Raw genomic sequence first — 144179 nt, forward strand, 5'->3', positions numbered from 1 at the left:
TGCACCACTCTAATATACTTCTCATTCACTCCACATTTTCTCATACAATACCATAACTCATCTCTTGGCACTCTATTGTATGCCTTCTCCAGGTCTACAAACACACAATGTAGCTTTCTCTGGCCTTCCCTGTACTTCTCCATTAACATTCTTAAAGCTAAAACTGCATCTGACGTGCTCTTCCTTGGCATAAACCCACACTGCTGTTCACAGATTGCTACCTCTCTTCTCAATCTCGCCTCCAATACCCTTTCCCACAACTTCATGGTGTGGCTCATCAGTTTTATCCCTCTGTAATTACTGCGGCTCTGTACATCTCCCTTATTCTTGTAAATTGAGACTAGCACACTCTCCATTCATTCGGCATTTTTTCATTCTCTAAGATCTTATTAAACAATCTCATTAGGAACTCCACAGCCGTCTCACCCAAACATCTCCAAACCTCATTCGGGATACCATCTGGTCCAACTGCTTTCCCAGTCTTCATTCTTTTCATGGCTGCCCTCACCTCATCCTTACTAACCAACTCTGCTTCCTGATTTGCTGTCTCCAACGAATCTGACCTTTTCTCTCTTGGATTCTCCTCATTTAATAAATCCTCAAAGTACTCTTTCCACCTTCTTAATACACTCTCTTTGTTTGTTAGCACATTGCCATTTACATATTTCATCACTCTTACCTGCTGTACATCCCTCGCTTCCCTGTTTCTCTGCCTAGCTAGTCTGTACAGGTCCTTCTCTCTTTCTTTGGTCTCCAGTCTTTCGTACAACTCCTAGTATGCATCTGCTTTCACCTTCGCTACCGCTCTTTTTGCCTTCTGTCTCATCTCTCTGTATAACCGCCTGCTTTCCTCATCTCTCTGATCATCCCAGTTCTTCTTCGCTAGCCTCTTCTCTTTTATAATTTCCTGCACTTCTTTGTTCCACCACCATGTCTCCTCGTCTTCCTTCCTCCTTCCCGATGACCACCCTAGCACCTTCCTTGCTTCCTCTCTTACTAGTATAGCAGTAGTATCCCAGTCTTCTGGCAGACTTCCATTACCACTCAATGCTCGTCTCATTTCTTCCCTAAACTCCTTCTGATGTTCAACCTCTTTTAGTTTCCACCACTTAATCTTCGGCTCCACTATTTCACGCTTCCTCTTTTTTACTTTCAAGCTCATCCTGCACACGACCACTCGATGTTGTCTAGCTACACTCTCCCCATCACTTTACAGTCTCCAATCTCCTTCAGGCTACCCCTTCTGCAGAGTATGTAGATCTTCCTCCACTCTTAAATGTCACCATGTGCTGCTCTTTCTTCTCAGTATGTATTGACTATTGCCAAATTCATCCTCTCTGAAAAATCAACCACCATTTGCCCTTCCATATTTCTCTCTCTTACACCATATCTGCCCATCACGTCCTCATCTCCTCTGTTTCCCTCTCCAACATGTCCGTTGAAATCTGCTCCTATCAGCACGCACTCCTCCCTCGGTATACTTTCTACCACTTCATCCATCTTTTCCCAGAAAGACTCTTTCTCACATCCAACCTGTGGGGCGTACGCACACACAACACTGATTACCACTCCTTGAATCTCCAACTTCATGCCTATCACTCTATCTGACACCCTCTTCACATCAATCACACTGTTGACCAACTCTCCCCTCAAAACAATACCAACACCATTTCTCTTTCCATCGACTCCATAATAAAACAACTTGCATCCATCTCCAATGTTCTTGGCCTTGCTTCCTTTCCACCTCGTCTCCTGCACACACAAAATGTCCAACTTCCTTCTTTCCATCATACCTGCTAACTCTCTCGCTCTGCCAGTCAATGTTCCTACATTCAGTGTTCCTACCCTCAATTCTAAGCTCCTTCCCTTCCATCTTTCACGCTGTCTCCTAACACACCTCCCCTCCCTTCTCCTTCTCCGTTTTGGTGCAACAGTAGCATACTTTCCACCGGCACCCTGTTGACCAACAGTACCGGAGGCGGCCGTTGTTAACCCGGGCCCCGACCGATCCGGTATGGTATTTCTCTTTTCATTCCGCATGTTAGGTTTGGCACAGTTTTACGTTAGATGCCCTTCCTGACGCAACCCTCTCCAATTTATCCGGGCTTGGGACCAGCACCAAGAGTACGCTTATGCACCCCCAGTGGCTGGATTCCAATCATGGAATCACTATTAAATTTTCACTATTATCAATCTATTAAATCACGATTACCAATCATGGAATCACTATTAAATTTTATTCAACAACTCAGCACAAACACAATCACATTCACCGGCCATGTTAATAGGAACTTGTTCTTGATTCAAAGATTCCTGTTCTTGGCTGCAGGAGTGGAACCCAACGTGCTCTTCTGCTGTTCCATGCTGAGATGCTTTTCTGCTCACCACGGTTGTAAAGAGTTGCTATGAGTTGCTATATCCTTCCTGGCAGCTCGAACCAATCTGGCCATTTTCCTCTGACCTCTCTTATCAACAAGGCGTTTGTTTCCACCCACATAACTCTCACTCACTCACTCAGTGTTTTTTTGTTTTTCGCACCATTCTGTGTAAACTCTAGAGACTGTTGTGTGTGAAAACCCCAGGAGATCAGCGCAGTTTCTGAAATACTCAAACCAGTCCATCTGGCTCAAACCAACACCCATGCTTTCGTGAAAGTCACACTTTGAGATGACAATTTTTCCCATTCTGATGTTTGAAGTGAACATTAACTGAAGCTCTTGATTTGTATCTGCATGATTTTCTGCATCGTGCTGCTGTCAAGGGATCGGCTGATTAGAGAACTGCATCAAACAGCAGGTGGATGGGTGTTCTTAATAAAGTGGCTGGTGAGCGTACATTTTATTATGTATAGAAGCAGAGCAGGGCGGCACGGTGGTGTAGTGGTTAGCGCTGTCTCCTCACAGCAAGAAGGTCCAGGTTCGAGCCCCGTGGCCGGCGAGGGCCTTTCTGTGTGGAGTTTGCATGTTCTCCCCGTGTCTGTGTGGGTTTCCTCTGGGTGCTCCGGTTTCCCCCACAGTCCAAAGACATGCAGGTTAGGTTAACTGGTGACTCTAAATTGACCGTAGGTGTGAATGTGAGTGTGAATGGTTGTCTGTGTCTATGTGTCAGCCCTGTGATGACCTGGCGACTTGTCCAGGGTGTACCCCGCCTCTCGCCCATAGTCAGCTGGGATAGGCTTCAGCTTGCATGCGACCCTGTAGAACAGGATAAAGCGGCTACAGATAATGAGATGAGATGAGATATTTATATCTACATTAACTTTTATACTAATTTTGTGCAAGAGAATGCACATTCACCTGTTCATACGTCATGTTCAGGAACAAACTAACATTAATGGCGCTAAAATGTCTGGAGAGACGCCCCTAGGATTATCCGCTTTGCTTATACAGACTTCTCGTGCAGTGGGAAAAAAAATGCACTGCTATGTGTTCCATATGTAGAAGAACTATCGAGGAGACGACGGGGACAACCTCAAACTTCAATCGTCATTTGGCGAGACTCCACCCAGAGAAGGAAGTGACATGCTATGTTCATTGCTCTGTTGATAGTGGGCGGGGCTTGCTGAGCGATGGACAAGCTTTTTATCTGTAGCCTGTTAACTAAAATGGGGCAGTTGAGCAGTAACGTTAGTCCAACACAGCAGCAGACATGCTTTCACATAAAGGCAGCAACAGCCACCGTCAAATGGTGCAGTTGGAGTCTTGTTCTTGGACTCGACTCAAAATTTTCTTGAGTGACTCGACTACAACACTGGATCTGGGGACAAAACGTTGTGCATAATCACCCAGGAAATGAAGGACACACCACAAGCGATGTTTCATATTTCGCTGTCCTTTTTAATTACACAGATACATATCTCAACACAGACAATAACCTGATTTAGAATGTTTACAGCGTCACATATCCAACGAAGCGCACAGTAAAGGGGTAGAGGGGCAGCAAAAAGTGGGAGGAGAGCATGCAAGAAAAAAATCAAAACTTCTCCTGGCACAGTTCACTTCATCTAGAGACTGATAACAGGAAAAAAGTTCTTCATCACACCAACCTTTCCTACAGAAACAACGTTCTCTTTTCTGGAACAACGTATTGCACAATACAGTAAATAATGCTTCCCTAAACATGTCAAACCAAGCTTTCATCTTTAGGTATCTTTACAAAAAAAAAAGAAAATAAAAGAAAATTAAAAAAAAAAAGTCTCCAGCTATTTTAGCATTAGGGAGATCAAGCGTCCACTCCGGCTTTGCTAAACAATAGCGTTCTCAGTCTCATTAGTGTGAGGTTTACATTACAACAGGATGAGCTATGGATGTCCACTGGTAAAGGGCCTCTGGTATGATGAGTCCAAAAAGCTTCTGATCACATGCATTTTCCCTTGCAAAACATTCCACCTATACCCTTCATGGATGGCATAATTAAAGTAGAAGAAAAAAAGTGATAGGAAAAAAAGCCCTCATCAAATCTCTCATTTTAAATATACTGTATATGTAATGCTAATTTTACCATTGGTTCAGATTTAGGTCTACAGAGCTCATGTGACTTTCTAGGTTTCTGTTTCTCATGTGATCAGAAATTTTTCGCCCCGTACGTCTCCCAGCCTTGACCCCCTCACAAATCTGCTCAGAGAAGCCGTGCCTCCCGCTGCGCCCAAGAAAAGACAGATACATACAAACTGTGGAAGAAACCATACATCAGCACGCTCTTCCTTTTTGGTTCAACTTTGGTTGGAGACACAACGGGACACTCATGAGATCGTGAAATGCACGTGAACTAAATGTGCATCAAGCAGACATGCAAATCACAGAAGGAGTGAAAGATGTGTGCGTGTGAATCCTCTGTCTTTATTTTGCTTGGGGTTTTGGATTAAAGCTCTGGAATATTCAAGTAGTTTGGACAGCGAGATCATGAATATGAAGCCTCTGTCTCTCAAGCACAGACATTAGAGCGAGTATGGCTGATGCGCTAATGGGCGACGTGCCCATTTTTTATATCATGATAACTGCGTCTACAAGATTTTCTCTATTTACAGCATTGTAAGGCTTATATGTTGAAACAACCACAGAGATACCTGTATCTATCGACAACGACTCTTATACAGGCTTCATGTTTGGCTCACAGATCATCATGTCTCTTGTCAGATTTACAGCTTTGTGAAAAAATAGCTGTTGTGCTGCCTACACAGGCCGCCTCCTGAATGTTCTGCGTGCGCGCGGTAATAATATAATACATGTTGAATATGTCTTGTGCTTGGAGTGTATGGTTATTTCCAACACTTTGGTTCAGGGGCCTTAGTTCACGCTACGTTATGTTCATGTTCAAAAGTCTGCGATTAACCAGCATTCAGAGGTGCTTTGGTCTGTTGTTTTGGATAATTATGGGATGTTACAATGCTGAATGTTTACATAAAACTCAACAAACTGCTTAAAAAATATACAGTGGTGCTTGAAAGTTTGTGAACCCTTTAGAATTTTCTTTATTTCTGCATAAATAGGACCTAAAACATCATCGGATTTTCCCACAAGTCCTAAAAGTAGATAAAGAGAACCCACTTAAACAAATGAGACAAAAATATTATACTTGGTCATTTATTTATTGAGGAAAATGATCCAATATTACATATCTGTGAGTGGCAAAAGTATGTGAACCTCTAGGATTAGCAGTTAATTTGAAGGTGAAATTAGAGTCAGGTGTTTTCAATCAATGGGATGACAATCAGGTGTGAGTGGGCACCCTGTTTTATTTAAAGAACAGGGATCTATCAAAGTCTGATCTTCACAACACATGTTTGTGGAAGTGTATCATGGCACGAACAAAGGAGATTTCTGAGGACCTCAGAAAAAGCGTTGTTGATTCTCATCAGGCTGGAAAAGGTTACAAAACCATCTCTAAAGAGTTTGGACTCCACCAATCCACAGTCAGACAGATTGTGTACAAATGGAGGAAATTCAAGACCATTGTTACCCTCCTCAGGAGTGGTCGACCAACAAAGATCACTCCAAGAGCAAGGCGTGTAATAGTTGGCGAGGTCACAAAGGACCCCAGAGTAACTTCTAAGCAACTGAAGGCCTCTCTCACATTGGCTAATGATAATGTTCATGAGTCCACCATCAGGAGAACACTGAACAGCAATGGTGTGCATGGCAGAGTTGCAAGGAGAAAGCCACTGCTCTCCAAAAAGAACATTGCTGCTTGTCTGCAGTTTGCTAAAGATCATATGGACAAGCCAGAAGGCTACTGGAAAAATGTTCTATGGACGGATGAGACCAAAATAGAACTTTTTGGTTTAAATGAGAAGCATTGCGTTTGGAGAAAGGAAAAATCTGCATTCCAGCATAAGAACCTTATCCCATCTGTGAAACATGGTGGTGGTAGTATCATGGTTTGGGCCTGTTTTGCTGCATCTGGGCCAGGACGGCTTGCCATCATTGATGAAACAATGAATTCTGAATTATACCAGCGAATTCTAAAGGAAAATGTCAGGACATCTGTCCATGAACTGAATCTCAAGAGAAGGTGGGTCATGCAGCAACACAACGACCCTAAGCACACAAGTCGTTCTACCAAAGAATGGTTAAAGAAGAATAAAGTGAATGTTTTGGAATGGCCAAGTCAAAGTCCTGACCTTAATCCAATCGAAATGTTGTGGAAGGACCTGAAGCGAGCAGTTCATGTGAGGAAACCCACCAACATCCCAGAGTTGAAGCTGTTCTGTACGGAGGAATGGGCTAAAATTCCTCCAAGCCGGTGTTCAGGACTGATCAACAGTTACCGGAAACGTTTAGTTGCAGTTATTGCTGCACAAGGGGGTCCCACCAGATACTGAAAGCAAAGGTTCACATACTTTTGCCACTCACTCAATAAATAAATAAATGACCAAGTATAATATTTTTGTCTCATTTGTTTAACTGGGTTCTCTTTATCTACTTTTAGGACTTGTGTGAAAATCTGATGATGTTTGAGGTCATATTTATGCAGAAATATAGAAAATTCAAAAGGGTTCACAAACTTACGCACCACTGTAGCATGACTTCAGCTTTGTTCAGACAAAGGGGTCAAATCCAGTTTTCTGACATGTTCAGGAACGCTAAAATAAAACAACTTTTTTTTTTTTCCTGAATCAGACTTAAGCCACATTTGTATGTCATTTCAAATCTGATTGGATTTCTGGAAATGATACTGTACTAGTTTGTCCTGTCACATCAGCTGCATCTTTTATCATTTGGTACATTTAAGCTCAGCATGCACATCTGCATCATTGCATCGTTACTACGGCAACTAATGGAGCAAATGGTGTGACAGTCCAAACAATGCATATTTGATCATTTGTAATTTACAATGCTGATGTTCAGGTTTGCCCTGCTGCGTGAACAAAGCCTTTCGTTCCTCTTGGTCTAAAACCCGAACTTGTATCTCTGTCTAAACCCTAAAATAACACGGGAATATCAACTGAACAAAAGTTGCTTCTTCATATGGCAGCGGGTTTGCATGTCTGCTAATGGCACGGCTCTCTGAGCACACGTAGATCTCACACTCTTGGACAGGAGGTAGCTAATGAGGAGACGGAAGGCTGAGGATTAACAATTGGGGGACGGAGGCACACACAGCTCTGTAGTCCTGCTTCATCATACACAGGTGAAAGACTAGGAATAGGTGAAAGACTTCATATATTAATTTCGAAATAAGAAAATAGATCATTCGATATTCAATGCACTGTACTTAAATTAAAGGAACCGACATCAAAAAAGCGCTAAATAGGACGAGACACGAAGCAGGAAACCTTCAAGTTTGGTCCGTATTCGAGGTATGGCATGTGGACAGGACGTCTGAGTGCACAAAATGTTTCTGGCCGTTCAGTCGACTCAGTATGGAGTGCATTTAAACCTGCAGTTCTTTCAGGGTGATGGACTTGATTTATTCTTAAGGGCTTTTTTTCAGTTTGGGCATCATTATATAATTACATGATCCTTTATTCATAATAATAATAATAATAATAATAATAATAAATAAAAACCTCATTCCACACTCTCTTCAGTGTGTTTATCGGACTCCAATGCCTCTAGAGAGAAAGCTGACGACTGCATGAGGGAAAACTGTAGCTCTGTACCGCAGTATAGACAACGAATTAAAAAAAAAAACAAAAAAAAAAGTTTGATTCTGGTGTCAGATTTGGACCACGACTACGCTGGAGGTTAGTTCAGTGAGAAAGCGTGCAACATTTCACACAGGAAGTGACTTTCTGTCCTTATCTGGGAGCCTGCCATTAGCATCCTGGTTAAACACACACTTCGAATCGCACTAGGGCAATAAACTGTACAAGCAGTGATGAGTCACCAGCTCTGAGATTCACCTCCCCCGTTTCACCTACGTAGGTCCTGGTTTTGCAGAGGCAGCAAATTTACAAGCTGCTCCTTTAAAGCCAAGTTAACATTAGGTAAAATATGATGATGATGATGTCATACGATCAGGTTTGCAACTGGCAGATCGAATTGAACTTCTTGTTTACCCACGAACGCCTGTGACTCGGGGAAAATCAGGACTCGTTGTCACCTACATCTATAGATTACACAATATACAGAGTAAAACTGACGGGACAAAAATGCATGGGTCTGAATGAGTAATTACAATTGCTTCGATTTGGGAAGGGGAAAAAAACGGAGAAATTATTCGTAGACGTTATACTTTCTGTTATTTGGCAAACACGTGGTTTTTTTTTTTTTTTTTTTTGGACCTCTTACTTTTAAATACTATATACATTCACATTAAGTTATGGTTGTGATTTTAAATAGATTTATATGTAGATTTATATTATAAGGTACCCTAAGGGTGGTTTCTGAGGTTCCGTTCAGTAGCTGAATTCTCTTCTCATATTGCACCTCCGTCCTCTCACTGTCTCTAAACACAAGTGATATAAAACACATGAGGAGCTTCTACTCTAAAGATTTCTCCCCTCTGAACGTTTTTACATGTCTGGCCCAAACTGAAACAAGACAAAGAGAGAAAGTGTACATATATATTTAAAAAAAAAGAAAAAGGAAAAAGAAGAAGAAGTCAGGCAGCACAGGGAGACATCAGAGACACTGAGAAGCAGAAAGCAGTATCTACACATTTGATCCCTTCTTAGATATTCGCTCCGAGGGGCAGGAGACAAAGGGACAAGTAGGCAGGAGGTAGGAAAAAAACAGAGAGAGAGAGATAGAGAGAGAGAGATAGAAGAGAAATTAAGTCCACACTGCTTTTGATGAGACAGGTTTTTTTTTTTTTTTAGCAGTCTGCTCTTCATGCTTTGGAAAACGAGGGAGAGTGAAAATTACAGCTCGGTGTAAAATTGGGAGAGTTTTAGAAAAAAAGAAAACCAGAATTGCTTCAAAAGGCTCGTCCTTGGAGTGCGATCCTTGCACAGACGTTCTCAGTTCTTTTTGAGGGTTTTGTGGGGCATTTTTTTGGCATTCGTGGTGCCAAATTTCTTTCGAGGCCAAGAGCACATTCATTTCCATTCGTCTTGTTTGGTCCACTCGTCCTTGCTTTCTCTCTCTGCCTACATGTCCTTTTGCTTTGAGCAAAGGCAGAAAGCATGTCACTTCACCGTGTTCCTTGGGGTTGGAGCAGGGAATTGTGGGTAACTGAGCCAGGGCGGGAAGGAGGGGGCACAGTGAGAGGAGGGAGGCAGGAATTTCACTTGTTCCTTTTTCCTTGCTGCCTCTCCACAGAAACCAGACTTGGGTTTGAGGAGGTTTTGCGTCGTTCGCGTTTGGTTACAAGACGAGTGCTTCTCCGTGAAACTTTGGCAGTGTATTAAAAAGGTTTGGATCATGTTTTTTTTTTTTTTGTCTTTCTTTTATTTGGGTTCACATCAGAACAGAGAGGTGAGTCCGGTGTAGGTTTTTCTTGGCTCGCTAGCAAGGTAGTTATCAGGTCTTTATTCTTTTTTTTATTATTATTAATATTATTAGCATCATTATTTTTGGATTTTTGGATTTTCTTGTTAAAGCCAAAAGCAAACCGGTGAAAGATCATTCATGGTTTGAGGAACGGAGTGCTGGGATGGGAAGGGAAGTCTGTCGACCCGCCGTACAAACCCAGACCCAGAGAAGGGCAAAAGTGTGTGTTAGACTGGCAGAAGGAATCTAACTCCTGGATTCAAGCTGCTCTAAAAAGTCCCATTGCTCTCTGTGGAAGAGGACGGAGTGTATCAGGTGTGAACTGCCTCCATGCGTGCTGGGCTGACTATATATACACAGGGTTTAAATTATTCAGAAAGCCAAGCTTGAATTTATTTCTTGCTGCCTTATTTTGAATAAGACATGTACAAAATCGCTGACTGCGTCCTCAGTAAATCAGACCCTTCAAATTGTAATAAATATAGAGCTAGGGTTAAATGAGAGCTTCAGGTAGTTGAGAAGAAGTAAGGAACTTGTAGAGGTGGGAAGAAGTGCGAGGATTTGTGGTGAACATTTCTTTCTTCTTCTTTTGGGTGCAGGTGCAGCAGCAGCAGCGTTAGCGGGAGCAGTGAGTGTGCCCAGACTGGGGGGTCAGAGGTCAGCGGGAGGAGGAGTCCAGCAGGGCAGGTGTGGCAGGGGTGGTGGAACGCGACACACTGCTGGAGCTGGAGTCTTTGGGGCTTCCTCCACCGCCAGCCTGCCCAACCAGGGACAGAGGGCCCGGAGTGGTGCTCTCTGAGTGTGTGGGCGGAGCGCTGGAAGAGGATGAGGTGGAGGAAGAAGAAGAGGAGGAGGAGGATGAAGAGGAAGGAGTTCCTAGAGGAACGGTGCCACCTCCGGGTAGCCCTTGCAGCGTCTGGCCGCACACGTGGTGGTGTTTCTCCCAGTCCTTGTGCTGGCAGAAGGAGCCGCAGTACCGCGCTGTGTTACAGCCGCTGCACGTCTCGCTCGCCTTGCGGCCGCAGTTCCAGCAACTCTGTGAGAATGGAGGAGAGGAGCGTGTTAGTAAAGCACATGCAGTATACACCGATCAGCCATAACATGATCACTGACAGGTGAAGCGAATAACATTGATTATCTCATTACAGTGGCACCTGACAAGGGGTGGGATTTATTAGGCAGCAAGAGAACAGTCAGTTCTTGAAGTTGATGTGTTGGAAGCAGGAAAAATGGGCAAGTGTAAGTGACTTTGACAAGGGCCAAATTGTGATGGCTAGATGACTGGGTCTAGCGCAAACTGCTCATGCTAACACCTTTCTGTTTTAGCCAGCATTAACTTTTTCAGCAGTTTGTGCTACAGTAGCTCTTCTGTGGGATTGGACCATATGGGCTAGCCTTCGTGCCCCATGCGAATCAGTGACCCTTCGACACCCATGACCCTGTCGCCGCTTCACCAATTGTTCTTCCTTGGACCACTTTTGGTCGGTACTAACCACTACACACCGGGAACACCCCACAAGATGGACCATTTTGGAGATGTTCAGACCCAGTCATCTATCCATCACAATTTGGCCCTCGTCAAAGTCACTCAGATCCTTACACTTGCCCGTTTTTCCTGCTTGCAACACATCAACTTCAGGAACTGACTGTTCTCTTGCTGCCTAATAAATCCCACCCCTTGACCCCATTATAATGAGATAATTAAATAATATTGGCTGGCTTTGAGTGGTATATCAGATGTATTCCATTCAGCTAGCATGATATTGAACGAGTCAAAGACGAGCAGCTGAATGGAATATATCTGATATACCACTCAAAGCCAGCCAATATTATTTAATCCCACCCTTTAACAGGTGCCACTGTAATGAGATAATCAATCAGTGTTATTCACTTCACCTGTCAGTGATCATAATGTTATGGCTGATCGGTGTATTACTGCAATAACAGCTCTGTCTTTCCCAAAGTAACCCCAGTTTCCATCAATGCCTTTTTTGAAGTTCTAGTTTGAATGTTTGAGCTCGTTCTTCTGTCAATTTGAATCTAACTGCATTTTAAAAAAAATAAAACTAAGACAAGCGCTCTTAATATGAGACAAAACATTTCAGATTTTAAGTGTAACTAGGTTTTTGAAAGTTTATAACAAAGTCAATAATGGATATTATTATACATACGGGCCACTTTTTCCATGGAATAAAAACACGTATTCTATTCCCTTCGAGTTGGTTTATTGATGGCATGCAATACTGTTATCATATTGCTTATCCTCCATGTATTACTTCACTCTCCCCAACAGAGAACGAGCGTGCAGTATTGTTATAATATTGCACGTTGTCAAGACAACATGACGTAACACTTCAGAGCTCATGCGAAGATCCAGTGACAAAACTTTTCTGCTGCGCATGCACACAATCATTTTTTTGTCGGCCAGGAAAGAGAGAAGACGAGGCTAATCCAGTACTCGGTTTAAGCACTAAATAAATAAACTGAAACTAAAGACGCGCTGAACACCTGAAAGGCTACCAGAACTTCATTATATATTCTTCATGCATATTTACAAGAGAAAAACATACCAACGGACATCGAAAAGCTGGAAAAGAGACACGTCGGAGATGTAAAACTTCAGCGCTAGCGAGTGACAGTGATAGTTTGTACACAAACATGGCCGCGAGGTTTGCTTCATTAAAAGCGGAAGATTGAAAGAGAAAGACACGCTGAACGCTCGAAAGGCTACCAAAACTTCACTGGATATTCTTCATGCATATTTACAAGAGAAAAACATACCAACGGACATTGAAAAACTGGAAAAGAGAGCAATAGAGGAAATATTGTCAAAGTTCTACTTGGAGGTGAGGAAAAGTGACGGAGACTTTTACAAGAGGACTTCACTCAGCAAAACCCTTTTGTTTTGAACAACTGCAGTGTAACAATTAACTACGACCAAAAGTAACTTTGCACTTGAACTGTCAGCCTGTATAAAGCTTGTATATAAGTTGGGCTGTTGTTCAGGCTTTTTGGACTTGGAACATTTTTACTGTTAGAACTTTGACTTTGTACAGTACATCGGATTGACAGAACATTTGAATTACATTCGATCAGAATCAGCATTCAATATTGGTAAGTTATACCCCTGTTCTTAACTTTTTGTAAAATCTATGATTGTTCCATCAAATGTGTATGTATAATAATAATCTCATCTCATTATCTCTAGCTGCTTTATCCTGTTCTACAGGGTCGCAGGCAAGCTGGAGACTATCCCAGCTGACTACGGGCGAAAGGCGGGGTACACCCTGGACAAGTCGCCAGGTCATCACAGGGCTGACACATAGACACAGACAACCATTCACACTCACATTCACACCTACGGTCAATTTAGAGTCACCAGTTAACCTAACCTGCATGTCTTTGGACTGTGGGGAAAAACCAGAGCACCCGGAGGAAACCCAAGCGGACACGGGGAGAACATGCAAACTCCGCACAGAAAGGCCCTCGCTGGCCACGGGGCTCGAACCCGGACCTTCTTGCTGTGAGGCGACAGCGCTAACCACTACACCACCGTGCTGCCCTTAATAATAATAATAATAATAATAATGGCTTTTTTGTGGTATATCAGATATATTCCATTCAGCTACTCGTCTTTGACTTGTTCAGTATCATGCTAGCTGAATGGAATATATCTGATATACCACTTGAAGCCAGCCGATATTATTTTAATATTTCAGTAGCCGGAGTAAGTGTACAAACAAGTGATGCGATTACAATCTTTGGGCTCTTTGGCCCCCAAAACATTGAGAACCTTTAGAATTCAAAGAAGTACATGATTCATTTAACATGACTAAAATGGGTTCATCCCTCACTGTCACAGCATTTGTGCCCTTGGGAGTAAGAGATAAAGCGGACGAGTGGCAGACTCTCAGAGATTGAGGGCAGTGAATTGAGTGTGTGATGGAGACAGTCTCTGTGAGTGTTAGATGCCTTCTTAATCTAACACACACTTACAGAGACTCTCTTCATCACATATGAGCGTATGAGCTATTTTTAAGGACAGTGGAGAGTGCGAGTGGTCATGCTGTGTGAAGTGGGTGCAGGTAGCTATGAGAGACAGGCAGGAAGTGTCCCAGTGGGGCCCAGCTGATTGTGTGTGTGTGTGTGTGTGTGTATATGAGAGAGAATGAGACATACCTCACTGGAGTCCTCTTGCTGATTGATGACGGACAGTGCGTCCTCTGAGGCCTGTCTCTTGGCCTCCGCTAGTGCTCTCTCCATCTTGGAGCGTTCGGCTGAGATCATCTCGTGAGCTTTCCTCTCGGCATCAGACACGGCCTTCTGCAGCTCAGACATGGCCTGTCTTTTCACCTCGTTCACTGCTTCCTCTGAGGTGGGGAGGGGCGGAATGAGAAAAAAGACAGACAGGAAAAGACAGATTAGCCCCTGCAGACATCTCCTCCGTTCCTCCTATTCCTTATCGAGGCCATATAAGCTTTCTGCTTGTTTTATCATTCTGAACAGATGTACATCATCCAAGATTTAAAACATTCTGTCAGAAAAAGTCGCCTTAAATAATTAATCGGGTTATAATGCTTCCTTGCTCTGACAACAGCAGATGTTTCCAAACTCGCTCACTTTGTTCACAAACTTGTAATATTCGAATTCTCAGTGGTGAGAGATTTCCCGCTCTGATGGCTGAGAGGGAACTCCCACATTAAAAACGCAAAACCTGAAAAAGACGAGACCCAGAAGTGAGGAGGCGGTGCTCTCTGGCGTCCTCTGTTCTACAAACGCCATTGTGTGTGAGTGAGTGGTGTGTGTGCGCGTTTTTTAGGACAGGCAGGTGTGTTTGGATGCAGTCGAAAATAGAAGCCTGGCTCATTAGGGGCGCGTACATCACTGTTCATGGCCGTGATAATCGCTCTGCTGCTCCCCAGCCGCTCCTCATTTACACACGCTAGGTCTTATTTTAGCTCGGAGAGAAACGACCTCGCGTGCAAGACCTTGTGCAGGACAGTGGGACGGCTGTGAACGAGTGTTTAAAAAGTGGCTTATGAAGGTGTGCTTCTTAATGCAGTCAGTAAACACATATACCAACATTTCTGGATGACACGAGGCACTTCTTTCTCCGCGAGCAGGTGCTGGATTAGCATAATTGCAACGTGCCCCTTTTGTACAGTAGGTCTGCTAATCCATCGCATCTTATTCATCAACTTAATGCAAATGAGTCCATCCCTTGCACTGTGTTTAGCCAATCAGGCGATGGTAAGCTTGTGTTTGTCGTGAGTGACGTCAAAACCAAGCACAGCTTTTTTATTTGCTCCTAAACCCCATACATGCTCATCATCATCATCATCATCATTATCATTACCTCCACCAAGGAGGTTGTTTTCAGTGTGGTTTGGTTGTCTGTCTGTCTGCCAAAAGGCAGGATTGCACAAAATCTATTGACCTGATTTCCATGAAACTTGGTGGAAAGGTGTTACATCGCCCAAAGAACAGCCCCTTAAATGTTGGAGTGGATCCAAGGCACGGGGCAGATCCATTAATTTAGAGATACACTATTTGGCCTTGACGGAGATTTGCATTCTCTGAGTGCCCTTCTAGATTTATTTGTTTTTACTTTTTATTTATATACCTTATTGCAAAATGTAACTCATATGGCATGTTTTAGGTTACCTGCTAAAGCCAGCTTGGTAGCTTCTGAGTCAGATTAAGCAAACAAGCTACCCAAGTAGACATCTGAAGCACATTATGATTAAATTAAATGGATTCAGGCACCGTGAAGGTTTATTTTTATGTCATTTTAAGCTTTAACATAACATCAGATCCATCCATCCATTATCTGTAGGCGCTTATCCTGTGCAGGGTCACGGGCTAGCTGGAGCCTATCCCAGCTGACTACGGGCGAAAGGCGGGGTACACCCTGGACAAGTCGCCAGGTCATTGCAGGGCTGACACATAGACACAGACAACCATTCACACTCACAGTCACACCTACGGTCAATTTAGAGTCACCGGTTAACCTAACCTGCATGTCTTTGGACTGTGGGGGAAACCGGAGCACCCGGAGGAAACCCACGCGGACACGGGGAGAACATGCAAACTCCGCACAGAAAGACTCAAACCCAGAACCTTCTTGCTGTGAGGTGACGGTGCTAACCACTACACCACCATGTCGACCACAACATCAGATAAATCTACAAAATAGCATGCTAGATTGTTTATGTCCCCAAAAACATCTTATTGTGTGTCCCACCCATAATCACGCCCAGGGAAAATATGGCACATACATAATATGTACAGACAGGTGAATTATTATTATTATTATTATTATTAAGAAAAACCTGGTGGCACGGTGGTGTAGTGGTTAGCGCTGTCGCCTCACAGCAAGAAGGTCCAGGTTCGAGCCCCGTGGCCGGCGAGGGCCTTTCTGTGCGGAGTTTGCATGTTCTCCCCGTGTCCGCGTGGGTTTCCTCCGGGTGCTCCGGTTTCCCCCACAGTCCAAAGACATGCAGGTTAGGTTAACTGGTGACTCTAAATTGAGCGTAGGTGTGAATGTGAGTGTGAATGGTTGTCTGTGTCTATGTGTCAGCCCTGTGATGACCTGGTGACTTGTCCAGGGTGTACCCCGCCTTTCGCCCGTAGTCAGCTGGGATAGGCTCCAGCTTGCCTGCGACCATGTAGAACAGGATAAAGCGGCTACAGATAATGAGATGAGATGAGAAGAAAACCCCCTAAATTACTGAGTGAAAAACATAACCAGTGTAGATACTATACTGCATGATCCAGGAACTAATTAACATCCTGCCGTGTTCTTTGGCACGTATAAAAAAAAAAAAATGCTGATCTGACCCAATTGATTTCAGTTTTGGATTAAGAAGGCAGGTCACTTTGAAAGAGAGTTAATTATTGAGGAAGGAACAAAGATTGTTCATGTGGCTGTGTTTCAATAGGAACAGTGTCTAAAGTGATCTACAGCACTGTGCAAAAGTCTTAGGCACCCTATTTTTTTTCATACAAACGTTGTTATATTTTATGACTTCTACATTATCGAGTCAGTACAAAATTAAATGTGGGCGGCACGGTGGTGTAGTGGTTAGCGCTGTCACCTCACAGCAAGAAGGTCCAGGTTCGAGCCCCGTGGCCGGCGAGGGCCTTTCTGTGTGGAGTTTGCATGTTCTCCCCGTGTCCGCGTGGGTTTCCTCCGGGTGCTCCGGTTTCCCCCACAGTCCAAAGACATGCAGGTTAGGTTAACTGGTGACTCTAAATTGACCGTAGGTGTGAATGTGAGTGTGAATGGTTGTCTGTGTCTATGTGTCAGTCTTGTGATGACCTGGCGACTTGTCCAGGGTGTACCCCGCCTTTCGCCCGTAGTCAGCTGGGATAGGCTCCAGCTTGCCTGCGACCCTGTAGAACAGGATAAAGCGGCTACAGATAATGAGATGAGATGAAAATGAAATGTTACAGAAAAAAAGTTCGTATCTGAGCAGCGTATTCCACAAGAGAGCACTTTTCAGATTAAAAAAGAAAACATAATGAAGGCTGCTGGGTTTTGGTGCAAAATTAAGAAGCGAGTGTGATGGTCAAAGTGTCCAGAAGAACTGGGGCTGGTTCTGTAAGATGCTCGATAAAACCTACAGCTCATTTCCTTATTAAACTGCACTCATTGTACCAGAGACTACTATATATATTTTTTAAACCAAAGGGTCGTCTCACACCAAATATTTCATTTATTATGGCTTACTGATTACTGTTGATAGTATTTTTTAATGCTGAAACGTTTAATTTCGTTATTTTTTTAAGCCATTTTTGGTCGACAGCATTTCTTTACATGTGCCTGAGACTTTTGCACAGAGGTACCTGTGTGCTGTGGTCATAAACACTCGTCCAATTATACACACTTGCCATATCCCAGTCAATATCCTGCCCCCAGGCGCCACACTGATTTTTACACTCTGTGTGTGTGTGTAGCACAGCTGTCTCAGCTGGAGAGCTACTTATTATTCTGTTCATCCTCTCCACACCTCTACACGCACATCCCTCCATTTCTCATCCTGTCTCTACCTTCAGCCCTTGTTTCTTCTTTTTCACCTACTCTGTATCAGCGAGAACCGTGATACTAAGTTATCAGACTCAGCATATGTGCCACCAAGATTAGTTTGCAAGTTTAATTAATTTGTATCAAGGAAACTCTGGAGCAGTTGCAGCAATTAGCAGGTAATAGAAAACGGTGGGGTGGCCAGTTTCAACGTTTTAATCCTACTGGGATCTAGAAGGCTTTCTGATCCAGCTTGGAAGCAGGATCATCGCTTACTGTCCCGAAAATGTTTTTGACATTAAATAGGGTGTGCTTCATATGAAATATGAAAACGAAAGGAAAAGACATGTGGTGTGGAGACAATGAGATTTCTCTCGCAAGTTGCTCTATTTCCTTCTATCCAGCCGACGCTGATTCACTTGTAAAGGAGTGTAAATGTTATGTAATATCCTGTGCTGCAGTACTGCACCTCGAAGTCTCACCGTTTTGACTTGCCTTGTCATTGCATTATGAAAAAAAAACAAAACATACTTCTTATAAAAGACAAATGGCCCCTAAAAGACTTCTTGATTTTTGGGTCCTGTCTGTCCTGACACAATCAGCCCCATGTTTTCAGGGCAGCTATACGTTACATTACATCACAGGCATTTATCAGACGCTCTTATCCAGAGCGACGTACAAAGTGAGAAATAATCTATTGCCAAAAAATATACAAGGAATGTTTAGTGAGAGAGAGGGGGGATATAATCTAAGGGGAGACCTAAATTTTAAAAAATCAAAGGTTCGAACAAATATGAAAAACATGTGCGTATCGAGCTGTGGGGTGACTTTATGGAACAGACTGGAGACAGAAATAAAACAAAGTGCAAATATAAATCTGTTTAAAAAAAGGTACAAAAAATATTTTTAAACAAGTATATAGAAGAGGAAGTATGTTAGCGGAGGACGATGAGGGATAAATAGAATAGGGTTGATTGTTATATTAGAACTAACTTAGTATATGGTATATATTTATTTATGGGGATAGTTTATATATTCATATTTACAGGGATAGGTATGTAGTAGATATTTATTTTGTAATTATATATTTATATAGATACTTATGAACTGCATATATGGTATGTATATATATATATATATATATATATATATATATATATATATATATGTAATTATATATTTATATAGATATTTATGAAGTGTATATATGGTATGTAGTATATATTTATTTTGTAATTAAATATTTATATAGATATTTATGAAGTGTATATATATATATATATGGTATGTAGTATATATTTATTTTTGTAATTATATAGATATTCATGAAGTGTATATATGGTATATATTTTTATAGGTGTATTAATGTAGTTTGGATTTCGGGGTAGTTAAAAAGGGGTGGGAAATTAAAAAAGTATTGTACTTCTTCCCACTCCTTTTTCGAACAATGTGCGGTGTTTTGTAATGTCTTAGCTCTTTATGTTATCTCATCTCATCTCATTATCTCTAGCCGCTTTATCCTTCTACAGGGTCGCAGGCAAGCTGGAGCCTATCCCAGCTGACTACAGGCGAAAGGCGGGGTACACCCTGGACAAGTCGCCAGGTCATCACAGGGCTGACACATAGACACAGACAACCATTCACACTCACATTCACACCTACGGTCAATTTAGAGTCACCAGTTAACCTAACCTGCATGTCTTTGGACTGTGGGGGAAACCGGAGCACCCGGAGGAAACCCACGCGGACACGGGGAGAACATGCAAGCTCCACACAGAAAGGCCCTCGCCGGCCCCGGGGCTCGAACCCAGGACCTTCTTGCTGTGAGGCGACAGCGCTAACCACTACACCACCGTGCCGCCGCTCTTTATGTTATTTTATTTTATTTTTTTAATTTCTTGTTTTCTTTCTTTTGTATGTACAAATAGTTACATACATTTTTTTATACATGTTCGAAATAAAAATAAATTCAACGTACAACGTACCCACAAGGGTTAGATGCCTTGCTCAAGGGCACTTCAGCCATTCCTGCTGGTCCAGGGAATCGACCCGGTGACCTTTTGGTCCCAAAGCTGCTTCTCTAACCATTATGCAATGACTAAGATATATGGCTATACAGTATGCTATATATCTTAATCAAGACTGTGGTGAATTTTGTGAGAAGCATCATTTTGAGATTTTCTGTGCGATTCAAATTGCACACACACGTACATCAGTAAAACGGTGCATAAGCACAATTAAAAGTGTGTTTCAGGGTACGTATACTTCCACAAGTTAACTTTTTTTCCCTTGCTACAGTGGATATAAAAAGTGTACACACCCTGTTAAAATGAGACCACGGTAAATAATTTCAAAACTTTTCCCACCTTTAATGTGATCTATAACCTGTACAATTCAATTGTAAAACAAACAAATCTGTTAGGCGGAAAACATACAAAATAAAAAACGTACAATAAGCTGGTTGCATAAGTGTGCACACCCTTAAACTAATACTTTGTTGAAGCACCTTTTGATTTAATTACAGCATTCAGTCTTTTTGGGTTCACACCTGCCATCAATTAAAATGACTCTGATTAACCCCAAATAAAGTTCAGACATTTACTCAGTTGCCTCCTCCAGCAAAAGCCAGGGTTCACAGAGAGCTTACAAAGCATCACAGGGATCTCATTGTTGAAAGGTATCAGTCAGGAGAAGGGTACAAAAACATTTCCACGGCATTAGATATACCATGGAGCGCAGTGAAGACAGTCATCAAGAAGTGGAGAAAATATGGGACAACAGTGACATTACCGAGAACTGGACGTCCCTCCAAAATTGATGAAAAGACGACGAAAACTGGTCAGTGAGGCTGCCGAGAGGCCTACAGCAACACTGAAGGAGCTGCAGGAACTTCTGGCAAGTACTGGTTGTGTACTACATGTGACAACAATCTCCCGTATTCTCCATATGTCTGGACTATGAGGTAGGGTCAAAGAAAAACATCCAGGCCTGGCTAAATTTTGCAAAAAAAAATACATCAACTCTCCCAAAAGCATGTGGGAAAATGTGTTACGGTCTGATGAAACCAGGGTTGAACTTTTTGGCCACAATTCCAAAAGGTATGTTTGGCGCAAAAACACCACTGCGCATCACCAAAAGAACCCCATACCCACGGTGAAGCATGGTGGTGGCAGCATCATGTTTTGGGGTTGTTTTTCTTCAGCTGGAACAGGGGCTTTAGTCAAGGTGGAGGGAATTATGAACAGTTCTAAATACCAGTCAATTTTGGCCCAAAACCTTCAGGTGTCTGCTAGAAAGCTGAAGATGAAGAGGAATTTCATCTTTCAGCACGACAATGACCCCAAGCATACATCGAAATCAACAAAAGAATGGCTTCACCAGAAGAAAATTAAAGCCCAGCCAGAGCCCAGACCTAAATCCAGTTGAAAATCTGTGGGGTGACCTGAAGAGGGCTGTGCGCAAGCGATGCCCTCGCAGTCTGAAAGATTTGGAGCACTTTTGCAAGGAAGAGTGGGCAAATATTGGCAAGTCTAGATGTGGCAGGCTGCTAGACTCCGACCCAAAAAGACCGAATGCTGTAATTAAATCAAAAGGTGCTTCAACAAAGTATTAGTTTAAGGGTGTGCACACTTATGCAACCAGCTTATTGTATATTTTTTATTTTTTATGTTTTTCCCCCCTAAAATATTTGTTTGTTTTTCAATTGAATTGTACAGGTTATAGATCACATTAATGGTGGGAAATATCTCATCTCATCTCATTATCTGTAGCCGCTTTATCCTGTTCTACAGGGTCGCAGGCAAGCTGGAGCCTATCCCAGCTGACTACGGGCGAAAGGCGGGGTACACCCTGGACAAGTCGCCAGGTCATCACAGGGCTGACACATAGACACAGACAACCATTCACACTCACATTCACACCTACGGTCAATTTAGAGTCACCAGTTAACCTAACCTGCTTGTCTTTGGACTGTGGGGGAAACCGGAGCTCTCGGAGGAAACCCACGCGGACACGGGGAGAACATGCAAACTCCACACAGAAAGGCCCTCGCCGGCCACGGGGCTCGAACCCGGACCTTCTTGCTGTGAGGCGACAGCGCTAACCACTACACCACCATGCCGCCTACACTTTTTATATCCACTGTAAATGTAATTGTAAATATTGGAAATCTCAACCATTGCAGCCGTTTATAATTGATATCGCCCGTGGGTGTAAAGAGCAGCTCCTAACCAATCAGCGCACAGGAGGCAGGGTTTGATTGGGGAAACAATTAATCACGATAAACTGGTTGAACATCTGAAAAATGTACTTCCCTGTCCTCAATGTGTCCTTTTGTCCTATAGAGGGGATTTCATATATAGGCGAAGCCATGGCCTAAACTTAAGACTTGAATAGAAGCAGCTTTGGGACCAAAAGGTCACCAGTTCAATTCCCTGGACAAGCAGGAATGGCTGAAGTGTCCTGGAGCAAGGCACCTAACCCCCAACTGCTCCCTGGGCTCCTCTGGGTATGTTGTATGTTGCTCTGGATAAGCGTGTCTGCTAAATGCCTGTGATGTAATGTAATTTCTCAGTATTTGAAAAGGGACATACTGTAGCTTTAGTGATGATTATTGTCTCATTGCTATAAGAGAGTAGTAGGAGTGTTTATAACAAATGTATTCCTTTAAAAGAGAAAAAGAATGAATTGTTGACAATCACACACAAACGCACATACGCACACACACACACACTTGTAGCCTAGCGGTAGGCAGACGGGTTCAGGGTGTTCTTACTCACCCTGTTTGTTGTGCAGTTGCTTTATTGCTGGGGAGAGCGGGATGCTGGGGGCACCTGCGTGAAAAACAACTGCAATTAAAAGGGCTTTGGAAAACAGTGCAAATGCAGCACACAGATCTGAAGGTCTGAAGCAGTGGCGGCGGCCCGCTTCCCAGACGCTGCAGCCTTCCTGTGGTAGACGCTCCCTTCGAAACTGACTCTTAATGTAGTGTGCATCATCAAAATCATGTGGCCTTCTATGTCAGTCTTAAAGGATTTATCCTACCTCAATACTAACGCTGGAAACGAGGCGCAAAGCATCATGATCATCAATATAAAGGATTAATACTAGTATGGGATGGAACCTAACAACACGTTAGCTGATTCCCATTCGCGTTCATTTACACATTAGCACTGATCGTTACTATCAATGCCACAGCTGCTACTCTGAAAAGCAGGAGAGCTCTCACCCTTCCAGCTACACACCTTTTCTTCCTCCTGTCCTCAGCCCTCCCTCGTCCCCTGTGGCTGCTGCTCCACGGTGCTGCATTTCCACTGCGCTTTTAACTGCAGTCGTCTTTCACAGCCGGGACAGATGGAGAGCACTCAGCCCTAATGATACCCAGAAGCCTCTGCTCTCCCAGCCCTGGCCTTATGTGTGTGTGTGTGTGTGAGAGAGTGTAGGAGCAGATTACTCCATTCAGGTGCGAGACTCCTACCTGCCTTCCTCCAGATCTCTTCAGGCAGGTAGCCAGACGGAGGCCGATGAAGGAAGTCTCGGTGAATGTCTGTTATACAGAGTCAGACAGTTACTTTACAAGGTTTTGCAAACATGCCATGGCTGAACTATTTATGACAGAATTGGCAAGGTTTTTGCTGAACTATTCCTTTCCATACACAAAACGCATGCTTTTACAGCACACACTGTTTATATTAAATAAAACTAGCTGAGAGATGATAGCACTATTAAAGCTCATTAAAGCTAAACCATCATCATAAAGCTCCTCTGAAAGGTCATCATAAAGACAGTGATGGAGGAGAGCTGAATCAAAATGAGTTCACACCTTTCTTCATATCCTCCACGTCACTGTAACGCCGGATCCAGTGGTTCATCTCTTCACGGTCGGCCTCCTGACAGCGCCGCAGCACGGTCAGAGAGCGCCTCGTCTTCTCCACCATGTCCATAATGCAGTTCAGCAACTGAGACAGAGAGAGAGAGAGAGAAAAACACACACAATATTATTATCCTTCTATGTTAACAATTCTTAACGTCCATCCATTATCCGTAACCGCTTATCCTGTGCAGGGTCGCAGGCAAGCTGGAGCCTATCCCAGCTGACTACGGGCGAAAGGCGGGGTACACCCTGGACAAGTCGCCAGATCATCGCAGGACTGACACACAGACACAGACAACCATTCACACTCACATTCACACCTACGGTCAATTTAGAGTCACCAGTTAACCTAACCTGCATGTCTTTGGACTGTAGGGGAAACCGGAGCACCCGGAGGAAACCCACGCGGACACGGGGAGAACATGCAAACTCCGCACAGAAAGGCCCTCGCCGGCCACGGGGCTCGAACCTGGACCTTCTTGCTGTGAGGCGACAGCGCTAACCACTACACCACCGTGCCGCCCCAAATTCTTAACAAAAGGGTCTTATTGGTCTCATCCATCCATCCATATGTTATCTGTAGCCGCTTATCCTGTTCTACAGGGTCGCAGGCAAGCTGGATCCTATCCCAGCTGACTATGGGTGAGAGGCGGGGTACACCCTGGACAAGTCGGCAGGTTATCGCAAGGCTGGCACAAACAACCATTCGCACGTGCGGTCAATTTAGAGCCACCGATTACTTATTGTTCTCATTTAAATTAATTAATAAAGAGATCAACTTCAATCAAACATATGGTGAAAACATATCAGTGGGGACTGAGCTAAGAAAACCAATATCCTGGCTAAATAAATGTAATTACTTTAGAACGCCAAAAATCACGATGAGTAGTAAAATGTGATTGATTGTGCAGTTGGACGCTGAAGGTAAATGAAGTGAGACTGAAAGTGAGACGTGTATTTATGGCTGATCAGAACAGCACCTGTAGCTTTTGAATGATGTGCTGTAAAAACTTCCTGCTGTGTTTGTGTGTGTATATGTGTGTGTGTGTGTGTGAGAGATAGCAGCGCAGGCGCGAGGCTTTTAGTTCAGAGCGGCGCAGTGTTTGTGAAACCCATTAGAGCTGTCCAGGTGCGACCCTAAGTGCTTTGTAGGATGTGTGCATCTGCTCAAATGTGTTTGTGATTGTGTGTGTGTGTGTGTGTGTGTGTGTGAGAGAGAGAGACAGTGGTGCTGTGAGTGTTTTAGTGGATAAACACAACAGAGCCGTAACAATAGTGCTGGAACAGCTGTGTGGCTGATGAGAGGGGCCAAACCGATTCATCCTGCCCTCTCACTCCTACATCTCACTCTCTCGGTCTGCCTTCTTCCTCTCCTGTACCCTGCATCCATCGACCCATGACTCACTCTTTCTCCCTGCTCTCATCTACTCATTCATTCCTTCTTCCTTTGTACTTTTTCTTCATTCACTCACCCTTTCTTCATCTGTATTCTGCAGTCATTAACACCACACCACACCACACCACACCACACCACTCTCTCTTTCTCTTCTTTTCTTTCTTGACGTCACTGGGAGTACCAACTAACCAGCCCAAACTTCACTATGACATGAAACCTGTTGTAGAAACTTTGTACGAGGTGTTTTTTTAATCATTTTTGTACCCGTTCCTTCTCTCTCTCTCTTTCTTTCTCTCTCCCACCAACCCGTCTCACTCTACTGCTCTCTCCTTTCCTAATTTTTCTTTTTTCCACCTTCATTCTTATTCCCTAACCACTCTGTCTCCTTCCATTACTGTTCCTCCATTCCTCAGTCTGTGTGTGTGTGTGGCTATATTTATTTCAGTGGAGTGTTTCTAATTTGGCCGAGACCCAGCACAGGCCGGTCTCTCTCTCTCTTTCTCTGTGACTGCAGCCCGTGTCTCAGCTGCTCAGCCCAGCTGGATCTCCTCCGCTGGGTCCTTCATTCCATCTGTGCCCCTTTTTAACTCGTGCTCTATATTTGTGTGTGATTTTGTGCACGCGTACGGTACATTTGTGCTGAAAGTGTTGTGAGTCTGAGAAGACCTTCTTAACTCATCACACAAGCTCAGCTGCTTTTGGATCTACCTGTACACACACACACACACACACACATATTCCCCCCTTGCACCCAGCAGAGATACCAGGTGTGTGAACATGAACCAATATGCAGACGTACGTTATCCAGGTGCTTCCACTCCTCAGCCCACTCACGGTCGGTGAGCCGGTGATCGATGACCTCCTCCTGACGCGCTCCATGAACAGCTGCAACACACACATACACACCTGAGTGAGCATGTGGATCAGAGAAACTGCAGCCCTAACTAAATCAGCTCTCCTGCTTCAGCATTCGACAGCTGCTTCCCAGTTATACCTGGACTGTCATTTTGGCTCAAGCCCTCTTATGGAACGTGATGATGTCATGACCGACACCAGTAGTTTCAATAAACTACTGGTGCGTTCAGATGGAATTTGTGACTTCGAGATAACGACATGGAAAGCTGGTTGACTGATTCTATGATATACTGACTTTCAGTGGTTAAACCTGTGATCGCATTACATCACGACTCGTGATCTCTTAACTACTGACTTCTGAAGTTATGAATCCATAAGAGGTAATGTGGGAAAGCTGCATCTCTGTCTCTTGGTGTGCCTGACCTGTCTGACGGTGGCGTTCGCGAGAGTCTCTGTGCTCGCTGTGTCTGTAGGCGTCTCTGTAGTGGTGAGCCATGGCCATGTCCTCCAGGCGGTACTGCTGTGGGCCAGGGGCGCTCGGGTGGGCCAGGCCATTGGGAGGGTGAGTGGGCAGGCCGTTTGGAGGAGCGTGTGCTGCGATGCCGCTGCTCGGACTGAAGCGCTGACTTGGGCTGACTGTACACGGCCGCTTCGCCATGTGCTCGGTGTGCAAGGCTTCTCTCTCACCTCCCGCCTCTTTGGTCCTACACAAAGACAGGGACAGAGGATTAAACTCAAAACTCACTGAGCTTACAAAAACAAAGCCTTTTCTCTCCGGGATTGACTTGAGCTGACAAGCCAGTATGAACGGGAATAAATGTTCTAGAAACTTCCCACAAGTAGCACGAGCGCACGTGGAGGATACAAACGGTTGAAGATGACACAAATGACATTACGCCCAAAGTTATACGTGTAATTTGACGACAGGAACCACAAACCTCAGTGTTGACTGAAAGAAGATGAGTGAGGTGGTAAATAGTTAGCGTCTCCCATGTAAACACTCTTGTCTGATATAAATTGAACATTTAACTTCTGCAGCTTTAATCAGAGCAGAGCCAGAGGACCAGCTGCACGTCTCCCTAATGCGTCTCTCTGTCTCCGTCTCTCCACACGCCGATTCCAGCTGTGTGCCATATGCATGCGCTCTGTGCAGATCCCAGTTAATCTCCCAATCTCTTTCTCTCACACATTATTTCACTCTCGTCCTTCTTTTCTCTCTCTCTCTCCACATTTACTTCCTTCTTCTCCTCACCTCTTATATCTCTCTCAGCATCTCATTTTCACCATCTCCTTCTGTTCGGGTTGACTATTTTCCGACATTCTTTTTCTTTCTCTTGCTCTCCCTCTAAATATACACCTCTCTCTTTTGCCATTTCCGTATCTCTCTTGTTCCCTCTCTCTCCATTTCGTTCGTTCTTGTTTTTACCTCTTTCACCATCCCTGTTGCTTCTTCTCGCATTCTTTCTCGCTTATTGAGTTCTCCCCAGACTCCCTCCTACTTTGTCTTTCCCTTCTTTTTTCTCCCAATCTCTTTTCACTCTTTCTCCATCTCCCATCATCTCTCTCTCTCTCTCTCTCTCTCTCTCACCACTGCATAGTGTGAGCTCTCTCTCTGGCAGATGTTCGATGACACCGGTGTGTGTGTGTGCGCATGTGTGTGAACCATCTGGCCAGCCTGCCTCTGAAATTAATCTGTTTAGCTCGGCACCGTGTTCAGAGGTGAAGCGTCCTCGCCTGCTCTGACCACAGCAGCCCCAGAATGTGTCCGCATCCTTACGTATGTTACAGACATGTTTCCGAGGTATGTGTCGGTGAGACATCCCAGCGTCCCTCTGTCATTAACGCAGGCCTAATGCTGCTCTATCAAGCAGGTCCATACAAGACTGTGACAGGTTTAGAGAAAAATCAAGTCACAATCCCCTCTTTGGGCTGATCATGGGTACTGATGGTACTTCACCGAAGCATTTTACTGTAAATTAAAACAACAAGTAGCTGTGTAGATGTTAAAAATCTGTCTTAAACCACTTATTTTCCTTTTGCTCTACTTCTGTTACATTAAGTTCAAACTTTATTGTTGTGCACTGCGATGTATATTGTGTATCATGAACGTAGGAAGAGTGTGTGCACGCACACGCGAGAGAGACAGAGAGATAAAATATTCGCCTCTTAGTAAAATCCAGCCAAATCGCACAAACCAAAGCAGCAGCTGGCGCTGGAGGTGTGTTTGTTACATCTCTCGCTCTCTCTCTCAGGATCAGAGGTTCAGAACATCACCATCTGGACACATCATAACATATGGGCAGTAACCAGGGCACTCACAGGAGAAAGGGGGAGGGGGACAGACAGTGGGCAGTCTGGTCTTTAAATCAAAATTTTTTTCACTAAAGGCTCTGTGTGTGTGTGTGTGTGTGTGTGTGTGTGTGTGTGTGTGTGTGTGTGTGTGTGTTGTTGCTCGAGGTGTTGTGTAAGTTGCGTAACAACTCTAACATAAGTATATGGCTCACTCTGGTCATTATGGTGGTTGGTAAACCACATCATCTCCTTTCTGTATTAAAATTAATAGCACCCTACATTTCCAGCATCTACACTCACCGGCCACTTTATTAGGAACACCCGTACACCTGCTGTTTGATGCAGTTCTCTAATCAGCCGATCCCTTGACGGCAGCACGATGCAGAAAATCATGCAGATACAAATCAAGAGCTTCAGTTAATTAACGTTCACAACATTTCAAACATCAGAATGGGAAAAATTGTCAAGAAGTGTGACCTTCTTTCACTGTGGCGTGGGTGTTGGTTTGAGCCAGATGGACCGGTTTGAGTATTTCAGAAACTGCTGATCTCCTGGGGTTTTCACACACAACAGTCTTGAGAGTTTACACAGAATGGTGCGAAAAACAAACAACACTGAGTGAGTGAGTGAGTGAGTGTTCTGTGGGTGGAAACAAATGCCTTGTTGATAAGAGAGGTCAGAGGAAAATGGCCAGATTGGTTCGAGCTGCCAGGAAGGATATAGCAAGTCATAGCAACTCTTCACAACCGTGGTGAGCAGAAAAGCACCTCAGCATGCAACAGCAGAAAAACACACTGCGTTCTACTCCTGCAGCCAAGAACAGGAATCTTAGAATCAAGAACAAGTTCCTATTAAAGTGGCCGGTGAGTGTATAATGATAATACAAAATTCCAACACATGGTCAATTAAAAAAAAAAAAAAGCTGTAATCAAATATTTGAAAAGAAAACAGAACCGAAATGAATTTCCTTTTTCAGACCTTTTGAGCCAAAAGAGGACAGAGAGATAATTGAGGAAATCCTGGACAGAGAACTGAGCGAAAACGGAGAGGTAAGAAAAGAAAGACAGAACACAGGTGCGGGTGAGAATGGACGTGCAGATAATATGAGATATTTCCCTCTCCCACCTGCGTGACCAGCGCTGATCATGATTTGCTTTAATCACTCCATGTGCTGTTTGTTTATTTTGACTTTTTTTCTTGACATGTCCTTTGTTTTGATTTAAGTCTCATCTCTGCCACCACTCCGTTACTGGTGATTAGTGATTAGTTTTTAAATGCCCTCTTGTCCCTTTGCCGTGTTGTGAAGTATACGTTTCTCTTGTTCTTTATGATTGTGGATTATTGGTGTTTGACGCCGCCCGCCTGTTCTCTGACCCCTATCTGGAACATTCACCCTAATAAACACTCTCCCATTTTACACACTCACCTCCTGCATGTTACAAAACCACAATATTAGAACAGAACACAGTGAAAAAGGCACAATATGACTTTTTCTTTTTCGATACTGGGACTGAAACCTTGACCAATCCTGATAACCATCCTATATTATTCTCTTTAAAAATGAAAACGCTTTAAAAAAAATATAGATAGATAGATAGATAGATAGATAGATAGATAGATAGATAGATAGATACTACCGTTCAAAAGTTTGGGGTCACTTTGAAATGTCCTTATTTTTGAAAGAAAAGCACTGTTCTTTTCAATGAAGATCACTTTAAACTAATCAGAAATCCACTCTATACATTGCTAATGTGGTAAATGACTATTCTAGCTGCAAATGTCTGGTTTTTGGTGCAATATCTCCATAGGTGTATAGAGGCCCATTTCCAGCAACTCTCACTCCAGTGTTCTAATGGTACAATGTGTTTGCTCATTGCCTCAGAAGGCTAATGGATGATTAGAAAACCCTTGTACAATCATGTTAGCACAGCTGAAAACAGTTTAGCTCTTTAGAGAAGCTATAAAACTGACCTTCCTTTGAGCAGATTGAGTTTCTGGAGCATCACATTTGTGGGGTCGATTAAATGCTCAAAATGGCCAGAAAAATGTCTTGACTATATTTTCTATTCATTTTACAACTTATGGTGGTAAATAAAAGTGTGACGTTTCATGGAAAACACAAAATTGTCTGGGTGACCCCAAACTTTTGAACGGTAGTGTATATATTTTTTTTTAACTGAAGCTCTTCACAGTTAAACTCTTTCACACAAGAATCATTTAATATAATAAATAGAACAAAGTATAACTATAATAAACTCGATCCTAACAAAAGAAAAAAGTCGTCTCTTTGTATGTAAATATTTCCCGCTCCATAAATTACATTTTCTTTTGAAATCCAATGCCATTTGATATCTGATACCTTTTCTTTGATATCTGAGCCACATTTATTATTATTATTTTATTTTTTATTATTATTTTTGTATCAGTCTGATAGTGATACTGGTAACTTCATCGTTGCCATCTCTACTAAAAACATTTCTATTAGATCTTCCAGATTCCTGATGCCTTTATTAAAAATAAAAGTTAACATTATTGTTAATGCTGAATCTCGTTAATGCTAGTGAATGTTATTGTTAACGTTAGTTAATGTTAATGCTAGTTAACGCTGGGCTACAATTATCAACAGTCCAGAATTATCGACACATTTTCAGATTTACCAATAAAAACAATTTTACAAAGGTGAGTTTCAGTTACAGCAGTTATTATTGGTTAATTAATCAACCGGAAGACCCGCCTCGCCCGTTGATCTTGTCATCTGATGGCACAGCTCGTTACTTGAGATGGAATTTTTTTCGCACGATCAGCAATTTGAAGAAAACCCGGACATTATCATCGCAGGTAAGCATGGTGGAAAGATCATGGACATGTTTTTACTGATCAAATTCACCGATATTTCATGATCTCCTTGTTGAAACCTACTTCATTTCTGACTCTTTCATTTGACAGTCGCCATTTTGTATCTAAACGCGCGTTTGAGAAGTCACATGAGGTGTCGATAATAGTGATCGCTTTCACCGGTGTCCACCATTATCGACACCCTGTGGAATTAAGGGACATTTACAACTGTTATGGATCGATCTTTGGGTAACATTGTTGAAGTAGATGAAGTACTTTAAAAAATAAAAGTGCTGTGATTTTATAATAATTTTTTCTGATTCATAACAGAATAGAATGTTTATAGAGTATTTGGAATCCGATTGCAATAAATAGAATTAGACCAGAATTAAATTCCGAGCATATAAAAAGCTAGAAAAGCACTCGGAGAGCGCAGACCTCCGCCAAGAATCCTTTAAAAAAATCCAGGATCCAGACGGTGATCCGGATCACCGCCAAAATTTAATGGATTGTTACTTGTGCCCAGTCACACCTCTGGAAAAAATTTCAGAGCAATCCGTTCATTACTTTTTCCGTAATGTTGCTAACAGACAAACCAACCAACCAACCAACAAACAAACAAACAAACAAACCAACACTACCGAAAACATAACCTCCTTGGCGGAGGTAATTACATGCTTGAAATATTCAGATGTTTCTATTCCATTCAGAATTTTTTTTTTCAGTTTGTTGTAAATAACTACCACATATTACAATATCAGTAGACATTTTATATTTTGGTCCGAGGAATGACATGCGACCTTTGACCTGGAGTTTCATGTGGTTACAATGTCAATTACCTGTTGACGTTTATTGGTAAACTACAAAACTAGAAATTAATACAAATGATGAACAAAATGTGATCTATGAAAATATTTAGAAAGTGGGTAGAAAGTGGAACAAAAAGATTTTCCACAGGTTCAACATTATCAGTTCATTTGTTTACCAACATTAGAATTACTTCCTCATTTACGTAAGCACCGACATCCATATATTTTATATAAAAGATATTTTGTACTAAATATAAGTCTATGTAAAACAAATTTTAAATAAAAACTATGTTTTGTTAACTTAATACCACATACCGTTTTTTTTTTTAAATAAATAATCATCTGGATGTCAATAATTGTGGAACGGTGTCGATAACTGTGGACAAAGGTGTCGATAATTGTGGAACGGTGTCATGTGATCTGATACGCTAAGTAATCGGGAGTCAACTCATTTTTTTTTCCAGTGGAAGTTTGAGTAATTATTCATGCACAATTTACGTATTAAAAGTCCAAATGGCCAAAAGATTGTTAAGGTGTCAATAATTGTAGCCGCTGCTCTAGTTAATGTTACTTAATGTAAATGTTAATGTAAATGCTAGTGAAGGCTATTGGTAATGTTAACGCTAGCTAACGTAAGTGCTAGTTAATGCTTGTTAATGTCTTTCTAAAACACCTCAGCCGCTAAACCCTTTGCCCCCTCACTCAGTAATTCCTTCCTTCACTGATTCACTCAGAAACTCAAACATTTAGTAACTTGCTTGCACTTTAAATCTCTCTACTCACTCACTCGATCCCTTCCTCCCTGTTCCAGAACAAGTCCAATAACTCATTTTAGTGTGCTTGTGTGTGTGTTGACGTGTGTGTGAGTGATGAGAAGGTTATGATGACATTTACAGTGCCTGTCTGTGTTTTCACTCTTTGCCTGACTGTAGAGATATTTATTTGCACGTGGATTTATGGAGAAACCAGTTTAAAAAGAGGCGGAGGAAAAACGTCAGTGTGTGTCCAATGAATGTGTGTGTGTGTATGTGAGTGAGTGTATGTGTACCTGTCAGGCGTTCTCCTCTTGCCGTGCTCGTTGAGCTCCAGGAGGATCTCGGAAGAGTCGAGTGGCGAGTTGGCATTGGCGTCCAGCAGCAGCTGCTCGTGCTGAGCCAGGTACTGAGCGGGGGTCTGCTTGGCCAGACGGGCACAGTGCAACAGCTCCCTCTGCAGGAGGGGCAGATTGGCCTGACACACACACACACACACACACACACACACACACACACACACACACACACACACACACACACACACACAAAGAGGAGTGTAAGAAGCTGAAATATAAGAAGCAGGACAGAAGAGTAACCCACACACAGGCAGGGAGAAAGAGAAAATATACAGAGTCAGAGACAGGCCAGAGAGGAGTAATAAAAGGAATGCGGATTCAGAAGGCTGGCACATGTGAAGGTGAAAAAGGAGCAAGGGGAGTGTTGTTTTGCAGGTTTGTTATATAGTATTCTTCCTAAAAATCTGTTCAAAGCTGGGCAAATAAGGACAAAAATAAAGAGAGAAAGTGAAAGGAGTGAGTGGTGAAGTTGAAATAAACCAGACATCATCTTTGGCCCACCATGTAGGACAGCTCTCTCTTGCTCTCGCTCTCTCTCTCTTTGTCACTGACAGTGTGACACTCTGCAGCTGTTGCAGATGTTCAGGCCTCTGTGACTGATGTGCTGGATGCTGGCAGTAAATCTGGCTCTTGGTGAAATATGGTCTCACACACACCACACACACACCGTGTCTCACCACACTAATGGTGCATCCAAATGGAAATCATGAATTTGTGTTTCGGTTACAGAAATGCACAGAAACACTGCTGCTTGATGACTAGAAAACATGGGCGTAAGAATATGCTTGCTAATGAGGCTAACAGTTTAGCTAGCATGAGGAATGGTGGTGGAAATGAGTCAGAACTCTTGAGAATAGCAATATTTCCCACTGAAGTGCTGGTCAAATGACTAAGAACATGCATAATAATAAGTACATTAAATTTACACTGTGGGCGGCACGGTGGTGTAGTGGTTAGCGCTGTCGCCTCACAGCAAGAAGGTCCTGGGTTCGAGCCCCGGGGCCGGCGAGGGCCTTTCTGTGCGGAGTTTGCATGTTCTCCCCGTGTCCGCGTGGGTTTCCTCCGGGTGCTCCGGTTTCCCCCACAGTCCAAAGACATGCAGGTTAGGTTAACTGGTGACTCTAAATTGACCATAGGTGTGAATGTGAGTGTGAATGGTTGTCTGTGTCTATGTGTCAGCCCTGTGATGACCTGGCGACTTGTCCAGGGTGTACCCCGCCTTTCACCCGTAGTCAGCTGGGATAGGCTCCAGCTTGCCTGCGACCCTGTAGAAGGATAAAGCGGTGAGAGATAATGAATGAATGAATGAATTTACACTGTAATTGTGAAATCCAAGTTTGGATTTCACAAGAGTGGGATGGGGGCAGGACGGTGGTGTAGTGGTTAGCGCTGTCGCCTCACAGCAAAGAATTTCCGGGTTCGAGCCCCGTGGCCGGCGAGGGCCTTTCTGTGTGGAGTTTGCATGTTCTCCCTGTGTCCGCGTGGGTTTCCTCCGGGTGCTCCGGTTTCCCCCACAGTCCAAAGACATGCAGGTTAGGTTAACTGGTGACTCTAAATTGACCGTAGGTGTGAATGTGAGTGTGAATGGTTGTCTGTGTCTATGTGTCAGCCCTGTGATGACCTGGCGACTTGTCCAGGGTGTACCCTGCCTTTCGCCCGTAGTCACCTGGGATAGGCTCCAGCTTGCCTGCGACCCTGTAGGACAGGATAAAGCGGTTAGAGATAAAGAGATGAGATGAGAAGAGTGGGATGTTCACATGGAATCTTCTCCTGAACACAGCAGCTAGTGGGTTAGTGTAGTGCAGAGTAGAGTGATGTTGTGACGGAGTAGCTTGTCACAAGGTGTAGGGTGCGCACACAGCTGAAGTGAACCCATTTTCATTCTCACAATAATCACCGTTCATCCCACTTCTGACACCACCTGTAGCAAAGCGAGAGGACAGTCACCTTATCCTGCCTTGAACCCAGGTCTACAGGATACTAAACCTGCACCCTGACCACAACACCAAAGAGCCAGGCTCATTGGTATGGCACTCTGTCACAAATGTAGAGTAGAGTAGTGAAGAGTAGCATTGAGGAGAGTAGCGTGGAGTAGAGTAGTTTAGCGTAGAGTAGTGTAGAGGAGAGTAGTATAGAGCAGAGTAGCGTAGCATAGAAGAGAGCAGAGTGGTGCGGAGTAGAGTGGCATAGAGGAGAGTAAAGTGGCGTAGTGTAGCCTAGAGGAGAGAAGCCTAGAGGAGAGGAGAGGAGAGGAGAGGAGAGGAGAGGAGAGGAGAGGAGAGGAGAGTAGTGTAGCCTAGAGTAGAGTAGGGTGGCGTAGTGTAGCCTAGAGTAGAGTAGGGTGGTGTAGTGTAGCCTAGAGGAGAGTAGAGTGGCGTAGTGTAGCCTAGAGGAGAGTAGAGTGGCGTAGTGTAGCCTAGAGGAGAGTAGTGTAGCCTAGAGGAGAGTAGAGTGGCATAGTGTAGCCTAGAGGAGAGTAGTGTAGCCTAGAGAAGAGTAGAGTGGCATAGTGTAGCCTAGAGGAGAGTAGTGTAGCCTAGAGAAGAGTAGAGTGGCGTGGTGTAGCCTAGAGGAGAGTGGTGTAGAGTGGTGTAGTGTAGCCTAGAGGAGAGTAGCGTGGCGTAGTGTAGAGTAGAGTGGCGTGGTGTAGCCTAGAGGAGAGTAGTGTAGCCTAGAGTAGAGTGGTGTAGAGTGGTGTAGTGTAGCCTAGAGGAGAGTGGCGTGGTGTAGCCTAGAGGAGAGTAGAGTGGCGGAGTATAGAGTAGAGTAGCCTAGAGTTGAGTAGAGTGGCGTAGAGGAGAGTGGCGTAGTGTAGAGTAGCATAGAGGAGAGTAGAGTGGCATAGAGGAGAGTAAAGTGGCGTAGTGTAGCCTAGAGGAGAGAAGCCTAGAGGAGAGGAGAGGAGAGGAGAGGAGAGGAGAGGAGAGTAGTGTAGCCTAGAGTAGAGTAGGGTGGCGTAGTGTAGCCTAGAGTAGAGTAGGGTGGTGTAGTGTAGCCTAGAGGAGAGTAGAGTGGCGTAGTGTAGCCTAGAGGAGAGTAGAGTGGCGTAGTGTAGCCTAGAGGAGAGTAGTGTAGCCTAGAGGAGAGTAGAGTGGCATAGTGTAGCCTAGAGGAGAGTAGTGTAGCCTAGAGAAGAGTAGAGTGGCATAGTGTAGCCTAGAGGAGAGTGGTGTAGAGTGGTGTAGTGTAGCCTAGAGGAGAGTAGCGTGGCGTAGTGTAGAGTAGAGTGGCGTGGTGTAGCCTAGAGGAGAGTAGTGTAGCCTAGAGTAGAGTGGTGTAGAGTGGTGTAGTGTAGCCTAGAGGAGAGTGGCGTGGTGTAGCCTAGAGGAGAGTAGAGTGGCGGAGTATAGAGTAGAGTAGCCTAGAGTTGAGTAGAGTGGCGTAGAGGAGAGTGGCGTAGTGTAGAGTAGCATAGAGGAGAGTAGAGTGGCGGAGTATAGAGCAGAGTAGCCTAGAGTTGAGTAGAGTGGCGTAGTGTAGCCTAGAGGAGAGTAGAGTGGCATAGTGTAGCCTAGAGGAGAGTGGTGTAGAGTGGTGTAGTGTAGCCTAGAGGAGAGTGGTGTAGAGTGGTGTAGTGTAGCCTAGAGGAGAGTGGTGTAGAGTGGTGTAGTGTAGCCTAGAGGAGAGTAGCGTGGCATAGTGTAGCCTAGAGGAGAGTGGTGTAGAGTGGCATAGTGTAGCCTAGAGGAGAGTGGTGTAGAGTGGTGTAGTGTAGCCTAGAGGAGAGTGGTGTAGAGTGGTGTAGTGTAGCCTAGAGGAGAGTGGTGTAGAGTGGTGTAGTGTAGCCTAGAGGAGAGTGGTGTAGAGTGGTGTAGTGTAGCCTAGAGGAGAGTAGCGTGGCGTAGTGTAGAGTAGAGTGGCGTAGTGTAGAGTAGAGTGGCATAGTGTAGCCTAGAGGAGAGTGGTGTAGAGTGGCATAGTGTAGCCTAGAGGAGAGTGGTGTAGAGTGGTGTAGTGTAGCCTAGAGGAGAGTAGAGTGGCAGTGTAGCCTAGAGGAGAGTGGTGTAGAGTGGTGTAGTGCAGCCTAGAGGAGAGTAGCGTGGCGCAGTGTAGAGTAGAGTGGCGTGGTGTAGCCTAGAGGAGAGTGGTGTAGAGTGGTGTAGTGCAGCCTAGAGGAGAGTAGCGTGGCGCAGTGTAGAGTAGAGTGGCATGGTGTAGCCTAGAGGAGAGTAGAGTGGCGGAGTATAGAGTAGAGTAGCCTAGAGTTGAGTAGAGTGGCGTAGTGTAGCCTAGAGGAGAGTAGTGTAGCCTAGAGGAGAGTAGAGTGGCATAGTGTAGCCTAGAGGAGAGTGGTGTAGAGTGGCGTAGTGTAGCCTAGAGGAGAGTAGAGTGGCAGTGTAGCCTAGAAGAGAGCAGTGTAGCCTAGAGGAGAGTAGAGTGGCAGTGTAGCCTAGAGGAGAGTAGTGTAGCCTAGAGGAGAGTAGAGTGGCGTAGTGTAGAGTAGAGTGGCATAGTGTAGCCTAGAGGAGAGTAGAGTGGCGTAGTGTAGAGTAGAGTGGTGTAGTGTAGCCTAGAGGAGAGTGGTGTAGCCTAGAGGAGAGGAGAGTGGCGTAGTGTAGCCTAGAGGAGAGTGGTGTAGCTTAGAGGAGAGTAGAGTGGCATAGTGTAGCCTAGAGGAGAGTGGTGTAGAGTGGCGTAGTGTAGCCTAGAGGAGAGTAGCGTGGTGCAGTGTAGAGTAGAGTGGCGTAGTGTAGCCTAGAGGAGAGTAGTGTAGCCTAGAGGAGAGTAGAGTGGCATAATGTAGCCTAGAGGAGAGTGGTGTAGAGTGGTGTAGTGTAGCCTAGAGGAGAGTGGTGTAGAGTGGTGTAGTGTAGCCTAGAGGAGAGTAGCGTGGCGCAGTGTAGAGTAGAGTGGCGTGGTGTAGCCTAGAGGAGAGTAGAGTGGCGGAGTATAGAGTAGAGTAGCCTAGAGTTGAGTAGAGTGGCGTAGAGGAGGGTGGCGTAGTGTAGAGTAGCATAGAGGAGAGTAGAGTGGCGGAGTATAGAGCAGAGTAGCCTAGAGTTGAGTAGAGTGGCGTAGTGTAGCCTAGAGGAGAGTAGTGTAGCCTAGAGGAGAGTAGAGTGGCGGAGTATAGAGTAGAGTAGCCTAGAGTTGAGTAGAGTGCCGTAGAGGAGAGTGGCGTAGTGTAGAGTAGCATAGAGGAGAGTAGCGTAGAGTAGTGTACAATAGAGTAACATTTCCAATGCTGGGAGCTGATGCAGGTATGGAGTCTGATCTTGAGGAATCACATTAACACTCACAGTAATAACCCAGAGGATGGACGGAGGACAGGAGAGTGAAGGGAGACACAGCAGCAGGGACACTGAAGTCTGTTCATCTCCAACTCCCTCAGAGTCTGACATCAGAAAACTTCTTACTCTCACTCTTTCTGTTACTTCCTCTCTGAATACCCCCCCCTCGTCCCTTATGGGTCCTTTTGTGTGTGTGTGTGTGTGTGTGTGTGTGTGTGTGTGTGTGTGTGTGTGTGTGTTATCTGATTCTGGCTGTCATCCATCCACCCTCCACTTGTTCATCACTCTGCCTGTGTGTTTCAGAATTTACCCCATATGGTGTGCCATAAGGAGCGGCTCTTCACATAAGTGTGTGTGTGCGTATGGTGTGTGTGTGTTGGTGCTCTCACCTTGAGAAAGGGGATGACGAAGGGTCGAAGAGGGAAGTTGGTGGCCTCCTGCAGTTTGGAGTGAAACTCTTCTATGGTGAGAGTTGAGTTCTGATACACACACACACACACACACACACACACACACACACAGATTAATCTATCTATATCTATCTATACAGACTGACAGATAAATGATTTCACTCACAAACACACACACACCCTCCACGAGCAAATAAACAACCACAAAGATTCAGCACCAATCTGAACAGAATGCTACATTCACACAAATACACACACCCACACAAACTCAGACTCACCACGAGGCCGAGCACCAGGCTGCGCACCCTCTCGCCGATCTCGGGTGAGATGTCATTGCCAAACTGTTGCAGAGTGGTAAGGAAGCGTTTGAGTTTGCAGAGCTGGCGAGCTCCACATGCCGGGGGAAGCTGCTGCGTGGGCAGAGCCGCTGTGGACGAGCCGGCTGGCCCGTTACTGAAGCCGTTGGGGGTGGACGGAGCTCCATTAAGCGCGGTTGGCGAGTGGCTGCTCCCGTTCAGCACTGCGGACACACACAGACACGCTCTGTTACAGAAGCCTTCATCATCCTCACCCTCCTCTCTCTCTCGCTTGGCCCTGAGTGGCACACGCATACTGAAAAGAGAAAACCCGGGCACTGCGGGCGACTCTACACAGCGCCTCATCGCCATCTGAGAGTGGCAGCGTGTGTGTGGACAAGCTTAACATACTCACACACACACACACTCCACCCAGACACTCACTGGGACACAGCTATAAGAGGAACTTGTTAAAGAGAGGTCTAAAATAGCGTGTGTTGGTCGGCTTCCTCCAGCAGGTGTGCGGCTAAATCGGGACACCCGGGAGCAGATTTGCAGGTTTAGGGTTTAGCCAACATCTCCTTATCCCTGTGTATCATCTTTTTAAATTTTCCCTCCTTCCTGATGCAAGAAAACACCATGTCTTACATTACAGTGGAAAAACAGATGCCATAGCAGGAGGGCTGCTCCTGCGTTTGCCGTTTTAACGAAACAGTTCAGCCAAAAATAGCATTTCGGGAAGTTTTTCCTTTGATATTGAACTAGCATGATGTTTTGTTCTGCACCGAAGCTACAAAGATAATAAGTAAGATAAGTTTACAGATACCAGGTTAGCATGCGGATCTAAATCATCACACACTTGCCTCAAGTTCTTCAGTATGTCAAGCAAACCTGCTTATGTAACGTTGTACGACACACAAAAACAAAACAAGATCAGCCATCTTGTAACACGAATAACTTTCTTCCTGATGTCACTCCATGCAAGGATCAGAATCGGGACATGTGGCCTGCAGTTCGAAGGCAGAGACGTGGGTTGGACGATAATGCAGTTTGCACACACACACATTTTATATATATATATATATATATATATATATATATATATATATATATATATGAATTGATTATGTTTTGTAAAATAGCCTTGTTTAATCTCTCTGTTCCAGGCTGCACACATGTGACATCATCATGTGACTGTGCACTTGTGCTCTGCTTTTAGTGGCGAGCGGCAAGCACAACAGGTGAAAAAACACAGCCTGTCATTGCTATATAGGGTAGAGAGATGTGTCCGGCCATGTCAGTGAGAGAGAGCACTCAGCACAATACCCTCACACACACACAGCCTATCAAATTTCTTGTTGTATTTAAATTTCGAGATTATTTCTATTGGATTTCAATGAGCCTATAATCTTGTACTGCAATTGACAGTAGACATTAGCAGTAGTGCTACACCATGCATTGGTATCACACAGTGCAAGGTGATTACTTACTGGTTGTGGGCGTGAATGACGCATTGCGATTGGCTGCCTGGCTCACAGCAGGTGGTGGGGGTGGCATTGTGGGTGGAGTCGACCTGGGCTGGGTTTTCACATCGGCTGGTGAATCTGGCATTGTTCCGACCTTCGTTTCAGCGCTACCTACAAGACGAGAGCGAGTTTAGAATGATCTGAACTAAAACCTGAACACCTGTACTACTCTATACACACAAACGCCAACCATAACTGTACTTCATAGACAGTAAAACAAAATACAGTACGTACGACATGCCCAGATACCTGGATATTCAATAAAATGTGATTTTCAGCATGGGAAATATTTTTTTAATCTTATCTACTTTATCAAGATTTCAATATTAGGTGAAGCTTGAAAGTGATTAGTGTATACACTATGAAAACTTGTAAGCCTATAAGTTCCTCTTCAGTGAAAATGCAGGAGCAAAGATAAACACAGTGACCTGATAAATACACTGATTTAACTTACACTGTAGATATTATAGACTATATGAAGTGTCTTATTTATTATCGACTACAGTATATGAAGCATTTGCACAGCATATACAGAGTGAATACAAAAATGCAACTTAATGGTACAATTAGTTTGACAAAAAACATAACAATATCTGGGTGGCATGCTGGTGGTGCAGTGGTTTGCTCTGTCGCTTCACAGCAAGCAAGTTCTGGGTTCGAGCCTCGCAGCTGACTGTGTGGAGTTTACATGTTCTCCTCATGCCTGCATGGATTTCCTCTGGGTGCTCAAGTTTCCTCCCACAGTCCAAAGACATATGGATTAGGTCAACTGTCCACTCTAAATTGCCCACAGGTGTGCTAACACAGCGATGAACATTAACCCGATGATAGATTGGTGACCTGCCCAAAGTGTACCCCACCTCTCACCCAAATTAGCTTGGCTCCAGCTCTTCCCGCAATAGTGGGAATTCCCGTCATAGTGGCAGTGATCATACAAACTAAGTCTATTGGTATATCGTTGGTCTAAGTCTACTGTACAAATTAAGTCTAAAGTGAATTTATAAGGTTCGTCTTTGCTTAAGATCCATTGTGGGTGGCGGGTGAGCTGGAGCCAATCCCAGCTGACATTGGGTGAGAGGTGGGGATACACCATGGACAGGTCACCAGTCTATCATGGGGCTAACACAGAGACAGACAGCCATTCACACTCAGATTCACACCAATGGGCAATTTAGAGTAGACACTTGACCTAATCTGCATGTCTTTGGCCTGTGGGCGGAAACCAGAGTACCCAGAGGAAACCCACACAGGCACGAGGAGAACATGCAAACTCCACACATGCCCCTTTTCCACCAAAGCAGTTCCAGGGTTGGTTCGGGGCCAGTGCTTAGTTTGGAACCGGGTTTTCTGTTTCCACTGACAAAGAACTGGCTCTGGGGCCAGAAAAAACCGGTTCCAGGCTAGCACCAACTCTCTGCTGGGCCAGAGGAAAGAACCGCTTACGTCAGCGGGGGGGCGGAGTTGTTAAAACCAACAACAATAACAGGACTGCGAAAGATCGCCATTTTTAAGCGACAAGAAGCAGCAGCTGTACAAACACGAAGTCATCCATTATTATTATTGTTGCCGCTGCTGCTTCTTCCGTGTTGTTTTTGCTTTGATATTCGCGCCAAGGTTTATGTAAACGTAGCGCCGTAACTTCCGTATACAGCGACGTAACTGACATATACAGCGACGTAATGACGTGGCTCCGCTTAGCACCGCGAGCGATGGAAAAGCAAACTGGTTCTCAGCTGGCTCGCAAGTTGAACGAGTTGTGAACCAGCACCAGCACTGGCTCCGAACCAGCCCTGGAATTGATTTGGTGGAAAAGGGGTAACAGAAAGGCTCCAATCAGCTGGTAGGTTCGAACCCAGAACTTGCTTGCTGAGGCAACAGTGCGAACCACTACACCAACATGCTGCCATAAGCAGTACCAACATTACACAAAATGACAAAAATCTATTACATAAATATGCAGAAAGTGGGTCATTGTGTAGTGAAATTATTAATGTTCTGCGAGATCTTTTTAACCTCCCCAGCTTAACTCAAACTCTTGACCTCATTTAATAGCAGAGCAGATGATGTCATTACTCTGTTATTCCGGCACTACTCAAATTGACATGTCTTCGTCTTGAGTCGTAATGCGTTTCATAGTTTCAGAGCACTACAGGACAGATATGCAGAGCGTGTCAAGGCTCTGCGAGTAAACACATTTTGCTTGTGTTGGAAACATTGCGTAGCACCTGTTCTCCTGCTCAGCTGCTGCTGACGGGATCCCTCACTGGCCCCCTGCAAATCCTTGCATTGCCATCAGTGTCCTCCACCCTGCTCCCAAACTACCCCCCCCACTCCACCCACCCCTTAGGAGCTTGACTGTCAGTGACAAGTGCAGCTGGATCTGCTGCTGTCCATCACAGAGTTTATATCAATCACAAAACACACCTCTATCACAGAGTGTATCTCCAACATATTGTCCTCATCCATCACGTTCTACCTCCACTGCTCAGACAATACAAATTCTTCCATCACAGAGTGTACATCTAATCCCAGTTTACCTCTATGATACAGTCAACAGCAGAGACAAACCATCCATCAGAGAACAAAGCTCCATTACAGTTTACATCCCTCAAAGAGTCCATCTTCATTATCGAGCCTCTATCACGGAGTCTACATTCTGCGTCCATTTAACACCCAGCCTCTATTCCTTTTACCTCAGCTACAGAGTGTAACCTCCGTCACAGAGTCTAGCATCACACAGTCTACCTCCATCCTTGAGCTTCCTTCAAGACAACCTCAATCATAAAGCCTACCTACATCACAGATACTCACTAACTGAACAGGATGTGAGTGGACCCCTGCCTGATCACCTGGATCTCCAGCTACCTCACCGACAGGACGCAGTATGTCAGGCTGAAGGACATCACGTCTGACACTGTGATTAGCAGCACTGGAGCACCCCAGGGCACAGTGCTGGCCCCTCTTCTCTTCACCCTGTACACTGCGGACGTCTGCTACAACTCCGAGCTGTGTCACATTCAGAAGTTCGCCGATGACACAGCCATCGTTGGGTGTATCAGTGACGACAGAGCGGAGGAGTATAGGAGCCTGGTGAGGGACTTTGCCATTTGGTGCAACAGGAACCATCTGCAGCTCAACACCTCAAAGACCAAGGAGCTGGTCATTGACTTTGGGAGGTCCAGACCAAGGTCACGACCAGTTCTGATCGAGGGAGTCAAGGTGGAGGCTGTGGATTCCTACAAGTACCTCAGGCTGTGGCTGGACAGCAAGCTGGACTGGACTTGCAACACCAACCACCTGTACAGGAAGGTACAGAGCAGGCTGTATTTCCTGAGGAGGCTGCGGTCCTTTAACATCTGCAGGAAACTCCTGTGGATGTTCTATCAGTCCGTGGTCGCCAGTGTCCTGTTTTACACTGTGGTGTGCTGGGGGTGCAGCACATCCAAGAAGGACACATCGAGGCTGGACAAACTGATCAGGTGGGCCGGCTCTGTGGTTGGCATGAAGCTGGACTCTCTGGTGACGGTGGCAGAGAAGAGGACTATGGACAAACTACTGAACATCATGGACGATGCCAGTCACCCTCTGCACACCGTCATCAGCAACCAGAGCAGCCTGTTCAGTGACAGAATGCTCTTTACCAAGTGCAGGACTAACAGACTTAAAAACTCCTTTGTCCCTCACGCCATCAGACTGTACAACTCCTCTCTGAGGGGAGGAGGGGTAACAGGAGGACAGAGGACGGGGAGGAGCAGTAACCTAGCCTGACAAAAAGCAAGACTGGACAATGTGCAATATAAATGTGCAATATAATGTGCAAGACCTCTCCTGCTGGACTTTTTTCTTTCTTTTTTTTTTGTATATGTAAATACTTAATTTATCTAGAAGTTTTCTCTATTTTTTATTCTCTGTTTATCCTGTAATGATGCTACTGGAATTTTAATTTCCCTGAGGGAACCCTCCCAAAGGGATCAATAAAGTTCTATCTAATCTAATCTAATCTAATCTAATCTAATCTAATCTAATCTAATCTAATCTAATCTAAATACAAGTATTGGGGTGGTGTGCTTGGTAGGAAGTTGCTAGAATGTTCTTCACCATTCACACTAGTGTATAGACCTCTATACCTCTTCCTAGAATCTCATTCAGAACCTACTCCAACACCACCATATAACGTCCTTCAGAATCCATCAAAAGAGGTTATCACCATCATAAGATCTACCCTCAGTCATGCAGGCTCTACATACATCAGAGGATCTACATCCATCATGGAATCTCTTTCATAGAGTCTACCTCCATAAAGCTTCATTCAAATAATCAAAATCCATCATAGAGTCTACCTCACAAATGATGCAGTTGACAACAGATTGCATCCTAACACTGGAATTCATATTGACACTGCAGTCATCTAATGCTCTCTGGCTTCAATGGTTTAGTCCTCTTTCCTGATAATGAAGTGATTGGCCACACATGCCATGACAAAACCACACATGGGTCTCCTCACTTCCAAAGACAGACATCATCGATGCAATGGGGAGAAATGGAGTAAAATGCAACCGACGAGGGCCTTTCTGTGTGGAGTTTACATGTTCTCCCCGTGTCTGCGTGGGTTTCCTCCAGGTGCTCCGGTTTCCCCCACAATCCAAAGACACGCAGTTAGGTTAACATGGGGCGGCCTTGGGCTGAGGTGCCCTTGAGCAAGGTACCCAACCCCTGACTGCTCCCCGGGCGCTCTGGTGTGGCTGCCCACTGCTCTGAGTGTGTGCATGTGTTCACTGCTTCAGATGGGTTAAATGCAGAGGATGAATTTCACTGTTCTTGAAGTGTGCATGTGATGAATAAAGTTTTTTTTTTTTAAATCAAGGTATAAACCTACATAAACAGCCTACTTTTATCAGACCCCACAGGACAACCTTTGCACTTGCTCCCTGCTCTTTACTCTTGTTTTCAACCCTTCTGTCTTCCAAACAAGGCAATACCCACTTAAATTACTCTGCCGACCCCAGTCAGGTGTTATCACCTTTTCCAGGGGCAAAAGGGCAGCTTATCCTCCTGGCAGTTTGTCCTCATGACCCTTTTCCTCCTCCACCACCTCACACAAAGTGTTAGTCCAGTCCCTGAAAGAGTATCTCCAAGTATCTTGTGCATAGTCTGTCAGCATGGAAATCCAGTTTAGAGGCATGGCTGCCATTGGTCACGAGTCCAGATTCAGAGAGAGGCAGGCTTAAAACTCATTAAGGGAGAACTATTTGAACAGATGGTATTGATATTAGGGCTCATAAAGTGACAGATCCTAGATGTTTTTAGTCTACAGTATGCTTGTGCAATAATTCAAATCAATGTGCAATGCCGAGACACTAAACATGCTTGAAAAAGGGTGCAAATGAGGGTGTATGTACTTGTGCATTCTCAAGTGAGTATAATTATATGTGTGCGCGTGTGAGACTCTCCATGAGCATGTGTCAAGCAGCAGGCTCTCTTTCAGGCGCCTCTTGTCTCAGTCCTGTCACTCACTGTGGATCAGCTGCCTTCAACTCCATTCGCATGTCACCTTCCACTGGGTCAGCTAGGCCTCCAACAAACCCTCCTCACACATACACACACACCCAGCCCGTGTGGCTGTCCAGACCAGGTTCAGAGACATCCCCCTCATCAGCTTCCAGCCCTGATCTTCTATCAGCAGAACTGTCAAGTGCAAAAATAACCAAACATACAGGGTCACAGCCAAACTGCTAACAGGCAGATAATTAGTGCTCGACCTTACTGGGACAACAGCTGCAGTTGGCTGACAGGGTACAAAAGAACGACTCCTGCAGGCAGACATGGGGCACTCTACACTCCAAGAGACAAACAGATCTTCCTGGGGTTGCAGAATTGCTGATTTGGTACCACAGGTTTTCAGCTTGATGATCGATATTCCTTGCATCACCTGTGGTGCATGTTTGCTCCACACGTGTTTCAACTCAGTAGGTAATTATAAAGCCATTTGTGAGTTGACTCAGGTGTGCCAAAACAGGTAAAGTGCTGTAATGAGATACTGCAAGACCACTTCAGGCTCTCCACTTTAGATCTGACTCGGTGCTCACTGCCATTATACAACACATAATATTGCATATGTGAATTTGAAGATAGTGTCTTCAAAAGATGTTAGAAATTAAAACACAGGTGGTGTAGTGGTTAGCACTGTCACCTCACAGCAAGAAGGCTCTGGGTTCAAGCCCAGTGGCCGACGAGGGCCTTTCTGTGTGGAGTTTGCATGTTCTCTCCGTGTCTGCATGGGTTTCCTCCGGGTGCTCTGGTTTCTCCCACAGTCCAAAGACATGCAGGTTAGGTTAACTGGGGACTCAAAATTGACCGTAGGTGTGAATGGCTGTTTGTCTCTATGTGTCAGCCCTGTGATGACCTGACGACTTGTCCAGGGTGTACCCTGCCTCTCGCCCATAGTCAGCTGGGATAGGCTCCAGCTTGCCTGCGACCCTGTACAGGATAAGCGGTTACAGATAATGGATGAATGAATGGATAGTGTTGGGTTGGTGTTCTTTGTGGGAAATTTCCAGAATGTTCTCCACCATTCACACTGTTGTAGAGACCTCTACACATCCTGTTAGAGATCTACCTTCCAGAAGAGCTCAGTTCTTACCCAAATTCTCGATCTGATTAAACTAATCAATCTTCTCAGACGTTCTCCTGAATAAGGCTGGAACTAATCTGTGCAAGAAGACACAGCCCCAGGATGGGGTTTGAGCGCCCCAGGCTCTAAAGCCAACTGCTTGCATTGCATGTTTGATGTTAAATATTGGTGGTACATGTTGATTGTTAGTAGTTGTTGAAAAATGTAGTTAGGTGTTTGATGGCGAATGTTTTGGTGCTTATTGGTTAGTGTTGGTATTTGTTGAACTCTGTAATTTAATGATGAACATCAGGCCCGGCGCCAGGAACAGTTTACTAAGGGGGCAATTAGAAATCGCAAGGGGGCAAATATTTTTCATATAGTGTGTAGTAGTGATGGCGGTCTGACAACGTGTTTCAAACAATTAACTGCGCCAACCACAAAACTACGGCCCCGAAGGTTGCTTTAGTACGGGAAAATCATGTGACATATTACCAGGGCAGTTGCGCTTTATCAACTCCCGTGCCCACCTGTTAACCCTCCCCTCCAATTTTCTCACAGACACGCGTTACAACCGGAAAGATGCCAAACATAAAACAACACACAAACCTACAGGCAAGTCCTTTAAATTTAAAATTAGGGCTGTCGAAGTTAACGCGATCTCAATTTATCGTGATTAAAAAAAATAGTGCCGTTAACGCAAATTCTAATTTGGCCCTGCGAGTCACCCGTAGTTCCTGTTAAGGCTTGTCACGCGCTGCTTCAATAAGAGTAAGTGTGAGTGATGGAGAAAGGTCTGTTAAACGGGAAGTTTCATTTCAAAAGTAGAGTGTGATTGAGCATAGACATATAAACATCTACGCCTTCTGCGTAGAATCATACGTCATCCTCGCCGCCATATTGGATGTGGCAAAGTGGAGATTCTTCAACCGTCTCTGGTATAGCGTCTAGACCAGCGGTCCCCAACCTTTTTTGCGGCACGGACTGGTTTGATGTCAGACAATATTTTCACGGACCAGCCTTTAAGGTGTGGTGGATAAACTGTGGTATTTTCTAAATATAGTAATAAACGTGAATCCACTGTGTACTCGTATGCAACTTTATTAGCAGCATCCTCGTAACATCGCGTCAGCAACATAACATGAGTAATGTCCTCTCTCCAACATTCTTGGTCGCTGAGATAAGCGTCTTGACATGCGTCAAGAGCAGAGCATGTGAGCAGAGCGGACGAATTTTGAAAAGAGCGCGGAGCGGGATTTTTTTTTTCAAGGATGGGAAGGATGGAGCGAGGCAATGGCCCGCTCCAGTTTCGCCCTGTTACCGCTCACATCACGGGTCTGAAGCATGCCCAACGTGGCTCAGAATGAACGACAGTGGTGTTTGTTTGCCACCTGCGCTCCGCCTGCTCATGATGCGTTTAGAGGCGGCTCGGAAAAACGCGTTTCCACGTGTTAAAAATTAATTAAGTGGTTGTAATGGCTGTAAAAAGTGCGGGGGACAGAGGGCAGAGATACGGGAAGTGCTCCGCGTCCGCTACGCGCATGCGTGCACATATTTTTTGAGCGAGCGTGGAGTGGAGCGGGATGCAATCTTGGTGGAGCGCTGAGCGGTAACGGGCGAAGCGGCATGGTGCGACATTGAGCAGGGAGCGAGCGGAGCGACCACCTCCGTGAGCGAGGACCGAAATTCTCGCCGCTCCACTCCGCTCACATGCTCTGGTCAAGCGTGAGTTATAGACGGATGTAATGGAGAGAATCCGGTCATTTTTCAAAATCAAACATCGTTCAGACTCAGATAATGAATGAAACGGAAATAGTGCAGGTTATTTATTCTTTCTGTGTGGCCCGGTACTGGTCTGCGGCCCGGGGGTTGGGGGCCGCTGGTCTAGACAGTAGCCGAGAATAAAGATGCCTCATTCATGTGCTGCGTTTAACTGTACCAACAGGTTTACCGTCCAAACGAGATCACATGGGATTACCTTTCACAGGTGAGACTGGAAAAATACTTTTCATTGTATTTGGTCATTATAACGTAATTTTACGAACAGATTTTTCTGACTTTGTGGCTAATATGAAGTCTCGTGCATAATAGCCGCTCGGTGAAACCTGTCTCCAAACAACGAAGTATTTCCTTCGTAACTACGCTGATAACACTTTGAGCTTTTGTCAAACATTGGAGCTTTGTATTCATTCTGAAGGTTTATTGTTATTAATATTGAATAAAAAGTAACTGGGATATATCATTGTTAATTATCATTCAAATTTTAGGTAAATTATTTTAATTTGCATCTTATACGGATTTTATAAGGGAAATATGGATTTTGGAGGTTGGTTATACAGGTTTGATTGACCAAAGGTTGACATGTATGTTTATAACCATCACATTAAAAGTTATGTGTTGTTTTGATGCCTGTTTGTTTCCCAAATATATACGTGTGTGTGTTAATGGGTGAATAAAAGGCATCGAGTTAAATATTATTGTAGAAAGGGGCTTTATGAAGTTCAGTCCATTTACTTGCATTGGTTTACGGGGAAGATTTGCCACATCCAATATGGCGGACACTCTGACGTATCCCAGCAACGGGGCCACCAGCTCAATGTGGCGTCTATATGTCTATGGTGATTGAGTTGGTTTTGGTATGCACTTATACTTTTGCAAAGTGAGATGTCAGTATGCTGTAGCACTGTGATAGGACACTAAATGTCTTTATTGAAGTCCAACTGCAATTTATTTTTGTTTGCACAGCACTGTCAAGTCCTATAGGCTGTGACTGAATACAACTCCAGCACAACTGAAGTTTTATTTCATTTTTATTTTCTTTTGTCACACGTCTGAACTGAGACACAGTAGTATGTGACTACATGTTTTATATTTGAGACTACAGCTCCCTAATCCATCACAAAATCCAATTTTGTGTTTTGTATGTTCAGTACTGCCTAGTATGTGAGTGAATAAACTCCCCTACCATTTTCTCTTGTCCCAGCAGTTTTTAACAAGTACTTTTAGCATAAAATGTGTTCACCATTTTAATTGTAACATTTCACTTTAAAAGCCTTATTCATTTACATAGATTTTTAAAAATGCGATTAATCACGATTAACTATATGAAATTCTGAGATTAATCGCAATTAATTTTTTAATCGTTTGACAGCCCTATTTAAAATACATACAAATAGCTCCGCGGCATGAAAACAAAACGTCAATGCAAGTCTAAGGTACTTGGCTCGGCGGCCAAAATCATAATTTAAAAAAATCAACAGACCCCGCGGCTGCCAGTAATAGCCTTCCTGACTCGCACCGAGTCAACGCTAACCACTTAATCCGCGATCCCAGTTTAGGCGTGTAGGGGACAAAACACTCTGAAATGATGAATTTTCACCCCCGCTGCATGGGGGGTGACGTCAACGACACATATTCTTACGCTATTTGCGCACAAAGCGGACCATATACGAACACATACACCAACATATACGGAGATAAACTTAGCCTACAAAGAAAGAAAATGGATTCACAATATTGTGATTGAATTCGTTTAATTCGGAGGGGGAAAGACTACTCCTGTAAACTTGACTGCATATTACAGGATATTGCAGAGACAGTGCACTTGTAAGTGTCATAACAACCAATCAGATTTGTTCTACCGTGCCAGTTTTAGTAGTGATTTATGTGAAATGTATTTTTGTGCAATGCGCAACCACTTAATATTTCGTATTTGAAAATGCAAATTATTAATACGTCTATAATACATAATATTTTCATAAGAAAACAATTAAGTGATCTGAGTCTCCGTTGAGGGGGTGGGGCTATAGCCACGAGGGGGCGACGCCCCCTTTCGCCCCCCCACGGCGCCGGGTCCGCTGAACATTGGTGTTTGTTGGTAAATGTTGGTATCCAATGAACAATGATGTATATTGGAAGTTGCGTGGTCCGTGTCTCTTGTTAAACCCATTGAATGACAAAGCAGATACTCTTACCAGAGGACGCCTGATATCACCTCAGTCTTGAAGACACGATTATCTGTGTTTCCTTTCGCAAATCAAAGCTAAATCAAAGGATACAAGCTTAAAGGTTGATGATGCCAAGTTGTCAATCTTTTCTCCTCAAGATCCTACCCTTGGGATTACGGTCCCTGTTAGCAGCACATTTATTAAGAACATGACCAATGCCCCTGGGCAATAAACAGAACAGGTGTTAGAGTTAATGCCCTTGCTGACAAAAATAGCCGCAGGCCAGCATACAGTATGTGTGTGGAGCGGAGGTGTGTGTGGAGCACGTTCTCTGTGCCATGGCCAAATGTAGGCAGGTAAAGCCAGACTTCTGTGTCCATCTGCCACCCAAGTCAACCCCATGCTGGATCACCAGAGAAGGAATCACACACACGCACATACACACAGATGCTGACATTACATAAACAGTCAGCTTCAGCTAAATTTGGAACAACTTGAATTTTCCATATAGTGGAATAAATCACTTGGAAAACAAACAATTTGAAGTAATTCTATCATGATAGGCCTTGTTGGGTTTGAGCTAAGAGGACAACAGATCGGTTAGTTCTGAAGTGGTTTAGCTGAATGCAAACACAACTAAATAATAAATCAGTCTGGAATACCAGGACTTGCAAGTCACCCGATTCCTATGGGACCTGTGCTGTGTGTGATTGATGCTGTAAAGCATCCTGTTTGAAACACAGCCCTTAATCAGAACCTAATTTGCTCTTGGAGGGGGGGTCCTGAAACCCCTCATCTCTATTGGCAACTGCTGCATTCTCTCCCAGGGGATTCTGGGAGTGTCCAAGCTTTGGCTAAGAGGCCCTGAGCTCCCAACAATTGAAAGACAGAGAAAGAGAGAGTGATCTGTCCAGCTTTGCGTCCTTGTCACTATCTACTGTGGGATTACAGACAGCTGTTTAATCTGACCTGCTAAAGGACGGGGCAAAAAACACACATGGCTCTGGATTTCACTTTAATATGTCCACAACGTAAAACCCCATCTGCGACCATCTGTGGTCTCATTGTGGCGATGGACAAGAAAATTCTCACCATCAGAGAGAGAGAGAGAGAGAGATGATGATGAAGTACCTCACTCTCCAGACAGTCTGAGCATCTGGATCAAGCTGTCAATCATCTTTTGTAAACATCTGACTCCAGCATGTTACAGTATCCCATGAACATGAATCCGGCTTATTCGATTAGTCAGTCTGGATCTGCCCCAACCAAATCTGCTGCTCACACATACACTCTCCATCTATGGCTACGTTTACATTACGTCGAATCAGCGGATCATCAGATTAACGTTCTTAAAACGATTCGCGTTTACACTAAAACCGTTAGCCGTGCACACAGCAACACCAATACGCGGATACGCTCGGCTCCGCAGGCATCCTGCGCTCCAAATCACTCCGCCCTGAACAGCGAGTGCCCTCTGGAGGGTGTGCACTCCGGCCCTGCGCAGCTCACAGAGCGCGCGAGTGAAGTGAACAAGCCACGATTCGGGACTGAGCCGCTGTGTGTGAGATCCCAGCGCAGATCACTTATTACTTGCAAGTGGAAGGATGGCAAGCCTAAAGACAATCATAACTACACAATGGGCAGTATTTGCATCAGTATTTGCAGTATTTTCATACTTTTATACTCTTTAATGAAAGGTGATACAAGGCGGAAGTCTGCGCCGTTTTTCAGCAGTCGCGTCACATGACCAACGCCAGCGAATCAGGAAGGTGGATGTCACAGTGACGTTGTCCAATGAGATGCCAGCTAGAGCTCAGCACAGCGTATTCGCGTATTCTCAATGTTTACACAGCACCGGAGCTGATACGATCTAGATTGAATACGTGGACGCTGGCGGATTCCCGTTTCCCCGCTTTTTCAGGGGGGTTAATGTAAACGGACAGTGCATCCGCGAAGAAAACGAGACAGATACGGTCTAGTGTAAACGTAGCCTTAGAACCACTCACTCACTCACTCACTCACTCACTCACTCACTCACACTCTTCTAAAGAGATGTCACACTGGGAGATCAATAAGCTGAATGGATCTACTCCGGGTGTGATGAGTTTGTAATGGACCTCCTGGAGCTCCATGGTTGTGTGTGTAATTCTTCAGTAATGACGTTACGCCACTTTGTCAGTCTGTTACGCGGTCTTTGGGCCACTACGGAGGAAACCCACAGTTATTTGGCAGCTAAAACAGACCAATTTGATGTTCCTCAGTTTGTAATTCAGACCTATTTGTGGAGCTTTTATAGATCGACAGACATGTGCTTTTACTGAAGCAGCAACAGAAACCATTGTGTAATGACAAGGCTTTAGAAAAGTGGGATGCTTTTTTCCACCGTGTGTGTTGTTTGGGCTGCCACTGGCTCCCGTAGTCGCTATATGCTATGTTCTATACCTTTGACTTCCACACAAAAGAAAGCTTCTACTGCCTGTCTTTCTCACTGTCTCCCCCCCCCACATATGTGTTCTCTTATCCCTTCCCTCCCTCTCTTCCTCTCTCTCACTCTTGCTTGCTCGCTCTGCCGTGCTCTGTAATTCCCCCAGTCTCCAGGAATGCTGTTGTTTTTAATTTCTTCCAGCTGCTCTGGCACTGTGCCCGACCGCCTGCCTTTCCACATCTGCTCCCCGTCATGCCACACAAACACGGGCAGCACATCAAAACAGCAGGATCTCAGCCGTCCGCCTGGCCGACACCGGGTACCCCTGAATCCATTCATTCCCCCCTCCACCCCCCACCCCCCAGGTGCTTAACCCCTCTGTGACTGGCACATATACTGTGTTCAAACAGGAAGGATTTGTGTGCTCCAAGACTGTCTCATTCAGAAGGGTGGGGGCAAAATCCTCATTCCGTTCTCCATACCAAAAATTCTGGCAAACATGGTGGACTAAACTAGTGCTTAGACCAATGAGACTGCTTATCTTAATGTTAAGTGGCCAGTAACCTTCTATGTTGCCATCTAACTAGCTAGGTTATTCATCAAGCAGTGGCTTAGTTGAATTCAGCAAATGAAAAATAAATGCTGAACACAGACTTCAGGATCCGTCCTCAGATCCTTCCTTGCTAAACTAGTAAGTAGCAATGAATGTCCAGTGATCAGCACTCTATGATGACACCTCTATGGTTGCCCTGAATATGATAGCAGGCAAAGTTCCTTTTTCTGTTAAAAATGTTGCCTAATGAGACGGCCAGATGAGGCCAAGAAGTTTTATAAGCAAGCTTCTGAATCTGTTAGCACATGTACATCATGGCGATCCATATAGAAGCTTTATTTGTTCATTTATTTATCCACCGATGTGGCTGAATAGTGTATTTCATCTCCAGCTGCAGATCTGTCTAATGATATAACAGAAGGGACATCTGCACGCTGTGAGACCGGGCCACCGACCTCAGCTGAGCAAATATGTTTAGCGAAAATAAACATCAAGATAGCAAGAAATGCTAAATCAAAAGCTGAACAGACCCCAGAGAGAGTGTGTGCGTGTATGTGTGTGAACCAGATCCTCTGAGACAGCCCGAGTGCAGCGACGTGTGTGAGAAAATATGTCGAGGTCATGCAGAGCGGCGCAAATGTCAGACACGAGTACAGTGGGACATGGAACAGCATGGGGACCCAGCCAGATCCCACAATGCACTGGTGCTGGGTGGGAGGCGATGGAGAGACAGAATGGAGAATCGCACGCACTTACACTGAGGTACTGTGTTCATACATACTGCTTGCAAGGTCCTGCTGGTGAGTGTGTGGCTTACATGGTTCCCGTCCATGTAGGTATTCATTGTAAACACGTGTCTTTCCTTCTTTGCTTCTTCTGTAGTCCGGGTGTTCTACATATAGGTACACACATATTACATTTTTTTTCCATAATCAACCAAGATGTGCCATTGGACAGGTCCGAGGACCCTACTGAAGATGAACAGAAGTTAAACGAGGCATGTAATGACAACCGATTAATAATCATTGTGCATGATATAGCTGTCCTGATATTGTGTTTGGAAAACAATTTATACTTGTTTCAGTCGAAATTGTCCCAAATGGGAAAACAGCTTTCCGAATGGTACAGTCTTCGTAAGCAGCGTTTTGGGTAGTATTCAAGATAAAGTCTGTCTGATTTGGAAGAAAGCATAAAGATGTCTTCCATCCAAGCTAGGCCACATGAAGAAAAGCATTTTGCTGTTATGTATGGCACATGTGTATGTATGATGACGATACTTTTTCAGCTTTTGTCAAAATGTAAAGGCGTGTCCTTCTCACGTTGGATGAAATGCAGCCGTGGGCCGCAGAGTGTGGCATGCAGGTAAACTTGACGTCTTAGCTTGGGGTGCGTTTACATATGGTGCAGATGTACAGTATGTGCATATAAGCATATGATATTATAGAAAACTGTGACAACCCATTAGGCAATTAACATGATGTAAAAACTTCAAATCTGTGCGTCTAATCTCCCACCCAAATGTCTTCTGTTTCTCTTTTCGTTGTGTCTGATGGTTGTCTCCACCATCTGTTCCCTGCAGGGTCGGCTGTGAGACAGCCGCATTGGGTCCAGCTCTCCCCAAAAAGGCTCGAGAGACAGAGAGAAAACTTCCTTTTCTGATTTTTTTCCCAGCAGCTCCTAATAAAATCCAGATGTTGTGTGTGCGAGTCATTCCCCCTTTCCAGCTCCACTACCCCGCCTCCGTCAGGCTGAGTCGTTCCTAAATAAAGGAAAGTATTTGTGACATTCGGCCGCGGATGGCTGTGCCAAGAACAGCTCCCCGAACGGGTCCATCTGGAGAGTGTTAGGACGGCACTGGGCACTCGCTACGGACGCGGGGAAGACACGCTACGCAAACACACACTCACACACAGTGGGCTGTTGTTTTCCATGCTTGTCCTGATGTGAACCAAATATACCTGTGATGTGTTTGGAGCTTTCGGTTGACAAGCTCACACTGTTTTAGTCCTCTCGGACACACTGCATGCTCTGACGATAAGCCAGTGTGTGTGTTGTTTTTATCACTGGGTTTCACTGAGCACGTTCACGGTGTGTGGAGCTTGTGTATGTCTTCAGGCCCACCATTCAAAGGCTCCAATAAAGAGCTCTTGCACACCTGAGCATCAATAACTGTCTCACACACACAAACACACACACAGCCCAGCAGCCACCTGGGGACCGACAGTACCGCAGGCACACCAACACATCTGCCAAGTAACACACACATACACAAAGTGGGAGAGTGGAGGATGTGAAGGGACGGACCTGAAACGAGCACAAAACGCGAGGAAGAAAGCACAAGAGACAAAGGGAAGAAAAGGAAAGGTGATGAAGCATGCACATCTGTCAGAGTGTCAGGGTCAAAAGATTCAAGCGCACTCAGAGTGGCTGCCAAGAAGAAAAAGGAGACGGAGTGACAGAGCGACTCGTCCTCTAGCCTCTTTCCACTGCATGGTTGTATTAGTCATTTCCTTCCATCAGACAAATTTCTGTTCGTTCCTTTATTTTGCAGTTTAGCAGCTAATTTCCCGATGAGTCTGAGCCTTTATTAGTACCTACTATCACTTACTCTGATGTACTGCCACATTTTCTGTGCAGGATGGGACAAGTTACTACACACCTTACACTCCTGACATCTGTTCATACTTCTCAGTGTGAACACACTAGACAGCTACTTATACTCAAATACCAGTTAGAATAGAACACAATTATACAATCCCATTTCCAAAAAAGTGGGGACAATATGTAAAATGTAAGTAAAAACAAATTTTGACGATTCGCAAATCATAGAAACCATACATTTTATTGAAAATAGTACAAAGACAGCATATCAGAGTTTACTGTTGTTTGAATTTGATGTCAGCAACACGTTTAAAAAAAAAAAGTTGGGACAGGAGCATGTTTATCACTGTGTTGCATCACGTCTTCTTTTAACAACACTCTGTAAGCATTTGAGAACTGAATTTTGAAAGAGAAATGTTGTCCTGTTCTTTCCTGATATACAATTTCAGTAGCTCAGCAGTTCGGGGTCTCCTCTGTCGTATTTTACGCTTCATAATGTGCCAAATGTTTTAAATGGGAGACAAGTCTGGACTGCAGGCAGGCCAGTTTAGCACCCAAACTCTTTTACTACAGAGCCATACAGTTTTAATATGTACAGAAAGCGGTTTGGCATTGTCTTACTGAAATAAGCATGGCCTTCCCTTGCTTCCCCTTCCTGGATGGCAGCATGTTGCTCCAAAACCTGCATATATCATTCAGCATTAACGAGGCCTTCCCAGATGTATAAGCTACCCATGTCATGTGCACTAATGCACCCTCATACCATCACAGATGCTGGCTTTTGAACTTGTCACTGATAACAAGGTCCCTCTCCTCTTTAGCCTGGAGGACGTGGTGTCCATGATTTCTAAAAAGAATTTCTACTTTTGATTCGCCAGAACTCGGGACAATTTTCCATTTCGCCTCAGTCCATCGTAAAAGAGCTTGGGCCTGGAGAAGGTGGTGGTGTTTCTGGATATTGTTTATATCTGGTTTTAACTTGCATTTGTGGATGCAGTAATGAACTGTTTTCACAGACGATCGTTTTCTGAAGCGTTCCTGAGCCCATACAGTGATTTCCACTACAGACACATGTCTGCTTTTAATGAAGTGTCTCCTGAGGGCCTGAAGATCACAGGCACCCAGTGTTAGTTTTCAGTCTTGTCTCTTGCATACAGAGATTTCTCCAGATTCTCTGAATCTTTTAATCATATTATGTACAATAGATGATGTGATCCCCAAATTCTTTGCAATTTTACATCGAGGAACGTTGTTCTTAAATTGTTGCACTGTTTGCCCACGCAGCCTTTCACAGAGCGGTGAACCCCTCCCCATCTTTACTTCTGAGAGACTCCGCCTGTTTGGGATGCTCTTTTTATACACAGTCATCTTACTGACCTGTTGCTAATTAACCTCATTAGGTTTTTTTGTTTGTTTGTTTTAGCATTACACAACTTCTCTGGTCTTTTGTTGCCCCGTCCCAACGTGTTGCTGCCATTAAATTCAAAATGAGTTTTAAAAAAAAAACAATAAAATCTCAGTTTCGACATTTGCTACATTGTCTTTGTACTGTTTTCAATGAAATATAGGATTTCCACGATTTGCAAATCATCACATTCTGTTTTTATTTCCATTTTACACAGCATCCCAACTTTTTTGGTAAAGGTGTAGCTCCATTGATGAATCTTTCCACTGATAACAGAAAGGAACTGTTGTGAGGCTTGGTGTTCCATTTCTATCCCGTACATGAAGAACCACTTTTAACAACCTGTATTACAGAGATGACGTTCAGGGCTCAGGTGCTGAAGGTCGAATTAAACTGCTGTTTATTAATCAAAACCCAAAATGTGATGCTAGTGGCATCTTTTATTGAAACACACCTAACATTTCAGAATCTTAAACATGACAAAGGATCCACTTGCAGCTTCACTTCCATCAAGAATCACCACTGTGATGAAGATGTGAAACCCTGGGAATTCAAAAATAAAATCTAAACTCGATTCACTATTCCAAAAGTTTGCTATCCATCTGCCTTGTATTCTCAAGACTGTTTCCAAAGCCGTTCTTTTGGTCAGAAAAGCACTTCAGAGAAATCCCTCTCCAAAACTGAAACATGAGAACACACCACCTACGTGTGCAGCAATCACCAGGGCTGATGTATGAAGAGATGAGAATTGGCAGGGGCTCCGATTCTGATGCTGTGACGAGTTGAACGTGTGGGATGTCTGCTGTCCAAAACACTAAGTAAGTGTACAATGCCTGGAAGGAGACCGTGGAGGTTGTGCGGCCTTATTGCTTGAATTAGCGCTTTTCCTTCTTGCTACTTCCTGTTTATTCCTCCACCCTGCTTGTTTGTTGGACAGCTTTAAATAACCATGGACGTTCCAGGATTTCAAAAGTTCATGAATTTCCTTCAAACATGGTAAAGTGGAGAAGTCGAGTTATTCTTGTCTTTTTGTAAATATTCTGCTCTCCACCAAAAGACGGACTCTACGATGCCGAAAGTGCAGAAGCCTGTTTGACTGCGATCGGTATAGCTTTGGCAGGGCTTCCCCCTAACGCCCATATTACTTAAATTATGGGGAAAACCAGTGCCAAAAATCAGCAGCAATTGGATTCTGTTTACTCTGTGCTCTTCCACAAACAAGCTCCCCAATCAAAACACCTGCAGCTTCACCCAACACCAATTAGCTCATCAAGCTTTTAATTACTCTGTTAATTGCACACAGGCAGCGAGAGGGGCGGCTGGGGAATTAGGAACGAGGCCCTCCAGAGGAGCCGCCTTGACAATCCTGACAAACAAAGAGGAGTGTGTGCCAAGCAAAACATGCTCATCTCTCTCTCTCACACACACACACACGCATATACATGCACACAGTGCTCAGTCAACTGGGAAAAAACAAAAGCAGCCACGTGGACACCGACCATCTGTCATGTCACTCACTGTGATGTCACTTCCTGTCACACAGGTCACTTCTACCTTTCTGATGTCACTAGTACGTTAAGAGAGCATGACAGAGTAGTGTGTGTGTGTGTGTGTGTGTGTCCAATCTGTCCGTTTCCCCCTCTCCTGAGAGCGTCGCCGAGGAGTTGTATCCAGGAAACAGTGGCATGGACTCACTTCCTGCGTGACAGGTGTGCAATGCAGGTTCTGACAGCTCTTTTTCCTCCATATTATATACCTCCATCGCTCTCTCTCTCTCTGTCCAGCTGCAGTCCAGCATTGCTCGTGTTTGCTCTGCCTCTTGCGTCATTGCAGCTTCCTGATTTATGGAGCACAAAGGACTGAAATCTGCTCACTTATTCTCACACACACACACACACACACACACACACACACACACACACACACACACACACACACACTCCAACTGTCCATCACACCATGTTCTACTCCTTAGCTGCAGAGATCTGTCCTTTACAGTGTTCACCAGCACTTCCCCCCCCCCACACACCCTATCCACTATCTTCTTATACTCCACATCCACTTCCTTCATTTCCACACAATAGTAATATCACAAATCAAACAATAACATGTTGCTAAACACAAATGACGCCGATGTCACTGATATGCGATGAAATGCCTCGACTGAAACAGATGCCGATTTCACAACCCTAAATGCAATGCTAAGTCTGACTTCTGTTACTTCTCATCCATCTCGGCCTTGGAGCTCAGGCACAAAACTGAATCTCGAACGCCAGACCCTGAGCATGCTCTGGATGACTGACTTCATCTGATTTTTCACTGAACTCGTTCTTTAAGGCGGTGGATCGTGAACTGCTCTTCAACTGACAAGTTAATAGCTTTTAATAATAACACAATTAAAAGGATGGGGTGATCCAGGAGGTGTGTGTAGATGCTGGTGAAGTGAACCTCAGTCAGACTTTCACTTCCACCTCATTTCTCTTCTTATCATCTGACCCGACGTCCGGCTTTTTCAATCCTCTCGTCCGCTCCTTCTGTCCTTCCTCCTCTCTGTTGTTCATGGATTTACATTTCTTAGCTGTTGTGTCTCGTCGGATCCTTAAACGTCCGATTTCCTCGTCATGTGTAAAGAGTGACAGTCACTAAATGTAAATGTATGTCAGCAGATATTAAGAAAAGAAGTGAATTGTCAGAGGATTTAGCGGAGAACAAAACAGGAATCTTCCATTAAAAAAAAAGACTCCGTCATCGCTGCAGGAACAGTTTGGCTTTTTGTTACGGAAAGCAAATGTCCTTCAGCTGTGCTCTGAATGAAGGAACAATGTGTTATCAGTTCAGAACGAGTCCTGCGCTGCAGATTAGAGTGTGTTAGAGTGTGTGGATGGGCCAGAGCTCGGCTCAGATCTGTGTGAGGGATGACGGGATCGCACTTCTGCTTCCACCTGATAACGGTGTTTAATTTGCACAGACACACGATGGAGAGAGAGAGAGAGAGAGAGAGAGAGAGAGTAGAACAGAGAGACAGGGCAAGTAAAAGAGAGAAAGAGAGAGTGATGTTCGAGAAAGGAAGACAAAAGGGAGAGAGAGATGTTAAAGAAAGGAAGGCAAAAGAGAGCAAGAGAGAGACTGTGATGTTAGAGAAAGGAAGACAAGCGAGAGAGAGAGGGGAAGACAAAAGGAAGAAAGCGAGGGAGAGATGTTAGAGAAAGGAAGGCAAGAGAGAGCGAGAGAGAGAGACTGTGATGTTAGAGAAAGGAAGACGAGAGAGAGAGGGGAAGACAAAAGGAAGAAAGCGAGGGAAAGATGTTAGAGAAAGGAAGGCAAGAGAGAGAGAGATGTTAGAGAAAGGAAGGCGAGAGAGATGTTAGAGAAAGGAAGACAAAAGAGAGAGATGTTAGAGAAAGGAAAACAAAAGAGAGAGAGAGAGAGAGAGAGAGGGAAGACAAAAGGAAGAAAGCAAGGGAGAGATGTTAGAGAAAGGAAGGCAAGAGAGAGAGAGATGTTAGAGAAAGGAAGGCAAGAGAGAGAATGATGTTAGAGAAAGGAAGACAAAAGAGAGAGAGTGATGTTAGAGAAAGGAAGACAAAAGAGAGAGAGAGAGTGATGTTAGAGAAAGGAAGACAAAAGAGAGTGATGTTAGAGAAAGGAAGACGAAAGGGAGAAAGTGTGTGAGAGAGAGAGAAAGTGATGTAAGCGAAAGGAAGGCAAAATGGAGAGAGAGAAAGAGGAAGGGAGAAAGATGTTAGAGAAAGGAAGACAAAAGGGAGAAAGTGAGAGAGACGGTGATGTTAGAAAGGAAGACAAAAGAGAGAGAGAGTGATGTTTGAGAAAGTAAGACAAAAGGGAGAAAGCGAGAGAGAGATGTTAGAGAAAGGAAGACAAAAGAGAGAGTGATGTTAGAGAAAGGATGACAAAAGGGAGAAACAGAGAGAGAGAGATATGTTAGAGAAAGGAAGACAAAAGGGAGAGAGAGAGAGACAGGGTAAGTAAAAGTGAGAGAAAGAGTGATGTTAGAGAAAGGAAGACAAAAGGCAAAAGAGAGAGAGAGAGAGAGAGAGAGAGAATCTCTATTTCAACCCCCAGTACATACACAGAACCTCATCCTCATGATCCTGTGTGTGTGTGTGTGTGTGTGTGTGTGCGCTTAATAACTGAGCTCCATCTGGAATAAGCGCTGCTCCGGCCCCTTTGATAACTGACTGCCTCCGGGCGAGAGAAAGTGAGAGAGAGAGAGAGAGAGAGAGAGATATTTGAGAGATGAAGAGAGAGAATAAGGGCTCTTTATCAGTGAGGGAGCAGTGCTATAAACTTCCCCACCATTTGATTAAGAGAGAAGCTGCTACCAAGCAGGGATTATTCCAGATGTTTCCACCGTGCCTCGGCTGCCCTGACAACTCATCCTGCGTCTCTCTGAATCATTCGCTTATCTCTCTCTCACCGTGCAGAATATTAGCATAAAGTTTACGATGCCTCCTGTTTGGGCGAATGATCCGAGCGCTGATGAGCTGCAGATCTTCAGGAAAATGTTTGCATACGCCGTGACACAGACTGATAATATGACTGACTTTGGGTCAAATTAGTGGACAATTAGCTAACACTTGGAGAGCCACTGAAGAATGACGTATACACTTTCGGAAAGCAGACACTTGGGTTTGACTGAGCATTCACTCACTCACTCACTCACAGATCTCAGGCTACCAGGGGCTGCTGCGAGGAGCACACGGCGACCGCGACAGTGAAACGTGTGGGTTGGATATTTTGGATTTTAAACTCGGAGGCTGTTGTTGTGGAAGCTGCTCTGTGAGACGATCTGTGCTCGATTAAAGACGCTCCAAAAATCCAGTGCACAATTTGAGACGTTGGTCGTTCTGTTTGTGCATGACATGAGCGTACGAATAAAATACAACTTCTTGCGCGTGAATATGAGTCATAATTAACATATTAACATCTGTACCAAGAAAACGAAAGATGGACAGAAAACTGGAGGGGCAGATGTGGAAAGATGGCCGAAAGTGAGACGTCCTGAGTGCAGTGTGGTTTCCTCTGCAATGGAGCTCGAGCTCCCATACTGGCGTCGGCGTGTTTCTCATTACTCCAGATGTTTGGGAGCCGTGCTGCTCCGTGCTCTGACATTCCCTCGCTCCCTCGAGGAGCCGCCGTGTCACACTAATGCCAAACATATGTGCTGCGGCGCGGACACAGCGCACTCACTGCACGCACACTTTCCCACCGTTTAGAGGGACAAACAAGACCAAACCTATACAGAGCACATCTGTAGTTTATAAGACCTCACTTCTAAGTGTCCTTAGAGTTTTCAACGAAACTCGTTCTCAGCGCTGAACGCTGGTTTTAATTTCACTCTACAGCTTGAATAATGCTAATGTTCATGTTTTCTCTCCAGCATGAACAGCCAGCCAGTTCTCTAGAAAACAGTAACTAATGTAACTAATATTTTGCGGCTTCTTGATCATATTTTACTCCGCCCTTCCTTATTGGCCCTGTAATGCCAAAGCAGGATGCACTAGCTTAACACACACACACACACACACACACACACACACACACACACGTGCAAGATGATATGATCAACTCAATGCAATTCACAGACAGCTGAGTCAACTTAATCCTCAAATCCATTTTCACTGCGCTAATTGGACTGGGGTACATTGCTGAGCTGTCAATCAACATCCACCAGCCAATAGGAGCAGCCGATTAACCTTAAACTGATTAAATTGTACGGCCGCCTCCCTGCTGTCAGTGTCGTGCACCGTCTCACCCAGACTGAGCTCTTCTGTTGCCTGCTGTGTATGTATGACTTTTTCAGCTGCTCTCTTCCTTTTTTTCCACGTCGTCTGCCAGGCAGACCAAAGACGGGAAAAAAAATTGGGCTTTTTTGGTATGAATGAAAACGAAGCAAATCATTTTCACTGTCTGAGATTCATTTCCTCACACTGGGAACATAACGGGCGCTCGAGTGCTCGCCCCGTACCCTTAACGTTGGGGTAATCAGAGAGACCACACCCCCAGAGATCCTTTTAACACACAGGATGAACACACTCTGTGTGTGTGTGTGTGTGTGTGTGTGTGTGTGTGTGTGTGTGTATGGTGGGGGGCTCGGGAAAGGTAGCATGATGGAATCATACAATGGCATTAGTGCTTTAAGGATGAGGTGAAGTGTATAATCTGATGGTGTCCCGCAGCTCAGGACGGGAAGAGAAGGTTGTTGACGTGGACACATTTGGAAACTGCAGCTACACACACACACACACCTCTCTCTCTCTCTCTCTCTCTCTCACTTGGAATGATTTCGAGATGTAAAAAAATGTTTGCTTTCCTTAAATACAGACATCACATTTTATTCAAACTGGTGTGCTGCATAAGTAGCTCCGCCTACTTTACCCGCCCACTTTGCCTATTTATACCATTTCTGTGCTTCCTGTGTGCAGTTTTTAATTTGATTGATTATCGCCTGCTTTGTGTGTGTATGTGTGTGTGTGTCTCTGATTGGCATTGCGCCACCAGCACACCATGATGACGTACTACATGCTAAAAGTTTTCACACTCTCTGTTATTGCTAATAAAACTCCTATAGCTTTTCCCCCATGTGTTACAATAACTTATGTGATTCTATAACATTGTTTATATAATCATAATCTCATTTTATCCATTTAAAGAGTAAACAGAGTAAATAAAACACAAAGAGTCAATTCCTTGGGAGTTAAAGTGCAGGAATCGTTTCATATAAACTCATGAAAATGTAAAATGTCTCTATGATCACTCCCATTTCTTTCTGTTGACTATTTTTTTAATATTCCACTTATTTCAAAATGAATCTACAACCATAAATATATGCACATACTATTTTTTCTTGGATTAGTTCATAGTTCTGTTTTACTTTAAGGAAATTTTATTTCTACGGTATATTAATTGTGAAAAACTGTGTCTGATTTGACGGTGGTTTTTCATCTTTGTTGTGACTGAAACTGGTTGGAAAACAAGGGTGAGATGGGACTAAACTTGAAATCTCCTGATCTTTAATGTCTGATTTTTAAGCAAAGACACAGAGACAAGCACAGAACCATGGAAAATCAGGTGGCGCATGGAGAGATGTACTGTATAAACATTTCCAATCAGAGCTCCCAGTGAGAGTTTTAGTAAAGTGTCAGTGTCAGGATCAGGGCTGCATAATGTACTGGTTTGTTTGTCGGTTTGTTTGTTTGTTTGTTTGTTTGTTTGTTTGTTTAAATCACAATACTGACTTTTAACAGAAGCCTATAATATGCAACTAAAGGTAGACTGACTTTCAGATTTTTCAAGTGTAGGTGATAAAAAGAATTTTCCCCGACACTCAATTATTTTTGTTTAGTGGACCGAAAGCTACTGAATTCGAACCACAGACTTCCAATTTTATTAGTTTTTTTTTAAAAATAGAACAATTAATGAATTTAGGACCACGTGGCCCTAAATTCTCCACTATTTTTTCCTGCTTCACCATGACACAATACAAGATACTACGTCATGTATCAAGTGGTGGGCTTTCCCTGTTTGCACAAGGCATTGTGGGATCCAAATTTGAAACAGGAGAGAAAAACAGAGGACGCGAATGAAATGTCAAAGCCCGACTACAGTAACGGAAAGCGAGAAGAAAAGACGTTATGTTGCGAAGGAAAGGAAACGCAGGACCACACTAATAAATATCAGTGGTCAGCGAGCACCTCGGCGTGATCAGCTGTTCGTTTAGCGACAGAATGATGTCACTGTCAGTGCACGGTCAAAGTAAACCTGCGCACACACACGGACGTCCTCTGTTTGCTTGACTGCGCAAAGTGAGCGATTTCATGCGCATTATTTGCTCAGGAATCCAGTCAAATTAAATAACTTCCCAGACACAGAATGGCCTGTGTTTTTTTTTTTTGTGAGATATTACAGAAATAAACATATATTACAATGACCAAATTTCAGAGGGAACTAAATTTCACCGATTTCATGAAATCGAAAGGCCGTCTAGCTTTAAACCTAAATATTACATATGCAATTATAAATACATAGCTTATTTATTGTTGAGCAATCTAACCTCTCAGAAGTTCCACATGCGTTCTGGTGGACTTTATGATTCAACAAACAAATGAACAAATAAACAAGCTAGCTAGCTAGATTTTATAAAATTAATGCAGGACATCATGACGTCACCGATATACGTGAATGTTTTTGCTTTTAATTTTTAGTTTTCAGGTTTTTGCTTCTGTCAGCTTCCAAAAAAAGATTTCTGTGACTTATAACTGAATTTGTGCTTGCAATTATGACAGTGCTTTTTTTTCTTGCAGTTTTCAATGTTGTTTTGCTCCTACACACAGTCAAACCAAACCAAAAAGCCTTTCTCTGCAGGGTTTACAAGGTTAATGTCTTTGATGTGCAGATGATGCTGAATTTCTATCATTTCATGCAGCTAGCACTCTTGTTATGAAGTGTGTGAGGAATGACAGATCACACACACGTACATACACAAACACACACCGTCACAAGACCTGTCAATCCAGGTGTGTGAGCATTCTGCTGACCACCTGACTGCCTCGCTCCCTTCATTCCTCTCTCTCTCTCTCTCTCTGTGCTTCTTGACTCTACTTGCTCCCATCCACTCATCTCCCGCCCACAGCCATCTGCTCCTCGCGTTAATTGTGCCACGGCAAATTCCACCTGCACCAGCCGTGCTCAAATTACAGTAATTACCACCGGCAGCACCATTGCGGCCACACGCACATGCTGTAGGTCAGGACCGTGGCTTTGCCGGCACCACGCCCGGAGAACAGCACCATCCATGTGCATCGATACACAGCACAGACTCGACGTGTTGTCTGAATACGTAAGGCTTCCTTCTGTTAGCATGAGGCCAACAAAACCTATACAATACATGGCATGCCACAGAGATCTGTGCCATATTTGAAAAACACTAACAAGGATGATTTTTCATTGTTAATGCAGAGAGAAAATGATCAAACAAATATACAGGGTGAAGCAGAAAATAAACAATTTGTAGATTTTAATACAATCTCTCTTTTTTGTTTTTATTGATAATAAATAATGAATTTGGTCAGTGTGATTAAAAAACAAACAAACAAACAAACAAAAACCCAGCAATGTTCAGTATACCAGGTTTCCATCTTGGCCAGCTTTAGGTGAACACGCAATTGAACCTCAAACCTTGCTAAAAATATTATGACAGAAAAAACATTTTCTGTGAGTTTTGTATATAACCAGCATTCTTTGAACAAAAGTCATTATTTTTTCAACAATGCCAAATCCACGACTGATCAAAACACCCACAGGAAGCTCATCAATCACTCTCCGACATCCAGAATGCTCACAAACCAACGCAAGTTTATTTGTGTACTGCAGGCTTTTGTGATATTAATATCACAATAATGTGATTATAATGAATAAACTATACACTGTGTGTGTATTATAACATCTCCGCTTCCAAACTACGCACAGGCTCTAAAACAACACAAGCTCTTCCCCTCACCTCTTCGACTCATCCTCATCCTCACAGTGCCTTGAAAGAGCCGAAATTGACCTCTGAATAATTAAATAAGCCAAGAAAGACTTTTCTAGAGAGACGCTGGGCGTGCTGTGGCGACGTTCTGAACTTCCAAATATTATCATGTGGCACTTTTGGTTGACGTAAAAGGCAGGACGCATTGAGTTTGAGTATTATCATTTGAATACCTAGAAGACGCTGAATCACAGAACCAAACATGATGCAGAACATATCGTGATCCCAGCCCATAGTCCTGCATGCACTTTTCCGCTCAATAACCTCTTAAGTTTCCTGCAGTGTGTCTACTTTAGACGTCCTTCAATCTAACATATTTAGCATATGTCCATTGCCGATGAACCGTGAATCGGGTTAATTGAGTGCAAGAAGCAGTCATCCGTCAAAAACAAGAAGATCGATGTCGCAGCACGGTCTGCAAAACTCATGAAACCAGACCTGCGGATCAACCGCTCTGCCAACTCGGATCCATTCATCTTCAGCCCTGTATACTTAACCGAGACGTTCGTATAAATCTGTTAATGGTGGCAGGAAGACGAATGGAATAAACACTACAATAGAGTAATGAATGGCCTGCCTTCCAAAGAGGCGCTTGGAGATGGAGTGCCACTAAAAGCTGTCTTCTATACGGGCCGTGTGTGCGTGTGGTAAAGCTTTAGAGCTGCTCCGAGGCCACACCGCGGTTTCACCTTTAGCCGTCCGTCTATTAAGAAGACTCCCGTCAGCGCTTCAATAATTCAGACCATCTTTACCAGCGTCCATCGAAGAGTAAAGTAGCAGCTGAGATGAAAATGAAAACGCCCTGTGTTATGAGTGCACTTGGAGAAAGTGCATCGATCGGGCCGTTTGAAGTGAGAACGCTGCCGTGTGGGAGAACACGCTGTGGTTCCTGTGGTTTACCGTACGACGTCGGCGCTCCTTTATCTTTCACAACTCAGGTGCAATTAACAGCTTTACTGGCAATGCTCGTTTAACTTCACGTACAATATCCTGCTTCTGCGTTAGGCAGCACATATTTCATTGTCTTACGGATGTGAAATAATCAGAAAGCACTTGCTGAGGCGCCTCGTGGTTTACTACGGAGATGTCTACCAAACATCATTCAAACTTTATTCTAATGTTCTGCTTTGGACCTGAATTTACATAACGCATGGCAATAAAAACTTTCAACTTTAAAAAAATAATAATTTAAATGCCTATATGAGCATTATGTTCAGATCTTCAGACACGCACTGTGTCCTCAAAAATCTCAGTCTCAATCTCAATCTCTTTACAATACCAATACCAATATCAGAGCTCTGAGTATTATCCAAAGATGAAAATATAGACTTTGGATCTTCAGAAGGATAAATAAGATGCACTTGGCACACATACGCATTGATAAATAATACAGCCGTAGGTGGATTGGATCCGAAAATGTATCTTTTTTTTTTATCCGATTTCTAAACTCAGCACCTGATCAGATTGGTCCATCCCTAACTTCCTCATCATGGTGCAGGGAAGCGGGTCACATTTTTGTTGACGTGATTAAACCTGGTAACCACTTAACTACAAATTATCGTATCCAATGAGATGGAAAGCCTACATTTACACTGCTGCCTTTTCAACACATATACAGGGCCTTTGACACCACCAGGTCTTTGTATCGTAAACTTATAAATAACCACGGTTAAACAAAGGATCCACAACCTTCATCCGGTATCACATCATGACTCTGTGTGACAGCATTTACAGCTCTTTTTCGACACCATACATCACGTACTGTATATCGGTCTACGTAGCCTCTTCTCAGCTGTGATATGATTCATGAGCGCTCGAAACCATCCACTGACGTTGGCGTTGCTGTTAATGTTGCTTTCCCATGTAGGGAGGTACGTCGTCACTGACTACCTGATCAGGATGACATGTCATCTACGTTATATTGCATTATCAGTGTAAACAACCGAGTAATATACATTCGCAAAGAGACAAAACCCACAGGAATATTCGTGCTCCGAATGTTCATCCTAAAGGCGCGACTTTGAAATAGTTTGATGTTTTCTGACAGGATTAGAGTGAATTTCTGTATGAACGTCATCACTGATTATAACGCAGAAAGACAAACCTGGATCATGAACTTTTCGACAGTCAACAGAAACATTGATTGTTTAGGATTTTCCATCATTATTAAGGATGAGCTGCCTGACATAATAATAATAATAATAATAATAATAATAATGAAGAAGAAGAAGAAGCAGTTAATCAAATAACAGATCTACTATATGTGTGTGTATGTGTTTTCTACACATACATACACACACACACACCATTATTATACATTATACACCATTATTACTTATTATAAATGATCTACAAATTGCTCAGTTTTTAAATCTTCAAAACGTTACTTACTTTGTGAAGGTCAGAAGAAGTAAAATTTATTCCAGGACAAAGTTTCAGAGCTTCACGTATGGCTTTGGGAAGCAAAAATAACCTCCAACAACAATAACAACAACAACAATTTCTCACAAATTCACTTATCACTGATTTTTCACTCAGAATTTCTCCTTTGGACTCGAACCTGACTTTGTTTCCAAAGTGTCCGGTAAACAGTGAGGTAATTCAGTCTTCACACTGAAGTTTCATTTTCAGAAATAAAATATAAAATAAAGTATTGAAACCAGTCTTTGGTATTGTTTTTCTTTTTTAACGCGCACGCGACGATGATGATGATTTTTTGTTTTTTCTCCAGCGGCTGCGCTTAAAGTGCGCAGGACGAATAACAACAACAACAACAACAATAACAACAACAACAAACAAGAAGAAGAAAAAGTTTAGATTGAAATCTGGGACTCAGACGGATGGTAGTGATGTGGAGTCCTGTGCTTTAAACTCCGAGTGATGATGATTTCATGACTGCAGCCTGTCACTGTTTGGGAGGAAACAGATAAACGCGCAGATCTGCGCCAGTCTAGTCCAAGTGCGTGAAATAAATAAAATGAAAATGTTCCTTGTCTGAGTTGAGTTGAATTGAATCCGTCCAGATCAGAAAGCTGGAGCTGTGTGTCAGGTTTAAAACCGGTTTATCCCCGTAATCCTGAATGAGTGAACCCCGAGCAGCTGAGCTTCAACATCCTGCGGCTCTTCAGCTCCGGAACCATCCGGACTGGTGGAGGCTTTATCCCTCTCTCTCTCTCTCTCTCTCTCTGTTTCTGCTTCTCCTCCTCTCCTTCTTCTCCGTATCGGTGGTGTGAAGCCAGTGGCTCTAATGGCTGTGTGTGTGTGTGTGTGGCTTCAGTCAGAGTTTAAAACACCATCTGGAGAGGAGAGGAGAGGAGAGAAGAGGAGGATGGGCTCTCTCTCTCTCTCTCTCTCTGACACACAAAAAATAAAGTATGTCTCAAAACCACCACATTTTAGCATATTCATTAACCTACAATATCATTTAACAGCCATTTCTTGTATACAGAAACAAATTAGCAATTAGCAACCGTGTACCGTCTGTATAGTATTGCTAATATTACTAGACTGTTTTTATATATTTATGTATAACTAGATTGTTTATTGATTTTCTTCATTATTGTATTCTTTATTATCTTACGCTTTTATAGCTTATACTGTAATTATACTAATAATCTTTACTCAAGAACAATTTTGGATATGAGAAACATAATATTCTCTTACATTAGCATCATGCTAAACAGTATGTTACCTCGAGCAGCCTCTCTGAGGTAAACTGTGCACGCGCTTCACTGTCTTGTGCCAGCTTGCTGTTTATGCTATTTAGTAGAGTAGAGTAGAGTAGAGTAGAGTATAATAGAGTAGAGTAGAGTAGAGTAGAGTAGAGTAGAGTAGAGTCGAGTCAACCAGATGTGAAATTACGGGTGGAAATGGATTTTGCAGAAAGTAATAGCCAAGTTTTCCCGTGTGTTAGTTAAAATGCAGTGCCTTAGTCAGTCGCTAGGCGCCGCTGTTTCCTCACATCTGCCCAAACTCCTCCACTGAACTGGTATTTTGTGCCCCTGTGCCAAGTCAAACCCAGTCTGCCATCCTCGGTTGTGTCTCAAATGCTAGTACATGACAACAATTTAAATGCACACATTTTTACATCCAAATGACTGCATTCTGAACGTACAGTTTAAATGAAAGCGATCAGATAGATGTGTGTGTGTGTGTGTGTGTGTGTGTGTGTGTGTGTGTCCCAAGCATACAACTGGAATAGAGTTTCTCACACACACACACACACACACACACACACACACACACACACACACACAATTCCACATAACTGGCTTACTCTGCTCCATAAAGATGGACGTTTTTATTACCGCATTCCGCCATGTTTCTCCCATTCATAAAGCACCATGACATGCTCAGAAGGTAATCTGATCGAGTTTTACCATGGCTAATATTTTCTTCTTAATCACCACCTCTTTCAGTCTGATTAAATTCTCAATTAGAATGGGGTGTTTCATTCCGATCGAGCTTCAATCAGACTATTAACAGATTATTAGGGTCCATGCAAACGTTAGCTCCATAGCTAATCTTTACTAGAAAGTGGCGGCCAGCCAAACCTATAACCAGACACGTCATGTGGAAAGCCAGCTCAGCATGCAAAAAAGACAGGCTTTATGCCTCACAACTCCAGGTTTGATTCTGAGCTTGGGTTACTGTCGATGTGGAGTATCACATGCTCTCACACACGACTGCACGGGTTTCCTCTGGGTTCTTCGGTTTCCTCCTACCTCCCAAATATGACTGCTAAATTGTACCAAGGTGTGTGAGGCAGGAATAGTACATGATAAATGGGATTCCAGGCCATGGACACGCAGGGACAATGTAGCACATCCAACTCACCTACTGACATGTTTTTAAGAGGTGGGAGGAAACCAAAGAAGCCCACACAGACATGGGCAGAACATGCACAGAAACTCCACACAGATAGTAACCTGAATTTAGGATTGAACTGGGGGCCGTGAAGCTATAAGAAGGAAAATGATTTGTTGTCTCAATGAAGCTCTGTCATTTTGGTTTCATGCAAAGCATTTGTGTTTGATGTCCAAAGACATGCAGTTAGGTTAACATGGGACGGCCTTGGGCTGAAGTGCCCAAGAGTGGCGGCACACACGTATGCAGCGGCTTTGCTCTCCTATGATGAACTAAATTTCGTTGTCCAGTGACAATAAAGGTATTCTTCTTCATCATTCTTCTTGATATTAGGTGTCACCACCATGTCAAAATCCAGGTGTATAGTGTATGAATATAATGTATAGAAATAGATTTGAGACAGAATGCACTCAGATAAGAACTGATAAAGAGCACAGGGATGCTAAACAAATAGCTAAACTTCCTGCTATATAATACAGATAATACAGCACCTGTGTGTAGTGTATTTGCTAACATTTGCTATATACAGTATGTATTTTATATATAGGATATGTGAGATATTACATACTTTGAACACATTCAGTTGGAGTGCATTTTGGGTAAAATTGGCGCTGAGTATATTTGAGTTCAGATTTAAAAGTACTAACTTTTAAGGATTGTTCGAACACATTTTATACTTTGAATCCATTTTATGAAAGACAGTTATATCTGTGCAACGTTAGTGATATACAATAATTGGTGAGATGTGACATGACACGTGTTAGAGTTTTCTTGGCGTGATTCTAGGTCTGTCCCAAATGCTATCTGTCACATACTGTGTTCTTACCAGGAAACTTCTCAAACTGTAGACTAAAGAATCTCTTCTAACAAAACATCTTGAGACGAATTATTATTACCTCCTCCAAGGAGGTTATGTTTTCGGTAGCGTTGGTTTGTTTGTTGGTTGGTTTGTCTGTTAGCAACATTACGGAAAAAGTTATGAACGGATTGCTCTGAAATTTTTTCCAGAGGTGTGACTGGGCACAAGTAACAATCCATTAAATTTTGGTGGTGATCTGGATCACCTTCTGGATCCCGGAATTTTTTTAAAGGATTCTTGGCGGAGGTCTGCGCTCTCCGAGTGCTTTTCTAGTTATTCTTAGTCTTCACAGAGTGTAGATTTGGTAGTCAAGAGAGTCCCAAAATAATTCTGCATGTGTAACATTTAAATGATTATGTAATAAAATAAAGCAGTGAGCCTCTTTGTTGTCTGTAAATTAGACCACAAGGAAAAAAACAAAACAACCCCCCCCCCCCAAAAAAAAAAAAAAAAAACCCTCATCTCTGAATACCTGGCAGGTGGGTTATTTTCTTTTATTGCGATGTCCTTATAGCTTCAAATGTTTTTATCAAACCTTGTGGCATGAAAAATGTATACAAATTCAAACAGAGTGATGGAGTTAGGTTTCCTCAATGACCTGTTTGAATGAACTGTATGCTAGTGATTTGGGATACAACCACAGGCTCCTCTGGACTGCTTTGCTCTGACAGGCTCTTATTAAATGGTAGAGTATTTACTTGAGCAACAAAAGACCTGCATGCTCCTTTTTCATACAGTATAAATATGGATAAAGCTAGCATTAAACACACACACACACACACACACACACACACACACACACACACACACACACACACACACACACACCCCGACGTCAAGCTGTATTTGAATATAAATGCAATGAGGTGGTTTTTTCCCCCATGGTTTGAGTTGAATATTCCTCCAGCTGTTCTTTGGCTAAAGAAAAGCATGACTGACTTCTCCTTCTTCTGCCTCCCTCCATTTTTTTCTTCAGTTAATTCTCCCCATTTTGACTGTTTAACCATCAGTGCACCTGCAACCTGTGTGTGTGTTTGCAATGTTCCTTAGTGTTAGACGAAGATCTGATGTTGTGAGTGCAGGTGAACTGCTGGGAAACGAACATCTGCCTCCCGTGTCACTCAACCCCCTCACTTTCTCTCTCGATAGCTCTCTCTGGCACAAACACAGAAGATGATAAATAAATGATGTCACTGTCATATCCCATCGTCAGAGTGTGAAGTACACAGTCAGGTGCTCAGAGCCCCAGTAAGCTCACAAAGTCTGTCTTGGAGAAACCTCCACACAAAACACAGATTGTTATGTGCACACAGGGAACAGATCATAGGGATTAGTAATATGTGATGGATAATTAAAGTTAGCCCGGGTTTGTGAACCATTATGATTCGGTTTGGCCAAAAATTCGATGTATTGCACACTTAAAGGTGTTTTTTGAGCTGTAAACTGAATGATATGACTGTACCATGATGAAACACATCAGTGGTGGTCTTAATATTGATACAATTACGATTTTAAATTTTTTTTAAAAAATCAGCATTTTATGGGTCGAAAATGGCTCAAAAAGCCATATATTGGTTAAAATCATCTTGAATCTTTCAAGGCTGATGCTGACGTAGAGTCAACAGTTTGGTACTTCTCTATGTCAAGTTATTTTTTCTTAAAAAATACAATTTTAACATGCTTTAATCTGAGATGGTCGGCTCACTTCCCCCAGACCCCGAGTCGCAGTCTGCGGAGTTTACACTATTGACTACTTTCACATTACCCATAATGCTTTGCGCCTTGAAGGGTAACCAGGTGCTATATTTGTTGACTAAGTCAGATAACTTCAGTCATTCCTTCGAATTCATATGGGGAAAAATGACTTTTCTTGACTTAAAGTTTTATAAAATACCTAAAGAGGCTAAGCGTCGAAAAGCGTGGGTTAGACAGAATTCACCGTCAAAATTTTACACTGACAGACAACACGCGACTGTGTTCTGCACCCTTCAGTGGTGGAGTAAAGTCTGATGATCCAAGTCACGAAGCCTACAACCCCTCTGTCTTTGTGTTTAGTCATAAAAAGTGCGAAAACTGAAAATCAAGGACGAGCCAAAGAACTGAAAAGGACGACTATATTGCAGGATCAACTCCCAAAACAAAGCGCAAACGATGCAGTGTCAGTAAGCTGACACGTCCTTCCCCTTTTAGTGTTTATGTCGGGAGATTGAATGTAGGATTTGATCCTATCGTCCTAACAGCTTCCTCTAACAGCTTCAAGACTGTTGTAATCTGGTAGCAAATGAGCTCAAGGAAAATCAGAGTGAAGGAAATCAAAATCAACTTAAAAAACAAATCTGACAGTTCTGCTGTGTTTACAGTACTGACTTGACTGAGTGAACTCTGTGCTTGTGTTCTCATGCACGAAGCGTTTTGTATTTTCTTACAGCTTTCTCGTCGTAACCAGCAGCCAGCAAAAATGATTTCATTGTGGATTCTTCTATGATCAGTGTCGATCTTTCTCAGCTCTTCTGCCAATCTTTTAACTTCTGCAGGTCAGTAATTGTTGGAACACCCGTGTTGACAGACGAAGAAGGCTGCTGACCGTCACCCGAAGTAGAGATGTTCAAATCATTTGATATGATATTTACAAACGCCTTTTTACTGATTGATTTCGCCAAGTCCATAGAAAACGCTTTGCAGGTTCTGTTAAGCTTTGGTTTGGTTAGTTTTGACACTTCTTTGAAGGTTTTAGGGAGATTTAAATTAAAGATTACTGTCAGTGTGCGATGCCGTGCTGTTTTAGTTTGTCTATATTTTGGTTACCCCCCCCCCCCCCCCCCCCCCCCAGGTGCAAAGCATTATGGGTAACGTCAAAGTAGTCAATTTCCCCACACAGTGCTCTGCTTGGCCCCTCCCCATCCCCTCTCGGCCCCTCTCATCCCCTGCCTGCCCCCCCTCAGCCTCTTGCCCACTTTTTAGCATTTGTCAAAATTATGGAGTGGGTGGACTTAGGCTAAGAGCAAACTCCAGGGGTGACACTACACTCTAAATGTACACAATATACCCCTTAGCTAGAAAGTTCACCAGCCAAGACGTTTACTTCTTTAGACATTTGTTTCTTTCTTTCTTTGTTTTGCACTGGAGCTATGGAGCTAATACAGGCTAGCTAACGAGTTAATTAAGTAACGCTTCGAGTTTAGATTTGTGTGAATTGCTTGTCTAACTCATCACACACTCAGCTTAAAATACGAAATCTTCTACTAGTTTTCACCTCTGCTTGTCGATTGTTATATGTACCAGTGTGTCGTACAGTACCACATTTCACATAAGCAAGTTTGTTCGAGATAATTAACAACTCGCTACAGTTTCAGATCAATGTCTGATGGTCTTTCATCCTATTAATTTTCAATGGAGTAAGGAAAAGGATTGTGGGAATGAGAGTGTTGCAAAGCAGTTGACGAGAGAGCCGGGGGAAAAAAACAGCTTTATGCAAACGAGAAGCAAATATCAGTAAATGGTAGCCAATCAGATTGTTGTGTATGGATACTCGACTCTTTTAGTGTATTTTACATCACATGTTAGAAAAGATTGGAATAAAAAATCAGAGGGTTTCAGAGATTTTTGGTCAAATCCTTATTTGGCTCTTTCTTAATCTTTTTCAGTTCCTTCCTATTTCACTTAAACTGAAAGAAAATGTTGAAGATATTATATGGAACTAAAGGAGCGCAGGTTTTCAGCTCATGTTAGACTGTTGGGTTTGTCGGGCTTTACAGTGGTGCTTGAAAGTTTGTGAACCCTTTAGAATTTTCCATATTTCTGCATAAATATGACCTAAAACATCATCAGATTTTCACACAAGTCCTAAAAGTAGATAAAGAGAAACCAGTTAAATGAATGAGACAAAAATATTATACTTGGTCATTTATTTATTGAGGAAAATGATCCAATATTACATATCTGTGAGTGGCAAAAGTATGTGAACCTTTGCTTTCAGTATCTGGTGTGACCCCCTTGTGCAGCAATAACTGCAACTAAACATTTCCAGTAACTGTTGATCAGTCCTGCACACCGGCTTGGAGGAATTTTAGCCCATTCCTCCATACAGAACAGCTTCAACTCTGGAATGTTGGTGGGTTTCCTCACATGAACTGCTCGCTTCAGGTCCTTCCACAACATTTCGATTGGATTAAGGTCAGGACTTTGACTTGGCCATTCCAAAACATTAATTTTATTCTTCTTTAACCATTCTTTGGTAGAACGACTTGTGTGCTTAGGATTGTTGTCTTGCTGCATGACCCACCTTCTCTTGAGAATCAGTTCATGGACAGATGTCCTGACATTTTCCTTTAGAATTCGCTGGTATAATTCAGAATTCATTGTTCCATCAATGATGGCAAGCCGTCCTGGCCCAGATGCAGCACAACAGGCCCAAACCATGATACTACCACCACCATGTTTCACAGATGGGATGAGGTTCTTATGCTGGAATGCAGTGTTTTCCTTTCTCCAAACATAACGCTTCTCATTTAAACCAAAAAGTTCTATTTTGGTCTCATCTGTCCACAAAGCATTTTTCCAGTAGTCTTCTGGCTTGTCCACGTGATCTTTAGCAAACTGCAGATGAGCAGCAATGGTCTTTTTGGAGAGCAGTGGCTTTCTGCTTGCAACCCTACCATGCACACCACTGTTGTTCAGTGTTCTCCTGATGGTGGACTCATGAACATTAACATTAGCCAATGTGAGAGAGGCCTTCAGTTGCTTAAAAGTTATCCTGGGGTCCTTTGTGACCTCACCGACTATTACACTCCTTGCTCTTGGAGTGATCTTTGTTGGTCAACCACTCCTGGGGAGGGTAACAATGGTCTTGAATTTCCTCCATTTGTACACAATCTGTCTGACTGTGGATTGGTGGAGTCCAAACTCTTTAGAGATGGTTTTGTAACCTTTTCCAGCCTGATGAGCATCAACAATGCTTTTTCTGAGGTCCTCAGAAATCTCCTTTGTTCGTGCCATGATACACTTCCACAAACATGTGTTGTGAAGATCAGACTTTGATAGATCCCTGTTCTTTAAATAAAACAGGGTGCCCACTCACACCTGATTGTCATTCCATTGATTGAGAACACCTGACTCTAATTTCACCTTCAAATTAACTGCTAATCCTAGAGTTTCACATACTTTTGCCACTCACAGATATGTAATATTGGATCATTTTCCTCAATAAATAAATGACCAAGTATAATATTTTTGTCTCTTTTGTTTAACTGGGTTCTCTTTATCTACTTTTAGGACTTGTGTGAAAATTTGATGATATTTTAGGTCATATTTATACAGAAATATAGAAAATTCTAAAGGGTTCACAAACTTTCAAGCACCACTGTATATCAATTTGAGAAACACACACACACACACACACACACACACACACACACACACACACACACACACACACACACACACACACACACACACATTGCATCCAGACAGAAAGGATCCTGGATTTAGATTATGTGCAGAGAGTGGCATTATTACAGAAGTGTGTTGCTGCCACACCAGAAAAAAAGAAAAAAAAATTGTGTAACGTCATAACTTGAAAAGTTTATTGTTATAGCAAAATATTTTTTACATTATAACAACATACACTCACTGGCCACTTTAATAGGAACTTGTTATTGATTCTAAAATCCCTGTTCTTGGCTGCAGGAGTGGAACCCAATGTGCTCTTCTGCTGTTGCATGCTGAGATGCTTTTCTGCTCACCACGGTTGTAAAGAGTTGCTATGAGTTGCTATATCCTTCCTGGCAGCTCGAACCAATCTAGCCATTTTCCTCCGACCTCTCTTATCAACAAGGAGTTTGTTTCAACCCACAGAACTGTCACTCACTCATTCAGTGTTTTTTGTTTTTCGCACCATTCTGTGTAAACTCTTGAGACTGTTGTGTGTAAAAATCCCAGGAGATCAGCGCAGTTTCTGAAATACTCAAACTGGTCCATCTGGCTCAAACCAACACCTATGCCACAGTGAAAGTCACACTCTGAGATCACAGTTTTTCCTCTTCTGATGTTTGAAGTGAACACTAATTAACTGAAGCTCTTGATTTGTATCTGCATGATACATTATAATCATTATGCTTTGTACTGCTGTCAAATGATTGGCTGATTAGAGAACTGTATAAAAATGCAGATGTATGGGTGTACCTAATAAAGCGGCCGGTGAGTGTAAGTTGCACAGAGTGCAAGCCACATTGTGCGACATGGATCTAATAAACTTGGATATGAAATCAAGTTTGCTGTATGTAGACTGTATGATGATAACACCTTCTGAATCGTAGACTAGTTATATACAAGTTAACATACAAGAATATAACGTGATAATTTGGTTTCACCTTATAATGTGATAATTATATTGTTAAATCATGAAACTTTTCACATTATAATATCATAACTTTAAACTCATGTTTGAGTCTATGGTTTGAATGAGGTGTGCGGAGAATAAACTGGGTAATATGGCTCGATTACATGATTTAATCAGGTTCTATTTCATGCTTGGGTTGAGACTGCAAGATGGTGAGATTCTGCTGTTATTGAACATGCTGGATGACATTGTAATAAGTATGCGCACTCTAAGAAGGATTTTAAAATACATGGGGCTGTACAGAAGGAAGAATGAGTCCGACCCGCATTGATCAGTTTTGGGGCATGGATGGCTCCATGGTTATGAGGTACCTCCAGCAGATCGGACAAGTTTCACGTTTTAACAATGTAAATGATCATGTCATAACATGAAACCAAATTATCACGTTATAACATGAAACATTTCATGTTATAAGGTGAAAATATATTGTTATAACAATAAACGTTTCACATTATTTCGTGATACTGATCTTTTTCCGTACATTATAAAGCGATGGATATGTACAATAAAAAATTATTTAGACATTTCTGCTGAATATTTTTTCCCAAATATTCACAGCTTTTACTGTACTTTTTTTTTGTTTGTACAGAAACATTCTCACAAACAACTGTTATCTGCCCTTGAAAATTCTCTTGCTGTTGGCAGATATCCCACATGTGAGGAATCTTTGTAAATAAATCCAAACAATCTTCAGAAAAGAAAAGAAGAGCTAGAAGCAGAGATTCAAATACAAAAGTCTATGAAAAAGACTGGAAAATGTTCTCCGAAAACCTGCACAGATAGATGGTTAATACAGGACTTTAACTGCTGGAGTATAAATGAGTCATGTGTGCAGCAATAATCCTCATACAGGTATTGTGTTGGGTGTAAGCAATGAAGGATAGAAGAATGGAGCAACATCTCAAGATTTTGGAGGAATGTTAATGCAGAGTCTTTCTTTAACGCTACATTGTGAAAGCTTTTTTCCTTTTGTTAAAAAAAGAGTCAGGGACAAATAAATACTCTGAAATAGGATGTTCCTGGTGCTGTGAATCACCTTGACAAGCCTGTATTAGTATTCATGCTCAGTGAAGGAAGGACGTCTGCTCCAAATTGGTGAGAACTTTTTTATGTATACTGCATACACTAAGAAAGAAAGCACAACTTTATTCATCACACAGTTGTGAAATTTCCTCTCTGGATTTAACCCATCTGAAGCAGTGAACACACATGAGCAATGAGCACACACACATACAGTGGGCAGCCATGCTAACAGTACCCGGGGAGCAGTTGAGAGTTAGGCTCAAGGGCACCTCAGTCCAAGGCCGTCCCATATTAACCTAACCGCATGTCTTTGGATTGTGGGGGAAACCAGAGCACCCGGAGGAAACCCACACAGACACAGGGAGAACATGCAAACTCCACACAGAAAGGCCATTGCAGGCTGCTGGGTTCGAACCCAGAACCTTCTTGCTGTGAGGCGACCGTGCGAACCACTACACCACCGTGCCACCCAGCTCAGATATGTAATCAAACTTGGGGATAACATTGTAAATTTCAGTTTACATCCAGCATGTTTTTCCCCTCTGTAACCTGAAATTTGATCATAGCTTAAATTGTCACTACGCCCTTTTATACGCTTTTATGTTATGGTCTGTTTTGGATGTCTTGAGAAAAAGCTAATAAAGAAATTGTACTAATATTTAATTAGTACAAGCAGGGCTGACACATACAACCATTCACACCTATGGTCAATTTAGAGCAACTAATTAACCTAACCTGCATGTCTTTGAGAGAAACCAGAGGACCTAGAGGAAACCCATGCAGAGAACATGCAAACTGCACACATAAAAGCCCCCGCTGGCTGCTGGGCTCAAACCCATAACCTTCTTACTGTGAGGCGACAGAGCTAACCACTACACCACCCCAAGAATCATTTCCAAAATCCAAAATATATGTACCATGATAAATTTATCTTGTGTTTTCCTCCTACAATGCATTGTTACCTTGTAGCTTCAGTGTAAATCCAAAGCAGCCAATCTTGGACACTAAACATATCCAATATTGATCAAACACAGTACTGTGCAAAAATCTTAGGCACCCTATTTTTTTTCCATATAAACTTTGTTACAGGTTTCTATTTTACGACTTCTACATTATCGAATCAGGACAAAAACATTTTAGAGTTCCAAACGTTTGTAATTTTCCAGCACAAAATTAAATGCTACAGAAAAAAAGTTTGTATCTGAGCAGCATATTCCATAAGAGAGTACTTTTCAGATTAAAAAAGAAAACATAATGAAGGCTACTGGGTTTTGGTGCAAAATTAAGAAGCGAGTGCGACAGTCAAAGTGTCCAGAAGAACTGGGGCTGGTTCTGTAAGATGCTCAGTAAAACCTACAGCTCATTTCCTTATAAAACTACACTCACTGTACCTGATAGTACTATTTTTTTAAAGCAAAGGGTCGTTTCATACCAAGTACTGACTTTGTTTCATTTATTATGGCTTACTGCATACTGTTTATAGTATTTTTTTAAATGTTGAAACATTTCATTTCAGTATTTTTAAGCCATTTTTGGTCGACAGCATTTCTTTACATGTGCCTGAGACTTGCACAGTGCTGTACTGTACATCTTGGAGTGTGAAATTGTGCACATTTCATTTTTGACCAAACTATCATTACCGTACAATATTGCATCAAAATCAGTTTATCATAATGACTGAATACTGTGCTTGGCTAAAACTGGATTTGTGTTCACTGTTTGGAAATTTCTAGAAGACAGAACTGTAGCCCGAGCAGCACGGTGGTGTAGTGGTTAGCGCTGTCGCCTCACAGCAAGAAGGTCTGGGTTCGAGCCCCGTGGCCGGTGAGGGCCTTTCTGTGCGGAGTTTGCATGTTCTCCCCGTGTCCGCGTGGGTTTCCTCCGGGTGCTCCGGTTTCCCCCACAGTCCAAAGACAAGCAGGTTAGGTTAACTGGTGACTCTAAATTGACCGTAGGTGTGAATGGTTGTCTGTGTCTATGTGTCAGCCCTGTGATGACCTGGCGACTTATCCAGGGTGTACCCTGCCTTTCGCCCGTAGTCAGCTGGGATAGGCTCCAGCTTGCCTGCGACCCTGTAGAACAGGATAAAGCTGCTAGAGATAATGAGAATGAGAGAATGAGACAGAACTGTAGCCTTTACTCAACTCCGAATGCACACACACCCATACACCCACACTCACACAGACAGCTAGCTCTATCTGCAGATGCATGTAGCCAGTCAGGGTGATAGATGGGTGTGTGTCCTGCAGGTTGATGAAGAGTTTATGGCCCACTTTCTGCTCTTAGGGAGCTCCAGACCTTCCTATCCTAACCGGACAGGCCACACACACTGACAAAACAATACTGCAGTGCCATTATAACACACACTGTTCAGACTGCACATCAGATCCAGTCTGAGTTAACTTCCTGTTTTACAATTTTGCAGTTGATTTTTGGTGCCTAATTGTGCCAACTGTAAGAGTGTAAAGACTAATTGAATTAAACTGGTGCATCAGTATCATAGGGTAAAAGTCATATAGCTAGTCATCCTCGAAAGCCAGATCCTTAAAAAAAAGAAAAAAGGCTCTAATACTTTTGAGAAAAAACCCCAAAAAACACCACCACCACCACCAACAACAACAACAATACATTTTGTTCAAGCTTTTGTTCACTCTTCATTATGCTGTGCATCGTTAGAGTCACATGTATATTGTGGATTAGGGCGTATATAATTGTATGTTTCCGGGGGCATTGTGAGGCAGGTGTATGTGTGTGTGTGCAGGTTAGTGTGTGTCTGGGTTACAGTGAAGTGTGTGATTGACAGATGTGTGTTTGTGCTAGAGGACAGTGTGTCACTGTGTGACAGCTCCTCCACTCCCTGTGTAATTTGGGCTTTTGTTGCTGTGACAGCTGCAGTATACTCGTCCTGCACCATGACATCTCTCACATCGCTCTCTATTTCTACATCTCCTCCTTCATTTACCCCACTCTCTCCAGTGTTATCTTTCTTTTTCTTATCATGGTTTAGCAATCCCCAAAGCTTGGGAATTTTAATAAATAATACACCAGGGAAATTAACACTGGAAAGTCTGTAAAAATGTAAATGCTCTACATACTATAGTGGTGATAACTAACGTATAAAATGCCAGGAAGCTGCTTTAGGGTTGTAACAATAAATCTTACAACTGGATGGAAAAAAATGTAAAAGGTACTGCTCCTCAGTAATAATAATGTAACGGTTCACGAGGTGTGGGTGGAGCACAGAGGACGGCAGGACAGAGATCAGGGTTTCAAAAGGCTTTATTGCCACACTTTTCAGTGAACAATTCTATGGGCTAGCCACACACACAGTCAGCGTCTAGTCCGGGGATGAGCTCCTCTGCTCTCACTCTCCCTCCTTAAGTAGGGCGCGGTCACTGGGAAGACACACAAACACAGGTTAATTGCCGTCAGGTGTAGTGATTCTGCCACTTACCTTCCCTGACTGCGCCCTCCTGTCACAGACCGGCGCTTGACCACGCCCCCGCTGCCACAAATAAATATTGAATACTAAAATTAATATAATTCATAGTAGTAGCATAATGTGAATGAGAAAGGTCAGTCTCAGTAAAGGAGGTGTGGCCTCTGTGCCTCAGTCTCAGTAAAGGAGGTGTGGCCTCTGTGCCTCAGTCTCAGTAAAGGAGGTGTGGCATCTGTGCCTCAGTCTCAGTAAAGGAGGTCTGGCCTCTGTGTTTCAGTCTCAGTGAAGGAGGCATGACCTCTGTGCCTCAGTCTCAGCAAAGGAGGTCTGGCCTCTGTGCCTCAGTCTCAGTGAAGGAGGTGTGGCCTCTGTGCCTCAGCTCAGTTTCAATAAAGGAGGTGTGGCATCTGTGCCTCAGTCCCAGTGAAGGAGGTGTGGCCTCTGTGCCTCAGCTCAGTCTCAATAAAAGAGGTGTGGCATCTGTGCCTCAGTCCCAGTGAAGGAGGTGTGGCCTCTGTGCCTCAGCTCAGTCTCAATAAAGGAGGTGTGGCATCTGTGACTCAGTTTCAGCAAAGGAGGTATGGCCTTGGTGCCTCAGTCTCAGTGAAGGTGTGGCCTCTGTGCCTCAGCTCAGTCTCAATAAAGGAGGTGTGGACTCTGTGCCTCAGTCCCAGTGAAGGAGGCGTGACCTCTGTGCTTCAGTCTCAGTGAAGGAGGTATGGCTTCTGTGCCTCAGCTCAGTCTCAGTAAAGGAGGTGTGGCCTCTGTGCCTCAGTCTCAGTAAAGGAGGTGTGGCCTCTGTGCCTCAGTCTCAGTAAAGGAGGTGTGGACTCTGTGCTTCAGTCTCAGAAAAGGAGGTGTGGCCTCTGTGCCTCAGTCCCAGTGAAGGAGGTGTGGCCTCTGTGCCTCAGCTCAGTCTCAATGAAGGAGGTGTGGCCTCTGTGCCTCAGTCTCAGCAAAGGAGGTGTGGACTCTTAGCCTCAGTCTCAGTGAAGGAGGTGTGGCCTCTGTGCCTCAGCTCAGTAAAGGAGGTGTGGCCTCTGTGTTTCAGTCTCAGTGAAGGAGGCGTGACCTCTGTGCCTCAGTCCCAGTGAAGGAGGTGTGGCCACTATGGCTCAGTCTCAGTGAAGGTGTGGCCTCTGTGCCTCAGCTCAGTCTCAATAAAGGAGACGTGACCTCTGTGCCTCAGTCTCAGTGAAGGAGCCGTAGCCACTATGGCTCAGTCTCAGTGAAGGTGTGGCCTCTGTGCCTCAACTCAGTCTCAATAAAGGAGGTGTGGCCTCTGTGCCTCAGTCCCAGTGAAGGAGGTGTGGCCTCTGTGCCTCAGTCTCAGTGAAGGAGGCGTGACCTCTGTGCCTCAGTCTCAGTGAAAGAGGTGTGGCCTCTGTGCCTCAGTCCCAGTGAAGGAGGTGTGGCCTCTGTGCCTCAGTCTCAGTGAAGGAGGCATGACCTCTGTGCCTCAGTCTCAGTGAAGGAGGCATGACCTCTGTGCCTCAGTCTCAGTGAAGGAGGTGTGGCCTCTGTGCCTCAGTCCCAGTGAAGGAGGTGTGGCCTCTGTGCCTCAGTCTCAATTAAGGAGGCATGGCCTTTGTGCATCGGACTTAGTAAAGAAGGCGTGGCCTCTGTGCATCCCTCTCAGTGAAGGAGGCGTGGTTTCTTACTTGTCAGAGCTATCAAATTAATCAATACTCTTTCTTTATCATATTGTCACATATCAAAAACATTGTTGAATTGTTGGATAGTTAAAAGGAGTCAGATCATCAATCATATATCAGAAAGGAGGGAGACACGCCGAGGGCAATAACAAATCTGTCAGTTAGTGTTTCTGCATGTGTGCACTTGATCTTGAACACATAAATAATCATTATCTCTCTATTTCCTCTCCCTCCATAGCTCCCTTTTCTCCTAATTCAATTAACTTCTCTCTCTCTCTCTCTCTCTCTCTCTCTCTCTCTCTCTCTCTCTCTTCTCACCAATGACTCTCAACCTTCTAACCCTCTTACAACCACACAATATTTGCCCAAGATTTAAATGTCTCTATATCTTTAATGGCTGCCACCGTCTTCCGCCTCAACCTCGACCCAGTGGCATTCAGAGCACCTGTGTGTCCTTCCCCTCTATTGTCCTTCCTCTCTCTTTCTCTATTCTCTGCCTTTTGTCTCCATCTGATAGCAGGAGAGGCAGCATGCAGAGATGGGCTCCTGATCACGTCGTATTGTGTCAGGATGGTAATGTGAAAATGATGGTCTGTCTATGCAGAGACACAGGGATGGGGAGACAGATAGTGAGAGAGACAGAGAGAGACCTGCAGGCTCGCTGCCCTTTCGTCAGCATCCACATTGTAAATCCTTTCGTACAGCGGCCTGTGTGTTGGACAGAGATAAGACTCGGAGAGCAGCAGCACTATTGTCCTCATCCACGCTCTCTTGCATTCACTGTCCTATTGAGTCAGCGCTACAGGCGGCCATGTAAATGATAGTTATTTTAAGGACAGGCTCTGTGAAGGAGTTTATCTAATGAGCAGATGGCCAAAGGCAACAGCAGACGCCTTTACACTGAGACTGAGAAAGTGAGTGTGGTGACTTTGCACAGGCAGATGTGGTTCCGCATTGTTTCTTCATCTGTCTGTCTTGTTTTCGATCCCTCTTCCCTGACTCACAGAAATTGGGAGAATTAACCATGAAACGATAACAGCTCTGGGACATGTTAAATAATGACATAAGGACTAAGAGAGGGAACCAGATTCGGAATCAGAATCACTCTGAATCAGAATCACACCTAGAATCAGATCACTCTGAATCAGTATCAGACCCAGAATCAGATTATTCTGAATCAGTATCAGACCCAGAATTAAATCATTCTGAATCAGTATCAGACCCAGAATCAGATCATTCTGAACAGTGTATCAGACCCAGAATACGATCACTCTGAATCAGAATCACACCTAGAATATCTGATTCTAGGTGTGATTCTGATTCAGAGTGATCTGATTCTGGGTCTGATACACTGTTCAGAATGATCTGATTCTGGGTCTGATACTGATTCAGAATGATTTGATTCTGGGTCTGATACTGATTCAGAATAATCTGATTCAGATTATTCTGAATCAGTATCAGACCCAGAATCAGATCATTCTGAATCAGTGTATCAGACCCAGAATCAGATCACTCTGAATCAGTATCAGACCCAGAATCAGATCACTCTGAATCAGTGTATCAGACCCAGAATCAGATCACTCTGAATCAGTGTATCAGACCCAGAATCAGATCACTCTGAATCAGTATCAGACCCAGAATCAGATCACTCTGAATCAGTATCAGACCCAGAATCAGATCATTCTGAATCAGTATCAGACCCAGAATCAGATCATTCTGAATCAGTATCAGACCCAGAATCAGATCATTCTGAATCAGTGTATCAGACCCAGAATCAGATCACTCTGAATCAGTATCAGACCCAGAATCAGATCACTCTGAATCAGTATTAGACCCAGAATCAGATCACTCTGAATTGGTATCACACCTAGAATCAGATCACTCTGAATCAGTATCAGACCCAGAATCAGATCACTCTGAATCAGAATCACACCTAGAATATCTGATTCTAGGTGTGATTCTGATTCAGAGTGATCTGATTCTGGGTCTGAATCAGAATCACACCTAGAATATCTGATTCTAGGTGTGATTCTGATTCAGAGTGATCTGATTCTGGGTCTGATACTGATTCAGAATGATTTGATTCTGGGTCTGATACTGATTCAGAATAATCTGATTCAGATTATTCTGAATCAGTATCAGACCCAGAATCAGATCATTCTGAATCAGTGTATCAGACCCAGAATCAGATCACTCTGAATCAGTATCAGACCCAGAATCAGATCACTCTGAATCAGTGTATCAGACCCAGAATCAGATCACTCTGAATCAGTGTATCAGACCCAGAATCAGATCACTCTGAATCAGTATCAGACCCAGAATCAGATCACTCTGAATCAGTATCAGACCCAGAATCAGATCATTCTGAATCAGTATCAGACCCAGAATCAGATCATTCTGAATCAGTATCAGACCCAGAATCAGATCATTCTGAATCAGTGTATCAGACCCAGAATCAGATCACTCTGAATCAGTATCAGACCCAGAATCAGATCACTCTGAATCAGTATTAGACCCAGAATCAGATCACTCTGAATTGGTATCACACCTAGAATCAGATCACTCTGAATCAGTATCAGACCCAGAATCAGATCACTCTGAATCAGAATCACACCTAGAATATCTGATTCTAGGTGTGATTCTGATTCAGAGTGATCTGATTCTGGGTCTGAATCAGAATCACACCTAGAATATCTGATTCTAGGTGTGATTCTGATTCAGAGTGATCTGATTCTGGGTCTGATACTGATTCAGAATGATTTGATTCTGGGTCTGATACTGATTCAGAATAATCTGATTCAGATTATTCTGAATCAGTATCAGACCCAGAATCAGATCATTCTGAATCAGTGTATCAGACCCAGAATCAGATCACTCTGAATCAGTATCAGACCCAGAATCAGATCACTCTGAATCAGTATCAGACCCAGAATCAGATCATTCTGAATCAGTATCAGACCCAGAATCAGATCATTCTGAATCAGTTTCAGACCCAGAATCAGATCACTCTGAATCAGTGTATCAGACCCAGAATCAGATCACTCTGAATCAGTATATCAGACCCAGAATCAGATCACTCTGAATCAGTATCAGACCCAGAATCAGATCACTCTGAATCAGTATCAGACCCAGAATCAGATCACTCTGAATCAGTATATCAGACCCAGAATCAGATCACTCTGAATTGGTATCACACCTAGAATCAGATCACTCTGAATCAGTATCAGACCCAGAATGGGAAACAGAAAGAGAAGAAATGACAATAACACTACTATGTTGCAGAATCAGAGATGAAAAGAAAGATGGAAAGATAGAAAGAGGCAGAAAAAGATATAGAAGGATAGACAGATGAACAGAAAGACGACAGACTGTTCATCTGTATTCTATACAGTTCAGTAATTCTCTGAGCTGAACACTGCAGGTTTAAAAATGAACGGCATTATTTAGTGTGTTAGTGAACAGCTGTGGAGTCGACGCTTTCACAGGAATGTGTATGTGTGTGTTGATAGGTAGACCCTGACTCACACTGTGTGTGTGTGTGTGTGTGTGTGTGTGTGTGTGTGTGTGTGTGTGTGTGTGAGCTGGCAGTTGGCAGTGCTGGGACTGAAGATAGCAGGGAACTGGGGGATGCGATGCAGTATCAAGTTGTGAACATCTGTTCCTCATAGAGACCACAGAGCGAGTGTGCAGGAAACAGAAATAGGAAGGCTAACTGTTCCTTCACACACACACACACACACACACACACACACACACACACACACACACGTGTATTCCTTCTCGCACATTAGAACAATATACAAAATAATGAAAGGGTTTTATGTATAATATTAGTAAAATGTGAACTGGAAGGCCGATGTGATATTATTATATATTTATAAATGAGCTGGGTTTATTCTGTGATCAGAAATACAGTAAAGATAAAAATATTACATCAAGCTAGCTGAGGCGCTAACAGAAGATCTCAAAGGAGAAATAATGTGAAGGTGGTATTAAAACAAGGACACTAAACAAGGATTTAGCTAACTGCTAATGATCGTCGCGGTCAATTTTATTTATTTTGATGTTGTGTGCATTGCTTCATTTTGTCTTTATCTCCTAATGAGACCATCCATCTCTGACTGATCACCTTCCCCTCCCCCACACACATTACACCACTTTTCATTGAATTCACCATTCCTCCATCCTTTCATACATCTCTCTCTCTCTCTCTCTCTCTCTCTCTCTCTGTATGTGAGTGTGTCCTTGTTCGTGTGTGAAGCCTTGGTGCCCGTTGTGCTCTGTTTGTGTGTGTGTGTGTGTGTGTGTGTGTGGGTGTGTGTGTGCGTGTGCGATAAGAGGATCCTGCGTGCTGGCATCTCCCTGCCTCCGTTATCAGCCTGCACAGCTGTGCTTAAGCTCTAACACATCTGCTCTCTCGGGAAGCCCCGCCCCCTCATCACACAACAAACTACACCTCCCATCATGCCATGCTCTCCCACCACCTCTCTGACAGGTTAGCAGGGTGTGAGAATGGTGTGTAGCAGGTGTGTTTACAAGACCCTGGTCCGTCCCATGGCCCCACATGGGGTCAGGCTTTAATGCTTGTGCCTGACTCTTTATCACACAGCTACAGCGGCTGTTTATGACTGAACCTAATTATACAACACTTATCAGAGAGACACACACTAAAGCTCATTACTGCTAAGGAACACACACAGCCGCAGGTAATGCACAATGTGAACGCCACACTCACGTATCGAAAACTCCAGTTAAAGCTTTCTGACATTTTTTTCGAACCAATTTAGTGTGGCTTGATTGTGTGCGTGTGTGTATGAAAGAAGTCGACTTCCTGAGGACACTCTGTAGATCATGGGTTAAAGGCCTCAGGCAGTGTTTCATAGAAAGCAGCAATGCCACACAAGTTAGTCATGTAACACAGAGTAAGTACTAAAGTTTCCAGACGAAGGTTGCTTCAGAGTACTAGGGCTTTTTCACACTTGGTCTGAATACTCAAGTCCACACTTTGGACTGATTCCGGGTTTGTTTGGGGGTGAGGCTCATAATTGCAGGTTTGCGTTCACGTAGAAGAAACACTTCGCCAAATTGAAGTTCATTTTTATACGAAATGCTTGAATCCTCCTTTTTCCTTAAGTTTCTTTTCTGTGAAATGTTAGATAAAATATATTTGAATGTATAGTTGTGTTGCTGGATTCATCTCATCATCTGTAGCCACTTTACCCTGTTCTACAGGGTCGCAGGCAAGCTGGAGCCTATCCCAGCTGACTACGGGCGAAAGGCAGGGTACACCCTGGACAAGTCGCCAGGTCATCACAGGGCTGACACATACAGACAACCATTCACACTCAAGGTCAATTTAGAGTCACCAGTTAACCTAACCTGCATGTCTTTGGACTGTGGGGGAAACCGGAGCACCCGGAGGAAACCCATGCGGACAACATGCAAACTCCGCACAGAAAGGCCCTTGCCGGCCATGGGGCTCGAACCCAGACCTTCTTGCTGTGAGGCGACAGCGCTAACCACTACACCACTGTGCCACCCTGTTGCTGCATTGTTACCCAAAATAAATTCCATGATAAATATTGCGTTTTGTAAAACGCATGAAGACATGATATTTTATTCCCTCCCTTAGAGTGCATTTGTACTAAAAAAGAAAACAGGAAGACCCAATATTGCAGAAATTCTATACTAATGAACAAAATGTATACTTATATGCAAAATAATATGTTAAAAAGCCAAAACACGTAACAGTATCAGCATTTCTACTGACTATTTTCACATCATATTTAAAGCGATGACTCTAAAAAAACATGAACAGTGTAACATCTTTAAAAAGTGAAGCAAACACAGGTCTAGCGCCCCTGCTGGCTGGCTGCAGTATAATGTTTATCTCTGCCCAGCCTAATGTGCTTCAATGGCACAATAGCTTATTTTCCATGTCACTTTTCTCATATAACTGTCTTTCCTTGTGATGAGATGAGAAAGCCTGCGCAAAGATTTGTTGATAATGGTGGTGGCGAGTTTGTGCAATTCCCGCTCACACCACTTGACTCCACAGCAGTGATCCAATGGCAGGCCACAGGGCAAGACGATCAGACCGGTGAGAAGCTGCACCACTGATGTTGGTTCCCTCGTGGAGCGGGGTGCCAGGGCTCCGTTGGCCGTGTTGTTTCGGGGTTCCAGCCAAGCCTTCATGGCTACCATGGCAGCGCCAGGGCACACGAAGTCCCCACTGTACTTCACCTTGGCTGGCAGTCCCTTACATTGATACGTTGCCTGCCGGGAGACGACGTGGACATGGAGTTGGACTTCTCTCCTTTCCCTGTACAGTGTCTAATTCTGTGTCTGAACCATTAGTTTTCCCGGTGATGATATCTGCACATTTCTTATTTTCCCCCAGAAATGAGTTTTTAAAATGTTATTCTACTATATCATAAGAAGGTGTGAATACACTTCTTGGGATTGAAGTGATTGACAGCCTTGGTGATGGACAGGACGTTGGTATTGGGAGAAAGGGGCTTTGACTCTCATCTCTACTGTGCAAACTCTTGCTCTAAATATCAGCAGAATGTCCCTACTGCACTCCTCATTTGACAACATAGCAGAGGAATTTTGGCTTCATTTCTATAGAATGTAAAACAATGACTCAAACCCGTGTTTTTTACAGTCATTGATTTAACGCAGTTACAGTCCAAGCTAGCTTAGCTACACTATTGATGCCTGTGAATTTATTTAAATGCTCTTTTCATGCCAAAAGTGTAGCTAGCTACAGCAGCTAAGGCTATGGTCACACTACAGGTCGCGATGCTTTGTGATGGGTTATCGATGAAAATGAGGCATTTGGTGACAATGCATCCCCGAGCTTTGTGAAGTATTCCCAAACCCATCTGCAAATATTTGCCGCTTAGTTTGCTCACAAAAACATCGCCACCAAATTTCGATGCATGCATTGAAATTTTAGCGACGTTTTTGGCCACTCATGAGGTGGAGACGCACCAAAAAACAACTCACGAAGCTCAGAGAGCATTCATCGTACATCGTACGATTGGTGGCTATGCTACCAATTTTTCATCGCCAAGTATTCGCAAACCCATCATGAGCTGTAGTGTGACCAGGGCCTAAAACATGACACATTGTGTGTGCTCTTGTTACTGTTGTTTGCTTGCTTAACTTTTTTCCACTCCTTTCCCCTACCTTGATACGCTAATATGAACAGCCAATCAGATAACTCTTTCTTATTGCTAGTCTAGGATGCTGATTTAACATGCTCAGTTAGCACTGACGAGGGTGAGTTATGCTAAAGGTGTGGGAGTGTGGGACACCTTTTACCATCTACAGCCAAAGTCAGCTGGGTTTATTAGAGTCAATCCTAAATCAGCATTTCAGAGCAGTTCTATTGTTATAGTGTAGTTTAATTTTTGTTCTGTTAGTGTTGCTTTGGTTCAGGATTGTATTGTCTCCTGATCTGAAACTTTTGCTACAGGAAATATATTAAGATATTCCTTCTTTTGAAGAGCAATGTTTTAACGGGGAACCAATTAACTCCATTAGATTTAGTTTTTTTTATTTTATTTTCTGTCCCCTGCCACTCTATAATTCAGCTAATTTTCAGTGGCGAACCATTACTATTAGAGCTGGGACTCCAGCTCAGCCAAAACTTAGCCAGATACCAAAAAAAGCAACAGGGCAAAGGATTTTGCAAGGGATTAGCGACAGGCTGCCAGGTAGCTCCGTTGTGTGTAGCTGTCAATGTTGTAATTTTCAAAGTAACTAAGTAAATTACATCGGGAAATGAATACTTAAATCTGAGTGAAAAATACTCTAGCAAGTGTGCAGCGTGGAAGAGTCTGGAGACCGAAATCTTAGTTTCTCGGTCGTTAATCTGTGCTACTTGCTTTCGGTAGCACTGGCTTGACTGCTTTATTAGCATTCACTAACACTACTGATGAACACTACACCGGCTGGAAGGTGACTTCACTGCTGCGCTGACGGTGCTGACTTACATTAAGCTTGTGTTGGCCTTCGAGAAGGCCTCGGGTGATACATTTTTGGTCCCTTTCACTATAAATCAAAATCTGAATGGTTGATTCATCTATCACTTCCTACATAAACATACACTACCATGGGCTTCTGTCTTGGCAAGGAAATCCTAACCAATGAGTCAGCCAGCTCGAAACTCTTCTCAACCTAGAGACAACAAACAAAAATATCTCATTGGATAACTTGATTTTAATGTTTTCAGGATGGTAACCCTTTCATTTCTGAAGCAAATTTGATAGAAAATGAGGCCAAATTAGAATGAGAAGAGAATAACTATAATGAAATTAGGAAAAAAATTAAAGAATGAAAGAAATTAAATATAACATTTGAAATGCTGATATGTTTGGACCTTTTCTGAAGGCCTAGAAGGCCCTGATGGTTCCCCTCTGCTAATTTTAGCTTCTGGGGCTATGGTATTGCAAATGTCATTCTACCTTTATGGAAACATCACATATTTTTAGTTTTATGATGTTTTTCAACCTGGCGACTTGTCCAGGGTGTACCCCGCCTTTCGCCCGTAGTCAGCTGGGATAGGCTCCAGCTTGCCTGCGACCCTGTAGAACAGGATAAAGTGGCTAGAGATAATGAGATGAGATGAGATGAGATGAGATGAGATGATGTTTTTCACGTCATTATGTGAGTAATATGTGATCACAGGTGGAAAAATGCGAAGGTACAAACTCTAAACACGTGAGAAAATCACATCACATAAAAAATTAACCCCATGTCTGCATATGAAGGTTAACATGTGAAAATAAATTAAATGTTTGAGAAAGCACATCTGATAAATGAAACCAAATGCCCTATGTATGGAAAAATTGAAAAATAAATTGAAAATTGAAAAATAAATGAATTGTATAAGAAATCACATGCGAAACATAAAACCACACCACATGCCCAGTATATGAACAATAACATGTGAAAAGCTGAGAAACCACATGTGTTGGCTATATCATCTGACTTTGCCAAACTAACGTTAGTGCAAACGTCTCTAACTCCACTAACTATACTAACTAATGGGAATATCACAATGAGGCTAGTGCAAAACCCCCCATAACATACGTATACAACATATCCAGTGCTTTATTGGAAAATACAGACGCATTGTGTTGCAAAGACAAAGGAAGCCCTTGACATGGTCAGCATTAATAAGCTTACGTTTGCATTCTGAGTTTCACCTCCACTCACCAGCATGCCGTCTCCGCTGTGTGCGTGTGGACAGCGCTGGCTGATGCACGTGACGTTTTTCTGATGTGGCTCTTGGGCTCGTCAGCATGACCGTGGCCACTCTTGAAGTCATCAGAAGCCGGGAAGCTGAAGAGGGAGAAGAAGAGGAATGCCTCCTGCTCCCAGACCTTTTGTACCTGTCTCTCTGAAGTGCTGAAGTCATCTCATACATTCCTCCACTCTGATCCTCAAAATCTTTGGAAGAGATTTGGCACAGTGTGAATGCTTATATCCAAGTTTGACAAATTCCACACTTTTGCGAACAGTGTTCTTCTCTCACACTAAAAAACCCCAAAACAAAACAAAACAAAACCCCATCGGCTAGTGAAAATGGCAGGGTGGTTCTTCACATCTGAACGACTATGACAGCAGAGTGGACCTCAAGAGCAACTCCTCCTTCACGACAGTTACTTCCCACCCTCTCTCTCTATCTTTCTCTCACTCGCTCTCACGTTCTCTCTATCTCTCCCTCTCTGATAGGGCCTGAGAACTTTGATAGCAGACCACAGGGGTTTGTTTGCCATGTTAAGCATGTAGAGAGTGGAGAGAGAGAGAGAGAGAGAGAGAGAGAGAGTTTGAGTGAGTGGGCGTTCTTCTGTCCCTCTGTGCAAGGTCTTGTTACTCAGGGGAAGGTAAAAGCCCTGCAGGACGTGATAGCCACTGTCTCAGTTTCCTCTGGCAGGAACCAGCTGTGTGAGCAGCTCACTCTTCCCTTTCCCTGCCGGACTTCTCTCTAGCCACACACTTCCTGTCAGACACCCGTACACTCACACACACTTCAAAAGGAGTGACTCAGGGTCTTTATATATCAGGACATAGGGTCTGGATATACTTTTCTTATTGATAGACACTCTTTGGGGTAAAAAGCTGACACCTGAGACAGTTCTCTCTCTTTGTAGAACTGAATGCTTTTCTCTCACCTCTTCAACAAGCTTGAAATGAATGAAACTCTTTTAAGAGCGTACGCTATTTCTCCAGAATCAGATTTAACGAGGCAAAAAGAGATGAAGATAAAGCCGTCTCACTGATTACAGATGTTTTGTGTGTTCTGCCTGTTTGAATGATTCTTAAAACATTTGTATGTCTGTGTGTTTTAGATAGTAGCATCAGTACTGATAATAGACAATGATGAAACATGGCAATGATACTGGGCACATTGTGGTTTCATTAAAGCCAGGGTAGGCAATTTTAAAGAAACCAGCAAGAGGATGATAGATTTTGAATGTATCTAACTGAAAAATCCCACCACCTCCCTTCAGCCTTCCTTTGAAAGCCACTCCTCCAAAACACATGAACGCACACTGCCTGACTACCCCTGGAGGACGAGTCCATGAGAGAGTTTTGGGGAGAGGGGTATAGCGCATCGATGTCGTATACTACTGCCTCATATCTCATTCACATGTAATAAAACACCTAACGTTGTCATAATGAATGTAAACAATGAACATAGCTATTGTTCATACTCATAGCTGTCGACTAACTCACTAGCTTCAGCAATATGTCTACCAAGCCTTGTGGAAGATCCCAGTCATGTGCAATGAATGCATGGGAAGAGTGCGCACAGGTAGACAGGCAGGTAGGATATCCAATCATTTTATTTAGACTGAATGAAATGATTGGACAGGCTTTTTACAGCCCTGCGACTGCCACAAATTATGGATATTTTCTTTTTATTATCAGAGCATTCATTTATTCATTGGGATGTAAAGAGAATTTCAAAAAATATGACAAAAATACTTCTAAAATAAATGACCTAACCTAGCTTTAAATATTATTCATAAGGTTTAAATGCTCTTTGTTTGTCCAATAATATTTTTTTGTAAAAGCAGCCATGCCAGTAAAAATGGAAAATTATACTGAGAGAGAATCATGATCTGAGAGGTGTTTAACGGAGAGTGTCCTGCATATTCTGTCCTCCTCAAAACATTTTGTATATGTGCATGTAGATTGATTTAAATCAATCACAGACATGTCTGAGCAGTTATCACTGTCGCCTCACACCAAGAAGGTTCTGGGTTCAAACCTCACGGCTGACAGGCGTTGTTCTGATCAGCCATAAATACACGTCTCAGTTCATTTACCTTCAGCGTCCAACTGCACAATCAATCACATTTTACTACTCATCGTGATTTTTGGCGTTCTAAAGTAATTAATTTATTTAGCCAAGATATTGGTTTTCTTAGCTCAGTCCCCACTGATATGTTTTTACCATATGTATGATTGCAATTGATCTCTTTATTAATTAATTTAAATGAGACCAATAAGTAATTGGTGACTCTAAATTGACCGCAGGTGTAAATGTGAGTGTGAATGGTTGTGTGTCTCTATGTGTCAGCCCTGCGATAACCTGTCGACTTGTCCAGGGTGTATCCTGCCTCTCACCCATAGTCAGCTGGGATAGGATCCAGCTTGCCTGCGACCCTGTAGAACTGGCTACAGATAATGGATGGATGGATGAGACCAATAAGACCCTTTTGTTAAGAATTGAGGCGGCATGGTGGCATAGTGGTTAGCACTGTTGCCTCACAGCAGGAAGGGTCTGGGTTCGAGCCCAGTGGCCGACGGGGACCTTTCTGTGTGGAGTTTGCATGTTCTCCCTGTGTTTGCGTGGGTTTCCTCCGGGTGCTCTGGTTTCCCCTACAGTCCAAAGACATGCGGTTAGGTTAACTGGCTACTCTAAAATGTCCAAAGGTGTGAATGTGTGTGAATGGTTGAGAGGAGAAAACCTCTATAATAATTTGGTCGAAGGCAACAGGAAACCATGACTGTCATATTCCATAGAGACTTTCATGGCTGGAGCTGTCAGAGCGGCCACGGCTCTGCAGTGATATGCCAGATAGATAGACAGACATGTCTGGGGCAAAGGGGTGGAGCTTAATATTAATTAACTATAACTAATTATTAATTAATATTAATAGTAATGATGACTAATTATTAATTAATATTAATAGTTAATATTGATCAGCCTTCTGGCTAATTAGTTAACTATTGTATAGTTTAGTTATGTTAAACAGTACATCAAGCCACAGAAGTGAAAAGGACGATAAGCAGGCATGTCACATAATCAGATATGTTTGATATTGGCAGATTAAGTTTTTTGATCCAGTTACGTCTATCAATTTGTAAAATCTCTAAAACACTTAGATCCAGTCAGATTGAGAGATTTAAAAATGATGAATAAATGATAATGATGTTGTACATCAATCCATTCATCCTTCCATTATCTGTAACCGCTTTTCCTGTGCAGGGTCGCAGGCAAGCTGGAGCCTATCCCAGCTGACTATGGGCGAGAGGCGGGGTACACCCTGGACAAGTCGCCAGATCATCGCAGGGCTGACACATAGAGACAAGCAACCATTCACACTCACATTCACACCTACAATCAATTTAGAGTCACCAGTTAACCTAACCTGCATGTCTTTGGACTGTGGGGGAAACCGGAGCACCCGGAGGAAGCCCACACAGACACGGGGAGAACATGCAAACTCCACACAGAAAGGCCCCCATCAGCCACTGGGCTCAAACAGAACCATCTTGCTGTGACGCGACAGTGCTAACCACTACACCACCGTGACACCCTGATGTACATATTATAGTTATAGTGGTTGTTGTGTTGAACATTATATTGCTCAGTTATTAGATGTCTATTACCACCTTATACAGTAGGTGCTTTGGGAAAGTTCTGCAATGGAATTAAAGTTTGAAAATTGAATAAAGAAAGTGGAGAGAGAGAGAGAGAGAGAGAGAGAGAGAGAGAGAGAGAGAGAGAGTTGAGGGCTGCCATATGTGTTCCTGATGGCCGTGATCTGGTGCATGTGTGCATGTCATGCTCCGATCTTGCCATCACAGTGCTTGTATTGAGAGAGGAAAAGAGCTGCAGCTGGGACCTGTTGTGGCCCTCTGGCCAGCACACACACACAGACGCACACACAGACGCACACACTAAAGTACAGAAGTGAAAGGGGATGTGCACACACAGATGTACCGTCTGTCTTTGCCAAACACTCACAGATGGTGGCCAGCAGAGTGGATGTGAGAGTAGTGTGTGCGTACATGCTTGTGGTGTGTGGGAAGTTGTCCATGTGTTACAGGTGGGACTTTTGCAAGAAAGCCTTAACTGTAAAACCACAAAATATTTTAGGGACTTTCCTTGTTGTGTTGATATAGAAACACCCTGTGATTCACCAGGTTTCATACACTGGGGTCTTAATGTCACATTTGAATAGAGATAAAATCATAAGTAATGCTAATAAACAACACAATCAGCATTGGGCAACACTTTACTGAAGGTCGTCTTTAACAGCAATTCATTATATCAATAACATGTATGGGAATATATACTGTAAGTGCTTCTATAGTATTCACAAAATGACACAAAAGTCACTTTATGCTAGAGAAAAGCGAGGCACAGTGGAGTGGCCTCCAGTTCGATACTGTGCTCCATCAGGTTACTGTCTGTGCAAAGTTTCACATGTTCTCCCTGTGTCCACACAGGCTTCCTGTGGTTTCTCTGGTTTTCTCACACTCCCCAGAAACATGCCTGTAGGTGGACTGGCTATGCTTAACTGCCCCAGGTGTAAATATGCATATGAATGTGTGTGTGCATGGTGCCCTTTGATGGACTGGCATGCCATTCATGGTGCCTGATATTAGGCTCTGGATCCACATTGACCAGGATCAAACAGTTCCTGAAGATGAATGAATGAAAAAGAATAAACTCAAATAAACTCACTCAACTCCACCCATTTTGCACCACCTCCTAATCCTGTAAATTTGACTTTCACACAAAATGAAAGACAGCCTTCTGTGTTATTGCTGCTGTTTTGTTCTGCTCATTTACACCACTTAAGGGACTGCTGTTTCACTGATTTTTACATGGATAACAGATGGTGTACAAAATGTAAACTCTAGCTGTATATTAGCAAAAGGAAAACAATACAGTTAGCAAATAAATAAAGCATGTTTTTCATTTTTATTTTTCTTATTCAAATAAAAAAACAAAATGACGTGAGAACTATTGATGGATGTAAGTGTGGATTTTTTCACACTTTTGGCTACATCAATATTTATACTTTTTAATTTTAAAATGAAAATGATCTCCGTCCAGATGAGCACTTTGTCACATCAGAGAGAGGTAGGCGAGGCAGGATGCTTGTGCAGGATAAAGAGGTTTATTTACAATATATACATAGGCAAACAGGCTCAAAACCTGAGGCAAAAAAAAAAAAAAAATCGTAGTCAAACAGGCAGGGTTCAGGCAATCAGCAAACACCAGGGAACGTCAGGGAAAATCCAGGGCAGGATAAAACCAGGACAGAGAAATAACAAAGATATATATATAAGAAGGCTTGGCAGAGTTAGAACACATGCACTAAACAATATCTCACAAAGTCCATGTGTGTGAGTCAGCTCTTTTATAGGTGGGTTGCATCCGACGTCGTATTCACCTCATTAGATATGCAAGACATGAAGTGGTGGTCAGCTAAGCTCACTGTTCACAAAGCGTTACTATCACTGGGGCACCTTGCTAGTTGTTAAAATGCCCTACACTTGCATTGTTTTGGGCTGTTTGAATCAAATAAACCTTGAAACTTACAACCCCGATTCCAAAAAAGTTGGGACAAAGTACAAATTGTAAATAAAAATGGAATGCAATAATTTACAAATCTCAAAAACTGATATTGTATTCACAATAGAACATAGACAACATATCAAATGTCGAAAGTGAGACATTTTGAAATGTCATGCCAAATATTGGCTCATTTAAAATTTCATGACAGCAACACATCTCAAAAAAGTTGGGAAGGGGCAATAAGAGGCTGGAAAAGTTAAAGGTACAAAAAAGGAACAGCTGGAGGACCAAATTGTAACTCATTAGGTCAATTGGCAATAGGTCATTAACATGACTGGGTATAAAAAGAGCATCTTGGAGTGGCAGCGGCTCTCAGAAGTAAAGATGGGAAGAGGATCACCAATCCCCCTAATTCTGCGCCGACAAATAGTGGAGCAATATCAGAAAGGAGTTTTGACAGTGTAAAATTGCAAAGAGTTTGAACATATCATCATCTACAGTGCATAATATCATCAAAAGATTCAGAGAATCTGGAAGAATCTCTGTGCGTAAGGGTCAAGGCCGGAAAACCATACTGGGTGCCCGTGATCTTCGGGCCCTTAGACGGCACTGCATCACATACAGGTGTTAGGACTGGGACTGTTTTGGCCTCTAGAGGCCGCTGTTATTTCCTGTTTTTTGTCTATGTTTGTTTTGGCCTCTAGAGGTCACCACTGTGTCCTGTGTTTTGTGTTGGTGTTGATTGCCTGTTTTCATTAGTGTCACCTGTTTCCAATTTATTTTGTGTATTTATACCCCCTGAGTTCAGTCCTCTTGTCACGGAGTCTTTGTGCTGTTATGTTTAGCTCCAGTTACCTCTGTTCTGTGTTCCTTGCTGTTGTCTCTTTGGTTTTGCACTTTGCTTTTCTTTTTGGACTTTTTGGACTTTGTGTTTACTGTTTTTTGATCTTCTGAGCGTTGGTATTTTGCCTTTTCTTTTCTAGTTTTTTGCTTTTGTATTTAACTTTGACCTTTTGGATATTTTATTTTTCCCTTCATCTTCTGAGTGTTTTTTGGATTATATTTTTGTTTGGACTGTACGGTAAATATTGTAAATAAACTTTTGATACTTTTCTACTTCCGCCTCACGCCTCTGCACTTGAGTCATCCCCTGGTGGCCTAGTGAGGGTTTGCTGGATTATCACACCAACGAACCAGGTTCGAATCCCAGCAAAACCCTAACAGAAAGACTCCGTCATGACCGACTCAGCAGAGGCTGCTTCAACTGTCTACCCGGCCAACCTTCAGGGAATTATGGCAGCTTTGACACGATTCGGAGCGACCATGGACGCTCATGGACGAACGCTCACCAGTCAACGTGAGGCCCTTGCTCGCCACGAGGAACTGCTTCAGCAAATTGGGAAAACCCTGGCACAGCTGACACCTCTGCCTGCATCTCCTCATCCTGATCCAGCTCCTGTTCCTGCTCCAGTGCCTCCCGCCACACTGTCTCCTTCACCTCGCGAACCCAGCCTTCCTGCACCACAGAGGTATGACGGCAAGCACGGTGAGTGCCGGGAGTTCCTTACCCAGTGCCAACTCACCTTTGAGCTCCAGCCTACCACCTACACTACGGATCGCCGCAAGATCGCCTTTGTGATAACCTTGTTAGCTGGTAAGGCACGAGCTTGGGCAACAGCTATCTGGCAGAGACGGGGACCCGAGTGCTCTGATTTTGAACTATTTACTGAAGAGATGCTTCGGGTCTTTGACCAGGTGGACATCAGTACCGACGCAGCCAGAAAGCTCATGTCCATCCGGCAAGGAGGAAGCGTCGCAGATTACGCCATCTTGTTCCAGATGCTCGCAGCAGTAAGTGGATGGAACAAGACTGCCCTGGTGTCAGCCTTCCACCATGGTCTGTCTGACCCCATCAAGGATGGCCTGGCCTCTATTGGATGCCCAAGTGACCTCGAAACTCTCATCCCACATTCTACTCGTCTGGACAACAGGATGAGAGAATGCCGCCAAGTCCTGAGCCCCCCCAGCCTCTACCTGGAGCCCGTCTACCTCCTCCAGTGACTGTCCAGAACCCATGCAAGTGGGTCGTACTCGCCTCTCTGCATCTGAGAGGGAGTGCAGAAGGAGGGACAAGTGCTGCATCTACTGTGGCAAGCCTGGTCACTTCCGAGCATCATGTCCCAAACTCTCGGGAAAAGGACCGCCCCGTCCAGCCGAGGGAGGGTTGTGACGGGGCCTACCCTCTCTCCCGGACTCCTTGGCCAAGGAATCTACATCCCGGTCTCCATCTCCTGGGGTGAGTCTGTCCACTCTTGTCAAGCTTTGTTAGACTCAGGGGCGGCTGGGAACTTTATGGATATTCACTTCGCCCAAAGTATCAATGTCCCGACTGCACCTCTTGAAGTCCCAATGTCTGTGTCTGCCCTCGATGGCCAAGCGTTAGGTGATGGAAGAGTCACCCAAGTTACTTCTCCAGTCTTCCTCCAGTCTCAAGGTCACAAGGAAGAAATATCCCTGCACCTGATTCCTTCACCTGAGTTCCCAGTTATTCTAGGCCTTCCTTGGCTTACTCGCCACAACCCTCGCATAGACTGGGTAACAAGCCAGGTTGTGGAATGGGGCCCTGCATGCCATGCCTCTTGTCTGCTCTCTAGCTCTCCTGTGTCTCCTGCCGAGCCCCCTGATCTCACCGAGTTATCTCAAGTTCCCACAGAGTACTGGGATCTCAAGGAGGTCTTCAGCAAGAGCAGGGCCGCCGTTCTTCCTCCACACCATGCCTACGACTGTGCCATCGACTTGCTCCCTGGGACTGCCCCTCCTCGTGGCAGACTGTTTTCCCTCTCTCAGCCAGAACGCAAGGCCATGGAGGAATACCTCAAAGACGCCCTGGTCTCTGGGTTCATTTGACCCTCCACCTCACCTGCTGGTGCCAGCTTCTTCTTTGTCGGCAAGAAGGATGGGGGGCTCCGACCATGTATTGACTACAGGGGCCTGAACAAGATCACTGTGTGCAACCGATATCCCCTTCCGCTGATGTCCACAGCTTTCGACCTGCTCCAAGGCGCCACCGTCTTCACCAAGTTGGACCTACGGAACGCATACCACCTCATCCGTATCCGACAGGGAGACGAGTGGAAGACTGCCTTTAACACCCCGTCTGGGCACTACGAATACCAGGTGATGCCCTTCAGACTCACCAACGCACCAGCTGTTTTTCAGGCCCTAATCAATGACGTCTTGAGGGACATGATTAACCTGTACGTTTTTGTCTACCTCGACGACATCCTAATCTTTTCCAAGACTGTGCAGGAGCACCACCACCATGTCCGCCAGGTTCTCCAGAGGCTGCTACAGAACAATCTGTTCGCCAAGGCCCAGAAATGTGAATTTCATGTTCCCGAGGTCTCCTTTCTGGGTTTTATTGTACGGACAGGCCAACTCCAAATGGACCCAGCCAAGACCCTGGCCGTCCGGGACTGGCCCACTCCCAAGTCCGTCAAAGAGGTTCAGCGGTTCTTAGGATTTGCTAACTTCTACCGCAAGTTTATCAGGAACTTTAGTTCTGTAGCAGCACCCATGTCGGACCTCACCAAAGGGACAGGTGGATCTTATATCTGGTCTCCTCAGGCGGAAAAGGCGTTCAAAGACCTCAAGCACCGCTTCTGCACGGCACCCATTCTGGTCCTCCCGGACACCTCCCAACCATTCATCGTGGAGGTGGACGCCTCGGAGAGTGGTGTCGGCGCGGTGCTCTCTCAACGTTCGGAAGGAAAGCTGCACCCCTGCGCTTACTTCTCCCACCGCTTGAGTCCTGTGGAGTCCCGGTACGATGGGGGGATCGAGAACTGCTAGCAGTCAAATTGGCCCTTGAGGAGTGGAGGCACTGGCTGGAGGGAGCGCAACATCCATTCCTGGTTTGGACTGACCACAAGAACCTGGAGTACCTCCAGCAAGCCAAGAGACTGAACCCACGACAGGCTAAGTGGGCCCTGTTTTTCAGTCGGTTTGACTTCACCCTCTCATACCGCCCCGGCTCCAAGAACATCAAACCTGATGCACTGTCCAGGCTGTTCTCTGCCACTAACAGGGAGAGTGAAGTCGGGCCTATTATCCCTGTGTCCTGGATTGTGGCCCCTGTCTGCTGGGGTATTGAGGAGGCCGTCCGACAAGCCCAACGCCAGGACCCCAGTCCTGGGACGGGGCTACCGGGCCTCTTGTACGTCCCACATCAAGCCCGGGCCAAGGTTCTCCAGTGGGGTCACTCTTCCCCTCTCACCGCCCACCCGGGAGCTCGGAGGACCCTGGACTTCCTGAAAAGACGCTTCTGGTGGCCTAACATGGAGAAGGAAGTAAAGTCATTTGTCCTGTCCTGTGAGGTCTGCACCAGAACCAAGAACCCGCGACAGTGTCCCCAGGGTCTCCTGCATCCTCTGACCATTCCCCGGCGTCCCTGGTCCCACGTGGCAGTCGACTTCATCACAGGTCTCCCTGAGTCTCAAGGTAACACTGTCATTTTGGTTATAGTCGACAGATTCTCGAAGGCCTGCCGCTTCATACCACTGTGCAAACTCCCTTCTGCTCTTGAAACAGCCAAACTTATTTTTAATCATGTCTTCCGAGTCTTTGGTCTCCCACAGGACATCGTCTCAGACCGAGGGCCCCAGTTCTCCTCCCGAGTGTGGCATGGGTTCTGCAAGGTCATCGGAGCCACTGCCAGCCTCTCCTCTGGGTTTCACCCACAGTCCAATGGTCAGACGGAGAGGCTCAACCAGGACCTGGAAACCACCCTGCGAGGCCTGGCTATGGATAACCCGACATCGTGGAGCACCTGGCTGCCATGGGCAGAGTACGCCCACAACACCCTGCAGTCATCGACCACCAAGCTGTCGCCATTCCAGTGCCAATTCGGGTTCCAGCCACCTCTGTTCCCGGACCAGGAGGAGGACGCGGGGGTGCCCTCGGTCAACCAATATGTGAGACGGTGTCGCAAGACCTGGAGCGAGGTGAGGAAGACCCTCATCCAGACCTCCAGAACCAACCAGACTCAGGCCAACCGCCATAGAAGACCTGCCCATGCTTTCCGCCCTGGGCAGCGGGTTTGGCTGTCCACTAAGGACCTTCCGCTGCGGGTGGAGAACCACAAGCTTGCTCCTCGCTACATTGGCCCCTTCAAGGTGGTACGCAGGGTGAACCCTGTCTCCTACCAGCTCCAGTTGCCCCGGACTCTGAGGATCAACCCCACATTCCATGTTTCCCTGTTGCGGCCCGTACTGACGTCCACGTATGCCCCTGCCCCTAGGAACCCCCCACCCCCCCGCATCTTCCGGGGTCAGACTGTGTTCACCGTGCATCGCCTGCTTGACTCCCGCTGGGTCCGCGGCGGGCTGCAATATCTTGTGGACTAGGAGAGCTATGGTCCTGAGGAGCACTGCTGCGTTCCCGCTCGGGACGTCTTAGATAAAGAACTGTGTCGGGACTTCCATTCGGGCCATCTGGATCGCCCTGGGAACATCAGGAGATGCTCCTGGAGGGGGGTCCTGTTAGGACTGGGACTGTTTTGGCCTCTAGAGGCTGCTGTTATTTCCTGTTTTTTGTCTATGTTTGTTTTGGCCTCTAGAGGTCGCCACTGTGTCCTGTGTTTTGTGTTGGTGTTGATTGCCTGTTTTCATTAGTGTCACCTGTCTCATCTCATCTCATTATCTCTAGCCGCTTTATCCTTCTACAGGGTCGCAGGCAAGCTGGAGCCTATCCCAGCTGACTATGGGCGAAAGGCGGGGTACACCCTGGACAAGTCGCCAGGTCATCACAGGGCTGTTAGTGTCACCTGTTTCCAATTTATTTTGTGTATTTATACCCCCTGAGTTTAGTCCTCTTGTCACGGAGTCTTTGTGTTGTTATGTTTAGCTCCAGTTACCTCTGTTCTGTGTTCCTTGCCGTTGTCTCTTTGGTTTTGCACTTTGCTTTTCTTTTTGGACTTTTTGGACTTTGTGTTTACTGTTTTTTGATCTTCTGAGCATTGGTATTTTGCCTTTTCTTTTCTAGTTTTTTGCTTTTGTATTTAACTTTGACCTTTTGGATATTTTATTTTTCCCTTCATCTTCTGAGCGTTTTTTGGATTATATTTTTGTTTGGACTGTACGGTAAATATTGTAAATAAACTTTTTGATACTTTTCTACTTCCGCCTCACGCCTCTACACTTGAGTCATCCCCTGGTGGCCTAGTGAGGGTTTGCTGGATTATCACACCAACGAACCAGGTTCAAATCCCAGCAAAACCCTAACAACAGGCATGCTTCTGTATTGGAAATTCCAAAATGGGCTCAGGAATATTTCCAGAGAACATTATCTGTGAACACAATTCACTGTGCCATCTGCCATTGCCAGCTAAAACTCTATAGTTCAAAGAAGAAGCCGTATCTAAACATGATCCAGAAGTGCAGATGTCTTCTCTGGGCCAAGGCTCATTTAAAATGGACTGTGGCAAAGTGGAAAACTGTTCTGTGGTCAGACGAATCAGAATTTGAAGTTCTTTATGGAAATCAGGGACGCCGAGTCATTTGGACTAAAGAGGAGAAGGATGACCTAAGTTGTTATCAGCGCTCAGTTCAGAAGCCTACATCTCTGATGGTATGGGGTTGCATTAGTGCATGTGGCATGGGCAGCTTACACATCTGGAAAGACACCATCAATGCTGAAAGGTATGTCCAAGTTCTAGAGCAACATATGCTCCCATCCAGATGACGTCTCTTTCAGGGAAGACCTTGCATTTTCCAACATGACAATGCCAAACCACATACTGCATCAATTATAGCATCATGGCTGCGTAGAAGAAGGGTCCGGGTACTGAACTGGCCAGGCTGCAGTCCAGATCTTTCACCCATAGAAAACATTTGGCGCATCATAAAACGGAAGATACGACAAAAAAGACCTAAGACAGTTGAGCAACTAGAATCCTACATTAGACAAGAATGGGTTAACATTCCTATCCCTAAACTTGAGCAACTTGTCTCCTCAGTCCCCAGACGTTTACAGACTGTTGTAAAGAGAAAAGGGGATGTCTCACAGTGGTAAACATGGCCTTGTCCCAACTTTTTTGAGATGTGTTGTTGTCACGAAATTTAAAATCACCTAATTTTCTCTTTAAATGACACATTTTCTCAGTTTAAACATTTGATATGTCATCTATGTTCTATTCTGAATAAAATATGGAATTTTGAAACTTCCACATCATTGCATTCCGTTTTTATTTACAATTTGTACTTTGTCCCAACCTTTTTGGAATCGGGGTTGTATAAAAATTTCTTCTGGATTCCCTGTGAGGTGATAAAGGGTAAAAGAGCAAAGGATTTTACCAAAAGACAATGAGAAAGGTGGCTCTTGAATCTTTTGCTGCGATCAAAGGGAGCCAAGTAGAAGAACGCTCGAGTTTGCAGTGATCACTTCGTGAAAGGTTTGTAAATTCCTCTGATTTATTTTGTTTGGATTCGCAAATTACTTTTCTCACCATTTTCTGTTATTTCGTGATGTTTTGAAGTTCAGGGGACACTTAAGTCCTCAGATATGTTTTTGTTTCCTGTTAGATTGTGGTTGCCATATTGTAAACTAATGTGCATATAATATGTGCAATACCCAGGTCTTTAAAGGGGTTTCTGTGGATCTTTGTGAATGATTTACCTGGAAGAGAAGAGCAGAGAGGATTGAGAATCGCGTGTCTGTAGTTTGTTTACACTTGATACTAAAACTTGTTAGATCTGTTGTTAGTCTTGGGTATGACTTTAAACTGCAACCAGTGGTGAGTCTCAGGTCTGGGAGGACTTGAGTATTGGTGAAAGTGGAGTTACCCCTTGGTCACCATTGCTCCCTGGTCCGCTCTGACCCGGAGTGGTAGCACCTGTCTGGGTTCCAACTATGGGTTAAATAGTACATCACCAATAAGGTGCTGGCAGCAGGGTGCTTTTTGGTGCAATGTGGCAGATGAACCCAACAGGGTCAATAGCACACCACCAGATGGCATGCGGAAGAGCCACTCAAATGACCAATGGATGGCATCACTCCGCAAGTCAGCTGTCACTGCTGGGTGACTTCATCAGGTGATGAAGTTGTCACTGCGGGGTGACTTCATCCATCAGGTCTGTGGCACTTTTTGTGCACCACTTGGCATCAGGTCTGGAGGTCCAGAGAGACAACATGATGGGGGCACAATATCATTTGTCTTACCTTACTGTGAAAGGCGCTTTATTAGGAGAGGAGAATAAGAAAGCCCTGTGGTGGTGGAGTAAATGCAATGGCAGCAGGTCTGAGAACCTGGAAGTTGCTAGCAGGAACTTCACACACAAGTGGCTCGCTTTTGATGGTTGCAGCCTAGCTTAAGCTCTGGGTAACAGGGGGCTGAGGCAGCATTGTGGGTGTCCAGACAGCCCTATTTAGGGAGAGTACTGCCTGTCCTGGAAAGGGAAGCCCCTAGAAAAGGTAGGATAAAGAAAGCTTACCCAGTCCTTACCTGGCTGGCTCACCAAGGCCAGCGGGTCTACATAATAGTGGTAGAAAGACAAAGAATATAAAATTGATAGTTGGGGCTTGGAATGTCCATGCCATTTTGGACAATGATAAGAGACCTGAGCATAGAACAGCTCTGATCATGAAGGAACTAGATGGCTACAACATTAACATTGCTGCACTCCAAGAGACAAGGCTTGAAGGCCAAGGACAAGTGCAAGAGAGTGAATACACCTTCTTCTGGAGTGGGAATACGGACAGAAGAAAAAATGCAGGAGTTGCTTTTGCCATTTTGAATAAGATAGCTGGCAAACTGCCATCACTACCAGTGGGAATATCTGAGCGAATCATAAGTTTATGGGTACCCACAGGGAATGATCATTACCTAAACCTGATCAGTGTGTATGCACCTACCATGACCTATCCTGATGAAGAAAAAGAAGCCTTCTCTCATGAATTAGCCGATGTGGTAGACAGGGTAACTCAAGTGGAGAAGCTTCTGCTCCTGGGAGATTTCAATGTAAGAGTAGGGAATGATCACGTAACATATGAAGGTAGTATTGGGAAATTTGGCAAGGGAAATAGTAATCCAAATGGTGAACTCATGCTCAACTTTTGTACTCAACGTGAACTATGCATCACTAATACCTACTTTCACCAACCAGACAAAAATTACTTCACCTGGTGCCACCCAATGTAGTGGTTAGCACTGTCGCCTCACAACAAGAAATTCTGGGTTTGAGCCCAGTGGCTGATGGGGGCCTTTCTGTGTGGAGTTTGCATGTTCTCGCCGTGTCTCCGTAGGTTTCCTCCGGGTGCTCCGGTTTCCTCCACAGTCCAAAGACGTGCAGGTTAGGTTAGGTGGCTCTGAATTGACTGTAGGTGTGAATGTGAGTGTAAATGGTTGTTTGCCTCTATGTGCCAGCTTCGCGATGATTTGGCAACTTGTCCAGGGTGTACCTCACCTCTTGCCCACAGTCAGCTGGGATAGGCTCCAGCTTGCCTGCGACCTTGCACAGGATAAGCTGTTATGGATAATGGATGGATGGATGGTGCCACCCAAGATCTAAACACTTACATCTCCTTGATTATGTTGTGACTCACAGATCCAACATAAAAGAGATTCTGTCAACAAAGGTAATGCAAGGAGCTGAATGCTCAACAGACCACTGTATGGTCCAGTCAAAGCTGAGACTCAGACTTGTATTTCCTAGATGCAAGACAGCAGTCTCCACAACAAATAAGAAACTAGACCTAGACATGTTGAATAGAGGTGGGTAGAGTAGCCAAAAATTGTACTCACGTAAGAGTATTGTTACTTTAGAATAATATTACTCAAGTAAAAGTAAAAAGTAGTCGTCCAATTAATTACTTGAGTAAGAGTAAAAAGTACTAAGTGAAAAAACTACTCAAGTACTGAGTAACTGCTGAGTAACTTTTGTTTATTGATCAGGACGTCATAACAGGCAGAGATTTCATATATATTTCACACATATAAACTGTGTGTGTGTAGTTCTGTGCATTAACAATAACAACAAGAAGCTCAAGGCAGTCTGCACATAAGCCATAACACTATGTGTGTGTGTGTGTGTGTGTATGTGTGTGTGTGTGCACGCGCGTGCATGTTCACTCCATGAAGTGACTGTTCAGCTTTAACAGCAGCTGGCTCTCAATTTTGCATTGTGAAGCTGTGACCTTTTAGCCGTGAACAGGTGAAAACAATAATAAATTAAATATTAATTAATTAAATCTTTACAAAGTAACATAACAAAACAATGGGTAGAGGTTACAAAGAAAAAAAAGAAAAAGGCAGTCTGCACATAAACCATAACACTGTGTGTGTGTGTGTGTGTGTGTGTGTGTGTGTGTGTGTGTGTGCACGCGCGCGCGTGCATGTTCACTCCGTGAAGTGATTATTTGTCTACAAGTGCTTGTTCACAAAAAGAAGGGCATTAGCTTGTTAGCTTGACCGCTTGCTAGCAATCCCCACCACTGTTCAGCTTTAACAGCAGCTGGACATCACACGTAATATCTCCTCGTACAAAAAAGACTGGAAATAATCCTGTAAGATGCGATTTCATCTCCCTTTCATCTCCCAAAAAGTTGTTTACTGGATCCATCTCGCAGAGGAGTTAGCAAGTGGAAGTAACAAGCAAAAAGGTTGCTAACTAGCTGCCAGTGCCCAGGTGATAAAACAAATCTCACAGAAAAAAACACCTAAAGTCTTCACAAATCCCTCTAATCCACAACAAATATAGTAGCTTGAAAAATGGAGATTTCACAAACGATGTGTTACGCGTTTTGTTATTTAGTAAGTTTTCACCAGTCTTTCATTCCCAGTTTTTGACCAGAGCTGTGTACAACTGTAACGCTATTGAGGAGCTGACATTAGGTGAGCAACCTTATTTTCATGAGCATTTTTTGGTTTCATATCAATAAAAAGTGATTGTTAGGAAGATTTTTTGTAGTTTTATTTCTTGGTTCTGTGTGCAAAATGATGTTATAGTACAACAGGGCTAACGTCTGCCTACGAAGACAGCCAAAAGCACATAGCCTACTTACCGCAATGAGTTTCCTCACATTCGACATTGAGTTTTTATAAGCTGAAATGTCCACTGGTTTGGGGAGACACATGTGACACCGCATAACATAACTATTATTTTTTGCTGTTTGGAGCGTGAACATGGTTTGTATGTGTGGCTAGGGGTATGCCTCTTCAGCTTGATGAGAAACGTTGGCCATTGTCTCTGCCATTTTTCTTCTGCTTCCGTGCTCTTTTCCACCTGGACTGGTCTTGCCGCGGGAATTTTGTGTCCAGGCGTGCGTGGCGGCTTGGCTCTGTTTGATTGGCGAAATGGAGTTAAATCATAGCTGCTACCACTATGACTCTGGCTGCTACATTTGATCGGTGAGATGCTGTCATGTGACAGAGCCTCTGCTGGAAGTCTCGACAAAACATAAACAAACAGACCACGCATCGCACAGAACAATAAAAATAAAAATAAAGTAGCGAGTAATGAGCAGAATATAGCCCAATGTAATGGAGTAAAAGTACCGCTTCTTCTTCATAAATATACTCAAGTAAAAATAAAAAGTACGCTGCATTAAAACTACTCTTACAAGTACAATTCATCCAAAAAGTTACTCAAGTAAATGCAACGGAGTAAATTACTACCCACCTCTGATGTTGAAGAATGATGAGACACAGCGCAAACTCAAAATAGCTATTACAACTGCTCTACAGGAAAACGCCCCTGATCAAGAAGACACAGAAAATGTTGAAGACATGGCAATGGCTGAAAGATATTGTGTACACAACTACAAGTGATATACTTGGACAGCAGAAGAAATGTACACCAGACTGGTTTCAAGAACAGGCTGATTCTATCCAAGCTTTGTTAGAAGAAAAACGCAAAATTTATAACCTACATCTCAAAGAGAACTCTGATAGAAGCATGAAAGCTTTCAAAGATATTAAAATGAAAGTGCAGCAAGAAATCAGAGCCATGAAAGACAGATGGTGGTGCAAGAAAGCTGAGGAACTACAGGAACTGGAAGACAGGAAGGACTACCATGGATTATTTGCCATACTGAAGACTCTCTGTGGACCAAGAAACAATATAGTGGCACCAGTGAAAAGTGCTGATGGAAGTATACTCCACACAAATCTGGAAGACATAAAAAGAAGGTGGAAGGAACATGTAACAGTTCTTGATGTGGGTGGAGCACAAAAGCACGGCAGGTGAGAGTTGATGGTTACACACACTCTTTATTGAGCTTTTCATCTTTCTTTCTTTCTTTCTTTCTTTCTTTCTTTCTTTCTTTCTTTCTTTCTTTCTTTCTTTCACTCACTAATTCACTCACTCACTCACTCATGCATTGTGGTCGGGGAGAGATCCCTTTTCTCTGTTCTCTCTCCTTTTATGTTCCATCCCTGTAACACACACACACACACACACACACACACACACACACACACACACACTAATTGACAGCAGGTGGAATGACTTAGCCACTTACCTTCCCTGACCCCACCCTCCATTCACAGACTGCTGCTTGGCCACGCCCCCGCTGCCACATACCCCCACCGCCCGACTCAGGCCGGGGAGCCGTCCGGCCTGAAGCTGGCTCCCCCCCACCGATGGGACAGGAAGTTCGCCACCACCATCTGTGCCTCCGGCCTGTGGATCACCTCGAACTTAAATAGCTGGAGGGCAAGATACCAACGGGTGATCCGCGCATTGGCATCCTTCATGCGGTGGAATCACTGGAGGGGCACATGGTCCAAACAGAGAGTGAAAGGGCGCCCTAGCAGGTAGTATCGGAGGGCAAGTACTACCCACTTGATGGCAAGACACTCCTTCTCAATTGTGCTGTACTTGCTTTCGTGCATCAACAGTTTCCGGCTGATGTCCAGCATGGGGCGCTCCTCGCCCTCCACCTCCTGGGACAAAATGGCCCCCAGCCCCCTGTCCAATGCACCAGTCTGCAAAATAAAGGGGAGAGAGAAGTCAGGGGAGTGTAAAAGTGGCCCCCCACACAGTGCAGCTTTTACCTCAGAGAACACCTGTTGGCACTGCTCCGTTCACTGGACCGGATCTGGAGCCCCCTTTTTAGAAAGAAAGAAAGAAAGAAAGAAAGAACAACTTTATTCATCACACACTTGTGATTTTTCTCTCTGCATTTAACCCATCTGAAGCAGTGAACACACACGCACACACGTGAGCAATGAGCACACACACATACCCAGAGCAGTGGGCAGCCATGCTAACAGCGCCTGGGGAGCAGTTGGGAGTTCAGTGCCTCGCTCAAGGGCACCTCAGCCCAAGGCCATCCCATATTAACCTAACCACATGTCTTTGGAGTGTGGGGGAAACCAGAGCACCCAGAGGAAACCCATGCAGACACAGGGAGAACATGCAAACTTCACACAGAAAGGCCCTCAACAGCTGCTGGGTTCAAACCCAGAACCTTCTTGCTGTGAGGCGACTGTGCTAACCACTACACCACCGTTTAGTGAGATCAGTTAGCGGGCTGGTGACGTCCAAATAATTAGGTAGAAACCTACAATAATAGCCAGCCAGCCCCAAGAACCGTCTCACCTCCTTTTTGGTCTTGGGCCTCGGACAGGCCACAATCGCTGCAGTCTTGTTAATTTGGGGACGCACCTGCCCATGGCCCAAGTGGAACCCCAGATACTGTACTTCCACCCGCCCAATCGCACAGTTTTTCAGGTTAGCTGTGAGGCCCACTCGCCTCAGCGACTTTAGAATGGCCCTCAGGTGTTCCAAGTGCCGCGGCCAATCATAACTGTAGATTATTATGTTGTCTAGATAGGCAGCCATGTAGGCAGCGTGAGGGCGGAGGACCCTATCTATAAGCCGCTGAAACGTAGTGGGTGCCTCAAACAACCCAAAAGGGAGCACGATTTTGAAATTAGATTTGAAATTGGTGTAAACCAAATGGTGTGGAAAAGGCCGTTTTCTCTTGGGATAGAGGAGTCAAGGGGATCTGCCAATATCCCTTTGTTAGATCCAGTGTCGAATAAAAGTGAGCAGCGCCTAACCGATCAAGCAACTCATCAATGCGAGGCATTGGGTATGCATCAAAGTTAGACACCGTGTTGACCTTTCGATAGTCCACACAGAACCAGACCGACCCATCGGTCTTGGGAACCAGGACTACTGGGCTGCTCCAGTCACTGTGGGACTCCTTGATTATGCCCATTTTGAGCATGGCCTTGAGTTCATCCCGAACCACCTTTTTCTTGTGTTCGGGCAAGCGGTAAGGGCGGCTACACACTACCACTCCTGGGGGCATTTTGATGTGGTGTTCTATGAGGTGGGTATGACCAAGAAGGGGTGAGAACACGTCGGAAAATTCCTTTTGCAACTTGGCTATCTCCGTGAGTTGGGCTGGTGAGAGGTGGTCTTCACAAGGGACTGGAGTGGTCCGAGATGTTATCTTTTTCACCTCCGGCCCCAGCTCCGCTTTCTCCGGGACTACTGATGGCAACACCACGGGGACCCCCTCATTCCAGCGTTTTAAAAGGTTGAAGTGGTAGATTTGCAGCGCCCCGCCTTTATCCGTTCGCCTCACCTCATAGTCGACGTCCCCGACTCGCCGTGTGACCTTGAAGGGCCCTTGCCACTTGGCGACTAATTTGGAACTCGACGTGAGCAATAATACAAGCATTTTGTCTCCCGGCGTGAACTCTCTAAGGCACGTGCCCCTGTCATACAGCCTGCTTTGATGTTCTTGTGCCTGCCGCAAATCCTCCTGGGTTAGGTGTGTGAGGGTGTGGAATTTGGCATGCAGGTCAAGAACATACTGGATTTCATTTTTACTAGGTGAAGGTCCCTCCTCCCAATTTTCCCGTAGCACGTCCAGAATGCCACGCGGCTTATGCCCATATAATAATTCAAAGGGAGAAAACCCTGTGGAGGCTTGTGGGACCTTTTGTACTGCAAATAACAGGGACTTGAGCCACTTATCCCAATTACGTGCATCTTCACTTATGAATTTCTGGATTATGTTCTTGAGTGTTTGGTTAAATCGCTCTACTAAGCCATCCGTTTGTGGGTGTTAGACACTGGTGCGGATAGACTTAATCCCCAGTAACCCATACAGTTCACGCAGTGTGCATGACATAAATGTAGTGCCTTGGTCTGTCAGGATTTCTTTCGGAATCCCAACCTGGGAGATAAAGCGGAAGAGCGCTTCCACAATACTGTGTGCTGAGATATTGCGGAGAGGCACTGCTTCCGGATATTGCGTTGCATAGTCCACCAGAACTAAAATAAAGTGATATCCCCATGCTGACTGATCTAATGGCCCGACGAGATCCATCCTAATTAGCTCAAATGGGGTCTTGATTAGAGGGAGAGGGCGCAACGGTGCTTTTGGAGTGGCTGCTGGATTTTCTAACTGGCATTCATGGCATGCCGCACACCACCGACGGACATCCCCATGAAACCCTGGCCAATAGAACCGGGCCATTATTCTGGCTAGTGTTTTATCTTGTCCTAAGTGTCCAGCCATGGGATTAAAGTGAGCCGCATGGAATACAAGTTTCCTACGGCTCTTTGGGATTAACAACTGGGTTGTTCGTTCATTAGTTTGAGTGTCCTGTGTCACTCGATACAATCTATCTTTCATAATAGTAAAATAAGGGAAGGTTGGTGCTGCACTTGGCTGAAGAGTTTGACCATCAATTACTCTCACTTGGTCAAACACATGTGGCAGAGTCTCGTCTCGCAACTGCTCTAATGGGAAATCCCCAAGGGAATCCCTGAGAGAGGGAGGAGGAGCGGGCTGCTCCTCACTCTGACGCAGTGTTGATGTAGACGGCTCTGTGACAGCTTCTCCAGTCAATGCCACACTGGGATCTTCCCATGACCTACTAGTGCAGGACCCACTACGTGTTAAATATTCCATCAGTTTTTTAAACCCTGGCCAATCAGTACCCAAAATCAATGAGTGGGTGAGACGAGGACTAACCGCTGCATTTATTCTATGCATTTGGCCCCGGAATAGAATATGGACAGACACTAGAGGGTAATGGTGAACATCCCCGTGCACACACAACACTTTCACCGCTTGTGCTCCCCCCAATGCCTCACCTTGCACCAGGCATTGGTGAATTGAGGTCTGATTACAACCGGAATCCACCAAAGCATGATATGTATCCCCTTGAATACTCACCGGTATCCAATACATTTCGGCCCGATCAGGGGTGGTTTCTGGCACGTCAAGGATCCAGATTACAGCTCCCACCTCCCTTGTGGAGCTCTGACCCTGGAGATGCTCCGATTCCCCGCCGCGCCAGCACACTGGCCCAGTATTTCCCTCTGCACTGGTGTTATGGGTGTCACTCACCTGAGGGGGAGACAACACAGACACAGAAGAGGGAGATGGGAGGACACCACGGGTGCAACCGCCTCCGTGGCAGGGGAATGGGGTGGAGAGGGGGACAAGAGACCGGGGGGGAAGAGAGAGAGAGAAGGGAAGCAAGGGGAGATGCCTCATCTGCCTGCCATCGGAGCTGCCTCCAGATGGTCCTCTGCCAGCTCGATGGCTCATTCCAGTGATGTCGGGCAGTGACACTGGACCATTCCTCCATTCCTTCCGGAAGTTGAGAGATAAACTGTTCTAGTGCCACAAGATCGATGATCTCGTTGGCATCGCAGTCTTCTGCCCTCAGCCACTGCCGGCAGGCATCCTGGAGTTGCTGGCCGAATGCAAACGGCCGTCCGACCTCCTCCAATGCCAGCATCCGAAAGTGATGGTGATGTTGCTCCGGGGAGCAGCCGAGCCACTGCAGGATGGCCTTCCTCAGGTCAGCATAGACCAGTCAGCTGTCAGCAGGGAGCTGCTGCGCTGCGAGCTGTGCCTCGCCAGTCAGGAGCAGGATGAGGCATGCCACGCGATGCTCCAGCGGCCACCCCCACACTTTGGCTGCTTGCTCGAAGAGAGCACGGAACGCTTCCAGATTATCCTGCGGTCCCATCTTTGTGAGGGTGGCGGCAGCGGTGGCCGACGCCCCTGCTGACGCGAGCAGGTGCCGGAATGCCTGGAGATCTTCCTGCTGGGCCAGCATCAAGGTTTCGAAGCGTTGCTCCTGTTCCTTTCGGAGGGTGATCAGCTCTTGATGCTGGTTCTGCTGGGTGGTAGCGAGGGCAAGGATGAGCTCTTCAAATGGGGAGGACTCCATGGGGTGGTTCCCTTCTATGCTCTCGGGTTTCAGCACCACTGTAACAGTTCCTGATGTGGGTGGAGCACAAAAGCACAGCAGGCAAGAGTTGATGGTTACACACACTCTTTATTGAACTTGTCAGCTTTCTTTCTTTCTTTCTTTCTTTCTTTCTTTCTTTCTTTCTTTCTTTCTTTCTTTCACTCACTCACTCACTCACTCACTCACTCACTCACTCATGCATTGTGGTCAGGGAGAGACCACTTTTCTCTGCTATCTCTCCTTTTATCCTCCATCCCTGTAACTAACACACACACACACACACACACACACACACACACACACACAATAATTGACAGCAGGTGGAATGACTTAGCCACTTACCTTCCCCGACCCCACCCTCCATTCACAGACTGCTGCTTGGCCATGCCCCTGCTGCCACAGAGCATTTCTCCAATCTCCTAAACCAGCAAGCATCAGCTGATCCTGAGGCATGTTGCTGGCTTGAGAGGAGACCAATAAGAGAAGATCTGTGTGTACCCATCACATCAGATGAGCTTGAGAAAGCATTCAAGGATATTCGATGTGGCAAAGCACCTGGCCAAGATAACATCCCAGCTGATGTGTTGAACCAAGGCGGCCCCAGCCTAACAGCTGCACTCTTAAAACTGTACAATGCATGTTGGGAGAACATGTATCATCCCCAAGACTTCAAAGATACACTAATTGTGATCAACCATGGTTTCAGGGCTGGCAGATCTACCTCAGATATGATCTTTACCCTGAGACAACTCCAAGAGAAAGCCATCAAGCAATGTCAACCTCTGTAAATGGTTTTTGTAGACTTCTCAAAGGCCTTTGACACCACTGACTGAGAGACACTTTGGAAGATACTAGAAGTGTATGGATGCCCAGAAAGACTGATATGGCTCATTAAGCTCTTCCATGAGAACACGTCTGGAAAGGTTTCGATCAGAGGAGAAATTAGTGAAGCTTTTCCTGTCAATTATGGTGTCAAACAGGGATGTGTTCTTGCCCTGACATTATTTATATTCTACCTTACAGCATTTCTAGAGACTATGGGCACTAACCTAGATAAAGGAGTCTACATCAGGACTCGATTGGAAGGCAAACTCTTCAATCTTGCCAGACTCAAGTCCTCAACCAAAACTCGACAAATTTGCATGCAAGAACTGCTGTACACAGTCAACTCTGCATTTATGGCAACAAATTTGGATGACATGCATAAAATTGTTGATTGCTTTGCCACAGTTGCAACTCTCTTTGGATTGAAAATAAATACCTCGAAAACAGAACTCCTGTACCAACCCTCACCTGAGCCACAGGCAATGTCAAATAACATTGTTTTGGTCAATGGAATGCCTCTTAGGAGTTCTGAAAGTTTCATCTTAAGTAGATGAAAAGATGGCAGTGCAGTTACCAATACAAACTCATCAGACTTGGAGGTAGACCACCAGATTCAAGCTGCCACCAAAGCCTTCAGTGCATTACAAAAGCAACTATGATCTCGCCATGACATCAAGAGAACCACCAAGTTGAAAGTATACAACACTGCAGTCTTACCATCTCTGCCTTATGCCACCGAATGCACGACACTCTACTGTAAACATTTCAAGAAACTGACCAGGCTACAACTCCAACACCTGCGTCAAATCCTCAAAATAAGATGGCAGGACAAGGTCCTCGATGTGGAAGTCCTCAGGTGAGCCAATACAGTAAGCGTAGAAGCCCTTATCACAGCCTCCCAACTTCATTGGGCTGGACACATCTGGTGCATGCCTGACCCGTGACTACCCAAAGCCATTTTCTATAGAGAACTGAGCTGAGGAAAGAGGAGACAAGGAGGACAGAAACTGAGGTACAAAGATGTCTTGAAGAGGAAAATGAAGAATGCAGAAATTATTGATCAGACATGGGAAAGGGATGCCTTGGATAGATCAACATGGCAAAGCATAGTTAAAAGCTCAGTGTCCACAGTTGAAGACAAACGCCAAAGGGAGTTTCCGAGAGCTCACGAAATCAGACATTCCATAGCAGCTCAACCAGGCCATTCGTGCCACTGCTGCAGAAGACTCTGTCGCTCTAGTGTGGGCCTCGCTGCCCATCTGCATTTCTGTGCATCCTAATGAAGCAGTCATCATCGCTAGAGATGGACATACTAAAACTTGTAGCATCCTAGCAACCATCACAAAGATGCATACAAACAGCCCCAAAATTCCTCCTTACCTGAGCAAAAATGATACAGGATTTATCTTGTAGTGTCATCATCCCCAGATCTTTAACCCAACCATATATAAAAGCTGTATGCCTCCATACTCTGCCAGGTTTTCATCTGTTTATTAGAGCGATATCTACAGTACAGCACCAGGTAGTTTGAGTTGTTGGGGAACTCAATGGATGGGTAAATTTCCAAATCATAGGAAAAATCCTTCTTTGATAACGTGTAAGGATCTATCCCATCACAAAGCACAACTTTCTGAAGGTATCTTGACCATGCACTGGCCTCGAAACTGCCAAAATAACCGGAGAGGATTTCACTAGCTTTTTACATAACAGCAGCCAAACCGTTTTGTCTGACCACCACTTCATTCACCGGAAGTAAACACGCAAGCAAAAGTCACATGATTGTATACAACCTATACAGAGTCATAAGTCATATCATAAGCTGAAATGTAGAACAGCTGTGTATCAGGGCTTTACATTAACTTTTTTGCTCACCGGCCACTGTAGCTAGTGGTTTTCCCGAGTCACTAGCCATTCAGTCTTTTCACTAGCCACAATTTTGTTGCCAGGAAATCGCAGTTTTTCCTTCACCATGATATGTTAAAGTTTGGAAGATCTAGATTTAATTATGAATGGCAGCGTATAATGTATCTCTACAGTAGCACTTAAGTATTCAGTGCTGTTAAGGTAGCTCCCTATATGAAAACATGCAACCAATTCAGACAAAAATATAAAGAGTATTCTGTTTATTGAACTCAAATTCAAGCCCCTTACAATATGAAATATCGTATAATATGAAAAATAACATTCAGTACAACTGAACTGATTCTAATATTAAAAGTCCAATTCAAAATATTTATCATTGAAAAACATTTGATGTTTTGATATGCAAGTATTATGTGCATTATCACGTATTATTATGTATATTATCTATGAATAGTGTGTGTGCGTGTGTGTGTGTGAACATGTGTCGAGAGAGACATTAAATGTCCTCATTACATTCATCATCAGATGAGTCTGAATGGTCTATGAAAAATGGTCTTCGTGACCTGAGGCTTCCAGCAGGTCATAAGTTGATAGCTGGGCGGGATCAACTTCTTTCCAATCATGTGAACATTTCTAAACAGCAGCTCCATCTTTTCCAGCTCAGCCAACTTCATGACAGCCAGGGACTTGAAAGCAATGCTGTCCTGTAGTGAACCAGCCGTCTTCGCCTGTTTTGATGTTATAGTACCGATGTGTGCATTTGACTTTTCATGGTCCTTTATAGTTTTGAGTTTAAAATTACTGGTGCCTGTCTTTGCCATACTTTCTACAGTCTTCGCAGTACATGGTATTTTCGGTTTTGCTATGAACTAGCCAATCTCGTCCTAACTTCCATTTGTCATTGAACTGTCTTATCTTCCTATTAGCATCTTGTTCATCTCCATGGCCGTAATAATAATAATAATAATAATAATAATAATAATAATACATTTTATTTGGCAGCGCCTTTCACAGCACTCAAGGACACTTTACAGATAAAAAACACAATAAAAATAATAAAAACAACAGACAATTAAAAAGAAAACAATGAAATTACAACAAATATGCAGATTTAAACAGATGAGTTTTGAGTCTTGGTTTAAACTGGGATAAAGAAACAATGTTAGGATGTCTGGTGGAAGAGAGTTCCAGAGTTGGGGAGCAGAACGGCTGAAAGCTCTGCTCCCCATGGTACTGAGGCGGGCGGATGGCATAGAGAGGTGAAGGGAGGAGGAAGACCGGAGGGAATGAGAGGGGGTGGTAATATGGAGGAGATCAGTGAGATGGGGGGGCAAGGTTGTGGATAGCTTTGAATATATAAAGAAGGATTTTGAACGTGATACGAAATTTGACTGGGAGCCAGTGGAGCTGCTGGAGGACAGGGGTGATGTGGTGAAAGGAGGGGGTTCAGGTAATGATACGGGTTGCAGAGTTTTGTACCAGTTGGAGCTTATGGAGGGATTTGTGGGGGATACCAAAGAGGAGTGAATTACAGTAATCAATACGCGAGGTGACAAGGGTGTGAACTAGAATGGCAGTGGTGTGAGGGGTGAGAGGGGGCGGAGATGATTAATGTTGCGTAGATGGAAATATGCAGACTGAGTGATGTTATTAATGTGGGAGTGGAAAGAAAGTGAGCTATCGAGGATGACACCCAGACTCTTAACCTGTGGGGAGGGGGACACTGTGGAACTGTCTATGGTGAGGGAAAAACTGTCAACTTTGGATAAGGAGGATTTAGTACCAATAATAAGAAGTTCAGTTTTATCACTGTTTAATTTGAGGAAATTTGCAGTGAACCAGGATTTGATTTCAGAAAGGCAATGGGTGAGGGAGGAGGGAGGGAAAGTGGAGTTCAGTTTACTGGAAAGATAGAGCTGGGTGTCATTCGCGAAGCAGTGAAAGTGGATACCATATTTACGGAAAATATTGCCAAGGGGGAGGAGGTATATGATGAAAAGGAGGGGCCCCAGGACAGAGCCCTGAGGCACACCTGAAATAACGGGGAGGGCTGTGAAGTAAAGGACTTGAGTTGAATGAACTGAGTGCGGCCAGTGAGGTAAGAGTGGAACCAGAGAAGGGGAGTGTGAGTGATGCCAATGGAAGAAAGTCTACTAAGGAGGATGGGGTGAGAAACGGTGTCGAAGGCCGCACTCAGATCAAGGAGGATAAGGATGGAAATCAAACCAGAATCAGATGCCATGAGGAGGTCATCTGTGATCTTTATCAGGGCTGTCTTTGTGCTGTGGCGGGGACGGAAACCGGACTGGAATTGTTCATATAGGCTGTTTTGGGTAAGATGGGTGTGGAGCTGAGAAGCAACAGTTTTCTCTAAAATTTTGGAGATAAAAGGAAGGTGAGAAATGGGGCGAAGGTTACTGAAGTTATTAGGATCTGAACCAGACTTCTTCAGGATGGGGCTGACGGCTGCAGATTTGAAGAGAGTGGGAACAATTCCAGAGGACAGTGAGGAGTGGATAATAGCTGATATGAGGGAGAGCAGAGAGGGGAGGCAGGATCTGACCAAAACTGTAGGGAGGGGATCCAGTTGACATGTAGAAGGCTTGGCCTTGGTGATGAGCTCGGATATTACTGAGGGACGAGGAAGTTCAAAGGTGGAAAATGAATGACAAGGCAGAAAAAATTCAGAGGAGGGAAGGGGTGAGGTTGTGAAGCAAAGATGCTGGTGGATTTTCATGACCTTTTCATTGAAGAACTGGAGGAGAGAATTACAGGTGTCCGTGGAATAGAAGTGGGGGGGTAAGGAGTCAGGAGGTTGGATGATGCTGTTAAAAACGGAAAAGAGAGTCTTCGTATCGCCAGCATTAGAGCAGATAAGTCCAGAGTAGTATTGTGATTTAGCATGAGAGATGGAGTCCTTATAAAGAGATAGCTGAGCAGTATACATGTCTTTGTGGATGGTAAGACCAGATTTCCTGTAGAGTCTTTCAAGCTGTCGATTTTTGGATTTCATGGCGCGGAGATCGGGATTAAACCAGGGAGCAGACCGAGTGAAGAAAACAGAATGAGATTTGACAGGAGCGAGTGAATTGAGAATGTTGGTAAGACCGTTATTGTATGGGGTGACAAGATCATCAGGGGTGAAAGAAGAGTCCGGTGTCAGGGTGGCGATACAGGAGGAAAGGATGTCCTTGTTAATGACCTTAATATTACGAAATGAAATGACACGGGGGGGTCTTGGAAATGGAGAGACAGAGGGTGACATTAAATGAGAGGAGGAAATGGTCTGTAAAATGGAGTTGATCAGCAATACAGTTGGAGGGGGTGAGACCAGAGCAGCAAATCAAGTCCAGGGTGTGTCCTTTTATGTGTGTGGGGAAGTCTGAGAACTGATGGAAGCCAAAACTCTCAAGTGATGAAGAAAAGTCTTTGGTGAGGGGAAGAGCAGTATTGTCCATGAGTATATTGAAATCTCCCAGCAGAATTACATTCGGAGAGAGAGTGGAAAGGTGGGTAAGAAGGACAGAGAACTCATTTGAAAATTCGGTGTGAGGCTTGGGGGGACAATAGACTGTAGCAATGATTGTGGGAATGGGTCCAGATATTTGACAGGCAAGGTATTCTAATGATGAGAGAGCAGGCACAGAAACTGGAACAACCTTCCACTTCTCACAGTAAAGTATCGCGAGACCACCTCTGCGACCAAAGCCGCAAGGTTTGCAAAAATAAACAAACCCCGGAGGAGTAGAGTCATTGAGCTGGGAAAAGTCACCAGGTAGTTGCCAGGTCTCATTCAAACAAAGAAAATCTAGCTTACGGTCAGTAAGGAGATCCTGGACGAGATGTCCTTTGCTCGTGAGGGAGCAGATGTTCAGCAGACCGAAGGTGACGCTGATGTTGTCACTAGAGAGAGAAGCATTAGCCGACCTAGCCAGGTGGGCTAACACACTGTGGTCGACAGACCGGCCAGTGTTTATGGGTGGGCGGTGAGTGGAGGACCAGAAGGAGGTAATCCCTTTGGAGCCGGTGAAGAGGAAACCTCGCCGAGAACCATGGTGAATATACCTTGGGCGATGCTGGAAGCCGATGTCCGGATGGAGACGAAGAGCTGCCGGTGGAGATCTGGACCGCTGAGAGCGGAGCCTGAGAAGCTCCGCCGCCGAATACTGGAGTAGTCCTTCCACAGGTAGATGGAGGAGAAACAAGACAGTCCAGACCAGTAGAGACCACACATAAAGCGGAGGCCATCTGATCTGCTTTAATATCAACAGATCTTCATTTAAGGGTACGTGAATCTTTTCATCATGGCACACCTTCAGCGTGTTCAGTGTGCTGAGTGCAGGATGTTTAGTCATTCTTCCTCCGTCACTAGCGATAGCTCGATTAGCTTTACTTGTGATAAGTGCAGATTAGTTAGCTCTCTGACGGAGAAGATTTCAGTGCTAGAAGCGCGTGTCCAGGCTTTAGAGCAGGTTAGTGAGCGTGAGAACAGTGTAGTTTCTGTTAGGGAAAGTCTGGACGCCCTAGGTGGAGTTAGCAATCCCCCAACTCCGGCATTAGAGCCCTTACAGCGGGGCGAATGGGTGACGGCTCGGCGGCATAAGCGTAGAGCCAAAGCTACCGCTGAGGCTCGCCCACGGGAGCACCACTCCTCTCCGCGTCACGTGTCGAACAGGTTTGCTCTCCTTAGTGATGCACCCACTGAGAAACCTGAAAGAGCTCTGGTTATAGGGGACTCTATCATACGGCACGTGAAATTAGCTCAGCCTTTAGGGGCACCAGCAGCTTTAGTCAGGTGTATACCGGGAGCCAGGGTGCCGGACATAGCAGGTAATCTTAGGGTCCTAGGCAAGCACAGGTTCTCAAAGATAGTTATCCATGCAGGAGCTAATGATATACGCCTTCGTCAGTCTGAGGTTACTAAGAGTAACTTTGTAGAGGTGTTTAAATTAGCGAAGGCGATGTCCGATGCTGTAGTATGCTCTGGCCCCATCCCAATGCGGCATGGCGATGTAGCTTACAGCAGGTTATGGTCGCTGAACTGCTGGCTGTCCAGGTGGTGCTCTGAAAACAGTGTGGGCTTTATAGATAATTGGGCTAATTTTGAGGGCACTGCTGGCCTGTTAGGGCGGGACGGTATCCATCCCACTCGGGAAGGTGCTGCTCTCATTTCCTGCAGCATAGGTCATAGTCTCAGAACAGGCCTAGTTAATTTCTGACAATCCAGAGCCAAGGCCAGGGAGCAGACGAACAGGCTAAACCGACTGTCTGCTAGCTGCACAGAGTCGTCACTCAGGGCCCACTACATCGAGACTGTGTCTGTTCCCCGAGCTCAACAAAAAGGTAGAAATTTTCAGAGAGTTTGTTCCAGTAACCTAATCAATATAAAATTAGATCAGACTGACTGTACAGCTGCTGCCAGCACCTTTGATCTAAAGGTGGGGCTATTAAATATTAGATCTCTTACATCTAAAGCGCTAATGGTTAATGAACTCATTACTGATCAGGAGTTTAATGTACTGTGTTTAACAGAAACATGGATTAAGCCAAATGAATATATAGCATTAAATGAAGCGAGTCCTCCTGGATACAGTTATATACACCAGCCTCGTCTAACTGGCAGAGGAGGAGGCGTCGCGGTTATTTATAACGATTATCTAGGTGTAACACACAAACCTGGTTATAAATTTAATACATTTGAAGTTCTTCATACTCATATAATGTATGTAGCCTCGAAAAATAAGTCTACCCAGTTAATTCCATTGCTTATTATTTACAGGCCCCCGGGGCCGTATTCTGAGTTTCTTTCTGAATTTGCAGATTTTATCTCAGATTTGGTTATTTCCTTAGACAAAGCTTTAGTTGTCGGAGATTTTAATATTCACTTCGATAACCCAGAAGACTCTTTAAAAACAGCGTTTGTGTCCATCTTAGATTCAGTCGGGATTAAGCAGAATGTCATAGGACCGACCCATAATGGTGGTCACACCCTTGATCTAATACTAACATTCAGATTAAACGTAGACAATATAGTCATACTTCCACAGTCTGAAGTTATCTCAGATCATTGTCTCATCTCATTCAAAATATGTCTGAGTAATAATATATGCACCGCACCACGCTACTGTATTAAACGTACTTTCACGTCAACTACTGCACAGAGCTTTGTAGATGATCTCCCAGAGTTATCAACTTTGATTGGGTCACTGTCAGCCCCTGCAGAACTTGATCAGGCAACTGAATGCTTAGAGTCAACATTCCGCCATACTTTAGATAATGTAGCTCCTCTAAAAAGGAAAATGGTCAGAGACAAAAAATTAGCACCCTGGTATAACGATGACACTCGCACATTAAAACAGACCACTCGAAAATTGGAACGTAAATGGCGTCAAACAAAATTGGTAGTGTTCAAATTAGCTTGGAAGGAGAGCTTCCTGAAGTATAGAAAAGCTCTTAGTGCTGCGAGATCAACATATTTCTCCTCCCTAATAGAAGATAACAAAAATAATCCTAGATTCCTATTTAATACTGTAGCAAAATTAACCAGGAATAAGTCCACTATCAACACATGCACACCTGCAGTATGTAGTAGCAACGACTTCATGAATTTTTTTAATGACAAAATTGAGAATATCTGACAAAAAATTCAAACTACTAATTTAAGGTTAGACAATGAAAGTGACCTTGTAGTTAACAATATAACTGTATCAGAACATCAGTTAGAATGTTTTACTCCCCTAAAAGAAACTGAATTACTTTCATTAATCTCTACATCAAAAGCCTCAACTTGCGTACTAGATCCCTTACCGACACATCTATTCAAACAGATAATGCCTGGAGTAATTGAACCGCTTCTAAAAATAATAAATTCTTCTCTTATGATTGGCTATGTACCCAAATCCTTTAAACTAGCAGTTATCAAACCCCTGATTAAAAAACCTGACCTTGATCCCTGTCAGCTGTCCAATTATCGGCCAATATCAAACCTCCCCTTTATCTCCAAGATCCTTGAAAAAGCTGTGGCACAGCAGTTATGCTCATATTTACATAGGAATAACATCCATGAAATGTATCAGTCAGGATTTAGACCTCATCATAGCACAGAGACAGCACTGGTTAAAGTAGTAAACGACCTACTGTTGGCGTCTGATCAGGGCTGTGTCTCGCTACTTGTGTTGCTTGACCTTAGTGCAGCATTTGATACCATTGATCATTCCATTCTTCTGGATAGACTAGAAAATGTTGTGGGAGTTAAGGGAACGGCCCTCTCCTGGCTCAGGTCTTATCTAACTGATCGTTATCAGTATGTTGATATAAATGGTGATATTTCTAGACGTACCGAGGTAAAGTTTGGTGTTCCACAAGGTTCTGTCTTGGGTCCACTGCTTTTTTCTCTATATATGTTACCTCTGGGCGATATTATTCGTAAACATTGTATTAGTTTCCACTGTTATGCTGATGACACACAGTTGTATGTCTCTGCAAAACCTGATGAGAGACACCAGCTTAATAAAATTGAGGAATGTGTTAAGGACATTAGACACTGGATGCTTATAAATTTCCTTCTGCTTAACTCTGACAAGACTGAAGTACTTGTGCTAGGACCACATACAGCTAGAAGTAAGTTTTCTGATTACACAGTAACTCTGGATGGCCTTTCTGTTTCTTCACGTGCAGCATTAAAAGACCTCGGAGTGATTATTGACCCCAGTCTTTCATTCGAAACTCACATTGATAACATCACCCGGATAGCTTTCTTTCATCTCAGAAATATTGCAAAGATAAGAAATTTAATGTCATTGCATGATGCAGAAAAACTAGTCCATGCTTTCGTTACCTCCAGGTTGGATTATTGTAATGCCTTACTGTCTGGATGTTCCAATAAGTGCATAAACAAGCTCCAGTTAGTTCAAAATGCTGCAGCAAGAGTCCTTACTAGAACTAGAAAATATGACCACATCACGCCTGTCTTATCCACACTGCATTGGCTCCCAATCAAATTTCGTATTGATTATAAAATACTACTATTGACCTTTAAAGCACTAAATGGTCTCGCACCACAGTACCTGAGTGAACTTCTGCTCCTCTATGACCCGCCACGCCTACTTAGATCAAAAGGTGCAGGCTATCTGCTGGTACCTCGTATAGTGAAGGCTACATCAGGGGGCAGAGCCTTTTCTTACAAAGCCCCACTGTTATGGAACAGCCTTCCAAGTAATGTTCGGGAATCAGACACAGTCTCAGCATTTAAGTCTAGGCTGAAAACATATCTGTTTAGTCAAGCCTTTTGTTAATGGTGTTTATGAGGTAAAGGAGTAGATCTGGAGGGTCCTCAGACATAGAGTGTTTTGGTAAACTGGGATGTATGGATGCTGTCAGTCCCCACTCGCTTGCTCACTCGAGTTTGTTGACGGTGTAGTGGCTGGCTGCTTTATGTCCCGGGGCTCCCTCATGCCTGTGTTACCTTCTGGCTCTCTCCTTTTAGTTATGCTGTCATAGTTAGTTGCCGGAGTCCCTGCTTGTACTCGGTGCAATATGTATACTGTTCCTACTTATTCAGGTGACATTGGGCATACCTAACCACCTGTGTTTTCTTTCTCTCCCCCCCACCCCAAATCTGTCCCTCTGAGTTACATGGAGTCAACAGGAAATCTTTTGGTGGAGACGGTGGGGACCTCGACTGGCTATCGTAGCCTGCAGGGAATCGGCCGTCAGACATTCTGTCGCATGTCCCAGACCCGGTGAAATGTAACTGAATTGTCTTGGCCAGGCCTAAGGGTCCCCTCTGCATCTCATCATTGCTGAGGAGTGTGCTCCCATCACCCAATCAAGCATCCAGCCAGAGCAGGTCATGATATATTTTTTACCATATTAACATGCCATTGTGTGTTATGCCTGATGTAAAGACTCTCGTCTCTGCGAGCCTACCACACAGATTTAATACTTGTCATTTTTAGGGCATACCTAACAACGTGTTTTCTTTCTCTCTCTCTCTTCCCCCCCCCCCCCCCCCCCATCTGTCCCTCTGAGTTACATGTTGATCCTGGGATTGAGATGCTGGCCTCTTCTGCCCCTCGGACCTGCTTGATCCATCCTGGTGCCCTGTGTCTGGTCGGAGTTTTATCGCCCCACTCCTGTGAAGGACGGCCCCATGAGGACAGTTGAGGGTTATACCTGTTAAAACTGTTAATATTATAGTCAGGCTGTCTGTTGTTGCCCAAATGAGGATGGGTTCCCTTTTGAGTCTGGTTCCTCTCGAGGTTTCTTCCTCATGTCGTCTGAGGGAGTTTTTTCTTGCCACCGTCGCCACAGGCTTGCTCATGGGGGATAGATTAGGGATAAAATTAGCTCATGTTTTAAGTCGTTCAAATTCTGTAAAGCTGCTTTGCGACAATCTTTGTTAAAAGCGCTGTACAAATAAACTTGATTTGATTTGATTTGATAAACCCTGCTGGCCCACATAGTGAAGCGCTGTAGAAAGGCAGTGACATGGAGCCGGGCAGTGAGCCGAGCAGGTAGGCAAAGTTAGACTGCAATCACAGAAGTATGTAGTGATGACAGCAGAAATGAAAAAATCAGGCTACAGAGGAGAGTTAAGATTCCCAAAAGAGTAGAAATACAGTTGGAGAGTGGCAGAAGAACCATAAAAACACTTTTTAAAAGTTTAAAAGTTGCCGGTGAGCAGCGGCAGCAAAACGCACCAGCGTTCACTCAACCGGAAGTAACGGGTTAGCACACTAAACCTTCTCCGTAGCCAGCTATGAGGCCACCGAGGTCCAGACCTCAGTCATTTTCAAGAGCTGGAAATACATTTGTATGCTAAATATTCAACTGGATAAAAAAATATAGAATAACATTAAAATGTCTCCGTAAAAAGTGCATTGTTAATTATGTTAAACGTTGATTCTGTCTTCTGTGTCTGTTTCGTGCGTGTGGCTCTGAGACCAAGAACACAAAACCGAATGAGCTTGTGACCTGGTGGAGGAACGCAGTGCAGGAGACACGGGCTTTTCATGGTAACCATCAGCGCACTTTCATCAAGCTGTTCAATTTACATTTTCAAAGCAGCGCAGTTGTAGCCTACCTTGTTTGTGATTTTAAAAATAAATCATTCAATAAGCTAAAGCAAAAGAGTGGAAAGTTTCAACTAATGTTTGCCTTGGATAACTTTGCCTAAAACATGGTGGTGTATACTGATTTTTTCCCCAGAATTTTTTTTGTGAAGGTGTAACGGATGCCATATTGTTAATGTATCTTAGTTACATAGGCTACATGGTTAGGGTATCTTTTGTCCTCATTGCTTGGGCCAGATCAAACCATTAAACAAGCTTAAATTATTCTTACTCTTGCCACATACATGATTTTTTTTTTCAAAACTGATGATATTCAGTTCAAACACCATTAAAAGTAATTTCAAGAATAGATCTCTTGTGTGACGCATAATTCACCCCTCTCATTTAAATATCTCGAACATTTTTGGGTGCGTGCTTTGCGCACCACGGACCTCGGTGATTTTAAAATGCTGCCTCCAGCCCTGCTCATCTCTGCCCCTTTTTTCCTGAGCAGCAGGGCTTGAAACTCCAGCTATATGCCACCACATAGTGCACTTATCAGTCGTCAGCAACTTTGTTGCTTTGTTCATTAACCGCAGGTTACCGTATCATTGATTTTATCTGAGACGTTAACAAACGTTCTAAACAATTCTAACATGTTGTGTCAGAATGTTTATGCAGGTGCTCATGGGAGTTGTAGGCACGTAATATTACATTGCAATGCGTTTATTATATCAGATGCCTTCAGAGAAAACTACAGTTAAAATATATTGTCATATCACAGAATAAACCACCCGCCAAAGTGGCTAGTGGGACTAAAATTATTACCTGCCAAAGCTGAATTTTACCCCCATTTGGCGGGTGGGTGGGTGCTAATGTAAAGCCCTGCTGTGTATAGTTATCAGCTGTGTGCACAGACCTGCAGTACAATGTGGGAACTGAAGTTGGGACGTGTAGTTCAGTGCCACAAACCTGGAAGTAGCTGTTTGGCTGCATGAGGCACACAGTGCAGCACTCAGAACAAAGGGGCGGCAAGGTGGTGTAAGTGGTTGGCACTGTCGCCTCACAGCAAGAAAGTTCTGGGTTCGACCCCAGTGGCTGATGGGGGCCTTTCTGTGTGGAGTTTGCATGTTCTCCCTGTGTCTGTGTGGGTTTCCTCCAGGTGCTCTGGTTTCCCGCACAGTTCAAAGATATGCAGTTAGATTAACATGGGATGGCCTTGGGTTGAAGTGCCCAAGAATGGTGGCGTGCAAGTATGCAGCAGCTTTGCTCTCCTATGATGAACTAAATTTCGTTGTACCTTTGTGCAGTGAAAATAAAGGCATTCTTCTTCTTAAAGGAGAGTTCATGAGATGTTTCAGCTCCATATCAGAAATAACCTCAATCCACACTAACATGCATGAAAATGCATATCATGTGACCATTCACGTACACTGGGCATGTGTGTGCTGGTATAAACAGCTGATGCCACTTGTTTTCTTCTGGGAAGGGTCACGTGATAGGATCATGTTGAATCAGGGAAGGATACATTGTGACTGATGAGACCCAATCAGGAAGCAAACATGGGTGTCTACATCATCGTTTCCAATTGTCTATGTTTTTGCCTAAAATGCTACCCTGGAGTTTTCAAACTAAAATGGGGCCAGGAGCGTTTCCAAAAGTCTCAGCTTTTGTTGCTTGAAAACTCTGGAGTAATGTAGATGCCAGACGTCTCATCTCATCTCATTATCTCTAGCAGCTTTATCCTGTTCTACAGGGTCGTAGGCAAGCTGGAGCCTATCCCAGCTGACTATGGGTGAAAGGCAGGGTACACCCTGGACAAGTTGCCAGGTCATCACAGGGCTGACACATAGACACAGACAACCATTCACACTCACATTCACACCTACGGTCAATTTTAGAGTCACCAGTTAACCTAACCTGCATGTCTTTGGACTGTGGGGGAAACCGGAGCACCCAGAGGAAACCCACGCGGACACAGGGAGAACATGCAAACTCCGCACAGAAAGGCCCTCGCTGGCCACAGGGCTCAAACCTGGACCTTCTTGCTGTGAGGCGACAGCGCTAACCACTACACCACCGTGCCACCCGATGCTAGATGTAAGCATAGCAAAAGTGACGTGTTTTAAAAATAAAATGCATTAATCTGGACGTAGCCTTAATATACTGTCTTGTTCAGGCTTCAGATATTTGTTTCACTTAAACATTATCACACTAGAGAGACTGCTGTTGTACTGAAAATCAGCGTGGCTGTGATTTGTTCGTGCTGAGTGTAATAACCTCAACTGTGGTATTATTTTTATACAACAGTTCTCATCTCATTATCTCTAGCTGCTTTATCCTGTTCTACAGGGTCACAGGCAAGCTGGAGCCTATCCCAGTTGACTATGGGCGAAAGGCGGGGTACACCCTGGACAAGTCGCCAGGTCATCACAGGGCTGACACATAGACACAGACAACCATTCATACTCACGGTCAATTTAGAGTCACCAGTTAACCTAACCTGCATGTCTTTGGACTGTGGGGGAAACCAGAGCACCCGGAGGAAACCCACGCGGACATGGGGAGAACATGCAAACTCCGCACAGAAAGGCCCTCACCGGCCACGGGGCTTGAACCCGGACCTGCTTGCTGTGAGGCAACAGCGCTAACCACTACACCACCGTGCCGCCCTACAACAGTTCTATAAACAAGAAATTAATATTGAGTAAGTGACATTTTGGACACAATATGGATATATGTTCCATTTATTTTTGCTTCGCGAGCGGAAATACACTTTCCGGCCACTTTAATAGGAACTTGTTCTTGATTCTAAGATTCCTGTTCTTGGCTGCAGGTGTGGAACCCATTGTGCTCTTCTGCTGTTGCATGCTGCGATGTTTTTCCACGGTTGTAAAGAGTTGCTATGAGTTACTATATCCTCCCTGGCAGCTCGCACCAATCTGGCCATTTTTCTCAGACGTGTCTGTGAAGATTCTCAGTCATCCAGGTCATAGTAAACTGTGGGTGGTAAAAGAGAGCAACTGGACTTGCTTGAAGATTCTTGAAGACGTTTCACCTCTCATCCGAAAGGCTTCTTCAGTTCTATCTGACTAATAGGGAGTATCAGGTATTTATCCTCTCATGGATGAAAAGCTCATCTAAGGTGTCGTTGAGTCATCCTGTTAGTGTGGGTCACTGGGGGCTGGGTGTGAACGGCCTCGAGAGTCGTTAGGGTGATCAGTGGATTGCCTGTTAGGGTGATCAATGGAATGCTGATTCTCTCTGTCCTCCGTGAGTCACTGAAAACAGCTGGGTTTTGATGTGCATTCAGTTGTCTGGGAAGTGTGCCAAGGACTGCATTGTAGGTGGCTGATAAATGGTGTCTTAGACCACCACCTCTGTTCAGTGATGGCCATTCCAGGTTGACAAAAATGGCTTCTTTAACTCCTCGCTCATACCAACAATCCTCTCTGGCTAAAATGCGTACTTTTGCAATCCTGAAATGAGTGTCCTTTGTTGTTAAGATGAAGGTACAGCAGAGTCCTGGCCTGAGGAACTGGCTCTCCTGTGCTGAGCCATGCGCCTGTGAAGCGGTTGTTTTGTTTCCCCAATATATGAGTCCGTGCATTCCTCACTGCACTGAATTGTATACACTATGTTGTCCTGTTTGTGTCTGGCTATTCTGTCCTTAGGGTGGACCAGTTTCTGCTTCAGGGTGTTACTGGGTCTGAAATGTACCGGAATGTTGTGTTTGTAGATCCTCCTGAGTTTCTCAGATGGACCAGAAATGTAGGGAATGACAATGTTCTTGCATTTGTTCCTGTTATCCTCCTTGTCCATTACGTTCCTTTTTCTGATCTTGAAGAAAGACCAGTTGGGATACCTGCAGTTCTGAAGTGCTTTCTTGATGTGATTCTGCTCCTTCTCTTTTCCCTCTACCATTGTAGGGATGTTCTGAGCCCTGTGTTGCAAGGTCCTAATGACCCCCAATTTGTGTTCCAGTGGGTGGTGAGAGTCGAAGAGTAGGTACTGGTCTGTGTGTGTGGGTTTCCGGTAGACCTCAATGGTAAGACTTCTGTCTTGTCTAATGTGTACATCACAATCCAAGAAGGCTAGATTATTCCCACTGACATCCTCCCAAGTGAAATTGATGTTGATATCCACTGCATTGATGTGCTTAGAGAAGGCTTCCACCTCATGGGTTTTGATTTTAACCTAGGTGTCATCCACATATCTGAACCAGTGGCTGGGAGCAACTCCTGAAAAAGTGGTCAAAGCTTTATGTTCCACTTCCTCCATGTAAAGATTGGCCACAATAGGGGACACCGGTGAGCCCATGGTGCATCCATGCTTCTGTCTGTAGAAACTTTCATTAAACTGGAAATAAGGTGTAGTCAGGTAGAGGTCAAGCAGGGTACAAATCTGATCCGTGGTGAGGTTCGTTCTATCCAGTAAGGTGCTGTCTTGAAGGAGTCGTTCTTTAACAGATTCGACTGGTTCTGTGGTGGGAATGCAGGTGAAAAGAGAAGTGACATCATAGGAAACCATGGTTTTATCTGAGTCTAGTTTGAGGTCTGCAACTTTAGTAGCAAAATCTTGGGAGTTTTTGACGTGGTGTGGCGTATTCCCAACAAGAGGAACCAGGATGGTGGCTAGGTGTTTGGCAATGTTATAGGTGACAGAGTTTATACTGCTGATGATAGGTCTGAGTGGAGCTCCTTCCTTGTGAATCTTGGGGAGTCCATATATGAGAAGAACGGCTTCCCCAGGGTACAATCTGTAGTACAGAGATCGGTTGATGGCTTGGTCCTTTTCTAGTTGTTGCAGGTGGCTAACAACTTTCTTTTTGTAACAACTGGTGGGGTCCCGCCTCAAGGTTTCATAGGTGGTTGTGTCGCTGAGGAGACTGGTCATCCTGGAGTGGTAGTCCACTGTGTTTAGCACCACTGTGCATCTCCCTTTGTCAGCAGGAAGGATGGTGATGTTCTGGTCTCTTTGAAGCAATGTAAGAGCCCTCCTTTCTTGGCTGGTGAGGTTGGAGGGGGGTGCTTTTGCACTGGACAGAGCAGCTGATATCTTCAGTCTAAGTTGTTCTGCCTCTGTGTTGGTCAGATTGTTGTTTCTGATGGCTGACTCTGTGGCTGTGATGAGGTCTACCACTGGTATCTGTTCTGGTGAAACTGCAAAGTTAAGTCCCTTGGATAAAACATCTTTCTCTGGTTGGGTGAGTACCCTGTCGGATAAGTTCTTCACCCATTTCTCTTCTATGTCCGGTGACCAGGCTACACAAGCTTATCCATGAGAGATAAATACCTGATACTCCCTATTAGTCAGACAGAACTGAAGAAGCCTTTCGGATGAGAGGCGAAACGTCTTCAAGAATCTTCAAGCAAGTCCAGTTGCTCTCTTTTACCACCCACATTTTTCTCAGACCTCTTATCAATAAGGCGTTTGTTTCCACCCACAGAACTGTTGCTCACTCATTGTTTTTTGTTTCTCACACCATTCTGTGTAAACACTAGAGATTGTTATGTGTGAAAACCCCAGGAGATCAGCAGTTTCTGAAATACTCAAACCAGTCCATCTGGCTCAAACCAACACCCACACCACAGTGAAAGTCACACTTTGAGATCACAATTTTTCCCATTCTGATGTTTGAAGTGAACATGAACTGAAGCTCTTGATTTTTACTTGCATGATTTTATGTATTGTGCCACTGTCAAATGATTGGCTGATTAGAGAACTGCATAAAACAGCAGGTGGATGGGTGTTCCTAATAAAGTGTCTGGTGAGTGTTGATCCCAAAGAAGCAACACTCACTTTAGAGCATGTTGATTAGCTGGCTAATTAGCTCACATTGATTTATACTACGTTCCTGTAAATGGTGCTTCAGGTTAAATTGGCATCTTTTCTTGTTTCTATTTCATCTGATGAGCTGTCATATTATAAAAAAAATGGTATATTCCTGAAAAGTTGCAACTCTTATATATGCTGATGATGTCACTAATGTTACTATAATAACTGTTTTGAACTAGGAAGTGGAATTTTACACAGACAAGCAGAGTGATACACACAGTCAAACATCCCAGGGCCATTATCGTAAATATTGGCACCCTTGGAACGCTGCTCAACCAAGTAAATTAGTAGAGCGGAACTAACTGTTGCATGAAACAGAATAAAGGATGTTGCAGTTTATAAATATTACAGAATGGCAGCCTGAATGCCATGTTGTTGCCACATAGACTACTGATTACTACAAAATTAAATTAATTTGTGGGTGAATATTAGCTGTTTTGACTGCATGGTTGAATGAGTGCAGCATATAGTGGTGCTTGAATGTTTGTGAACCCTTTAGAATTTTCTATATTTCTGCATAAATATGACCTAAAACATCATCAGATTGGCCAACTGGTCAAGTGGAGTAAAGACAACAATCTCTTCCTGAACGTGGAGAAGACCAAAGAGATTGTAGTCAACTTTAGGAGAGGTCACTCACAGCATCCCCCTCTGACCATCGATGGTGCTGCAGTGGAGAGGGTGAGCAGCACCAAATTCCTAGGGGCGCACATCGCTGAGGACCTCTCCTGGTCCAACAACACTGCATCGCTGGCCAAGAAGGCTCAAACTTGCCTCTACTTCCTCCGCAAATTGAGGAGTGCACAAGTCCCACCCCCCATCATGTGCTCATTCTACAGGGGCACAATTGAGAGTGTCCTCATTGGCTGCATCACTGCGTAGTATGGAGACTGCAGTGCCTCCTGCCAGAAGACTCTGCAACGCATACTGAACACGGCCAGCAAGATCATTGGTACCCCTCAGCCCACCCTTATGGACATCTATCACTCCCATTTCACCTGCAGAGCCATCAGCATTACTGGTGACATCTCCCACCCTTCACACTCACTCTTCAGCCTCCTGCCCTCAGGGAAAAGGTACCGGAGCCTCTGGGCCCGCTCCACAAGACTGCTAAACAGCTTCATCCACCAGGCTGTCAGGATGCTGAACTCTGTCCACTACCTACCCCCTACCCCTGGTCTGTAACACATTCATTCACACAAGAAAACTACCTCATCTGTTTGCACATCACACCACAAACATTAGCATTACTGCTGTATCTGCTGCTATTGCTCATTTGCACTACTGTCATATACACCTCATAAGCTGCTCTTCTAGCACCTTCTCCATTATTGTACTGTATTGTACTACTGCTATTTTGTACATTGTTTGATTTTAGGATGTATTTTTATCTATATTTTCTATATATCAGGACACTGCTTAGGACTTTTTATGACTCTGTGGTAGCATCAGCAATTTTCTACGCTGTGGTCTGCTGGGGCTGTGGAAGTTCAGAGAGGGACAGGAAGAAACTTAATAAACTGGTCAGAAGGGCTGGCTCAGTCTTGGACTGTCCTCTGGACTCCATTGAGGTGGTGGGTGAGAGGAAGATGTTAGCTAAGCTGACCTCAATCATGGATAACCCTATCACCCCCTACATGAGGCTGTGGGGGCTTTAAGCAGCTCTTTTAGTAGTAGACTGCTACACCCATGGTGTAAGAAGGAGAGATACCGCAGGTCATTCATACCTGCTGCTGTCAGACTGTATAACACCCACAACTTGTAACGTAGCACCAATAACCTGTTTGTCATTATATTTGCACTACTTCACCACTACTACCTCTGCCATCTCTCATCGATGCAATTATTATGTGCAATAATATAGGCTTTAAACTATTTTTATGCATACGTATATTTATCTCATCTCATCTCATTATCTCTAGCTGCTTTATCCTGTTTTACAGGGTCGCAGGCAAGCTGGAGCCTATCCCAGCTGACTACGGGTGAAAGGCGGGGTACACCCTGGACAAGTCGCCAGGTCATCACAGGGCTGACACATAGACACAGACAACCATTCACACTCACAGTCACACCTATGGTCAATTTAGAGTCACCAGTTAACCTAACCTGCATGTCTTTGGACTGTGGGGGAAACCGGAGCACCTGGAGGAAACCCACACAGACACGGGGAGAACATGCAAACTCCGCACAGAAAGGCCCTCGCCGGCCACGGAGCTCGAACCCGGACCTTCTTGCTGTAAGGTGACAGCGCTAACCACTACACCACCGTGCTGCCCCTATTTATATTTATATATATAAATGTTATTTATGTATGTGTGTATATATACAGAGCCTACCTGTAATGTGCAATTTTTCCGAGCCTCTCAATAAGGCAATTTTTCTATACTTTTTCACGGTAGATAATGCAAATAGCCCTTTGTATTTAATCCTTCGTTTGTCTAATTTTTATTTCAGTTTTATTTGTTATCTGTTTGACATTTTCTTGCTACTGTAACATGTGAATTTCCCCAATGTGGGATGAATAAAGTGAATCTAATCTAATCTAATCTAATCTAATCTAATCTAATCTAATCTATATTTATATATATTGTTTTTCTTCATTTTTTATCTACAGTATATAATCTATATTTACAATATTTACATATATTGTTTTTTCATAATTTTTTTTGTGTGTAATCTTTATCTGTTTTTTACAAGTAAGGTGAGAGAGAAACGGCATTTCGATTCTCCTATATGTCCTGGATATATAGTGAATTAACAATAAATAATCTTTGAATCTTGAATTGAATGTTGCATAAGTTATAACACCTATCCTGTTTTAATGAGAGTCAACCCACAATCAGTGAAGTCAAATCAGTCTTAGTTGAGCAAGTCAGTAACAGTATTTCTTACTTTCACCATAAATTTTTATTGATATGACTTTGGTCTATAGTTGTCAAAGGCCTTGGCCTTAAAACCGGTTACTGCTGTGACGTCACACACTCAGGGCTGGCTGTCTCAGCGGGGCAGCTTAAATGCCAACTTTGCGGTCGATTTTAACTCTCAAAAATATGTTCAAGTTCAAGTTTTATTGGTCACATATAATTACAAGTAATTACAGTGAGATTCTTATGTACCTTAGGTCATTGCAAGTGTAAAAGTATATAGATAAGATAAATAAAAAAACTATATAAATAAAGAGGAAGGGGGGAAAGAAAAACAAAACAAAACATATATATATTAATGAGTGGAAGCATGACAGAGATGTGATGATTGTGCGGTTACGAGTCCTTAAAGTCCAAAGTGCAGTAGTGCATAGTAGTGTACCTTGTTATCATTGTGAACAGTTCAACAGTCTGATGGCCTGAGGGAAGATGCTCCTCCTCATTCTCTCAGTGTTGGTCTTCAGCTGTCGGTAGCATCTCCCTGAAGGCAGCAGGGAGAACAGTCTATTATTTGCGTGGCTGGGGTCGCTGGCGATCTTCCTGGCTCTGTCCCTGCAGCAGTTGGAATAAATGTCCTGTAGGTTAGGGAGGGTGGTCCTGATGATTCTCTCAGCGGAGCGAACCACCCTCCTGAGAGCCAGCTGATCTCTCCTGGTGGTGCTTCCCATCCAGTTAGTGATGCTCCCACTCAGGACACTCTCAATAGTGCAGGAGTAAAAGTTCCTTAGTACCTTGAGTGGGAGTTTGAAGTCCTTCAGTCTCCTTAAGAAGTGGAGGTGCTGGCGGCCTTTCTTAACCAGACTGTTGGTATGATAGGACCAAGAGAGGTCTTTGTGAGATGTGGACACCCAGGTATTTGAAATTGTCCACTCTCTCTACCTGGGCCCCATTGATGCAGATGGGTTGGAGGTCCCTCTGCTGCTTCCTACTGAAGTCCACTATCAGCTCCTTCGTTTTGCTGGTGTTGAGTGTGAGGTTGTTCTCCTCACTCCAGTCCGCGAGATGTTTAATCTCAGTCCGGTAGGCAGACTCATCATTATTGGAGATGAGGCCCACTACAACTGTATCATCAGCAAACTTAATGATGGTGTTGGAGTCTGAAGTGGCCATACAGTCATGAGTGTACAGGGAGTACAGCAAAGGGCTCAGAACGCATCCTTGGGGGGAGCCAGTGTTGAGGGTGAGGGAAGATGAAGTGTGGCGGCCTACACATACCACCTGTGGTCTGCCTATAAGGAAACTGTGGATCCACCTGCACAATGAGGGATGCAGGCTGAGATCACACAGTTTTTGGACCAGCCTGGAGGGGATTATGGTGTTACACGCTGAGCTGTAGTCAATGAACAGCAGTCTAGCATAGGATCCCCTCTTGGTGTCCAGATGAGCCAAGGTGGTGTGAAGTAGGTGAGAAATGGCGTCATCTGTGGATCTGCTGGGACGATAGGCAAACTGTAGTGGATCCAGGGTAGCAGGCAGGGAGGAGGTGATGAGGGGTTTGACTAGCCTTTCGAAACACTTCATCACCACAGATGTTAGGGCTATGGGGCAATAGTCGTTCAAGCAGCTGGGCTGGGGTTTCTTAGGCACAGGAACTATAACAGACTGTTTAAAGTAGGTGGGAACAATGTACTGAGAAAGGGAGAGGTTGAATATTAACGTGAAGACACTTGCAAGCTGGTTAGCACATGCCTTAAGAACATGACCTGAGATCCCATCTGGACCTGATGCCCTCCTGGGATTCACTCTCCTGAGTGCCATCCTCACGTCGTGCTCCGTCACGGTGAGCACTGCCTCCTCTCTGCCAGTGATTATGTCGGTTTGTTTGCAGGTTGTCTCGAAGCGGGCATAAAAGTTGTTCAGTTCATCGGCGAGAGATTTGTCGGCGTACATCAGAGAAGCGCGAGCTGATTTATAGTCCGTGATGATCTGTAGTCCTTGCCATAGCCCCCTGGGATCCTGCTGGTACAAATGATCCTCCAGCTTCCTCCCATACCGCTGTTTAGCCTTCTTCACTGCTTTGCGAACGTTGTAAATATATATTACTATCCACTCAGAAATTTATTTTAAAATAAAGGTTCTGCGTATCTCCTTTAACTAATAAATGAACAGCGATCTCGATTGTAATTTAATAACCTAGATCACTGTTCATACCCATTCAGAGGTGTGTATGACTCACTGACACTCTTAGAAAGAGCAGTCACTGATGTGGTAACATGCGTCTCTCTCACACACACACACACACACACACACACACACACACACACACACATATATTTATTGTGTTTTTAAGCTCCTTTGCTCTAGCACTAATCAATACCACCATGTGCTGTAAGAGATATTAAATTATAATTCATGATAATTCCTAAAAATAAATTCACACATGTCCAAAAGGCAACAAATTTGGGGACAAACTATAAATGGTTAAGAATTTTAAGGATACATATAACCTTTACTCCATTTCTGCATCTTTCCACTGTTATTATTATTTTTTGTATAAATTATTTGCATTTTCCTCATGAGATAATGCTGCGAACGCTTCTGTGCCACGTCGTGCCCCTGATTATTAGCAAAGATGAAGGTGCTATTTAATTGGTGCTGATTATTCTTGCCATTGTTACCATTGCTATCCTGCATTTACAGTGGTGCTTGAAAGTTTGTGAACCCTTTAAAATTTTCTATATTTCTGCATAAATATGACCTAAAACATCATCAGATTTTCACACAAGTCCTAAAAGTAGATAAAGAGAACCCAGTTAATCAAATGAGACAATAATATTATACTTGGCCATTTATTCATTGAGGAAAATGATCCAATATTACATATCTGTGAGTGGCACAAGTATGTGAACCTTTGCTTTCAGTATCTGGCGTGACCCCCTTGTGCAGCAATAACTGCAACTAAACATTTCCAGTAACTGTTGATCAGTTCTGCACACCGGCTTGGAGGAATTTTAGCCCATTCCTCCGTACAGAACTGCTTCAACTCTGGGATGTTGGTGGGTTTCCTCACATGAACTGCTCGCTTCAGGTCCTTCCACAACATTTCGATTGGATTAAAGTCAGGACTTTGACTTGGCCATTCCAAAACATTAACTTCTTTAACCATTCTTTGGTAGAATGACTTGTGTGCTTAGGGTCATTGTCTTGCTGCATGACCCACCTTCTCTTGAGATTCAGTTCATGGACAGATGTCCTGACATTTTCCTTTAAAATTCCCTGGTATAATTCAGAATTCATTGTTCCATCAATGATGGCAAGCCGTCCTGGCCCAGATGCAGAAAAACAGGCCCAAACCATGATACTACCACCACCATGTTTCACAGACGGGATAAGGTTCTTATGCTGGAATGCAGTGTTTTCCTTTCTCAAAACATAACGTTTCTCATTTAAACCAAAAAGTTATATTTTGGTCTCATACATCCACAAAGCATTTTTCCAGTAGCCTTCTGGCTTGTCCATGTGATCTTTAGCAAACTGCAGATGAACAGCAATGTTCTTTTTGGAAAGCAGTGGCTTTCTCCTTGCAACCCTGCCATGCACACCATTGTTGTTCAGTGTTCTCCTGATGGTGGACTCATGAACATTAACATTAGCCAATGTGAGAGAGGCCTTCAGTTGCTTAGAAGTTACTCTGGGGTACTTTGTGACCTCGCCGACTATTACACGCCTTGCTCTTGGAGTGATCTTTTTTGGTCGAGCACTCCTGAGGAGGGTAGCAATGGTCTTGAATTTCCTCCATTTGTACACAATCTGTCTGACTGTGGATTGGTGGAGTCCAAACTCTTTAGAGATGATTTTGTAACCTTTTCCAGCCTGATGAGCATCAACAACGCTTTTTCTCAGGTCCTCAGAAATCTCCTTTGTTCGTGCCATGATACACTTCCACAAACATGTGTTGTGAAGATCAGACTTTGATAGATCCCTGTTCTTTAAATAAAACAGGGTGCCCACTCACACCTGATTGTCATCCCATTGACTGAAAACATCTGACTCTAATTGCACCTTCAAATTAACTGCTAATCCTCGAGGTTCACATACTTTTGTCATTCACAGATATGTAATATTGGATCATTTTCCTCAATACATAAATGACCAAGTATAATATTTTTATCTCATTTGTTTAACTGGGTCCTCTTTATCTACTTTTAGGACTTGTGTGAAAATCTGATGATGTTTTAGATCATATTTATACAGAAATATAGAAAATTCTAAAGGGTTCACAAACTTTCAAGCATCACTGTAGTATGTTTTTTTCCAAGTTCCATCACTTCTCAAACTATCCAGCTATTTTTATAGGAATTCTTCGTTTATCCAGAGAAAAAAGACAAACAAGCTTGAAGTTAGTGCTTTAATGAATTGGATTATCTGAGTTGCACAGTTCTGAAGGCTCTGAAGCTGTGAGATTTCACCAATCGTATACACTCACTGACCACTTTAATAGGCAGTTGTTCTTGATTCTAAGATTTATTTTCTTGGCTGCAGGAATGGAACCCAGTGTGGTCTTCTGCTGTTGCATGCTGAGATACTTTTCTGCTCACCATGGTTGTAAAGAGTTGCTATGAGTTGCTATATCCTTCCTGGGAGCTCGAACCAATCTGGCCATTTTCCTCTGACCTCTCTTATCAACAAGGCGTTTGTTTCCAACCACAGAACTGTCACTCACTCAATGTTTTTTGTTTTTTTGCACCATTCTGTGTGAACTCTAGAGACTGTTGTGTGTGAAAACCCCAGGAGATCAGCAGTT

General features: G+C 44.0%; 1 protein-coding gene across 6 annotated transcripts; it reads right to left on the minus strand.

The window, feature by feature from the left end:
* Positions 1–6960: 6960 nt before the first annotated feature.
* On the minus strand, positions 6961–95502 carry cbfa2t3 (CBFA2/RUNX1 partner transcriptional co-repressor 3). 6 transcript variants are annotated; one of them, XM_060911898.1, is made up of 13 exons: positions 95093–95501; positions 54887–54961; positions 40499–40645; positions 38991–39232; positions 38692–38781; positions 33009–33190; positions 26448–26728; positions 25969–26054; positions 23723–23858; positions 23378–23446; positions 22680–22733; positions 14055–14245; positions 6961–10911 (listed from the first exon to the last, which is right to left on the minus strand). In XM_060911898.1, exons 1-13 carry the CDS (start codon positions 95301–95303, stop codon positions 10534–10536), a joined length of 2142 nt encoding a protein of 713 aa, XP_060767881.1. In that variant the 5' UTR covers positions 95304–95501; the 3' UTR covers positions 6961–10533. The 6 variants fall into 6 exon arrangements, with proteins under 6 accessions (XP_060767881.1, XP_060767882.1, XP_060767883.1 ...); XM_060911899.1 differs by lacking the exon at positions 22680–22733 and having other exon boundaries at positions 95093–95502; XM_060911900.1 differs by lacking the exon at positions 54887–54961.
* Between the last annotated feature and the right edge of the window lie 48677 nt (positions 95503–144179).

Source organism: Neoarius graeffei, chromosome 27, assembly GCF_027579695.1.
Source record: "Neoarius graeffei isolate fNeoGra1 chromosome 27, fNeoGra1.pri, whole genome shotgun sequence".
NCBI lineage: Eukaryota > Metazoa > Chordata > Actinopteri > Siluriformes > Ariidae > Neoarius > Neoarius graeffei.

Coding starts and splice junctions, on each gene's coding strand:
- cbfa2t3 (XM_060911898.1), bottom strand. CDS start 95,303: ATGTATGAGATGACTTCAGCACTTCAGAGAGACAGGTACAAAAGGTCT. Junction 26,055..26,447: donor CGAACGCCACCGTCAGACAG/GTCAGGCACACC, acceptor TGTGTGTTGCAG/CTGTTCATGGAGCGCGTCAG. Junction 14,246..22,679: donor GCAACTGCACAACAAACAGG/GTGAGTAAGAAC, acceptor TCCCCACCTCAG/AGGAAGCAGTGAACGAGGTG.